Source organism: Macrotis lagotis, chromosome 8 (assembly GCF_037893015.1).
Source record: "Macrotis lagotis isolate mMagLag1 chromosome 8, bilby.v1.9.chrom.fasta, whole genome shotgun sequence".
Lineage (NCBI taxonomy): Eukaryota > Metazoa > Chordata > Mammalia > Peramelemorphia > Peramelidae > Macrotis > Macrotis lagotis.
This window is the reverse complement of record NC_133665.1, coordinates 112,407,168-112,551,346: the sequence shown is the minus strand read 5'-3', so window position 1 is coordinate 112,551,346 and position 144,179 is coordinate 112,407,168. Positions and strand designations below refer to the sequence as shown.

The following is a 144,179-nucleotide window of genomic DNA, read 5'->3' as shown; positions in this document are numbered from 1 at the left end:
AAAAATGGTTAGAAAACACAAGTGCTACTCTAGTACCTATAGAAAACAGAGAAAGCACTACAGTCCATTGAGTGTTTCATCTATGAAGGATCTATGACAAAATATAAGCAAGAATTATATAGGACAAGAAAATACATTGAGGCATCATAATTAATACTATTGGAGACAGTACCCACATTGAGATCACACAGCCATTAAAGTATAGAGTACAGACATTCCAGAATTGATCATATATATATATATATATATATACATATGTATGTATATATATATATACATATACATATTTCAAATTGCAGGAGACAGTTAAATTGATTTAAAATAGGGAAAATATGGGGCGGCTAGGTGGCATAGTGGATAAAGCACCGGCCCTGAAGTCAGGAGTACCTGGGTTCAAATCCTGTCTCAGACACTTAATAATTTCCTAGCTGTGTGGCCTTGGGCAAGCCACTTAACCCCATTTGCCTTGCAAAAAAAAACTAAAAAAATACAATAAAATAAATAAAATAAGGAAAATACACCAGTCCACTTATTTGGTAGGAAATGACACTATATCATATTCCAAAATAAGAAACTTTCATCTTGTTTTTGCTGCCTAGAAATTTTTAGATGTAATAATCATCATGGATGATGATCATGGGAAATGTTCTATAAAGTACTAAAGAAATGTAAACTATTATTATATACTTAAAGATCTCAAGAATCTGAGCAAAGTAAAAACTTTCTTGCTCAATGGAGATCACAGTTCTATAATTTTGTGAATAGTTATTTAAGAGAAGTTGTGTTTTAAAAATTTATCAACCCTGTTTTATGTGTTTGTCTATAGGTTGGACCTAATAGAAATTTGCTCCAATACCTTATTTTAACTCCATATTAGTCTTTGTGCTTCATGTCTATTTATTATGAATAATATAGACTTCATTAAATGAGACAGAGAAAATACATTTTGCTGAAATGTAAAACAGAAAATGAACTGATTTCAGTATATGATATATGTTCACCCAATGACAAGGCTTATAAATACTTAAAAGAAAAATGAAATTAACTATAAAGAGAGAGAGAGAGAGAGAGAGCTAGCAAAGTTATAGTAAGGGGGGAGGGGTGGTACCAATTTCCCTCCCCAAGACTTAGATAACTCTAACCAATAATAAATGAAAAAAGGAATTGAAAGACTTTTAAAGAATTTTCTAAAAAATTAGACACTATTGACTTCTTGTGGACACTGAACAGAAATATAAAGAATGCACTTTTTTTATCTTGCATGGCACTTCTGCAGAAATCAATAATGCTTTACATCATAAAAATCTCATAAATATTGAAAAGTAGATATATAGTAGAAATATAGAAGTATTAAAAATTAACTAGAAACTAAATAACTTAATCTTAAAGAATTTGAAGATCAAGTAATAAAAGAATTTCACAAATGATAATAACAATGATGGAAACTTTTCAGAATTTTTTGAATATTTTAAGGAGTCACTAAAAATACTAATTGAAATAATTAATAGCTTCCACAAAGTTTATGTTATAAAAATATCAAAATATAAGAAGTAATAATAGAAAGGGAAATTCCTCTACAAGTAGATAGAAAGCATATAATATATATATATATATATATATATATATATGTGTGTATATATATATATATATAAAAATGTCTGGGGATCTCTTTACCAAAACACAAGAGTATAGATTTTCCTTAAAGGAAAAAAATTAAATAGCTAGAGAATATTCACTATTTATGACTAGGCAATGCCAATATTTTTTTTAAATAGCAATATCTCAAATTAATTTGTATTTTTTTTGCTATACCAATAAAATTACCAAGGGGATACTTCATGGAACTTGATAAAATGATAACAAAATTTATTTGGAAAAGCAAAATATTGTACAATATCAAGGGGAAAATTGAAAAGAAGTAGGAATGAAAGAGAAATAATACTTTTCAGACTTCAAAACAATATTGTAAAATAGCAATCAGAATCAGAAATATTAAAATTCAATAATCCAGTATTGCATAAAGTGGAAAATATCATTTACAATGGAAAAAACTCATTATTTGATTAAAAAATTGTCACAAAAACATTTAATGAATGCATTTAGTCTGGCAGAAATTAGTCTTCAAGTGCCACCTGACATCACATTCCATAATACATTTAAAATTGATATTTACCTTAATTTTAAAGGCTATACTATAAAAAAAATTAGAAGTGAAACAGTTCATATATATCACACAGCTATGGGTAGAAGATGTATTCATAACCAAAAAAGAGAGAGGCAATTTCAAAATATAAAATGGATAACTGTGATTCCTTGAAACTGAAATGCTTCTCCACAGACAAAATTAATACACCTAGAATAAAAAAGGGAAGAGGTCAAATAGGGAAGAATTTTTACATCAAGTTTTTTTTGTCTGATAAGGCATTAGTATCCAAATAATATAATTATCCTCCCAAGTTCAAATTTCATTTGAAACACTTACTAGCTATGCAAGCCTGGGCAAGTCACTTAACCATGTTTGCCTCAGTTTCCTCATGTATAAACTAAGCTGAAGAAAGAAATGAGAATCTGCTCAGGCACATTTGCCAAGAAAATATCCAATGGAATCATGAAGTGTCAGATACAGCAATAGCTAATTAAAACTTGCAATGTTTTAGTGATCACTTCTAACAGTCATCTATTATATCTAATAACAGCTTGGGTCGTGCTTCATTTCATACCTGATAACACTCCCAATGCATTTAATTGTCTTCAAGTGCCTGACAGGTTGAAGTTGTGTTTAATTTGTTTTATCCATTCTAAGGGATACCACACTAATAGTAATGGGAGCAGTCTGCACAGAGACAAAGGTTTAAATGATGTCTCCATCCAAGATTGTTGTTGTTACTGTGATTACAAATTGTATGTAGAAACAGCAGGTGAAAACTCATTTAGTGAAGCAAGGAAGGAGAGAAAAAGAGGAAGGTGGGGAGAAGAAGAAGAAAACATCTACTGTCAGTCAATCTTATCATGAACCTCTTTGACCTTATTAAGTTAGTCCTCATATAATAAATACAATGTACTTCCAGGTCAAATTTATTATGATAATTAGCTTTATTGTTGTTGTTATTGATAGTAATCATAATGACATCTAGCATTTATAACATCTCATTTGAACTTGAAGCATTCCTGATTTGGTGAAATTTGGAAAAGTTTGAATGCATCAAGAGTCTGAGATCATCTCCATGACATGATGAAGCATAGATATAAGATTTTAATATGGTATGGAAGCTATAGTTATTATTATGAATCATAAATGTGATTATAGATCATAGAATTCTAGGTTTACATGTGGAAGAAAAGCCAGATGCCATCAAATATACCCCCTCATTTTACAGATGAAGAAACTGAAGCAGAGAGAATTTAAGAACCTTACCCAAGGTCATAGAAATAGTTAGCATCTGAGGCAGGATTTGAATTCAAGACTTCCTGACTCCAAAGAATTATCCAGAATATAATACTGCTTCACAGATCCATAGTCCTATAGTCAAAAGGACCTTAGAGTTCATCTAGTTTAACTTCCTACTAAAGATGGAGGATTTGAGGCTCAAAGAGTAGTTTGCTCAGAATCACACAAATAGTAAATTCCAAAGTCAGTCTTCAGTTTGGATTCGATAATATAAATCCTTTACTTGATCTATCATGCTATGATTTTTAATAGGATGAAATAGATACTAACTATAGCAATCACCAAATTTAGCAAAAACATGCTGAGTATATGCCAAGTATTTAGTATAACCAGAACTTGCTCCCATCATCTCCTGCTTCACTTCACTCTTCTTATCTGTGGAGAGCAGAGCTGAGTATTTTGATGGAGAAAATGAAGATAATTACCACTGTTTGTTGGTAGCGCACCAAGGGTCAGAAAATAGTCAAGGAAGAAAATTGAAAGTCAAAAATAGCTAAAAGGAGGAAAGAATAGGAATAAGAGGCAAGAAAAGGCGATGTGAGTAGCACTGGGTGAATATTCATAATGTAGCCCTCATGGTCAAATGGGCCCAATCAAGATGTGTCTTTCTGACCATTTAAAAGCAAAGTATAAAATGCCTCCCAGAAGAAGGCAATGAAGCATTTGCTCAGCAGTCTGTAGGATGACAAGCACTTTGGAAACATTTTGCATTTTTAAAGAGCACACCTTTTAGACAAAAGGACTGAATAACAGTGACCTGCTAACCTCAGGAAACTCTGCCTCATATATCCTGGCATCATAGGAATTTTCCAGTCTGCTGCATAGTTGCTATCCAACTGTGCTAGAAACTAGAAAGCACTTAAAGAGGTTATATGTAAATCTCAAACTACTTACTGTTCAAAAGACAATTTCTTCATCATCAGTAAAAGCCCAATGCTACTCTGATTATGACCAGCTGTGAACCAAGAAATACCAGGACCTTGAAGAACTCAAAAAGTTGAAAAATTTTGAGCTCAATGGAAAAAGGCTAGTTTGTTGTGAAAAGGCTGTACTGTATTGCTAATGATGATGATGATGATGATGATGATGATGATGATGATGATGTGATGATGGTGATGATAATAATTTTGATGGTGATGATGATAGTGGTGGTGATGCTGATGATGATTATGGTGGTGGTTGTGATGGTGGGGGTGGTAAGTTTGTGTATGTGTGTATGTGGTGGGATGTGTGTAAGAAGAAATGGAAAAGATCATGTGGGACATTCATAAATAGAATAAGAGATAATCTGGTCATAGCAAGATAGAAAATAGGAGTAAGAGAAAATAGCATTATATTTATCAGGATAGCCTAATCCTTCTCTCCATCCTTCTTATTATTTATGTTATATAAACAAAGTTATTTAATCATTTAAGTTATAGTTTCCTCATCCATAAATATGGTAAATAATTTTTAAAAATCCATTTCATAGTATTGTTTTGAGGGTTGTAGTGTATATGTATTTGGAAGAGTTGCATAAATGTATCATGTATTCTCTGGCTTCATTCTATCAAAATAAAATTGGCTCTCTACATTCCGGTAGGTTCTAGAGGTATACTTGAGAATTTCAGGTGTTTCTTCTCTAATGTTATTAGAACCTCCTATTCTAGATGTGTCTCCCCCCACACTGTTAGACACCAATAATGAACACCCCAGTTTCCTTTAATGAATTAACAACAATGAGCTTTTCCAAAGATATATTTATTTCAAATATATGTCAAAGGGAGGAATACAAGCAGTCTCTGCTCCCAAATATTTCAGGGACACAGTATTCCTATTATGCTGTTTGCAATATCTTTGTAGTATTGGTTCGATCAAGCTCATATCCAAATTTGGCATCTGGCCCAAATAAATCTTCTTTTCACCTTCCATGAAGTCGAATCCCAAAGGTCACTCCCAGTTTTTCTGAACATCAAAACTGGGCAAGCTACAAAACTAGTCAAAAATCACAAGGTCATAGCTTCCAATTTCCTTCCCCTAAAATGAAAGAAAAAACATCTTGGCTAAGATTCAAGGCCCATATTCACTGGGTCACATGTCAACATGGAAAAGTGAGGAGCTAAGGCCTCCTCCTTATAACCTGGTTTCTCAACGGTTGCCTTTAGTCTGAAAAAAGTTGCATTAAAAAATGTTGAATAAAGTTAAGAGCCATACCAGTGTCTTTTGAAAGCATCCCCCAGCCAATCAAAAAAATTCTTCCTTCCCATATGATTAGCAGACCTTAAGTTACAGAATGTCTACAGATTCCAAAGTCTCTCCAATGTACCTTCTATAAAACATATCATCAAAATTATCTCCCATAACAAGCTTCTGGGACTCTTCTACATAGGGGATTACATCAGTGGCACTCTGCACTTAGATTGAATTCTGGGGTCAGTGCCCCATTATTAAATTTAGGTTGCTATTAATGAATTAACCATTTTGTTAAGTTCAAAATAAGATAGTGAACACCAATTGAGCCATGCCATGGATTTGTTCATAATGAACCTTCATAATCCTTAAAAAGTAAAGATTTTTCTAAGTTGGGGAGAAGATAGGGGATCTAATAAACAAATATGTGGAAAACAGGATAAAAAAGGGGAAAAAGTCATGTTTTTGGCTACGTTTGGACTAGAGTTCAGGATTGACAACACTAATTAAGGTTATAAACTAATTAGGAAAATTATGAACAATGTTCTTAAGAAAATAGGTAGCATAATGAATAAGGTGATTTAAAGTCAAGAAGATAAGTAAAATATGCTCCAGAGGTTTACAAGTTTTGAGACTGAGCAAGTCATTTTTTCTCATTCCACTTTTGTCTTCTATTAAATGGAAATTAGCAAGAGAAGTTAGGGTGAGGTTGTGAGCTATATCATTGAAAAAAGATGCCTACAAAATGGAATATTAGGTCCCAAAATATCAAAGTTTTTTCTTCATAAAGGCAAAAATAAAGTGTTCTTCGACTTGATCAGTTCAAGGAAGCAACCAATCTTGTCAGTGGAAAAGAAGTCATCAACCAAACTTCTATGAGTTTATTCCTTGTTAGTCTCAACTGATTATTCAGGAGTTATATTTCATTATTTTAGCAATGTCTGCCTGTATGGATATTCCAGGATTTGAAAACACAGTGGCATCAACTGACCTGCCAGTAGAAAATGCTGATCTAAAATTCTTGTTTTATAATAGTGCATCTCATATGCAACAATTTTCATTTAGTTTTAAAGTGCTGTTGATTGGTTCTTGTCCCTCATTCTCAAAGATGATCAAAACATCAATATGTTTTGCAGTGTGCCCAGTTATGGCTGATCAGACCAATATAAACTCCAAAATTCTTGAGAGACCTTGATAGTGTTCTTTTATAGTTTTTTTTCTGATGCCTTTAAGAGCACTTGATCTGTGTGAGTTCTTAAAATAGTCTTTTTTGGCAAGTATACATTTGGCATTTGGTCAATGTGACCAACTCAATGGAGTCACATTCTCTATAGTAGAGTTTGGATGCATGGCAGTTTAGATCAAGAAAGAACCTCAGTGTCTGATATCTTATTCTTCCAGGAGGTATTCAGAATCTTCCTAAGACAATTCCAATGGAAGCAATACAATTTTGTGCCATGGGACTGGTATACTGTACAAATTTCAAGGCATACAACATTGAGGTCAATACAAAAGAACTTCAGACCTTCAGTGGTAGTCAGTCCAATAACTCTTCTCTCTCACACGTTCCTCCCAAATACTGAATTAGCTTTGGAATGCATATGTCAACTTCATTATCAATGAATACATCTCTGGAAAGTGTACTGTCAAGGTAAATGAAATTATCCACAGCACTGAAAATTTCTCCATTTACAGTAACCAATGGATCCACATATGCATGATGCAGTGCTGGATGATAAAGCACCTGTACTTTCTTGGTTTTAATTATTAGTTGACAAATGTAATTATAAAATAGCTGAATATGAGAAATTCAGTTTTTCTCTTCATCACTGCTATATATTTGATACAACACTAAAGATCAATCCTTATCCTTATTTAATTACACAGAGGTCTTGCCCTAAGGACAAAGGACATTGTTTAGTTGTGAACTCAAAATAACCTTGTGATTTCCTGCTCACTGAGAAGATTCCATAATTATTATTTAAAAATTAAAATGAGTTGTGTCAGTCAGGATTGTTTCCAAAAAGTAGAAATTAAAATAGTATGGAGTTAAGGAGCTTTAAAAGTCCCAAAATAGCAAAGTCCTTATGAGTCAAAAAATGTTACTCCGATATGTATAGCTTAGTAGGGAAGGGATTTCACCCAACAAAATCCCAGGCTGGGTGGAATTTAACATCTGGATAAAAAGTTCATTTACTGTGTTGTCTGGGGAAATGCTAATAGCCTCACTATGAGTAGCATCCTTTGGAAAGCACTTTGTGTCCTAAAATAGAAAAATCACAAAGGAGAATTATTTTAATCCCTACAGTTTTTTAGTTATCAAATCCTCCTGATGTCTTCCATTTTATACAACTATACTATGTTTAAAACTAAAGTGTTTTGGGTTGTCAGAGAAAGGTTTTATAAATACTAAGTCAGTGATTCTCTAATGCTTGTTTTGAAATAAAATACTTGCTATAGATATGCACTTGTGTGCTAAGATTAGCATATACATAAATATATTTTGTGTGTATATATATTAAATTTGATACAAAAATCATTTTGTTTTTTAAACAAAACTACTCCATTTATAATTCAAAACCACATAGCTTTATTAGAAGAATACTGATATTAAAAAGATGAGATTTATATTTAAATTTTAAGGATAGATTGAAATTGTTGAAAGTGCTGCATGGAGGCAGAGCCAAAATGCAGGAGAAAAGGCAGAGATTTGCCCAAGCTTTCCCCCAAACATCTCCAAATACATTTTTTTGTCATTCCTTTGTTTTTTTTAATTTATTTTTTTATTCTCATTTTGTACAAATTTTTTTTACATTAATAAAATATTCTTGTTTACAAGTAAACAAAATACCCCTCCTCCCCCATGAATATAGATAGACTTGCTTGGGTGGAAAAAAAGTAAAGGGGAGAGAAAAAAATTAAAATTAAAAAAAATAAAAGTAATAATTGTAGGTATGGCCAGGTGTACAATGGACAAAGCACCAGCCCTGGAGCCACGAGCACCCGAGCCCATATCCAGCCTCATAAACCCAACAATCACCCAGCCGTGTGACATGCAAGCCACCCGATCCCCACTGCCCTGCAAAAACCAAAAAAAAAAAAAAAAAAAGTAAAAAAAGACCCAAAATAAAATAAAATAGTAATAATAGTAGGGGTGGCTGGGTGGCAGACAGAGCATTGGCCCTTGAGCCAGGAACACCTGGGTCCAAATCCAGCCCCCGACACCCAAAGATCACCTTGCTATGTGGCCCCAGGCAGACCACCCAGCCCCACTAGCCCCGCACCCTCCCCCAAATAATAACAAAAAAAATGTGCTTGAGTCTTTGTTCCAACATCAACAACTCTGTCATGGGTGGATCTCATTCTTTATGGTAAGTCCATCACAAAAGTTACTTCCATATTTGTCCAGTGATGCCATTGCTGATCGCAACTCCCTCCTTTCGTATTTCTCCACTACCATGTACTATATTTTCTTTCTCCTTTCACTCTGACTCTACTGTAGTGTCACTGAGTGGTGCAGCAGACAGATCTCTGGTCCTGGGGCCAAGAAGCCCTGAGCCCCCATACCACCCCTTAGGCCCAGAATCCACCTGGCCCCATGGTCCTGGGCAGGACTTCCAATCCCAGCCCCTTGCAAGAAGTAAGAAAGAAAATATGTTATATCTGACCACTCTCCCACCATGGTCCATCCTCTCTTCCTTTATTCACATCCCCACCCCTTCCCCCTGCTCCCTGCTCCTTCTTACTCCAGATGTCTATACCCCATTGAGTATATATGCTGTTTCCTCTTCTAGCCATCTCTGATGAGAGCAAAGGTTCCCTCATTCCCCCTTGCCTCCCCCTTCCATATCATTGCAATAGCTCATTGTAATAAAAAAAAATCTTACGTGAAATATCTTGGAATATTCCCCCTCTCCTTTTTCTTTCTCCCATTCCATTTCCCTTTTTTTCTATTGACTAGATTTTTACACCATATTTTATCTTCGAATTCAGCTTTCTCCTGTGCTTCAACTATAAAAGCTCCCTCTACCTGCTCTATTAACTGAGCAGGTTCATATGAGTTTTATAAGTGTCATTTTTCTATGCAGGAATGCATGCAGTTCATCCTCATTAAGTCCCTCATATTTCCCCCCTCTCCTCCAATCTCCATGCTTCACCTGAGTCCTGTATCTGAAGATCAAACCTTCTGTTCAGCTCTGGCCATTCCAAAAGGAACATTTGAAATTCCCCTGGTTCATTGAAAGTCCATCTTTTTCCCTGGAAGAGGACATTCAGCATTGCTGGGTAGTTCATTCTTGGCTGCATTCTAAGCTCTTTTGCCTTCTGGTATATTGTATTCCAAGCCCTACGAGCTTCCAATATAGTTGCTGCTAAGTCCTGTGTGATCCTGATTGCAGCTCCATGGTATTTGAATTGTGTCCTTCTGGATGCTTGTAATATTTTCTCTTTGACTTGGGAGTTCTGGAACTTGGCTATAATATTCCTGGGGGTTGGTTTTTTGGGATCTCTTTCTCTGGGGGATCAGTGGATTCTCTCCATTTCTATTTTGCCCTCTGCTTCTAGAATATCAGGGCAATTTTCCTGTAGTAATTCTTTGAAAATGATGTCAAGGCTCTTTTCCTGATCATGACTTTCAGGTATTCCAATAATTTTTAAATGATCTTTCCTAAGTCTGTTTTCCATATCAGTTCTTTTTTCAATGAGATATTTCACATTTTCTTCTAATTTTTCATTTTTTTTTGTTTTGAAGTATTGATTCCTGATTTCTGATAAATTCATCAATCTCCCTGAATTCTATTCTTTGTCTGAAGGATTTGTTCTCCTCAGAGTTTTCTTTCTTTTTCCATCTGGCCAATTTTGCTTTTTAAAGCATTCTTCTCAGTAACTTTTTGAACTGTTTTATCCATTTGACCTAAGCTGGTTTTTAGCATGCTATTTTCTTCAGCATTTTTTTGGATTTCCTTGACTAAGCTGCTGACTTCATTGTCATGTTTTTCTTGCATGTCTCTCCTTTCTTTTCCCAGTTTTTCTTCCAACTCCCTCATTTGATTTTCAAAGTCTTTTTTGAGCTCTGTCATAGCCTGAGCCCAATTTCTGTTTTTTCTTGGAGTCTTTAGATGCAGGAGCTTGTGCTTCCTCATCTTCAGACTGAGTATTTTGGTCCTTCTTGGGCTCATTTGCAAAATATTTCTCAATAGTCTTCTTTTTGTTTCTCTGCTTGCTCATTTTCCCAGCCTGGGCCTGGTTTGGGGTGTTTCTTGAGCTTTTGGGACATTTCCACAAGGGTCTCAGTGTGTGAGGCTCTGTCCTCCCTCCTGTTCTGTGAATGACCATAAGCACCTCCCTCTGCCACAGGGCTGAGGTGGAGGGGGCCCTGCTGTTCTATGGGGGGGCCTAGAATGTGATCAGGATCTGAATGTGATCAGAGCCCCAGAGTCCTGTTCCAGGGGCAGAGGACAGAGCTCTGCAGTCTCTCTTCACTCCCCTCCCTCAGCTCAATGGGCTCATGCCCTGGGGGCTCCTGCTTACCAGCTCTGCCTGCTTCTGTTTCCAGCTCTGGGCTGCAGAAAGACCAAGCTGCTCCCTGTGTGCCCTGAGGGCTGGGCTCCATGTGCTCACTCTGGCAGAGGTCCCCCGCTGTTCCACCACTTTGTGCCCGGTGCTCCCCGGGGTGCAGCTTTGGAGACTCCCCCGCTGCTGTGAGCTGAGGCTCCCAGCACCCTGGGGCTGCCTCCGGGAGGCTGAAGTTCTTTGGCTCTGGTGGGCCACCCCTCTGGCAGGTCGCCTCTCCGATCCCGGGGAGCAGAGCCTTTCTGCTCTTTTCCAGGTTACCTTGAGTAGGAGAACTGCCTCACTGGGTCCCCTTGTGGGTTCTGTCTCTCGAAAGTTTAGTTAGTCCTTAGCTGATGAGTTTTATCAGAGAGCTCCTAAGACTGGATCCCTTCTTGTCGCCATCTTGGCTCCCTCCCAATACTTTTAAACAATGACTCTAAGCAAACTGTAAAGTGGCAGAACCGCGCAAAAGACTAAGTGAAACAATTTTCCAGTCCAAGATAACTAGGACGAACCACAGGAAGGGTCTGTTTCATTGGAGTGAGAGAGGAGCTCAGAATCATATGAGCCATGCCAAAGTGAACTGACCTCAGTCATTCAGCAAAAAGGAAGTTGGCTGACTGTGTTAGTGGTTCTAGCAGGACCTCTCAGCCCAGGAATTGCCAAGTATAACTTTGAAGGTCAGCAGGAAAATTCTGTCTTGGTGGGATGAAATTGGAGCAAAGTCCAACACAGACTTCAGCAGTACAAAGCCAATCCCATCAGATCAGGAGCAGACCTCAGGAGTCTCTGAATCAGCAGTGGAAGCAGCTTCCAGAGCTCTCACCCAATGGAAGGTAAGGGGGTCAGAAAGGGGATTATAGAGGATCTCTTTGCTATCCCTGAGGCAGAACTCTGTTACTTTGCCCATACTCAGATCTGGGTTACAGTCTTATGTCCCAGTCCCAGAAAGAACAGAAGTACAACAGAGGTTATTGCCATAGTGTAGAGTAGGGACCCTCCTCATAGTTCCAGGGCAGAGTGCTTGTGGTCACAGACCAAAGTACAGGCCAGGAGAGTAGTCATAACCTCTCATAAGATCTTGAAGGATCTGAAAATTTGCAGATGTCTAGAAGTATCTCTGAAAACATCTGCAAAGCCCTCAAAAGCTTGGAACAGTGTGTGTCCTCTTCCCTAGAAGCAGAACTCCACCTTAACAGTTAAAATCAAATCATATGCTGGAGAAATGATCAAACATCAGAAGGGAAAAAAATCTAACTTGTACATCTTCTATGGTCATGTGGAAGATCAAAAAAAACACTCAGAAGAAGGCAACAAAGTCAAAGCTTTTATAGGCAAAGTCTTCAAGAAAAATATGAACTGGGTTCAGGCTAGAGAAGAACTCAAAAAAAGATTATGAAAAATCAAATAAGGGAGGTAGAGGAAAAATTTGGAGGAGAAATGAGAAATTACCAAGTCAGCAGTAGGTGAAGGAGATACAAAAACATACTGAAAAAAATAACATCCCCAAATACAGAATGGACCATATAGAAAAAGGGTTCCAAAAAGTCAATGAGAAGCATGACTTAAAAATCAGAATTGGCCAAATGGAAATGCAGATACAAAAGTTCACTGAAAAAATAATTCCTTATTATATAGAAGGGAGCAAAGGGAAGTTGATCATAAAGGAAAGCTGAGAAATCAAGAAACAATAAAACAAAAACAAAAGAATGAAAAACTAGAGGAAAATTCCAACATCCCAATGGGAAAAACAACTGACCTGGAAAAAAATCTAGAAGAGATCATTCTAAAATTATAGGACTACCTGAAAGCCCTGACCAAAAAAAAAAGTTTAGACATAATCTTCCAAGAAATTCTCAAGGAAAACTGCCCTGATATTCTAGAAGCAGAGGGTAAAATAAAAATTGAAAGAATCCACCCATCACTTCCTGAAAGAAATCCCAAAATGAAAATTACCAGGAATATTATAAGCAATTTTCAGAGTTCCAAAGTCAAGAAAAAATATTGTAAGGAACCAGAAAGAAACAATTGAAATGTTGTAGAGCCTGTCAGAATAATACAAGATTTAGCAATTTCTACATTAAGGTATCATAGGGCTTGAATTATGGCATTCTAGAAGGCAAGAGTTTGGATTACAACCAAGAATCAACTCCCCAGCAAAAATCTCTTCCAGGGGAAAGGGGTGGCTAGGTTGCACAGTGGATAGAGCACCGTCCCTGGAGTCAGGAATGCCTGAGTTCAAATCTGGCCTCAGACACTTAATAATTACCTAGTTGTGTGGCCTTGAGCAAGCCACTTAACCCCTTTGCCTTGTAAAAAACTGAAAAAAATCTCTTCCAGGAGAAAAGATAGACATTCTTTGAAATTTCCTGATGAAATGACTAGAACTGAATAGAAAGTTTGATCTTCAAATATATCTCAAGGGAAGCATATAAGGTAAATAAGAAAGGCAAATCATAATGATGTTGAACTACTTATATTCCTGCATGGGAAGATACTTGGAGGGCAGTTGGAGGGTAGGTAGGTAGGGGAAAATGAGACATCAATGCACTGCTGGAGGAGTTGTGAAAGGATTCAATAGTTCTGTATAGTAATTTAGAACTAGGCGCAAATAGCTATAAAACCATGCCTACCCTTTGGTCTAATGATGCCACTACTAGGTGTATTTTCCAAAAGAGATGAAAAAAAAGGAAAGAAAAGGAATTCTATGTCTAAGAATATTTATAGCAACTCTTTTCTTATGACAAGGAACTGGAGATTGAGAGGCTATCCATCAGTTGGGAAATGGCTAAACAAATTGTGGTATGTGGTTAAAATGAACTACTATTCTGTCATAAGAAATGATGCACAAGATGAACTCAGTAAAAAACATGGATGAGCAGATGGAAAGAGAAAGGTACGATATAGGAAGAAATAGCAATGTTGTAGGATTATCAGTTGTGAATGACTTAACACTGTGACTCAAGAGAACTCTGAAGGACATATAATAAAGAATACTATTCATTCCAAAGACAGGGCTGCTTGTGTCTGAATACAGATTGAAGTATTTTTTTACTATATTTTTCTTGAGTTTTTTTTTGGGGGGGGAGATTATGTTTACTTTTATATGGTGGTAAATTTTCATGAGTATACATTTTTATCCTGTGTCAAATAACTTGCTTTCTCAATGAGAGGGATTGGGATGGGAAGAAGGGAAAGAATTTGGAACTCAAAGTTTTAAAAGTGAATGCTGAAACTTGTTTTTGCATATAACTGGGGGAAATAAAATAAAATACAAAAATAAAGTGCTGCATTCAATTTGGATCAATGTATACCATGGAAACAATGTAAAGACTGGCAAATTGACTTCTGTTGCGGGGGAGAGTAAGATTAAGGGGGAAAATTGTGAAACTCAAAATAAATAAAATCTTTAGGAAAATAAAGTGCTGCATAATATTCCAAATGGATTGCAGCTTGTTCTCTTCCTGCAAAATAGTTTCACACTCATTGTTGTCCATGTATATCTGATATAAGCAGATACATATTCACAAATACTTATATATATACATACATACTCACAAATCCATATATATGCATATACAAAATGCATGCACTAATTCAATTTGATGAACATTTATTGAAAATCTACTTTATATAAAGCATTGATGATAATAAGACCTGAAAAAATGTCTATTACACTTAAGGAACACATACATACTACTAACTCAATGAATTATTCAAGTCACAAGCAAGATATAGGTATTTGTCATTCTTTCCCTTTGTTTTGTGACTTTTAAGCTAAATCTTTTGAGTATTCATAGATCTCATTAAAAAGGCATAATTGTATCCCAGAGCTCAATTTAAGCAAAATAGCATGAACAAAAATCTATTTGTACCAAATGTACATGATTAAGCTAGCAATGGTAGAAAAACATGGTATTTAGAGTTGGAAGAGATGGATTCAAATTTCACTTCTGTTGTTTACTACCTATGTGTCTTGGGTAAGCCACTCAGTTTCCCTGAGACTCAGTTTATTAAGCATTTAATAAGCTTCTACTATATGCCATTCACTGCATTAAACACTGGGGATACAAAGTTAAAAAATAATCCCTTCCCTCACAGTTTAATAGGTGACAAAATGCCCAAATAGTTATATACAAAAAAGTTATATTGGAATAAATTAGTGTTAATGTGATACAATAAAATTTCACTAAGCACCTACTGTATGTAATGCACCAAGGAATACAAATTAGAAAAAGAGAGTTGCCTGCCCTCAAAAAGCATAACATTCCATGAAGAAAGAGAATATATAAAAAAGTGAAATATGAGGGGAATGGAGAGAGACAGAGAGATACAGAGACAGAGAGAGAGAGACAGAGAGATGGTACCACTCTCAAGGGTATGATGATGAGGATGTGAAATTCAAGCACTTCAACTGGTAGGAAAGGAAGAATTGACTTTCTGAGCCTTCTTTAATTGAACACTTTGAGAACTTTTTGCTCCACTCAGAGGGGCAGAGGAAATTGAAAGTAATGAGGAGGCATGTTAATCTCAGAGGGAAGCCAGCAGTATTAAGAAGGAATAGGAGAAGATTCTTGTAGAAAGTGAGATTTTAGCTAAGATTTGAAGGAAGCCAGATTAGCCAGGAGGTGAAGGTGACAAGAGAGATCATTCTAGCTATGTATAACAACCTGTAAAAATGCAAAGAGTCAAAAGATGGAATGTCTTGGATATCAAGATATCAAGGAGGTCATAGAGCTCATGGAAGGAAGCAAAGTAAAAGACTGGAAAGACAGAAAGGGGCCATGTTATGAGGGTTTTAAAAAATCAGAGTATTTTCATTGCCTCATATGTAAAACAAAGTTTGATTGGATTGCCTCTGAGTTTCCTTCCAGTCTTAAATTTATGATTTTTTGAAGTTTCCTCCCAATGACTTCAGAAGTATTAGCTTCAATTAACATTCATTTTCTGATGTGCCTCCAAAATCTATATCCAATGTTATCCAAATAAATAATTGTTTTAAAGTGCATTGTAAAGAAACTAAATAAAATACATTCGAGAGTGACCAAAAATTGTGTGCATTCATTTTCACTCAGCAATAACTCTCCTAGGTCATTAACCTAAAAGATATCAAAGAAAAAGGGAAAGGATTAATAAGTACAAAAATATCCATAGCAGCGCTTTTTGTAGTAGTGCCAAATGGAAAGTAAGATTATGTTCTTCTATTGGGGAAGAGCAAGACATATCGTTGCATAAAAATATAATGTAATATTATTGTGCCATAAGAAATGATGAAATGGACAGTTTCAGAGGAAACTGGGAAGACATCTAAGTTGATGAAGAGTGAAATGAGCAGAACTAGGAAGACAATTTATCCAGTGACAACAACATTATAAAGAAAAACAACTTTAAAAGATTTACCAAAACAGTCTCAATCATAAATCCAGAGGACAGAAGACGAAACACTCCTCATCTACCTCCTACTAGAGAGGTGATGAATTTAATACACAGGTTAAGAGTTTATTTCTGAATGTGGACCAATGTAGAAATTTGTTGTATTGGATGATACATATTTGTTATGAGGATTATAATGTAATTAATTTAATTATTATTCATTTGGAGGAAGAGGGAATGGAAAAGAGAGATAAAATTAGATAAATCAAATTAGATATATAAGTAATTAAATATATAAACACATAAAATGAATAAATTATTTAACAATAGCTAACATTTATTTAATGTTTCCCACAGTCCAGGCACTATGATAAGTGCTTTATAATTATTATCTCATCTGATTCTCATAATAACCCTGGAAGGAAGATGCTATAATTATCCCCATTTTACAGATGAGGAAACTGAGGCAAAGAGAAGTTAAGTGACTTGCCCAGGGTCAGCTATATGTGTTCAAGATCAAATTTAAATTCAGGTCTTCTAACTCCAGAGCCAGCATGCTACCCACTGTGATGCCTCACAATACAAATTACATAAAAGTTGCCTAGCTAAATATCAAATAAATGTATAAAAAGTAAAGAAACTAAATCTTGAAACTATATCCAGAACAGATCATATGTGTAGGCAGCAGTTGAAATTTTCTACATGATGTGATTTTTTAGGATTCTGGGATTATATCACAGCACCCCATATCCTACTCCCAGAGCCAATCTGTACAAAGAAATATATTTTTATGCTTGGGGACAGGCATATAGACCACTTTGGACAGAAGGCAGAGTTTATGAAAAGAAGTAATGTTCAGTAAGTTTGAAAAGGTACAAAATCAAAGTGTGAAAAAGTGACCAATTCCAAATATTGGAGCATAAAGTCTAATTGGAAAACAGATTATGACAGGGATCCACATAGAGATGGAAATTCATCAATGACTTTCTACAACGAAGGAGAAAAGAGCTAAAGGATACAAGGACACTGCAGGGGAAAAAAATCCTAAAAACCTGTACCATACTCATAGTTTTGTCTCCAAGCAACCAATATACTGTTAGCTCTGAGTTATGAAAAATATACAAGAGCATTTTTATATTTAAGACCTTTTATAGTTATAATCCCTTAAAGATTATAATATTTTGCATATGTCATCTCTTTTGATCCTCACAACAATCCAGAGATAGATATTTTTGTTTACAAATAATTTATACTGAGAGAGTTCATGACTCTCAGGGTCCTATAACTAGTAAAGATCACAAGCAAGAGTCAAATTCAGGGCTCATCTGACTCCAAATCTGATACTCTTTCACTCATAATGTAGGACTCTGAAATTGTATCCCCATTTCCATAGGAGGAAATTTCTATATATACTTACTTTCTATATACTAAATATCTCTCTTTTCTATCTATAGACTTATCTATTTAATAAATGGGCTTTTTATAGGAAAGAAAAAATCAATTAAGTCCTCTTTAACCAGTAATTTAAATCAAATCTTCTCCTCTAGTCATGTATATTATTGAAAATGAATTGATTAAAATTCAATACCCCAGACCACTGATTTCATTGATAATTTAGATTCATTCTACTAATGTCCTTATTTGATGCATCATCATGGTTTATATGGAACTCCGATTCTCAAAAGTCATGCCAGCTAATCATAGGCTCTGATAGCTCTCTCAGAGATGAAATGTCTTCAGTTATGTCCCTGGCAATGTGCCAGTTTTGAAGAATCCTTCTAAGGAGGGAGAAGCACCTCACCGTCAAAAGGTTGGACATCAGGTAAGGACTTCCTAGCTACGGCAACTCATGAAAGGGATGGAGCATGTTCAGCAAAGAGCACACTATAAGATGTAAAATCATAAATAACTGATATTCATTTGTCCATCTTGATTATAGGAAGGATTTTTTTTATTTTATACAAACAAAATAATCTATCAATTTGGTCAATTTTGATGAGGGGAATAAGAGGTCACAAAATGGTTCAGCAGAAAAATTTAATCAAGCTGTTATGTATGTGTGTATTAATGTATATTTATGCACACAAGGACATGATAAATACATATATAGGCAGATGTGTATTCATATATGCATACATATAAAAGTAAATCTTGTGAATAATGGATAATAAGAGCTGTTAATTGTTATGAGGAATGCCATATTTCCTGCTGTGGAAATACCATCCACTAAAGGCAAATGGATAACGTTCTATAATTTCTATTCTTGGAGAGTTGCTTGGGGTACTGAAAAAAGTTAAATTCTTGCCCCAGGGTGACAAGTCTAGTATAGATTCTGTCTTATTGATACCAAGGCAATATACCAAGGCAATCCTTAATGGAAGTTATATAAGCCACTAATTGAACTTTACTCTTTCTAACTGACACTATTCCAGATGTAGGAGAGCTATCACAGACTTGGCATCACCATTACACTTCCCTTAATGTAACCTAAGATAACATTTAATCCTCTAGCACACTCTGCATCATATTAAGCCATCAATCAAAATTCTTTGTGGAAGAACTGCTATGTAGCCTTGCTACTTCCACTTTGCCATCATAAAAACTGATATTTTGGGAACTGGATATTAAATTACATTTAATTTCATATCATTAGATTTGAACAAGTGATTGCTGAATATTAAATTATTTGTTGAAATAGTTGTCTAGAATAAATTTGAGTTAATAAGGGAAGAGAGGAATTAGCCAAAAGTGACATGAAGAACACATCAACTCAAAAAATATGATCAATAACCTAGGTTGTACACTCAATTCAGGGATTAAAGAGTAGAGGTAAAGCCCTGTGGTTTTATACTACTTGATGGTGAACCAGAGAGAAAAGACTCTTGGTTTTCAGTCATTTTTAGATATGTCTGACTCTTTATGACCCCATTTGGAGTTTTCATAATAAGGATATTGAAATGTTTTGCCATTTTCTTTTCCAGGAGAAAAAAGACTAGTTTGAAGCAGTAGACAGGAGAAGCCAGAATGTGACAAGAAGGGTTGATTCCTAAGCTTAAAGATCTCTAGTAAATGAAAACTCATAAGCCCTGGAGACAACTCATTCCATCATTTCAATCACTGTAATTATTAGGAATGACAGTAGAATTGAAGAGTTTTATGCTAGTGAAGAAATCTTTAGCCCCTCTTCAACTGGTCTAAACTCCATTGGCCATGTTTAGTCAGACAAACATACCAACCGCAATGTAATATAGCAAGTAAATCACTTGAATTAGAGTACTGTAGTGGTTATCTTACAAGTTTACTTTGGGGAGCATGTTCAGTCACTACTTCTGGGCACTATGAAAATCCATGGAAACTGGAGCATGTGAAAATGTCCTCTGCTTATTTCGGGTAACATATAACTCATTACCAGGTTGAGTCTCTGATTGCTGGTTGCTGAGTCAGAAATCCATAAATGTGGGATTGGAGTAGACTCTCAATACTCCATTTCTGGCTTTGAAATATAACTATTTGAAGCTATATATGTGAGAGTCAGGTGGGAGAATAGTGAAAGTCTTATCTCCCACTCAGCCCCACACAGTTTTGAAGGCATGTTCTATCAAGGCAAGTTTTAACCTGAGATGGAGTCATCTCTCTTTTTCTTGTGTTTTCATCAACTAGAAAACTGAGAATTAACTTGAGATCAGTTAAACCTGACTATATTGTAAGTTTTAAAAGGTCATGAAATCCTGGGGAATGAGTGAGAAAAGGACTTTAACTTTAGCATTCATTTGAAGGGTCAGTGGTGTTGCAGTGGCAGAAAAACAAGCAAAATGGTACCAAGGGAAGAGTCAGCATTGGAGAGAGCAGGGTCATCACAGAAGAAGACCACATTTGGATTTTGATCAGACTGTGCTCATAAATGTAAGTGGAGAATTAACAGATTTGCTGAACTACATTGTCTTAAAGAAGATTACCACCAACCTTCCAGCAGATTGTAATCACTTGGTTATAAATTGAGTATGCTGTATGATTTTGGACAAATAACTTTACCTCAGTTTCCTCATTTTATACAACTAGGTAGGTGAACTAGAGACTTTCTAAAGTTCCTTCCAATTCTAGTCTAATTCCATAAAAGTGATTGATTGATTATGATTCACTGTAGATAGAATCTTGATGCCTCTGATTGAATATGAAATGTAGATAACAGTGTCAGAATTTCAGTCCCATCATTGCAACAAATTCTATTTCTTCCACCAGTGGATGCTATGCTCAGACATAACAACTGTGAAATTAATTTATTTTATGATATGTTTTTATATTTGTAAGCTAACTTTTCTTTTAAATATTTACATATTTTTTCTTATTTGCATTTTCTGCCTTTGTTTCTTTTTTAAAACTTTAGTTATAAACTAGTTGCTGTAGCAATAACTTATGGTTATAGCACCTTTGGTCAAATAGCATAAAAATTTTCCAAAATACTCCTAATTAATGATGATACTAACAACAGTAATGATGATGATATTGATAATGATGATAATAACCTTAATTAGAGCCAAACAAAATTTAATGTTTAGAGAAAATGTAATACTACATGTGAATCATCAGTCAAATTTTAAACAATTTTAATAGAAATTTTTATTAAAAATAGTTTAGCAACTTAAGATAGGAAGTTTCTATGACTATTACTATGACCCTATTACTTATCAAAAGTATGAGTAATGTTATCTTATTTGAAAATGATTAGAAGTAAAAACATAAGAGAATAACAGAATGACAATCACTCAGAAGTCTCAAATTGGACACATGGTAGCTCACAGTGTTGACAATGGTGACAGCAACTCATTGTTGTAAAGGGACAGTGGACAGTGATATTCACGGTTTTTCAGTTTAAGTTGTTTATCCTTCATTCTCAAAGAGTCTCATGATATCAGGAAGGTGAAAACCTGACAAGCAAGTGAATTGGATTCAAATGTGGATGGACTGTCCAAATTTGCCAGTCTCACTTTGTCTTCTAGTACCATATGTGTCCAAGATATGGAGATATGGATCAGGAAGACTGGAGAAGGTCCTGCCTGCAGTTGGAAACCTTGTCCTTTTTAAACTAAGGTCTTTAATAGGTTTCAGTTTGTCTGAGGCAATGCCCTTTAAGTGATTAGTGTTTAGTACTAAAGCACTACATTCTGGAACACTCTCTCCTTGATTTAGAGTTTGACAATTGACCTCATTTGGCATCTGTCAAAATCTAAAATCAATAGCAACAAGCTGTTCACTTTAGTTAAAATGTATGAGGGCATAAATAAAACATAAATAAGGCACTTAACTCTAACCTTAGAGATGAGGGACTGCCATTAAACTAGGTCTTTTCTCAGAACTATGAAAGGGTCAGATCTTAATATAGATAACATTAATAGATAGATATGTATTTTTTTATTAACTTCATTATGGTCTAAAAATGGCAATGACACCATAATGTGACCCAAGGCTGTAAGCAAATATGAGAAATTAATTTAATGAAAAGCCATTAATAACACTGACCTCAAAATATGTCCTTCTAAAAAACCTCATTTACTCCTAGCCTATTAAAGCATATCTTACCTAATGTAAATTGGCTCTAAGAATGATTGGCTAGAAAGAGCTGTCATTCAGGGAAAAGAAGTCAACTATGCTCACTTTTTAGTTGAACTTTAAAGTATGGACAGGGATTCATCAGGCAGAAAAGAAGGGAAGGAATACTAAGCCAAGGAAATGTAATGTAAGCTAAGGAATAAAGGTAGTAATGATGATGTTGATGAAGAAGAAACTAAAAATTATATCACACTTCATCTTTGTCAAACTCTTTACAAATATTATCTCATTTAATCCTTACAAAAATGATGGAAGGTTCTATTATTACTTCCATTTTACAAAATTGGAAACTGAAGCAGACAGATTAGGTGGTTTGTCCTTGTTAATAAGTGTCTGAGCACATATTTCCACTCAGGTCTTCTTGACTACAGATCTAGCAGTCTATCTACTGTGCTACCAGGCTGTTTCATAAACATAGAGATCACTTAAGAGATTTTTGATTGTTGTTTTTTTGCTGGTTTGTTCTCAACTTCCAATGCACCTAACTGCCATCAGCAATTGTTCTTCCAGATACACTGCTAGGATGCCAAAGAGGCCAAAATCTGGACTCTTAAAGTTCACAAGGTACTCCTCTGGTTGGGGGGAAGTGGCTCAAAAAAAAAAGACAAACTATCTCCTCTCACTCATGTCCCAAGTGATTCCTTCCTGAAGATTTGGATGGATTTGTTCTTTCATATGGGCTAGTCCCACATTTGAATGCCACATTCCAAATTGCCTTGTTATTTTGTACAGGTGTCATAGGGTATAAAGTTTCCTCAAGAAATCTTAATACATTTCCTGTATTGAATCATTTTATTTAAGCCAATAATTTGATGTACTGTACTCCTATCCAACTTACTACGATGTTTACACTTAGCTTCATGCAAAGGTTCCAAATCATTTTCTTTTCCATGGGCCTCTTTGGATAGGTCCCTTACCAAAATAATGTTTTTAGTCAATAGAAGGAAATTCTAATTATCAGACTACTTAGAGGTTCAAGCTTCTCGGGTTTAGAGCCCTTATTTTAGTGTCATTGATTTTTTGATTGCTTCAGTGTAGTTTTCTTCCCAATGACATGAGGTCTAGAGCATCTTGTTGATTATTTAAAGTAGGCTAGGGCAGTTGAAGGATTTGTTTGATGCATTACATAGGTATGCATATATATTTTTATATTTAAATGTCTTATAGGTGTTAGCTGTCATTGTTGGTAGTTTGTTGAGGAATTCCCTCATATTGAATGCTTTATCCCCTTCATAGATGATGTTTCCTCATCCAAATCATATCTATTTGTATATTTATAATTTAATTCTTTGTAACTTCCAGCTTCTCTTTAATTTATTTTTCCTGTAAATTATTAGGAAATTGTATTATACCTTTGCTTTCTTTAAACCTTGAAATATGTTTTCTCCAGATATAGGATTTGAGTTTTATAGCTTTTTTTAGCTTTTGACCCCTTCTCTATCATAAACTTTATGAAAGAAATTTTATTTGCCTCTATATTTTGATATTTCTACATTGGTATTCAGTTTTTGTTGAGCTGTCATTCTTCCAACATATATTTTAAAGGATAGATTTATTATAATTAAGGCAAATCAAGAATGCATCAGTTGCTTTGAGAAGGGGAGAGAGAGAGAGAGAGAGAGAGAGAGAGAGAGAGAGAGAGAGAGAGAGAGAGAGAGAAACACCTAACAGATGCTCTGATAGCTGAAGTATTTCATCACTATAAATTAATGCTTCTATGCTAATTTGGGAATTTTCCCTGAATTCTTCTAACCTTCCTTCTGCCCCAGTGGTCTGTAGCACTGTTTTACAATATTGTTGCTGATTGAACCTCAACTGTTCATTATTCAAATATTTCTCTTCATGTTTCCTTTTTCAGGTCACTGGACTTTCTCATTTATACCTATTTTCTTAATATGCATTGTCACTCCATTGCCCCTTTGATCTAGTCTTATGATTTTAAATTATGCTCCCCAAAACATATTCCAATCTTGGTTCTTATCCCATAAAAGTTTGTGTAAGTCCATTTGGATACATTTGTCTGCATCTATAGATATATATTATTATTCTTTTTCTACCCTGAATTCTTTCATTTTCCAAACTCTCTTCTACCTCTTCACAATGTTTTACTTTATTTTATTTCAAAATCATTTCATTCTTTCAAGAAAAAATGTAATTTTTCTCATAGTCTGAAGTGTAGAAGTGCATTCCACCAACTAAATCACCTTTAAAAGGGAGGCAAACTTCAATTTTGTGTACATATATCAAGTATAACATGGGTAAGAATATATGGTGTCTAAATCCAAATCTCTCTCTTTTCTCCTGATTAGCACTCTCATGTGATAAACCAATTTCTTGATTAACACTCTTATGTGTTATACCAACTTCAGGGGTTCTCCCAAGAAACAATACCAATGCTACAACTGACTCTCAGGGTCTTATTGGTAACCACGTCAGAAAGAGTTACAATTCTACTATTCACAGCTATACCTTCTGAGTCTCCACTGAAGTGCTCTTGCTTAACAGATCATTCAAGGTGATACAATTAATTCTTAACCACAAATATTTAGTAAAATAGAAGATGAACCAATAGCATTTGTAATTCAGCAGCTCACCCATAAATCAAGGACATATTTTCCCACCAACACACGTAAAGAACAGGGAACAAAAACTTAAATAAAACTATAACATGGAGGCAAATTTGTGGGAACCATATGTGCCCAAAAATATAGCCTGGAGGCACATTATTAGGGGTCCCTTGTGTTTGAAGTGATTCATAACCTTACCAGAGCTCTTTCTGTCTTTGATGACCTTTGGGGACACAAGTAATGGATAGGTAGAGTTCCTTATCTTCTGGGATTCTTTGTTCTCCCACTGAGTGGGACTACTCCTCTGATGGCTTCTACATTTGTCAACTCTTTTGGACTGGTGAGTCTTTTTGGGTCTCAGCTGACCTCTGAGAGGTTTAGACTTCTCAGTCAATAAAGGAAAGGAGTAGATATTTCCCCTGCATTCTTCTCTAACAACAGTTCTAACATTTTCCTCCAATCAACTTCTCTAAGAAGCAAAGTTTTTTTTTTCCCCAATTCAATTAACTCTTCCAAACAGGAAAACTTTTCTTTCAATCAATTCTTCCTTCCCACAAGTATCAGTGAAAACTTTGAGGTATTATGATGATCCAAGTCAGGATATCTCAGATCCATTTAGAAATCTGGTCTTGAACAAACCTAATTCTCCAAAACAAGACCTCTTGTATGAAAAGACTTAACTCTATCTTATGATTAAAAAAACAAAATCTATGCTTTTATCAACCAAGTCACAAATAAATAGTATATAGTTGTCCCTTAGAACCAACTAATTCCAAGTATCAGGTTTTCCTAGTTTTAGTTCTTAATGTTCTTGCTCAATCAAATAAAGTTCTATTTTTAACACAAACAAAAGATGGTATTATTTCTGCTCAAAAAAGCTCCATCAAGGACCTATGGTCAGGGGAGGCAGAAGAGGCAGAGTCTCCTCTGACATCACAAAAAGGAAAAAAAAGATGAAATAAATAAAATAATATTAATACTTACTCATTGATTTGATATAAAAGTAATTTATGTAAAAGTCCAATCATTTTCACAGACAAAAGCAACTGACTTTGCATATTTTAGCTTCAAATACACAGAAAGAAGCAAGCTGACCTCAGATTGTGCCATCCCTCACAAACTAAGTTGAACACATACAATAAGCAGGTACCTATTACTATTTCTCTGTATGTCATCTGTGTAATGTTGTAGAATCTTTTAATAAATATATATATATACTTATTTTCCAAAGTCTAGATGATGCATTTCACATAGGTGTATATATTTATTATTGCTGATATTGATTTTAATTGCCCAAAAAATCACTGGGTCAGGTAATCAGTACATGTGCCTCAGTGAAGGGGGACACTTCTATTAGACATTAGGCTCATACAATACAAATTCTGATTCTGATATTGTTCGTGGCTCCCCAACCATAGACCCCACTGCATGTCACTGAACTCCAATGACCCCTTTTGATCCTTCAAAGTCAGTTCTTGACCATCACAATTGAAAGATGCAAGGTGTGAGAAGACGATTGAATTAACAATTAGCCCATCCAGTGACAGGTTAGAATGTTCTAGGCTGCTCAGGACTGCTGATGTGCCATGGTTGCCTCTCTGATATGGGAGAAATCAAAACCAAATAAGACCAAGAGACTCCCACAATAGCCAGGCCATCTGAAATAATCCTGTTTCCTAAAATTAAGGCCCTGTAATGGAATAATTCACAGGGTAAAGGCAAGTGAGAAGGATGCATTGCACAGCATTCCCCTCACTATAATAAACACAATTGTGTAATTCATGCTTCCAACATTTGGTAGTTTGCTATGGTCATCTTTCATATGGAGGACTAGCAGGGTAAGATAGAAATTCCTCTATTTGGTATTTGAAGCACTTCCTTACAGTCTACCTATCCAGTTTTATTACACATTAGTCCCCTCCATACATTATAGAGTCCTGATAAAAATCACTCTTTCTTATATCTATAACATTTCATTACCCATTTTTATGATCTTGCATAGATTTTCCCTTATATTGAAATATATTCTTTTTACCTCTTAGAATCCTTAGATTTACTCAAAATTCAATTGCCACCTTCCACAGGAAGTCTTTCCTGATCTCCCAGTTATGTAATACAGTGGATAGAGCATTGGATTTGGAATCAAGAAGAAACATATTAGCTGTATGACCTTGGGCAAGGCATTTAATCTCCATCAACATTAATTTTTTCACTTGTAAAATGAGGATATTGATAGAACTTGCTTTTCAGGATTGTAATGAGTATTAAATGAGATATTTTTAAATGTTTTTCAAACCTTTCAGGACTATATAAATGGTAGCTGTAATCATTATTTTTATTCTTATTCTTAATTCCCAGTAGCTGATTGGCTGCTAATTCCCAGCCTTACATGTTACCCTGTATTTCTTTTGGATATATTTTTATTTATTTATATATTCATATTTTCCCCAATAAACTATAAACTTCTTTAGGGTTAAGTACTGAATCATTTTCTTCATATCCCTGCCTCTCAGTACAGAATAAGGTGCTTAATTGATTTCTGACAATTCAATTGCTGAGAGTTCCTTAATTAACCTTAATGTATTGAGGTGGGGGATTTTCTACCTTTTCTAATGATAATATATTGTAATCTACTTATCTTTCTTGAGAGAATAAACTATTTTGTCTTTCTTTATAAACCTGGAGCTTGGTACCATGCTTAATTCACATCAAGCAAATATTTTAAAATGCTGTTTCATTGATTGATAGATTGATTGGTAGTCAACACAACCTACCATGCCCCAAACTGACATAATCAGACAGAAACTAAAGTATCAATATAAATATGATTTTCTTTCACTGTTGACATTACCTGTGTGACCTGGACAATTCACTTAACATCCCTTAGCCTTTGATTATCTGCTATAAAATGAGCATGTTGGACTAAACTGCCTCTCAGGCACCTTCTAACTTTAAAGCTATGATCCACCCATTTTATTTCATCTTTCTTCAGTCTTCCAAAGAATTCTCTTTACTTTCTTTTCTATAAGAAGAAAAAGGTTTAATTAACTTTTTATTGTTTTTGCAAGACAATAGGGTTAAGTGAGACTTGCCCAAGGTCACACAGCCAGGTAATTATAAAGTGTCTGAGGTTGGATTTGAACTCACATCCTCCTGACTTCAGGGCTGATGTTCTATTCACTGTACCACCTACCTGCCACCTAACTGTCCCCTGGTTTACTTAACTTTTAGCAGGTATAAATCCAAAGGATGCAATGATATATTCAAATCAACATATTTTTTTAAAAATTTTGCCACTAATTAATAGAAATATTCTTCTTTTTCTATGCCCAATATTCTCTGTCCTCATTGAATAGGTAGAGAGAAACAACCAGGAGTAGATTTATAATTATTTAGTAGACTCAAACATGCATCAGAATTTGTGTTCAGTTAAGAATTTTACTAAGTGTGGTTTTTCCCTTTTCTATCTATTTGTTTGAAATCCTTGATCATCTCAAAATTCTCTAGAAAATTGATTCATACTCTCTGGTTAGGTTTATTCTATCCTGCCTAGTTATTTTCTTCATAGTTTGTTCCATTGTCATCTAATAATTTAAATGAAGCTTCTCATGGTCGTCCAACTTCTAATGCACTATCCCCCAAATCACCATCTAAAAGCACTGAAGCCTTTTTGCCCTAGCAGCAAAGAACACCAATGGACATTGGCATAGAAAAATCTCATGTTTCATTGGTTCCAGGAAATTCTATTCAATAAGCCACATCCCTACATAAATGTCACTCAGTAATCAGTCCTGGTTGTCCCACCTGTGTTGTTTATTCTCAGTACAGTCAAAATGCGTTAATTCTGTCCTTGTCCTGTCCCTCATAATAATCAGGATCTATTCTCCATTAATCTTTTCTTTCCATGATCACTGTTGCTCTTCCCTTTATGATTAAAAATAACCCATGTTGCCCTATCATGTCCTTGAGATAACATACTTGTAATAGTATATTTTTAAAACAAAGTTAACCAGGTCACTGTGAATACCACTGAGTGACCTTCTCCTCCACATCTTTGGTCTTTCTAAATAAATTTAAGTCTATCTAGGCTTTACTCACCTCACCTTCTAGTCAATTCACTCCTTTACCAGCACACCAATAGTGCCATGCTCCCAATTCTCTCTACTCTCCCCATCATAGGAAAGGAAAAGGAAGGACACAAACACAAGCATACAAGACACAGGGAAAGAGGGTAAAATGGGGCCAGAGAATTAACTAAACATATTTGCTCACTTTTATCACCCTATAAATCTCCCATGAGAAATGGGGAAGACAGACAGATGAGGGGATAGATTTTAATTTAGTAAAAAATATACAAGTACAAAAGACATGAAGTTAAATGATGAAATAAAGTCACCCTTTTTCCCTTTGCTATGGATAATGACATATGAACATATGATAATGATAATGAATAATGATAGTATAATCATTGCATTCCAGGAAGAAATAATGTTCCTTTTAAAAAAAGGAAAGGGTTTCAATATTTAAAAAACTAAAAGAAAAGGTTCCAAAGAAGCAAAGAAAATTCTAACTATTATTAGGAGATTGGAGAGCAGGAAAAAGTAATATAGAGGAGAATGGGGAAAAATATGCTAAATATTTGAAGCCAAGTACTAGAATCAGCACTGAATCCAATGAAAAAGAAGCAATTACTTACTTTCCAAGGAAAAATGACATGGAAACCATGGTTACTTCTCAATTCCAAAGAACCTTTCATTAAAACATGCAAGCAATCCACCTCCTTCCTAATTGAGAAGAAAAAGAATTTAGCACAAAAAATAAAAATATTATATGTAAACTCATGTCATATTTTTGTATAGATAAACCATGTGTGATACATGTCCAAATAAATATATTGGCATATGCATGTGTAGTCATATATGTGTATGTGTATAGATTTTATATATGTAACCAATGAGTGAATTATTTCTATTACATATTTGTTTGATTTCATAGGCCCATTAAAAAGGAATTTGTTTCCTTTTCCCTTTTTTCTCATTGCAGTGAGGGAGTTGGATGGAGGAAAATCCATTTTTATTAATTTTTTTAGAAAACATTTGAAAAATAGAGAAGTTGGAATACTATAGGGTTGGAGTATTGCATGAACTTTTAGATGAATTTCCTAAATTTTTATCATTTCTTGCTTTTACTTTGTTATAAGATGGTTGTCACAGAATGAGATGGAATATGAAAATATTTATAATGTATAAACAAAATTTTCCAATAAAACTTTACAAAAAAGAAGAAACCAGAGATACTGTCAGGAAAGAAATTCATTCTGTAAAAATCAGAGGAAAAAGACCGAAGTAATGATAATGACTTGCTGAATGGTACCAAAGCAGATTAGACTAGAAGTTTCTTGAGATTAGGGGCTCTGTATATTTCTTTGGAGTGGTTCCCCCCAACCCGGTCTTTGTATCTCAACACTTAGTTCATATTTCTAAGCATACTTAATAAATTTATGTGTTAAAGATACTGAATAATTTTTTTGACTTGACTTACAGGTCTGAAAGAAGCAACAGAAAGATTTGATGTCTTCCCAAGACACATTCAGTGCCTGAGAAAAATAGGTGCTTTGTACATTCTTATTGACTCAATATGTCTCTGGAACATGATGAAAAGACTCTCTATACTTGTAAAAGCTGAGAAACACCATCAACTACTGATGATTCATATTTTTTAAATAATTATTATTTATAATTATAATAATAATAATGAAAAATCTGATTTTATAGTATTATAAGGAAAGCAAAATGCTTTCCCAATATTATTTCACTGTAGTCTCATAATAACTCTAAAAGTGCCATTATAATTTCCATTTTAAAGATAAGGAAATTGAGACTGTGGGAAGTTTAATGACTTGCCCAAGGTCACACAACTAGTAAATGAACTTGGCAGCAACAATAGGAAATGAATTTTTAAAATGTGAAATAGTCCTATAAGCTAAGTATTCTGAGTAGATATTGTTGAGAAAAGTTAAAGAATAAGGGAAAAAAAGAAAGGGATGGGATGTTGACAGATGAGATGAAAAATATCAAAAAGAAGAGCTCAATTTTTATATTCTTTCAGTTTCAGATTCTCTCTAAGGAGAATCACTTTTTGGAAAAGGCAACTATAAGGTGCTGATACTCATAAGTGTATAACAAGAAATCAACTATCGAGTCCATTGGCCTAAATATATTGATTTTCTAAAATATAAATATAAAGTCTACACACTATGATATACAGCACTGGCCTTGATTTTGATCCCTAGGAAAATTATACTGAAAGTAATTATCTAGAGAAGAAGCAATATTCATAAAGAACCAGTATGGCCTCATCACATCAAACTAACATTTCCATTTTACATTCTCTTCTCTCTCTTGGAACTGCTCTCTCTCTCTCTCTCTCTCTCTCTCTCTCTCTCTCTCTCTCTCTCTCTCTCTCGTCTCTTTTTACCTATTTCTCATTCCTTTTGAATCTCTTTTGATGGATCAACCTTCTCCCATTCCTCCCATTCTTTAACAATGAATCTCTCAACACTGTCCCTGGTTCTTGTCATATCTCTTTTTAATTTCTTCCTTGGTGATTACATTAATTTCCCAAACTGTTATTTTTATGCAAACAACTCCAGAATCTATACACACCCTTAATCTCTTTCTCAGACCTGAATTCAATATCACTAACTGTCTGCTGAACATTTTAGTCTGGACATCCTGTGGCTATCTCAAACCCAAGATGTCCTAACTAAAACTAAGATGAGCTAAACAAGGATTAAGGTAACCAGAAGGTAAATTGGAGGTGGGTGTGATATCAACCCAAGCATGTGAGAACTCCCCCTATCAGAATGGATGAGAACAATTTGTTCCAACAGTCATAAAACTAGTTGAAGTAGGTGTTGTGGAACACTTAGAGCTTTGTCAGACATCTAAGACACCAAGGATATCCATTGCATCCCTGGTCATTATCAAATAACTCTAGAAAAAGAGTGAGACTAGGGTGGCTAGGTGGTGCAGTGAATAGAGCACCGGCCCTGGAGTCAGGAGAACCTGAATTCAAATCTGGCTTCAAACACTTAATAATTACCTAGCTGTGTGGCCTTGGGCAAGCCACTTAACCCCATTGCCTTGCAAAAAACTAAAAAAAAAAAGAGTGACACTGACAATTATGGGCAACTCTGCCTTACTTTAATGCAATTTACACAACAGTTAAAAATCACCCATTGATATCACTGGTCCTCTTTGAAAATGAAGGGCAAACAAAATTGATTGATCTAAGCACTAGGAATTCAAAGGGAAAATGAGATCCTGCATTCTAGAAGTTTGCATTCATATAAAAAAGGGGAAAAGGGTGTAATTTGTGGAAAAATACAACCAAAGATTGTAATATTGCTTCATGTTCAAAAGGGAAAGGGTGACAGAAAATATTGACTAGACATTTAGGCTGTAGGATGATTCTGGGCAAGTCACTTAATTTTGTCTCATTTTTCTCAACTGCAAAATGGAAATCATAATAGTACAGGAGTACATAATAGTATATAATTTCACAAGGTTGTTGTGAGAATTAATATCTGTAACATACTTAGCAAAGTGACTAATAGCAATACTCTTTAAATGCTTATTCTCTAGAATAATTAAGATTTAAAGCATTTGCAGGACTGTTTTTGGAAGAGGAATTGGACTTGTCTTGTTGGATCTGAATGAACAGAACTAGCAGTAGTGGGTAGAACCTGAAAAGGGAAATTTTTGGTTTAGCAAAACCTTCTCAACATTAGAGCTACACAAAGCGAAAATATCTGCCTGGGAAGGTGGATACTTCTCTCTTCCTTGAGATCTTCAAGTAAAGTCAAAATGACTATCTTTCTGGGACGCTATAATTGTCCTTTGGTATTGAAGAAGACCATGACATCATGAGATACACTTAAAATTGATTACAGTGAGGAAGTGTTGTGCAAAGATGCCATTCTCATTATCCCATGTGAGCCCAGTGTCCTGATATAGTAAAATCAGGAAGGTTAGTGATCAGTGGGAGATGACCTTTTAAAGGTTCTTCAGCAGTTTGGTATAGTCAGGTAATCTCTCAATGATCTAAGTGATATTCTGGAAACAAACTTTTGATGATAGGGTAAAGCTAACTTTTCTCTCAGTGGTCTAATTTTATGTTGACACTTTCAACAGAACAATAAAGTTAATCTGTTTCTCAATGGACTCATTTTATGGCAACAGACTTTCTACAGTAGGTAAGGCTAATATGTTTCCCAATAGACTAATTTTATGGTAATGAACTTTTGATAGTAGGGCAAAGCTGACCTGTCACTTGATGTTCTAAGCCAGAGCTCATCAAATCCTGCCAGAGTCATATTCTCTAAGTCACGGGCCCCTCTCTCAGGGCAAATCCATTCCATGGCAGCCCTAACAGAGCAAAACCAACCTGTCTCACAATAGTCTAAACCAAGATCATGTTTCTTATGAATGGGGAACAATCAAACACTTGGTGAATTCTAGCATCAAAGGATCAAGAGTATCTGACTTTTGAGGATACTTTGGAATGCTTCTTGAAAAATATGCTTTTTTAAAATGCATAAAAGACAATCACTAATAAAATCAATTATATTGAAATATAGCTGAAAAAATATATATGAGAGAGAGAAGGAGATATAAAGATAATTTAAAGGTGACAAGTTAAGAACGCATGCTTTAGATTTAGTTCTTATTCTGGTGGAGGTAGCACCAAACTGGAATCTACTAAACCATGTTTTGCATTCTGTCCTGTGCTATGTACTCAAATTACCAACCATGGTTCAATAGACTCTGGTTTGAAGGAGACTCCAAAGGTGATTTGGTTCAAAATCCCATCCCCACAATGGCAATAACATCCTGATTACTCTTCCTGTCTTTAGGCTCTCCCTTCTCTGATCTAGACCACACAGATACCTAAATAATGTTCCAATGGTCCAGATGGAGCTGCTTTAGGTTGCAACTGAGTTGGTTCAGAGCAATTGTATATACAAGGAGAAAAGAGGTAAGGAGAGATAGGATTAACACCTGACTGGTCTCAAGGACCTGGCTTAATGACCTTAAAGGAAGCAAAAGAAATAAACAGGATTTTTTTTTAAACTGGGCAATGAATATGGTTAGGTGCAGTGGGTTAGACAGATGGTGACTTGGTTCTGTTCCTCAAAACGATTGAAAAGTAAGAATAGTTCATCTTAATAGGTTTAGCAATGACAGGGTCCTGAGAGTGGCACCCTAAAGATAGAAGAGTGTCTAAAGTAAAGATCTTTGGAGGACCTTGTGGCAAGATGTGAAAATGGTGTTCACCATATGGAGGAAAACATAGTAAGAGAAGTAGGGAAAGAACACCCCAGGCCCTTTCCTAACAAGAAGAAACTATGTCTCCTAGATATTAGTATCACCAAAACTCTACCATTTCATTCTATTTAAAACTCTGAACAATTTATATGAGATAGCTAAACTATAATGTCTTAAGAGTGCTGCATAGTGTCACTAGTAGGAGGAACATTAGACAGAGAACCAAAGGTATCCTGTGACCCTTCCTAAACCATGCCTACTTTGCACAAAAGATTTTAAGAAATGATTGTTCAAAACCTTGGGTTATCTGGTGTATCTATGCTAAGATTCTGGCTATTTCAGGCATACAAAATTATGTTTTCTCATTAAAAAAGGCCCCCAGCACCACACACACAGCTCTCTCAAGGGTAGTCAGGCAGGAGGCTCATTGCAGTAAAAGAATGAGCCATTTGTGAAATCAATCTGTTGAAATATTTGTTCAGCTACACCCACAGCTAATGACAAACAAGCAAGCCCTGGGAACAAATACTTAGGTGGGTAGTTTGAGTGTGGGTTTCCATGACAGCTTGGAGAAAGTTTTTAAGAATCTGAACTGAAATACTTGAGTAATTCCTTTTCATTTGTTGGCAGAGCAGCCATGGGAGAAACACTGGCAATATATCAATGAAATATTTGTTTGATTTAATAAAAAAATTAAATATTTTCCATTTGATTTATTATTTATATGGATGACACAGACTATCACTATTTAAGATTGTGAACACATACCTTAACAAAGAGAGAATAAGTCACACTGGGTGTGATGTTTGCCTCTTTGTTTGTTTGAATGATTGATAAATAGATTAATTAATTTCCTAATACTTTTCTAAGTGCCAATTAGCAAAGAGTTAAAGAATCATGGAACTTCAGTCTAAAATTAGTCACAGGCAACCAATACAGGAATCCTATTTCCAACATCTCTGAAAGATTATTATTAACCTCTATTTAACAAGCCCCCACCCAATCCCACTACCCTGGGTATTGACCAACTCTGACAGCCTTCTGTGTAGGTGCATCACCAAACTGAATCTACACAACACCAGATTAGACTCAGCCAATTAAATCATCTCGACATGAGACTTAATCACTCCATAGAAATGGTTTAATACATGGAAATGTAGAACTTTATCAAATAGTACAGAATGTTAATATATAGAAATGAGGGTGTCTGTATCTACCTGGGAGATACTTATTATATAATTACAGTAAAAAAAAAGTCTCATTTCTACAATCTCAACAAACAGACTCGCCTGATCAATCTTCTACACTTGCTACATTCAATTGAATTCAATTCAGAAAATATTCGTTAAGTATCTCTTATATGACAAGTAGTAAGTAGAGATGCAAGGAGGTGGGGGGGGCAGGAAACTGAGTCATGTACTACCTTTACAAAAATTATGTTCTATTAGGGGACAAAGCCAACATATACACAAAAAATTTTAGTACAGTAAGGAGGGGAGAGAACACACAGAAACTTAAATGGGAGTAGGGAGAAAGAGTCCGGGAAGAACCCCCCCCCCCCAAAAAAGGAAGGAAAACACCCATTCAAGAATATAAAACAATTCACATTGTCATAGAACAATTGGCCCTCTAGGGATTCCTATAAAGCTGTGATCTTGAGTCTTTAAATCTGAAAAAGACCCCTAAGCCTAAAACCAGCATGATATGCCTTCAAGGTAAAGGAATATTATACAACCTTGAAAATGAGGTTTTCATTCACATTCATTTGCAGGATAGGTTTTTGGTAATTGGATGGGTGGGTCCCAGGCAGAGCCCATTATACTTCCTGGTTTTTTCCCAGACTTTCCTATTCTAGTCAACTTCAATTTTCTCTCACCAAACCAGTAGGACTCTGCCCCCAGATCCCTGAAACTTAGTAGCAGAGTTCTCACCTTATCTTGTAACTAATCATGCCTTCCTATCACTTCTAGGTTATTTCCATGCCATATCACTATTTGTCAATTCCACTCCTTTTCTAGTTCCCATTTGTATGTTAATCTTTCTGCACTAAAATATGAATTCCTAGAGAGCAGGAATTGTCTTATATTTGTGTACCAACCTTATCACAGTAGTACTAAAAATACTATTTTTTAAAATAAAATATGTACTTCTATAGCATAGTATAATAAAAAAGATGATTGCACAAGAAACTTCAAATCTACTATGCACAACTTGCTATTTTTTTCAAATACACAATAAAATTATTATGTAAATTCATTTTTTCTTTTTTCCACTTCCCCTAGAGATGGCTATCATTAGCTGCAAATGGTATGGATATATATATATATATATATATACATATATATATATACATATATATATTTTATATATAATTACATTTATCAGTTCTTTCTCTGGATGCAGATAGCATCTTTCTTCATATGCCCTTTATAATTAATTTGGTTATTTATAATAGTGAAAATGACTTATTCCCTCAAAATTATTGATATAAACAATATTACTGTTAATGTATATATATATTGCTCTCTTGGTCTCCTCTTCTCATTCTTCATTATTTTGTTCTAGTCTTTCCATATTTTCCTAAGATCATTGAGCTCATGATTTCTTATAGCACAATACTATTCTGTCACAATCATATACTGCAACTTTGATGTACACTGAGTTACCTGTTACCTGTGACTCCAAGAAGCTGTCATATGTACGGTAGCCACACCCCAGTAAACCATTTTGGCAGGTGAGTGAGTTAAACCAGGTTGAGGGTAATGGAAGGAGTCTCAAACCAATTGGTGTGTTGGGGGGGAGAGCAGAGGGGAAAGAAGGAGGGACATGTCTACCCCAAGGATATGAAGTCTTCCACTAGCAGAATGGGCCGATGAGAATACTTCATTCCAACAGCCAGGAAGGCAGTTGTAGCAGACACTGTGGAGCTTTTAGAGCCTGGTTAGACATTCAAGATGCCAAGATCATCCAATGCATCCAGGGCCATCTTCAGTTGTACTGATTCTGTCCTGCCACTGGATCACGACGACTTTGGAAAAGAGAATGAGGCCAATGACATTGTGTAACTCTGCCTCACTTAAATTTAACTTATGCACAAATCAAAAGATGTCACCTATATCACTTTACCATTTCTATCTCAAAATCCTGTGGCAAAAGGAAAGTGATGAAGAAGCAGATGCAGATACACTGGGAGATGCAGTTACAACCCTGCAGACAGGTGACCCAGGCCATAGGGACCTTTCCCCACTGAAAGCAGCAGTGAGATTCAGCAACCCCATAGGTATCTGAGAAGCCCTTTTAAGAATTTCACTGTTCACCTCCTGGTGTTAGGAAGGGGACTAGAAAAGCTACTCTAAAATTACTTACCCAACCCTCTTCTGATTATTGTGACAAGTAGGAAAATCTACAAAAAATGTAAAGATGTTTCAAATATTCCATTCACCATTGGAGCATGGAATGTGCACACACTTATAGACAAGATGCAGTAACACTTAAAAGAACAGATCGTGTTGCAAGAGAACTAACAGTTATAGTATCCAAAAAGCAGCCCTGAGTGAAGCAAGACTGATAAAGAGAATTCAGAGCTTGCTGAAGTCAGAGCTGGACTTACGTTTTTCTGGAGTGACCACAATGAAGGAGAGTATCGTGTTTGGGCAATCAAAACTAATTTAGGCAACAAGATTGCATATCTACCAAAAGGAGTAGCCAACAATAGGCTCATGGTTATGCAATTTCCACTTGCAACAAAATATTATGCTGCCATCATCAGTGCCTATGTTCCATCATGACAAACCCTAATGAAGTCAAAGAAAAATTTTATGAAGACCTGGAGATCCTTATCTCAATTACCAAAAGAGAACAAGTTTATACATCTGGGTGACTTTAATGCTAAAATAGACTAAGATTACTAGACATGATATAGAGTCCTTGGAAAGAATGGGGTTGGAAACAATAATGGTTACCTACTACTAAAGAGGTGCATCTCATGACCTTTTCATCAAACACTCTCTTTTCTTTATGTAAATACAATAAAACTTCCTATATACAACCTCACAGAAGAGACAGATTATGAGAGTGACAAAGGTAATGTGTCATGCAGAATTGGACTGATCTCACAATCACCCTCTCTAAACTAAATATTCACATTCAACTGAAGCAGCAGTTCCAAGGCAAAATGACTACTAGAAGAATTAATATCAAGAGATTAGAGTGCCTAGAATGCCAATAGCTTAGAGGGAAAGCTAAACCAACAAACATTTGGCAACAGTGGAGCACAAAAAGAGTAGAGAACTTTCAGAGATCTGATATACAGCACTGCATTTGCTCATTTGGTAAGAACACTTGCAAACATGAAAACTGGTTTGATGAAAATGATGGGAAAATACAGAAGCTGCTAAATGAAAAATGAGAACTCCACAGGGTTTTTACCAGCAGTTTAGTTCATCCATCTCTAAGAAGGTAGCATTTAAATCCATCAAAAGTAAAGAGCAAATGAAAATTAGAGAATTGCAGAATTCTTAGTTCAGTAAGAAGGCAGATCAAATTCAGTTTTATGTAGATAACAAACCAAAGTGCTTTTATGATGTCCTGAAGGCTGTTTTGAGTCAAAGACCTATGGTGTATCTCAGTAACTCAGTGCTGATGGAGCCACATTGATTAATGATAGGAACATGATCCTAGAGAGATGGCCTTAACACTTCTATAGTGTTTTTAACAGACCATTGTCAATAAATGCAAAAGTCATGAACTCTTTACCTCCAGCTGAAATCAATCCAACCCTAGCTGACCTTTGCAACTGAAGAAGAGGTTTTGAATGAGATCAGGCTCTTTTCATGTATCAAATTACCTGGTGCTGATTCTATTCCCAGCTGAGATCTACAAGATGGGGGCAGAGGGAATCCATCACTCATACAAAAGCTGGTTAAAATTTTCCAGGTTACACGCCTTGAAGCGATCATTCCCCAAGAATTCAAGGATGCCTCCAACATCCATCTCTACAAAGGAAAAGGGAATAGATTGTTCTATGACAAGGGGTATTTCTCATTTTATCATTGATGTTAAGATTTTGCTAGAGTCCTTCTTAATTGACTGATCCTTCACCTGAAAGATGGTCACCTCCCTGAACTAGTGTGGCTTCAGAAAGGGTTGAGGAAGAGTTAATATGATGTTTGCTGCCTGACAACTCCAGGAAAAATGTCCGGAGCAAAACAGAGGTCTGTATACATTTCTAGATTTGATGAAGGCCTCAATCATGAAGGTTTATGGAAAATTAACATCAAAACTTGGTTGCCTGGAAAAGTTCATCAGTATTGTACATCAATCTGGTGATGCATGCTTGCCTGGTTCTGCAGAGTGGACAATGCTCTCGAGATTTTTTCGTCACCAGTGGAGTGAAACAAGGATGTGTTCTTGCTCCCAAGCTTTTTAGCAAGATGCTTTCAGCCATATTATCAAACATAATATCAAGTTTAGCTACCTCACTAATCCCTCAACTTGAAAAGGCTAACAAGCCAAGATCAAAATGGAGGGAATGTTGGTGCACATGATCTTCAGTTTACAGACAATGGTATTCTCAGTGCAGCCTCTGAAGTTGAGATGCAACAAAAAATAGATCTATTCTTTAACCCCCCCAAAAAAAAACAGTGGTGCTCCATCAGCCAACAACACATGATCTATATGTGGAACCATTGGCTACAGCAAATGGAGAAGTTTTGAATATTGAGGATAAGTTAACTTACTTTGGCAGAGTCTTTTCTATGGGGGTACACACTGATAATGAGATTGACACATACAATGCCAGAGCTAGCTCTTATCTGGGAGATTCCAAAAGAAACCTTGGGAGAGAGGAGGTATTAGAATAACTACCAAACTGAAAGTCAGCAGAGCCATTGTGCTGACCTGTTTACTGTATGCTTGTGAAATCTGAATAGTCTACCAGCACCATGTCAGAATCACTTCTATTTAAATTTTCTTAGGAAGATCCTGAAGATCACCTGGTAGAAGATATAAACACTGAGGACCTTTCTTGAACTAAACTGCCAAGCATTCAAACTCCAAGGAAAGATGACATACATAATTTTAGAGTAAACTCTCGAGGTGTTCGCATGGACTATTTGCGCCTGACCTGGGTAGAGCTTGTATTGGTTTGATCAGTCACAGTTGGACACGTTGTAATGTATCTCAAATGTATCTCAAACATAATAATGTCATTTTGATCTTCTTCAATAACTAATCACTAACTGAATTTACAGTTACTCAATGAATTCTTTTTTTTTTTAGGTTTTTGCAAGGCAATGGGGTTAAGTGGCTTGCCCAAGGCCACACAGCTAGGTCATTATTGTCTGAGACTGGATTTGAACCCAAGTACTCCTGACTCCAGGGCCGGTGCTTTATCCACTATGCCACCTAGCTGCCCATGCTCAATGAATTCTTTTGAACTTACATGGTGAATCTTTTATTGATCTTTATTAAATTTCATCATTTTGTTTTGGTCTCACCATTTCTTTCTTTTAAGAGCTTTCCTAAATTTTAATTTTGTTAATCAGCACATTCATTGACATTCTCCAGTTGCTTATATCATTTTGTAAGCCATTGGGATATTTATTTAACCTCCTTAGTGCCTTTATCTAAACAAATGAAGATAATAATCAATAATCAGGGCCAGTACTAACAAACTCATAAAGAAATAGGAGCTGCTAAGCAATAAATAAGGATCCTAACAGACTGCCTATTAACCTAGAAAACATATGTTGATATCATACAGGTTTTGTTATATTGTATTTATGCTGCTAAATATTTCCCAATTACATTTTAATCTTATTTGATCATACTCAGAAAAGTGTGGATTTCACAAGATATGCAGGCAGCATATTTGATTTCTCTGGGCTAGATCAATTATTTTTAAGACTCCTTTTAATTAAAAGTTTTATGGATCATATCATCCAATTGGAAGAGGTGTTAAAGGGTTTAAACTGTAGACATTTCCTATATAAGATCATTGCCCCTATTTTACATAAAAGAAAGCTAATGCTCAAAGAGATTGTCGACCTTGGTCACAGAACTTGTAAACATCAGAGTCAGAATTTGAACCCAGCTCTCTCCTCACTCCTGTTCTTGTTCTATCACCCATTCTACTCTATAAAACACTCTTCCAAAAACTAGAAATGCGGATTTTACATTTAACATTATTTTTTATGCCTCGCTAAATTGTTTCCTATAATCAAATAGCCAGTAAGTGCTAGGAATAGAAACACAGTTGGCTGGTAACTGCTCCGATGAAGTTGAACAGCCAGCTTTCAGTTCATTCCAGTCTGTGATGTCCCCTTTAAGCACTACATTAAATCCAAATAAGGCTGCAGTTATCTACAGAATTAGGAGCATTGACCCAAAGTCTTGCTAATCTCCTCATGTTCCCACAGCTATGACTTAGATCACTCCAACAACTTGTGTTCATTTCCTCTGTTCAAATCTGGTCTCAGACATGTATTAGCTAAGTGACCCTGAGTAAGTCATTTAAACTTCTGATTGCTCATCTATGAAATGGAGATAATGATAGCCCCTACCTCCTAGGGTTGCTGTGAGAATCAAATCAGACAATAATTGTAAAGTATTTAAAAACACTGTCCAGTACAAATAAGCACTATACAAATGTTAGTTAATATTATTGCTATTGATGTTTGCCCTTCATTCTCAAAGAAGACTATGATATCGGGGGGGGGGAGTCATCTGGGTCCAGTAGCTGGAGATGAATCAGGATGACTGGAAATGATCCTGGATGGGAGGTAATCAGGATTAAGTGACTTGCTCAAGTTCACACAGCTAGTAAGCATCAACAGTCTGAAGTCATAAGATTTGAACTCAGGTCCTCCTGACTCTAGGACTAGTGCTCTATCCACTGCCACACCTAAATGGGTTGGCTTTAGCTCAGCAGTTTCTTCAATTATTACTATTATCTTTAAAATAAATATGTATTATGCTAATCACTGGTTAGAGGACAGTGATGAACAAGACTCAGTTTCAGAAAGATCTGAGTTCAAACCTGGCTTAAACACTTAACTGGCTATGTGACACCTCTTCAACTTTAAAATGAGAATAATAATAATAATAATAGCTATCTCCCAAGGTTGTTGTGAGGATCAAATGAAATATTTTTAAATGCTTAGAACAGTAGGTGATTAATAAATGCTTTTTTTCCTTCCTTCCTATAATTACTTCAAATCATCAAGAGATTTTCAAGGTAGAAAGAGAATTTCTGATTTATCCAGTATAATCTTTACTAAAACAAAAATATAATTTATAACCCCCTTGACAAGTCCTAAGATAAACCTTTCCTTTAGATGTCTGTGGTTCAGTGAAATAAGCACAAGACTTGGAGTCAGGAGTAACTAGACTTGAAGTTCATCTCCAAAACTCTATAGCTTTGTGACTTTGGGCAAGCTTTTTTTTAATCTTTCTGGACCTCAGTTTCTTCATCTGTAATATAAAGGAGTTGGCCTAGATGATCTCTAAGGATACTTTCAGGTCCAAATCTTTTGTTCTAGTACTTCCTATGTCAGGAAATTCATAGTCCCCATTGCATTTTAGTAGAATTTTTATTCTTAGAAAGTTTTTATCACAAATTGAGCTGCAATCTGTATAATTGACTTGGTTACCTATTCCTTTTTCCTCTTTCCTTTAAAACCAAGTAGGCCAAATTACATCTACCTGATAACATCTAAAGCATGATCACTCTTACTTATACCCCTAGCAACTACTACCCCTTAAAATTTTCTTTTCTCCAGGCTAAAAAAAACCCTTAATTTTCCTGTCTTAAAATCTATTTCAAGATGTCTATTCAAGACATTGAATAACACACACACACACACACACACACACACACACACACACACACACATACAGAGAAACCTAGAATACCAACCCATTCACATCAGCAACCCAGACCATGTCTTTTTGAGAGAGAGAGAGAGAGAGAGAGAGAGAGAGAGAGAGAGAACTGAGTCAAATTTATAAAAATAAGAACTATTCCTCTGTTGGTAAAAGATCAAAGGAGATGAATAGGCAGTTTTCAGGCAAAGTAATCAAAGCTAGTTATAGCCATATAAAAATGCTCTTAATTATGATTAGGGAAATACAAATACAAATTTAAATAAATACAAATTTAAAAAAACTCTGAGCTATCACCCCACATCTATCACATTGGCTAATATGACAGAAAAGGAAAATCACAAAAAGATTAAATTGAGACACTAAAACATTGTTGGTGAAGTGGTATACTGAATCAACCATTCTGTTGAACAATTTGAAATTATACCCAAAGGACTATAAAACTATGCATATCCTTTGACCAAGCAATAATACTACTTGGTCTGTATGTAAAAGAGGAAAACAAAGTATTACCACATGCAAAAATATTTACAGAGTTTGGGGGAGCATTTTGTGTGTATGTATATGTGGCAAAGAATTTGACACTAAGGAAATGTCCATTAATTGATGGAATATTATTGTGCTATAAAAAAAATGATGAACAGGAGGCTCTCAGAAAAAAAACCTAGAAAGACTTACATCAACTGATGGAAGTCAAAATCAACAGCTCTAAGAGGACATTTTATATCGTAATAACCATGCTATATGAAGATCAATCTGAATGATTTATTCTCCACAATTCAATAACCCAACAAATCTGAAGGACTTATAAGGAAAAATGCTATCCATCTCCAGAGAAAGGACCAATAGAATTTGAATGAATATCAAAGCATAATTTTTTTCTTTATTTTCACTCTTGTCTTGGGGGGTTTGTCTGTATTTTCTTTTACAACATGACTAACATGGAAATATGTTCTACATGACAGCATATGTATAACTTATATGAAATTGTTTACCTTCTCAATGGTAGGAAGAGGAGAGGATTTAGAACAAAAACACTTAAATGAATGTTACAACTGTTTTTACTATAATTGAGGGGAAATATTAATTTTTTAAAAGCTATATGTTCTGCTTCTTTGAATGACAAGGACTTAGTTTCAAACCATTTAGCCATTCCCCTGAATCTGAACCTGAATTCCAGGCTAGGTTAATTGGCACTCTACCATGGAGAAAATTCCTAGCACGTATTTATACCAGGTGAAAATATCTCAAAGGTGATTATCTCATACACATTATGGTTTCTGATTCAACTTATTTTTGATCCAAGTACATCTCCCACACCCAAATTTGTCCAAAGCAAAAGTAAATGAGTTAAATTCACTGAACTCATTGTTCAAAGCAGTCTATGAAACTTTGAGGGAGGGATTTTAATTGCTATGATTATTGTTATTACCACTGATTATAATGCTACATTATAATGTTATTTAATAATGATAACAGGTAGAACTTATATAGTACCCTAAACTTCGCAAAGCATCTTCCAAGCATTATCCCCTATTATCTCATCTCCTTTTTCCCCTCAAAACAGCCTTAGAAGTAGATACTTTTATCACCAGATGAAAAATCTGAGGTATACAGAGGTTAAAAGATTTTTTCATAGTCACATAGCATCTGAGACTAGAATTGAACTCGAGCCTTCTTGTCTCTAGGATCATTTCTCTATCCAGCATACCACTAATGTTGCTATTGTTGTTTTTGTTGTTGTCATCCACTGTTCAGATTCTACATGATTCCATGGACTTTTTGACCATGGAGTTTTCTTGGGAAAGATATTGGAGTGATTTAACATTTCTTTCTCCAGAGTGTATCCATATTAGAGATAGCAACTGAGGCAAATAAGGGTTAAGTGACTTTCCCAGGGTCAACAGTGAGTATCTGAGATCCAATTTGAACTCAAAGTTTTCTGACTAAAAGCTCATTGTGCTATCCATTGCACCACTTAGCAATTTCTAATATGATATATAATATTGGGCAAATAATATGGTGGATAGAATGCTAGACCTGGAGTCAAGAAGACTCATCTGGTTTCAGATATTTTCTAGCTGTGTGACTCTAGGTAAGTCACTAAACTCTGTATGTTTCAAATGTTCTAATTTCTCCCCCCTCCCCCCCCAAAAAAAACCCTTAAATGGAGTCACAGTCAGATATGACTGAAACAGTTGGACAATAATACACATAATAAAGATTTCTGGTGAGCTTTGAGCCTTTATAGCTTATATCTCAATGTAACTCTGTTGTAGTTGGCTTAGTCCCTTTTACAGATGAGGAACTTCAGGGTCAGAAAATTAACTTGTAAGTTAATCATGTTCACACAGATAGGAAGTAGCAGAGCATTGACTTGAAATTTGGCCTTGGACTCCAACTCCAAGTTCTTAGTATGATGCACATGTTTGTTTGTTTGCTTTTTCATATCTGATAGAGGACAAGGAGAGAAGAAAGTTAGGTCATCTGAGGTACAGTTTGTTCCTCCCTGGAGAAGCCAAAGAAAAGGGGCCATGGACAATGAATCTTTGATCTGGGTTTTTATCTTGATGCAGGTAAAATCTCATTAATCTTATTTCCTTAGTTACCCTAGCTCTCAATGGAAGATAGAATAGTCCTCTCCTAAAAGGGTTTGTGGGAATACTCATTAATTTAAATGATTGTTCAAAATGTATAGCTGCTTGCATGCTAAGTAAAAATAAATTTGAACCGGCTGCTGATTGCTTTTGCGTCATGCATGCCAACTGTACAGTGATGAGTGGCCAAATGTAGTACCATACTAATTACCAGGACCATATGGAATAGTATAATCAAGAAACATTATTAAAAATAATTCATGTTCCTTCATACTTACAAAGTTGTTTCCTAGGCATATGCCTTCTGAGAGCACTCCATTAGAGTAATGAGTTACTTTTAACTATCTGTTACTTTCACATAGCTCTGAACTATATGCAGCTTATCCATAAAAATACAAATACCATGGCTGATTCCTTCAATATCTCCGCCCCTCTCATAAATCAACAAGTTTTCCCCATTAGCTCTCAACCTTGAATCATTCCTATGTTTCATCTCCTGTTCAGGCATTTGCCTTTCAACATCTGGGTATATTGGGAAGGGCTCTTGAACCCCAAGAAGGACTCTAGAATCCCAGAAGCTCTCAATACAAATTCAGATTTTGTTATTTACTCTCTTTCTAAACTTGAGCAACTTATTTCCCTTCCCTGGTCTTCAGTTTCCTCATCTGTTAAAAGATGGAAATGCACTTAAGAATGTCTTCTAGCTTTAAGTTCTTAAGTATCTCTGGGTCACAGAGTTCACTTTAGTCCCATTTCCTCCTTCACTTAGGACTCTTCTCTAATAACTATGAATTTTTTTAACCCTTATGTATTATGAGACTTTAGGTTTAGAGTATTATCCCAAAAATAGACCTGAGTTAACTGGTGGGAGCAATTGTGAGGATAAGTGAAACAAAGGGGTAGAGGACCTTGGGGTATTTGGAGAGAAGAAGACAGATTGCAACAATGACCCTGAAATCTGATTTCTAGTCCTGTCTCTGTCACAGGTTCCCTGTATCAAATCACTTACTCTTTTAACTTTATGGAATTTCAGGTTTGGAAAAACCTCAATGTTTCTCCAGTCCAGTCAAAACATGAACTAGAATCCCCTTTGCAATATTCCCAAGTTATTATTTAATCTTCACCAAGAGACGACCAATAATGAGAAATCCAGGACAGTTCATTTCATTTCCTCATTCCTTTGAGAAAGAACCATTAATTTCCTAGAAGGATCAATTCAGAAATGGTCTCCTTCAATAACATCTTCCTTAATTCCTCATTATCAGTTGCTATCACAATCTCATTCCACAGTGTTCCTTGTACTATATTTCATTGTCCTTATGTTTTATATCATCCCCATAAAGCATCTCCTCCTTGATAAAGGCTTCTAAGCATAAAGTAATTCTTTGTAGGTGGCCTCAATTTTTTCTGTAAAATATGAGTCAAGATTTTGAGTTGAGTGAATGAAGGTAGAGGTAGCTTTAGGGAATTTAAGGATGGATGAAAAGGTTTGGAAAAGTTCTTATGGATAGTGGGATAGTGAGTTGATAAGGGAGGTATTAAAGCATTGTCTACTAATCATGAGGACTCAATTGAGAATGTGTAACTTAAATTTGTAGATTACCAGGTCAGAATCTCATATTCAAATCTTAATGACCTCAATGGGAGTTTTCTCAGCAAAGATACTAGAGTGGCTTGCCATGACTTTCTTTAACTCCTTTTACAGAGAAAGAAGCTGAGGTAAAAATAGGATAAGAGATGTGATACAGGTCATATAACTAATAAGTAGCTGAGATCAGATTTTAACTTGGTTATTTCTGACTCCAAGTCTAGTGCTCTATCCAGGGTTACATAATTAGGGGTTACGTAGTCAACCTTGACTGCAAATTGTACTGTGCTTTATTGAAGACCATGATATAGTGAGGCTCATTGTGGTCATGTACCCTTCTTCCACCTGAGAAATTGGGAAAAGAGTGATAGAGTTGTCCAGCTTGGGTGAAAGTCAGTAACTTGAAGTAAGAGACCAATAACAAATTATGGACTGACAAATACATGATTGAGTGGCAAAGGACCCAAGTTTTAAGTACTCTATGTTGGAAGCCAACAGCCACTCCAAAGTATAGCTCATGAGACCCCAGGGATCTAAGCTTTTTGTCAGTCAATAAAAGGACATTGTTCAATAATCCTAAATTCTGTGTTTTTTTTTATTAGGATCATAGAAAAATAAGTAAACAAGAACTATCAATTTAGAAATAGGAATAGGAAATAGAAATAGGAAAATTCTAGAGCCAGTTATAACTGGCTTCCCAAGCCACTTTTTAAATTTTCAGTGTGAGTATTTATACCTTAGAAATCAGCATCCCTTACAAATAAGAGTTTTGTTGAATATCTAGATTGTTTGAAGTGTTAATACTGCATTTTAGACTTTAAAGTGCATTGAATGCTTTTTAAATCCTGATTGTTAAACCTTTACCAGTTCATCTTAAATTACTTTATAAATATTACATGAGTTCAGCAGAAGTTTAATTGAAGGTTCAAGGAATTAAGTCATCACTGAAATGTCCTACAGATTGTAGGATAATTTAATAATAATACTAATAATAATAATAATAATAATAATAATGGAGATGATGATAAAAAACTGACACATATATATAGTACTTTAAAGGTTGAATTAGGGTTTACATTCATCATTTTATTTGGGCCTCACAACACCCCTAGATATAAATGACCTTAGATCACTTCATTTTAAAAATGAAGGACCTGAGACCCAAGGAAGTTCAATTATTTGACCAAGATCACACCGGTAATAAATGGCAGAGGAATGATTTTAACCTCTGATTTCAATTGAATCATTCCTTCTACTGGACCACATAGCCTCCCAAAGCTCCCTTCCTGACACCCATAAAGGTATATAATAATTTCCAGACAGAAAAACAAATGCTAAATGCAATCCTAGGATTTGTTTTAAAAAAGATATCTAGAATGATGGAATTAACAGTACCACTGTACTTTACCCTAGTCAGAACATCTGGAATACTATATTTAGTTTGGGGCATCCATTTTAGGAAAGACATAGAAAAGCTAAAAGCACTTACAAGAAGAGAGTTACCAGAATATTAAATGGACTAGAGAATATGCCACACAAAGATCAGTTCATGGTACAGGAGATATTTATGCTGGTAAAGGAAAGATTTAAACTATTTAAGAGGTTTTTATGTAGAAAAAGAACCAGTTCAAATAAATTCTACAAGGCAGGAAAATATGATGAAGTTTAAGAGGAACCAATTTCATCTCGATATATGAATTTTCCTAAAATAAGAGTAGTCCATTCTGGAATGAATTCAATAGGAGTCTTCAAGTAGAAACTAGATGATCGCTTATTTATCTATTGAAGGTACTCTTACTGAGATGCATAGCTTGGCCTAGATGTCTTCTAAGAACCCTTCCAACTTGAAGATTCTATAATTTGCATCATTGCAACTCCTCTGATTCCCCCTCTACTTTATTCAATCATTATGTTAAATGGAAATACTGTCTTGCTTTTGGATAATAGTTCTGAAGAGGTCACCATGTTACCATTGCCAGAATCAGAAACTCTTTAATGTGTATTCAGAATGTTTTATGCAATACCTTTTATCTTCCATTTAGGAAAAATAGATTCCAAAACAATATTTTACTCATGCCTAACTTCAGTTCAAATGTAAATTGCGCTTGGGTCTGGTGAGGATGTAATGATAGCAGAACCCTGTCTAAGTAATAGGGAAAGAGGCAGTGGTATTTTCCCAGTACTGATAATATTCAGGAGCTTGACTCAAGAAGACAATATTACATAGTGGGCAAGTAAGACAATGAGTGGAAAAGGATGAGAAGTGGAAGGCATTATCAGAATCAAAAGCAACATCAAGCATCAAAAGCAAATTCACGATGAGATTCAAGAAAGGTATCTTTGGGGAGGAAAGTCATAAATTATTAGGCTACAACAGCTTGGTACTAGGTAAAAGAGATCAAACTAGACAAACAAAGTTGGTTCAAGTAACTCACAGGTTCGTGGAAGATTTTTACCTAGCAATGTAAAACCTCTTTCCATTACCAGTCTACCTAGTCAAGTTTTTCCAAATTCATTTTAGTTGGAGAGCTCAGAAAGTCATCACTGCCATATTTGTTGACTATTACTGAACCATGACTTTCATAATTATCACACATTTTACTAAGTATAAAGACAATAAGATAAAATATCAATCATTCTTTCATACAAACACAAGATTCTCTCTGATCTCTCTGACTAAGGTACCTCTGAATAAGAAGTAATTCTCCAATGTGCTAAGACTTCTGGAGTAAAATAACAATAGTAAAATATAAAAAATTAACATACTTTATGGAGTTGATTAGAACTAATTCCACTTCTAACAAGATGTGTAAAATAATAATTGTTTCATAAAATAAATGAGATATATGGTTACCTGGTACATTGATTATAGTGCTATAATGAAAGACACATAATTTGAGCAATATTGATTTTGATTGGCAAAGGTTTTTTTAGCATATAGACTCATTCAAATCTAGCTACCATTATTATTCAAAAAATGATCTTAATTTCTAACTATTTGTTATAAATGACAAAAAGTTGGGGGACAGAGATAAGGAAAAGAATGGAAAGGGTAGAATGTAATGGAAAAGGATAGAAAAGAGTATATATATATATATATATATATAATAATTTCTCTTCATTCTTTAGATACTACACTCCTTTTCTTGTATCTTTACCTTTATACTGGCTGTCTTGCATGAGTGAAATTTAATGATTCCTTACCTCTCCCTTTCAGAATCCCTAACTTCCTTCAAGACTTTCAATCATCAGGGGCAGCTAGATGGTGCAGTGGATAGAGCCTTGGAGTTAGGAGTACCTGAGTTCAAATCTAGCCTCAGACACTTAATAATTACCTAGCTGTGTGACATTGGGCAAGCCACTTAACCCCACTGCCTTGCAAAATCTTAAAAAAAAAAGCCAAAAGAAAGTCTTTTCAATCATCACCTTCTATATGTTTGATTGTTTCAGTCATGTCCAACTCTGTGGCCTTATTTGGGGTTTTCTTGGAAGAGATATTGAAGTAGTTTATCATTTCCATATCCTGCTCATTTTACAGATGAGGAAATTGAGTCAAAGTCTTTAAGAAACTTATTTAGAGTCACAAAGCTATTAAGTGTCTGAGGCCAGATTTGACCTCATTAAGAGGCCTTTTTTTGACTCCTGGTTCAGCTCTCCATCCACTGTACCATCAAGCTGCCCACCTTCTATAAAACATCTTTCCTGATTCCCTAAAATGCTAGTCCCCTCCTTCTCAAACTACAATATATTTAATCTTATTTATTTATTTATATTTATATTTATTCCATATATTTTCATTTTTCTTATTTCTGCCATTAGAATTTAAGTTTCTTATAACTAAGGATTATTTCATTCATTATCTGTGTGTGTTTGTGTCCCCAGAACCCAACACAGTGCTTTTCACATAATAGTCACTTAATAAAATACTTGCTGATTTAATGCTGAATTTTCAAAGGACCATACTTGATATCCACCATAATGTATTTCCAACAGAAGAATAAAAAACGTGCCATGGTAGAAATGAAACATTTATACTTAGATGAACTTTGATCTTAATTTTCATTTGGCTCGGCATCATTTCTGGTTTGTGTAAAAAAAGAACCACAGATGATCAATCTGTAAACTAGTTAAAGTACCAACATTCAACCTTTCTGTAAAAGTCCTAAGTACAGTCATCATTCAGTACTGGCTGCAAAATGAGGGGGATGATCAAGATGATATCTAAAAATTTTTTATTTCTAAATGTTATAATCCTTTCATAACTTCAAGTCCATAATAGAAGCCAGTGTGATTTGGTGCCTTTAATATGGTACAAGTAAGTTCTTCATGCTTGAGATTACATTATAATGTTTTCATGTTGCTCCTTGGAGAAGAGGAATAAATTAATAACAAGTCTCTATGGTCTAAGATGGGGAAAGAGGGAAATGCAGGAATAAAGCAGGTTAAGGTAAGCATGAGCTGTATCAGCAGCTAGTAAATCTGATAATGTAATGAATAATTCTAATGATTCAGAAAGAAATCCTTACTAAGACATGCATTAAGTTAAAATGAGACAAAAATGGGCATCTTGGAGGTAGAAAACCACAGAAAAACCAAGACATAAGGCAAGGATCTCTAATTCAGAAATTCAGTCAAGTATCTGGTACAAAGTCCAAATGAATGTAACCAACACTTCCATTACTCTAATGAGTCATAGACTAACTACGAGAATCAATTGTTAGTGAGCTCAGAGATTTCTGGTCATCCTCATATCAGAAACTGTGAGTTCTCCTAGAAAACTACATGAACATAGGCTTTTGAGCTGTAAGAAACATGAGAGAATATCTATGCTAATAATAACTGAAGAGGAAACTGAAAACTAGAAAAGTTAAGTCATTTGCCCAATTATGTGTTGGAATGACAAGCACAAGGCAGAAATTAGAAAAATCCAATCTCAAATCTGGCCCTTGGCAAGTCATTTATCTCTGTTTCTTCATCTATAAAATATAATAATAGCATCTACCTACCTAAGTTATGAAAATCAAATGAGATATTATCTGATACATAGTAGGTACTTAATGCTACTTCCTTCTTTCCTAGTAAAAAGCAAAACTGAAATTCAAATCAAAGTTCTAATTTATAACAAACTTTGCATCTTTGTGATTTTAAGTGTGACTTCTCACCCATAAATTATATAGGAATCATTTTTATCCTATTATTTCCAAATTTTCAGTGCCTTCTCATATCTCCTCTAACATTAGCCAATCCTGAAAACCCAGACAGAGATACATTTTCCCACCCTACCTTCCAAGGCATAACTGGGCAATGAACTGTTTCCCTTGCCAGTTGAGTCATCAAATGATAAACTGAACAAACCGCATGCTTTTTTTCTTAACCTATTACATTATCAAACACTCCAGTCCTGACCATCACACAACCAAATGAATTTTCCAGTGTACCCCCCATACTACATCATCCCTAAGTAATGAGATTATTTAGAATTCGGACTTCTCTGATATGACCCCTATTTCATTTTGGGTACTTTATCTCTATAGAATATATGAAATGAAATGGGAGCAGTCTTAAGTAAAAAGATGGGTTGCCCCAGACTGCATGGATCTTTCCTTTTAATAGTGAGTTGGGAATGTTCTGGTCACACTTCTCCCCCCCCCCCCACCCCTTTGTTTATTCAAAAATTCAGGTTTTTCAGATTTGAGGATTAGGCATAAATTATCATTTTTAAACTTAAACAAGGAAACTAGCTAAAATTTTCAAACTCTTATTGAAATAACATGACTATATTTTGGTAAACAAGGAATTTATACTTTTCAGCCTCAAAAGGAATTTATGAGAAAGTGATAACAGATCCATTAAATGAAAAAACCATATTACTTTCCCTGAATATATTAGGAAGATGATAAGCATTATGTTAAGCAGATGACTTAGGTGTCACTCAGGTTCTTCACTAACTGCCTGTGTGATCTTAGGAAAGTAGTTTCACTGCTCAGTTTCCTGATGTGTAATTGAAGGGAGTGGTGGCATAATTAAATCTATTAATTTGGGCTAGAATTCATCAATATGGGGAACTTCCAGTGTGAAAATTCTCTCCATTAGCACAGAACTGCAATCAATGTATAAGCTGTCTGTCAATTAGTAAGTCAACAAACATTTAGTACTTGTAGTTTTAGTGATTTGTTTGTGAACACTGAGATGGTAAGTGATCTAACCTTGGTAACATACTTAGTAAATGTAAGAGGAGAGATTCAAATTCAGGTCTCCTGAATGACCTGTTATACTATGTTTGTTTCCTTGAAAAAAAAAAAGGTTGGGGGAACAATGATGTCCATACTGCCTACCTCATAGGGCTATTTTAAGTAAGGCACTATATAAAATTTTAAAGAACCCTAAGGAAAGGAACAGGGCCTGAAACAGTGATTTCACTGTTATTAGGAGCATTTTATTGAAATTTCCACTACTAAGGCATATTGGTACATGCTCTGTGGCTTACAGTCTTAGAGAACTGCCTAAGCTCCAGATCAGTTAAGTGATATGTCTAGAGTCTCACAATCAATATATAACAGAGGCAAAACTTGAACAGAGGCCTTCCTGGCTCAGAGGTTGTTTCTGTAGCTTTTTTTGCTTATCTTTGTTATTTTAACTCTGCTCCTGGGATACAGGAAGTATAGATCTACGGGTTTTTTTTTTATTTTTTTTTTTTATTTTTTGCTGTAGCTCAGGTCTGATCCCTGGCTTGTCATCGGCCAAGATGTTGCCTGTGTGGTCCAGGCCTTGCCTTTGCAAAGATTTTTCCCCACCTTTATGTCCAGGTTCTGACTTAACAGTGGTTCCTTCCCAACCCAGTCCTGTCTTTTACCCCATTGTTCTCAGGGTTCAGACTTTGGGGTTGGGGTCCTCCCTGTTGGCTTCTTATTTAGCTGCCAGAACCTCTGCTGTTATTAAGCTGTCAGGACCTGGATTGCAAAGTGGCTAAGAGCCTCCTGCTGGCTTTCCTACTCTCCTGCCCCCTGGACTTTACTTCCCCTTTCCCCCCAAAGAGATAGACCTTCACTGAATATCCTCCACGATGTCTACAATTAAAAACTTCTTTGAATCATTTCTTTTTCTTGGTGGGATCTGTAGTATTAATGTCAGAGTAGAAGTTTCATTTATCTTTGGTAGGGAAAAGCTTCAGGAGCATGTTAGCCCCACCCCTAAAGTCCCAAGATTGTTTCTCTACCATGCCACACTGGCTCTCAAAATGCCACAATGGACCAAACACATGGGAATTATTCTTCTTTGCAGGGCATACCTCAGTGTTCATTTCATTGAGGACCATAAATTTCCCTAAAGATTTGATTATGATAATCTGAATTTCCTGTTGTCTCAAAAATATCATATAGTATGATTCAGGCCATTGCTACATAGGTCTTGTTTCCTTCTGTAACAATGTACTGATATGATAGAAAAAAGTGCTATACTTACTGTTAGAGGATCTGGGTACAAATTCTGCCCTTGCCACTTGATGCCTCTGTGATCTTCAACTCAACTTTTCAGTCCTTTGGGCTCCATTTTCCTCATCTGAAAAATGAGAGGGTTTTATTAGTTTTCCTGTAAGCTTCTTTACAGCACCAAAACTACTATATATGGATTTAATCCAAACCTCAGGGGGGGTCTCTTCAGATCCATACTCACAAAGGTAAGCAATAAAAGGTAGCATCTCCCTTGAACAAAAACATCAGAAGCCTCCTCTTTAAAGGTATTGCCCTACTAGCTAGGCAATGCCAATGAAGAAACAAAGTAATTAATTAATGAGATGCTAAAATCAAAAGGTAGAGAGGAATTTTGTTCAAAACTACAAGTTATATGAGTCATAGGTAGTTTATTGCTTTGGGTATGTGCCTACATGAAGTCACAATGTTTTTCTAACTATCTGTTATTTGGTATATTCAAGATCTGAAAGAGATGTGGGGATTTAAGTGGACTGCATGCTCAATATGCTAGTAATGTGGTGGCTGCCAAAAAACAAATTTCATGTTAGTTACATAATTCCAGGAATTAAGACTTAATAGTCCCTCTGTACTCTGCCATGGTCAGACCACATGAAGTGTATTGTAGGTAGTGTACACAGTTTAAGAAGAACTTTGATAACCTAGAAATCATCTAAACAAGAGCAACCAGGATATTGAATGACTTCGAGTCTGTGTCTCAGAAGGATAAGTTGAAGGACCTGAACCTGTTTAGCCTCAAGAAAACTCAGATTTAGGAGGAGAAATGCTAGCTTTGTATTTGAAATATTTGAAGGACTATAATGGGGAAGAGGGATTTGATGATCTATTTGACCCGAAGGCAAAATCAGGAGTATTAGATAGAAATTAAAAAGAAAACAACTTAGCTGATGCTGGGAAAGATTTTGAAAATTAAAGTTATCCAAAATTGGAGAAGTGATAGGTTCTCTGTCATTGGAAGTCTTTGAGAAAATTTAGATGACCATATGTCAGATATGGTATAATAAATATTCCTTTTATATATAGGTTGGACAAGATGGTTGCCAATGATGTTTCCAAATTCAAACTCTATTATTCTGTAATTGACCCTTCCTAGAAAGAATGTCTCCAAACAAATTTTCAACATAGGGTAAATAGCATCTAAGCCATGTACAAAATATCACAAAGAAGGCAGAACATCAATGATGGTAGGCTAAATGGAAGACTAGCTCAGGTAATATTAAAAGATGTCACAGCAGTGTAATGATTTCCTGAATGCCATATTCTGTATAAGACACCATGAATGGAAAAGTAAAAAAAAATTATATTGGAGTTATGAAATTTTGCTTGCAGTCAATTTTGCTGGAGTGCATTTATTCATAATATAAGAAACAATGTACTATTTCTGACAATTTCTATTTTGGCTCTAAAGTGGTAGTGACTTCATATTTCTGACAGTGTTCAATCTGTCATCTGTTCACAGTGAACCTTAATAGAAAAGCCATTTTTGGTTTGTTTTGGGGGGCAAAAAGGAAAAAAAACAAGGATAAGATGACCCTGCTTTTTGGAGCAAATGACTCTATCCTTAACCTTGTCCTGTTTTATATTTCTATTAATAGTTTGCATAAAGATTTGAAGTCTAGTTTTATCAAAGAGGTGAATACTGCAAGAATAGTAAAGCTAGATAATTCATTGGTAGACAGAATCAAGAGGGACTCTGAAAATTCAACATGAGGTTATTGGGCTTAATTTAATAAGGAAAAGTTCAATAAGAAAAAGTATTAAGTTCTAACACTCTGGCTGAAAAAAATCAGTTATTTAAATGCAGGCTGAAAAGATAGGATTATAGAGTCTTTCTTATTAAAAAAAACTCAGTATGAAGTTTTCATTGACTGCAAACTCAGGTACTGACACACCAGTGCAATGTACTCAAAACAAAAAAAAAGCTAGCAAGGAGAGGATGATAACTTTATTCAGTTACCTGAAGTAGAGTCACGTGGAGTGGATTTGTTTTACCTATTATCAGAAGCAGAACTATAAGAAAAATACATTATTTGGAGGAAAATGGATTTAAGGAGGGGGAAAATAGGAAGACATCATTGAGCAGTAGACAGAGGGCCAGCTCAAAAGTTAAGAACCCTGGGAGTCAAGACCCTCATTTTACTCCTACTACCCTATGGCCCCAAATAGATAAATTACCTCTAGAGACTCAATATAGGAAAGCATTAGATTTGCATTGTAAGTTTTCTTAATGTGATTTCTCTATTCCAAAGAAATTAGAGATCTCTGATCTCCACAATGCACAGAGGCTCACCACTGGTGCACATTACAACTTAGCTAAGCTCTCTTACCTGCAGGATTGCCATTCCTCTTCACTTGGTGTTCACTTGAATTCATCCAAAATGCTAGAGCCCTTTGTCAGGATAATTTTTGATTTAGTTTTTTTTAAGACAGAAACAATGGAGCAATTATATCATTGTAAATTTGCTGAAGTTTGAGTCAATCATTGCTTTAATTCCTCAGAAACTGTAATGTTGGAAGACTTGCAATCATAGAGCATCACTGGGAGAACATTTGTGATGCAAAGTTGGGTCTTTACCCTGGTGAGCAGCCTGACATTGTAAAAAGCCTTGAAGAATTTCCCAAATGTTATCTATATTATCTCCTTCCTATTCAATTTTGAGCCCAAATTGTCCATATCCAGGATCTTTCCAAAATATATACATTGATATACCAAATTAATGAATGGGTTGGATACCCAATTCATAATTTAAACTGGATAACAGGAATGTCTCATCCATTTAGTTTGTCCTTTATGGAATGGTAATAATCACAATCATATGTCACATTGAAAAAACTTTCAATATTCTAATGCAAAAATGCAATCAGGAATATGGCTAAAATAAGAGCATCAAGAGGTCCTCATTATCAGAGCAAATTCTTTTCCATTTGAAACCTGAGTAAGACCTCCTCATGATAGTGAACACATTTGGTGAGTATATACCTATTTATTTTGTGATGAAATTAAATAATTTATGTAAACTACTTTGTGAATGTTAAAAATGTTTTAGAAAATCCAATGATGATAATGTTATTTCACTCATTGTTAATCAAATCATTGAAAAATGTTATGGTGTATAGGGTGTAGGGTGTGTTCAGGGAAGACTAGCATTTCTTGTGTGAGGGCTGTTTTTCAGCTTTTCAGGGCTGTTTTCCACCTTTGGTGTTCAACACTTTGGTCTCTCACCTGTGGCTCCAAGAAACTGTAACATGGACAGTAGCTATACCTCAATAAATATTTAGGTGGATGGATTAAACTAGGCTGAAGATAACTAATTGGTCTCAAACCCCCCAGTTAGCTTGTCTACCCTAAGCATATGAAGACTTTCCAGGTAGAACAGGTGCATGAGAACAATCTGTTCCATCCATGAAGATAGCTGAAGTAGTGCTATGGAGCACTTAGAACTTGATTAGACATCAAAGATGCCAAGATCAACCACTGCATCTTCAGCCATCACCAGTTGCCTTGACTATGTCCTGACACTGAACTATGATGCCTCCAGAAGATAGATTGAGGCTACTAACTTCTTGAAACTTAGTCTCAAAAAAGACATCACACAAATCATTTTACCATTTGTACCTATCTCAAAATTCTGCGACAATAGTGAAATGACAATGAAGCAGATGCTGTAGACAAAACCCTGCACAAAGTTGACCCGGCCATAAGGTGTTTTCTCACTGAAAGTAGCAGTGGGATTCAGCAGCCTCTTGGCTATCTGAGCAGTCTTTTACATATCTCCCTACTCATTTCCTATTGTGAGGAAGTCACTAGCAAAGATGCCCTAAAAATCGTCTGCTTGCCAACCCTGACCTAATCACATCACTGCAGCAGACAAGGATCCCACCATAGAGTCAAAACACTCAAAATAATTGAAAAAAATCTTTTGCAAAGAGGATTCCATTCTCCATCAGTACATGGAATATGTGTGCATATAGACAACACAAAATCCAATAAAACCTGAAAGGTAAACAGCCCTTGTTGCAAGAGAACTCAAAAGATTTAGTATCCAGATAGCAGCCATGAATGAAATAAGACTGGCCAATAAAGGCTGCTTCCTGAGGTCAGAGTTAGAGTCATGTTTTATGGAGTTGGCCCAGTGAAGGACAGTACCTTGAAGCTAGTATAATTTTTGCAATCAAAACTAATCTAGTCATCAAGCTTAAAAGCCTTCCAAAAGGAATGAAAGGCAGTCTCATGGCAAAACAATGGCTACTTGCAATAAAATACCATGCCACCCTCATCAATACCTATGCTCCTACCATGACAAACACTAATGAAGTCAAAGAAAAAATTTGTGAAGACCTAGAGACCCTTATCATCAATGTACCAAAAGAGGACAAGTTTATTATCCTTGGTGACTTTAATACTAAAGTAGTTTCACACTACTAGAGATGGTAGGGAGTCCTTGGGAAGAATGGAGTTGGAAACAGAAACAGCAATGATCACCTACCACTGAAGACTTGTGTATTTCAAGACCTTTTCATCACACACACTGTCTTTCATTTACCTAAATGCAATAAAACTTCCTGGATACACCATGGAAGCAAGAGATTGATAGGATGTGAGAGTGACAAAGGCAATGTGTGAAGTAAAATGCTGGACTGATCACAGAATCATCCTTTCCAAATTAAGTACTTACATTCAACCTAAGCAGCAGCCCAAAAGCAGAGTGATAACAAAATTAATGTCAAGAGACATCAATTCTCTGACCAAGAAGTTTGTGTGGAAAGTTGAGCCAATATACACAGCTGGAAACATTGGAGCAGAAAAGGAATGGACTCCTTTTGGTATACATTACTGCAATTGCTCACCTGGATCAGACTGCTTTCAAACACCAATGCTGATTTGACAAAAATGATGAGGAAATTCAGAAGCTGCTAAACAAAAAAATGAGAATGTACATGGTATACTGGCAGGATAATTTATCCATCTCTAAGATGTGAGTATTTAATTCCATCAACAATAAAGTACAAGTGAAGTTTAGAGAAATGCAGGATTCTTGGCTTAGCAAGAAAGCAGATGGAATTCAGCTTCTTGCTGATTATAATACTCCAAAGTGCTTTTGTGATGCCCTGAAGGCTATTTATGGATCAAAAACCTATAGCTCATCTCAGATACTAAGTACTGATGGAGTTACATTGATTAATGATTAGGACATGATGGGAGATAGAGATGGGCTGAACATTTCCAGTGTTCTCAAACAATTGTTATCAATCAATACTGAAATCATTGATTGTTCAGGTCAGGTCAAAATCAATCTCTCCCTGGCTGAAAATCTAGTCAAAGAAGAGATTTTGCATTTCATTAGGATCCTTTCATGTCCTTATTTTATTTCAGCTAAAATTTACAAGGTAGAAAATCCATTCCTCATACAAAACTGAATGGAATTTTCCAGAGAATATGGCAGGAGGAAGTCACCCCCCAGAAGTCCAAGGGTACCTCCACTGTCCATCTCTATAAAAGGAAAACAAAATAGATTGTCCTGTGGCAAAAGTATTGATGAAAATTTGAGGAAAAAAAATTGATTGCATTCACACGTGTATCCTTTCCCTGCAATAAATGCCATTCAACCAACATTTATTAAATAATTACTATGTGAAAGACTGGGTGAGAGAGATACTCAAGTCAAAAATTTAAATGAATCTATGATTTCATTAATTTGGGAATTCCCTCCAATGATGCCAATTGCAACACATTTATGCCTTCCCATTAGGTGTGACTTAGCCATGTTCTTCAAAATGATTGTCCATCTGATATGCTGGCTTTCCTAATTTTGCCCAACATCAAGAAAATGCTATTAGGACACTTGTTTCTTTTCTGTCATCCTTCATTTTTTAATCTGCCTAGTCCCTCTTTTCTTCCTATAATATAATTTTTGTTGATGTCCTTTATAGGATCCTATTCTTCATCAAATTTTCTCTTTGTTTAGATGTTGCATCCTACTCACACATACAATGCCTTTTCATTTCCTTCTGTGTGATATTCATCTTTAGAGAGGTGGCTGTTCCATATTTCACTGCCATAGAGCAACATAGGAACTATGTTAGTATTTAAAAGTTGAATCTTGACTTTCTTAGAAAGCTTAATGTAAAAAAATAATTTCACAGGTTCTAAAAGACCATCCAACCTGCCCTTTCCTTTTTTCCTATAAAGATAATACTAAGACAAAAAAAGTGATCCCTTCCCACAAAGAGATTCAATTTTACTGGAGGGAAAGGACACAAATGTGAATGAAATTAAATTTTCTTATTCATATTTTCATCAAAGATTCTTCTGATTATATTTAGATTATTCTCATATAGATGAGAAAATAAATTTTTGTACCAAAATTGATTTTCAATCAGACACATTTGGGGGATATTAAAATAATCCATGATCATTTTTCTCACATTTTTGGTATCATCCCCTGTCTAACAATATGTAAAAACATCCTACTTTCAAGATTACTTTTGTCTATACATGTTGTGGCCTAACTACTCTTCTCATCTTTATCATTTTTGATGTCATGTCATTTATACTTTTTCACCAGAAAATTGAGGATTGTATTTTAAGTGCTTTTCTCTGTTCCAGATGAAAATAAATCTTTGTAGAAATGTTGACAAATTTGTTCTATTTTATATTTATTTGTTGTTTTACTTCCAGCTTCTTCTTTGAGTGCTTTCAGGATGTAGTTCATTATTTGGATATTATTCCAAACTTCATTTAGACCTGTTTTCACTTCTACCATTTCCCACTATTTAATATCTCTGTTTGCTTACACCATTCTCTTCCATGGTGTTTTCTAAATTAGTGTTGCCTTTACCTCCTAACTTTCTCTTCTTGGCAGGAATATCAAGCATTTTTTACATAAAGCTACTTCTGCTCTCTATTGGACTTCCTTTGGTTACTGCTTTGCACCTATTAAATTATTGGTAGAAATGGCAAGAATCAAGATCAGTTTCTTGCCTTTTTTCAATTCCCTCTTTTAGGCTTTGATGGTTTGTTTGAATCAATCATCTTGAAACTTTTACAGTTCTTCCAAGTATTTCCTCATCTTTCGACTTTCTTCTAATTTAATGTTCATTTTTAATTTTTATTCCAAATAATATTTAAAAGTCAAATGACTGATTCTGGTGATTCCTATATCAAAAACCAGTCACTTCCTGATTTGTTTTCTAAAAATTTCATTTTGTAATAATATTCATTTTTACTATATCTGAGAATCCTGACAATATATAATATATATACATATACACTCATGTGTAAATGCAAAGAGCTGCATTCTTGTAGAACAAATATATATTAGATAAATATATATATGTTTATAGCTATATATTACTATAATTGGATATATATAACTATATAATGGATATATGTGCATATGCATGTTCACAAATAATATTTAACCTTTCAGTCAATTGTATGTTATACATGTTTGTGTGTTTTATGTATGTATGCATGTGTTGTCTAAAACTCAAATTATCTTCTTACTCCACATCTATAAAAGGCAAAAAAAATAGATTGTCCTGTGGCAAAAGTATTTTTGATGAAAATATAAGAAACTTAACTGCATTCACATTTGTATTCTTTCCCTGCAGTAAATACCATTCAACTTGGTCTTAATTAAGACAAAAACATTATTTAAGCTTAAATTTAAGTATGTTAAACCTTCCAAAAGTTTGCCTAAAACAAGACAAACAGAAATTAAGGTTTTGTAGAAATATGCCAAAACCTCCCAGAGGTTAGCCCTATTATAAGACAGACATTTTGGCTTCAACATAATGTGAGAAACTATTAGCCTGTCTTTATAGAAAACAGGAAAAAAGGGGCAATTAGGTGGTGTAGTGGATAAAGCACCGGCCTTGGAGTCAGGAGTACCTGGATTCAAATCCAGTCTCAGACACTTACTAATTACCTAGCTGTGTGGCCTTGGGCAAGCCACTTAACCCCATTTGCCTTGCAAAAACCTAAAAAAAAAAAACAGACAAAAATGGCTTGATGCTTCAGACAATAATCTTTCATAAAAATATAATAGTATACATTTATGAATTCCTCATAAGATTATGTTTTCTTCATGCTCCTTACTGATAAGACATTCCATTTAGGCAGTGAAGGAATGTCTTAAACCAACATAGAATTCTCTCTGCTCTTCCCAGGATGTGAGTTAATATGTTTGTAGACATAAATGAAAGCTATTACAGGGATGACCAGGTGATATTGATACAGAGTCAACATTCAGATTTTTAACCCTTAATTATAGACTGAGAAAGCAGTCTTTGACTAGAAATATAAGCTGTAATATATATATATATATATATATATATATATATATATATCGATAGATAGATATTTGACATATATTTCATTCAAAGCTAATTATATAAACATGCATATTGCCATACACATATATTTGTGCATGCATACATATAAACTGCATTCTCATCCCTTCCTTTACTCAACCTTTTGATAAACCAATTCAACTATACACTATCTACTACATTCTTATATTCACATTTCTTGCCTCCCTGTCATATTGCTGATCATGCTTTGTCAAGTCTCCCATCCCCTGCCTTTCTTCCTATTCAGGTGCTGCCGAATGGAACTAGAAAAATATTACAAACTCTTGATAATTCAGTTCACTCTGAAGGTATATTCCATGATTTTAACTGGGCCTTCACTTAAGCAATGCCTTACAAAAACCTAAAAAAAAAGCATAAGATTCTCAATAAGATTTATTTCTTTGGAGAATACTCAGTCTTCATATATCAGTCACCTTGTCAACTTAGTAAGAAAGTAAGACTTCTGAGTATCTTCCTCTATTTTAATTACAAAGTTAGGGGGACAATGATCATGAAGCTAGGAGATTTGTCCTGCCAGGAAGAGACAACAGAGACAATAATCTTTGAGGAGCAGTTTTAAGTAGAGATATTTATATGACCTTCATTGTCAGGTCACAAAATTAAATTAATGATTTTCCCTATTCTCTGCTTTTTCCATGGAAGTTCTCATTTGGGACCTATGGGTTAAAGGTAAACTCTTAGAGAATAAAACTTAAAATGTCTAATCTATATTTTGTGTCATTTTATTTTAACCCCATATTTTTAAGGTTTATACAGTTTTAGGTTTAACAAAATAAAGCCATCAAGAGGAGAAAATATTCATTAGTTATTATTTATTATTATTCATTATTTATTTTGCACAAATTAAGACTTTCAGAAACTGATCCATTGAGATTTCTTCCAGCTCTAAGATTCTGTGGTTTTGGTAAAAACTTAACCGAACTTAATCATTGTCCTGGTTGACTCAGAGTGAATGTAAATAGCAATTATTTCCATTTTGTTCAGAAACCATGAGGGTCTTCCCCTTTGAGACTGACTTTTTTGATTAGGTAAAAGAGGTAATTCTCTGACCCGTTTTTTTTTAACCTAACCCTAATCACTGAATGAGCTTTGCCTCAGTCAAACTAGAACCTATTAAAGACCTTAGCTTAAAAATGCCAAGATCTCCCACTCCAATCTTCCTGATCCAAATCTACCATTGCATCTAGATGGCTCCAGAGGAGAGAAAATGAAGCTGGCAGCTTTGCACAGCCCTCCTTCACTTAAGTTCAATTCCTTTGAATGTCACCACATCATCCGCCTGATATCATGATCCTCTTCAAGGACAAAGGACAAATAAAAACTCTGACATCTAAAGTTATACTTTATATGAAGCCAAAACAACTGGTGGAAAAATACACTGTTCAACCAATTACTGATTGCTCTGTTATCATCTTGACAAATGATCAGTTCATTCAACACTTAATAAACACTTCAAAACATCTACAATATTGGAAATATGGGTTATGTTTGAGAAATGTAAGAGCTAAATGTTTGTAGACTACTAAAATGCTCCATATACATAAATACAAAATGTAATTGGTCATATATAATTGAATTTGTAATTTACTAAAGTATTAAATATTATATATATATATATGCATATGTATAAAATATATAGTGATGACCTGGATAAATTATGAGGTCTCAGTTGGACAGATAATAGAATTATGAGTCATAAGGCAGAATGAAAGAGAATGATAAAATATTATGATCAGGTAAAGAAATTTCAGTGATCAAGAACATGAAAGTAAGACAGTTGTGGATAATGACAAAATCAAGAGTATAATCATGTCTATGTGCAGTTGAGGTGGAGTGAAGGAATAAACCATGGGAAAGGAGTAAATTGAAGAACTGGTAAATTAGGATGTTTGAGGGAACATCAACATGCATGTTGAAAGTCCTTCATATGAGAGCTAGAGTTGAATTGGAGAAAACACTGTGAACCAGGCATGAACTCATTGAGTATGGAGAGTTCCCTGTAACTTCATAGATCAAAATACTCAGAATCTTACTTGGTTAATAAATTTGGATTGAATGAGCTTCAAAGGAGTAGAGGGTATTCAGTGATGATGGTAGCCACTGGAAGCAAGAAGTATCTAGATTCCACCATAATCAAGTAGTTGTAGGGCATGAATGAAAGTACAACTACTACTGAAGGGCATCGTCAGAAATTCCATAGCATTAGGAGCTAGCTAGGATTCAAAGGAAAGACTAGATAAAATTAAATTTGGTATCTAAAGAGCAGTCAAGACAGCACAGTGCAAGGGATGCTTAAATGTGAAGTGGAATATTTGTGGGACAGAAATGTAAAGACAAAAGGGAAAAGTCTGATATCGATGAACTTTAACACAGCAGAAAAGTGCACATATGGGATATAGAAAACATTTAAGGTTATTATGGAAGCAAAGGTGTTAGAAACTGGTCTAAGGAGACAAACTCATGCACAAAGTGGCACTTGAGCTCTGTCTTGAAGGAAACCAGTGTTTACATAAACAAGAGCAGAGACAGTATTCAAGGCATAAGGAAACAATCAGTAAAAACGCACTGAGATGGACAATGTAATGTCAATTGTGAGAAATAGCAAAAAGGTCACTGTGACTAGCTTACAGAATAGAATGGGATTTAGTACACTGACTTAAAATGAAGGATGGGACCAGGTTGTAAGGAGTTGTAAATGTCATTCAGGGAAATTTATAGTTGATCCTGGAGGTAATAGTTCAAAAGCTTCATAAGGTGATATCAGGAGGAAGGAGAGAGTAACATGATTAGAACTGCATTTTAAGAAAGTCTCCTTGGTGACTATGGATGATAGAGTAGAGAAAAGAGCTATTTGGGGCCAAGAGATAGTTTAGGAGTCTATTAAGTAGCCCAGGGAAGAAGTGGTAATAGTGTGAGAGGAGACAAGAATGTATATACTAAAAATGTATATACAGTGGAATAGAGAGGAGGGGAAAGAATATTAAAGAAAGATATTGAAGAGACCAAATTATCTGGAGCTGATAACTGACTGAATATCCAAGGTGACAGCTTACTTGCTCAGCAGGCAAACAAGTTGCTTTACCATTTAAGCTGCTAAAATTTAAAATCATATTGAATTCTAACCCCCTCGGCAGTATGCTGTTATTTTAGACCTACTGTACAGTGTTACATAATCAAGATCAATCCTTCTTAACACACCATTTGTCTGTGTAGGCAGTACCTCATTGTCATAGAAATTAAAGTAACTGCTACAATCTGACTACTTTCAAAAAATTTGGGAAACCTATAAAAGCTGTGACTCCAAATCCTTGAGAAATTTTCAATTATGTAAATTAAGTTACAATGCCAAGTGTCAAAATGAAGTAGAAGCTGAATTCAAATAGATCTCACATGAGTCACATTTGTAATTGGCTTTAATTGCTCTATGCTTCAACAAAACAAAAATATGTAGTGAGGACATAAATCTTTAGCCTTAGGCTACTGTTGCCCTTCTCCTAGTACAAGCACAAGGAGCAGTTACAAGATTCAGTTCTATCTATTTTGGAAATTTATCTGGAAGAATTCCAAGCTAATTTAAATAGTCAAGTTCAGCTATCCTGGGAAAAGGCAATAAATAGAAAGACAAATGGATAAAACTTCAACACCTCACTGACCTAAGATATCATTGCTTCAGTGGTACACTTCATCTGGACCCAGATCTAGTCAAAGTTCATTTTCTAGACTCTTCTGTGGATGCCCCTACTCCTCTATTCCTTTTCAGTTCTAAAATCATACTAAAATCAACTCTGACATCTCTTTTAGAAAAGTTAGGTCAATATCTTCTTGTAAATCTTCAATGGCCATTTTAATAACCTTCCAAACTGAAATACTCTCTTTTAACCAATACTTCTCTTGAGTAATCTTCCCCATTAAAATATAAGCTTTCTTTCAAGGAGGGACTTTTTTATTTTTTTATTTGTTTCCTCATTCATTAGAACAGGACTGAGAACATGGTTAGCATTTAATAAATGTGTTTTCATTATTAAGCGGAGGAACTGATAATAAACAAAAAGTGTACTTCCAAAACATTGAATAATAGAGTGCTATGAAGGATGGATTCATCATCACCAGTTTACCTAGAGTGAACAGGAAAAACTTATTTAAAGAGCCTAAGAAGGAGGCATTCCTCAGTTACCTGAAGAGACCTTTGGAATAGCACTATGACATAGATAGATAGATAGATAGATAGATAGATAGATAGATAGATAGATAGATAGATAGATAGATATGAAAATGTGAAAAGATTGGGAATAATCTAGCCAGAAGATTTGAAAGATCTACAAAAACTAAAGTTCTTTCCAAAAGCTAGAAGCTCAGGAGCTGATCTCCTGGAAAGAATATAATGCCTATTATTTGCTGAAGGAGACTGGGAAGATTTGAGTGATATTAAATGTTAGAAATCCCATGACAATAGCCAGGTAGAGAGAACTACGATGGCAGATAGAGTTTTGATAGGGAGCAGTAGCTGAAGGTGGGATGTCAGCAAAAGACTAATATATTTCTCAAATGGGTCTTAAATGATAGCACTGAAGTCAAGCAGAAAATCCTAGACTTATCTACTATTTTGTTGGATACTTTAGTCTAGAGAGAGACAATGCACTTCTCTATAGATGGGATGGTATACCAGAAGGTCTATTAATGTTTTGTGGATTCAAATGGAAGTCCTTTATATAGCCTTTACTATGTAAGTAAAATCATTTTAGATCTTAAAGAACTGTGATCCTGAGAATAATATTGTTAAGGAAAGGTGTTGATTACCCTTTTCGGTAAACCAGGTATTGCACTTCTTAGATGGTGGGAGGAGGATGGCATCAAGGTAATAAATCAGATAAATGAGAGCAGTGCAATGTATGTGGGTCCTTTGTGTCAGGATATTCATGATTCAAAGAGAACCTGGATTAAATAATATCCAAGATGTTTTTTTTTCAAACAGATTTACTTTAACTATGCTTTTAAACCCAAATCACTTTGACTCTCACTGATTGGACAATAATAGGTCTCAGTCTAAGACTCACTTGCTCATTGTTTGGGTTTTAATGGCTCAGAGTGAGTATAAATAGCATTTTGCCCTGGCCAGAAACCCAATTTGAGTAGGCAAACTAGGTCAACTTTTGTCTCAATTCTTACCTAACATTAAATAACTAAATGGATGTGGTTTCACTAAGACCTGGGAAATACCTTAACTTAAAAGGGCCAAGGTTTCCCACTGAATCCCAGTTCATCTCCATTATCCTTTGTCTTGCCACTGGATTCAGATAGCTCTGGAGGAGAATATGAGGCAGAGGACATTGCACAATTCTCCTCACCTAAATCCAATTCACTTTTTAATCAAGACATCAGCTTTCTGATATAGTTGGTCCCCTACAACAACAAAGGATGAATGACAAAATCTCTTCTCACTCTTATTTATATAACACAAAAAAAATCTAAGCATTTGATCCCCTATAGTCCAGATAGGAGGTATTAAATTGGCCAATGAAGTTACATTTGCATCACTCATCTTGCTTAAATGAAGAAATTGTCTGCCATATTCCAATGGAATCTGTATTGTCTACATAATAAAATTGTATTATCATATATACATTTTAATTTTAGAAATTTTAAAATTTGCTTCTACATGGTGTATTATGTTTCAAAATAGATAAAGAGGGTATGTCTTTAAGATGGAATTTTTCTTGCTGTGATCAAAATTTGTTATATATACATATATGTGTGCATGCATGTGTGTGTGTGTGTGTGTGTGTGTGTGTGTGTGTGTGTGTGTGTAAAGTGACTCTGGTAGAGAAAAAGAAGAACTTGAGTTTATGTCCACAGATAAAGGTCTTTACAAAGAAGGAGAAAGTGGTTAACTTATAAAAACTTAGACTCCTTACAATACAATAGTACTCTCTTACATTAATAAAACATAATTTCTTTAGCATTCTTAAATTGATTGGAAATCTTTTTTGTTTCCAGTACTTGTACACTACCAAAAGAGCTGCTATAACTATTTTTTTATCTATGGTCCTTTCCTTCTTTCTTTGATTTCTCTTGGTTATAGTATAGTTTAATGTCTCTGGACACTAAACTGGAAGAATTTGTTTTGCTTTACTATGCATATTTATTACAAAGATTTTGTCTTTCATTTTTTTTAAAATTGAGGAGCTAAAAAGGAGATTAAAAAGTGAATGTTTATTAATTGAAAAATTAACATTTTCAAATGTTTTACTGGTAAGCATATTTGCCCTTTTGGTGGATGAAGTAGTCAAGAAGAAAAAAATTCCTAGGTAGTTAAGGAGAATCCAAATTAGTTTCTAAAGATAGGTGAGTAGAATATGACAGAGAATCAGAAATTCTTCCATAACTATGGGGCAAATTTAAGCTTCTTCTAAGAGGTAAATCCAACAGCAATAGAACTCTGGTCTCCTCAAAATTATGAAGAAATTATGAACATTAATTCAAACTGCAAGAAATCCTACTGCAACCCCTGGAAATGAAGTCATAGTGGTTGGTGACTCCCTGCTGAGAGCCACAAGAGGTTGTGTAAAACTATATGACTGAGAGATTTGTAGTCTTCATGGAAATTAGAACTTGAAAATAGCCTAAAGAACAGTTAGTCTAGTCTTGAAGAGGTTCAAACTTGAGGCCAAGAAAACTTCATTAACTTACCCAAGGTCAGATAGAGATAAAGCAGCAAACCCATGAGTCAGAAAGAATAATCTGATTCCAAATCCCTTATTCTTTCCACACGGACCCTGTCTTATATTCAAGATTTACTAGTCCACCTCTGCCCCATGCACACAGTACTGACATCAAACAGCTGCCACTTCCCAGAGAGGTGATCTTGGCCACTTGGCCACTCAGATGTTATTTTTCTCACTGTTGATGTTATTACTTAGTTGTGTTATATTGTATCGAAAAATTAACTGGCAATGCAACTCTAAAATGGAAATGAAGGAAAGAAAGCAAAATGAGAGACTTTAAGGACAGGCTGCAGTTTAATCACTTCTTTCCCTTGCAGGAGATAACTTTTGAAAGTAAAATATAACATACAAAACATAATATACAAAATGAATACTTGGCTCTCTAGATGATGTCAAAGGGAAAAATTTGTTCATCTGAATCAAGTTAATAATATCACAAGATGGACATCTGGCAGGAGATGAAGTGCATCTTATAAAGACCAGGAAGATTACATTTGGCAGGACATTCACTGACCTTTAAATGGAAATTTGGTAGGAGGAGGGTAAAAAAATTCCATACAAAACCATTAACTTAGAGGGTGTGAAGCACAACAGATCAGACAGAACCAAGAATAGTGAAAGAGGCCTCCACCAATTCTAAGTAAAAAATTTTGAAATAGTTTTAGAAATAGCACTTCAGTTGCCTTCAAACTTATTCAAATAATTAATAAATATGGTAACCTTAAAATTTTAACAGGGAAACAAATGTGAAGTACATATGACATTAATAGAGTGTAATAATAACTAATATTTACATCGTAATTTAAAGTGGGCAAAGCTCTTTATTTAGGGGTAGCTAGTTAATTCAGTAAGAAATTAGTTAAAACAGTAAGAAAAGATCTAAGTTCAAATCTGTACTCAGTCACTTACTAGCTAGGTGACCTTGAACAAGTCATTTAACCTTCGTCTTTCTCAGATTTCCTCATTTATAAATTGTAAAGTGCATTGTTAATTGTAAATGAGCCAGCATAGGCACTTCACTGGAACAAACTGTGTCCCATCCAAGACTTCTCATTCTGAAGTGATTCTTGACCATGCACTTCCATAAATCTTCTATAATCTACTCAATATACAAGAGACCTTTTGTGATCTTTTAATATTTCATGAATGTTCTTGTTAGACTTCAGAAGTTCAATTATTTTTCTATGTCCGTGTTATATGATAAATCCACTTTCTTTTCCAGTAATATCTAAACTTCTTGATATCTCTTAGAACTCTTTAAATGCCTGAGTCTTCATTGGTGACATTCTGCAACCTCTTTACCAAACTCAGTCTTTAAAATGTCTGCAAAAGTTGTTCTTCAAAGTTCTTGATATTCCATGAATTCGTCATAGAGTAGCACAAAGATCAAAGATGTATTTTGGTGACAGTGAATATCTTAAGAGAATTGATGAAAGTGCTGCACAATTTCCCCAGTGGAATCTAAGTCAATGTTAACCTCCAAATCTTGGTATGGTTCATTGTTTATCTAGAGTCTCCAATACACTTCAATATATCAAATCATTTATTTAATATATGCATATATAAGCTATAGAGAGAAAGACAGATACACTGATTGTATGTTATATATAATTACTAGATAGGTGTATGTAACATTACTATATTGCTATTATTTTATAATAATTTACTTAGTTGGATTTTTTCCTATATGTGTTGCTGAAACAATCCTCTTTTGTAAGATATAATTCAAGGAAATACAAGTTTAATAAATGTATTCCCTGATTACAATAAGTTCCAGAACATTATAGTCTTCTCAGGGATTATGCAAAAAAGAGCAGGAAGGCATCACTTTCTATAAGGAAACCCTTGCCTTTTTTTGTATCTTATGCAATACATCCTCCACAGGCAATCTCCTTTGTAAATTTATAGTTGTATCTCTACATAGAGATAACAGGAAGAGATAGCGTATGCTCTCTCTCTCTCTCTCTCTCTCTCTCTCTCTCTCTCTGTCTCTCTCTCTCTTTTCCTCTCTCCTCCCCTCTCTCTCTCTCTCTTTATATATACATATAAATGTACACATTTATATGTATACTATATATAGACATATAGTGTCTATATGTACATATATAAAACATATATAACATCTAGTTCTATATAAAAATAGATAATAAATTACATATGAATGTTAAAACAGGTATATGTATATTATGTCATGCTGATATTGATAATCAGCTGTTGATTTGATTTTTAAAAATCATGGTTACATCTATTGAATAATTTTATTTGATCCAATTATATACATAGAAGATAGTCTACTGTATCCCTAGTCCTTATAAGTACCTAGCACACATTAAGTGTCTAATAAATTAATGATTAAAAATAGGCATAACTAGAGGAAGCATTATTGAATATTTTTTCTACCAAGAAATGACTAGCATTGTGATTTCTAGAAGATCACACGCATATATTCTATGGCCAAAGCTACTCAATTGGGAAGAGGGCAAAAAATAGGAAGTTTTTTTTTAATTGTCTAAAAATTATTGTTGTTATTGTTGTTGTTTGGTCATTTCAATTATACCTCATTCTTTTTTTGACCCAGTTTGGGATTTTCTTGGCAGAGATATTGAAGAGGTTTCTCATTCCCTTCTCCAGCTCATTTTACAGATGAAGAAACTGAGGCAAACCACATTAACTGACTTGCCCAGGATCACACAGCTAGTAGGCAGCTGAAGACACTTTTGAACTCAGGAAATAGCACTCTAACCAATGTGCCACTTAGCTACCCAAGTCTATTCCATTGAGTCATAGATTATCTCCAGCAAAGAAGGAAAAAGTGGAAACACTTCAAGAAATCAATGTGCCACACAGAAAGCTATATAAAAATCTAAGTTTTTAAAACAGCATAGATAAAATATGGAAGGAATGAATCTGAGAAAAATATGATTCTGTTGTTTTTTAATTATTACTTTTTGTCCAATCATTTGACCAGTTCTGAATTAGGATTTAGCTGATATCTCTCCATTATGGCCTCAGAAAGATCATGAGGAAAATGAGTGAAATTCTTTATGGAATCCATACTGACAATATACAAATAATCAAAATACTCAAATGGTTTGGTCAACTCATCAATTCAATAATTCCCTCCACTGATGTGGGTTACAACCCAGTCATGCTTGCTCATATAGTGTGACCCTTATCCATGATCTCCCAAAAGTTTGTCATAGGGAATTTAATATGCTAGAAGCTTTCCTTACCTTCTCCCAACATAACAAGAAGACCACTAGAGCAAACTGGATGTCTATTTGTCATCCCCTACTCTTGCCATATGACAAATTCATCTTCTCTTCCTTTAATGAAATTTCTTAATGACATCCTTTACTTCTGTCCTTGGAGTTCCTTATTAATTGGTTGCAGACATTTTATATCACTTCTTACCTCTCCATTTTACTTTGCATGGTACTTATCTTTAATAAATTAATCTTCTGAATATCACCTGAATAATTCTTTTTAAATGTACTGTCCTTTTAAGATACTTTTCAGATGAAGCAAATTCATACATATTACTTTTACTTAAAAGTAAAACAAATTGACTGGTAAAGGATGGAATTTATTGTCAGGTATTTGTTGATAACTAAAAGGAGTAGGAAAAAATTTTGAGTTCACAAAAATCTGTTAAAATGTATACATGTATGAAGAAAATTGTCTTTCAGATAATACTTGAGTTTGTATGGAAAATTAACTATAATATAAACTCTAAAATAACTTGCAAATAATATGTGCTGGCTATTTCTTGTGTTAAACAGCTTGACAGCTTGAGGTACCAGAAAAAGTTCTTTTAGTGATTAAAAACTGAAGTTTGTGGAAAACCTCAAGCACAAAAATGTAGGAAGCAACTTGGGAAAACTATGTTAAAATTAAAGATTTGAAGGGCATTATGATTGGGTGACTTTTGCAAATAGCTGTTTTAAAAACCTAAGGTATTAAATCTAAAAAAAATCACAAATCATACAATTTTTGCAGTTATGATTTTCAAGGGATTTTAGATTTCTTAAAAGAACATCAGTGAGTTATTATCATTTAAGTGAAAGATGTGCAACTGAGAGAAGCAGGAGGCTCTGATTTAAATCATTAAAAGGTATAGGAGATTAAAGGCTAAGGATGAAGACTAAAGCATTTGCAGGACAACTAAGCAAGGGGAGGGAAGTAGCTTTGATGGAGAAGTTTTAAAAGACCAATAGCAGACGCAGAGGTAACTACAAATCTTTGCATACTAGTTCTTAACTATCTAACTACTGAAGTTCCAGTTATTTTCCTTCTGATCTACCTAGTGCTTAAGAGAGGGGGAATGCAGAAAATACTAAAAGTTTTTACAACTATTTGACTGATATTAAGATTTAATTGGAATTCACTGTACCCTGATGAGTGAAGATCTGTCTGGGACACTTCTAGGGCAGAACAAAAATGGTGGCATGAAGCTCACACGCTCCCAGAGTTTTGCCCTACACAATGCTAAATGAAATTTCTACACAGACATTAAAGCTACAGACCCCACAAAGAAAAAGAGCAAACAAGTTCTCTACTGTAGACATTGAGGCAGTGAAGATATGCCTCTTTAGGGGAAAGAGAGAAATAGAATCCAGTTAGGTGGGAGAGTAGGAAAGCCAGGGGAAGGTTTCTAGTCACAGCTTACCCCAGGTCTGTCTCAGCAGCTAGATAGTAGCCCAAAGTCCTTTGAGCTAAATAGCAGACCAATAGAGAAGGTTCTAACTCCAGAAAATTCTGAGTCCTGGGCAACTGATAGGTCTGGGTTGGAAACAAACCACGGCAGAGCCTGGACATAAAGAAAAAAACAAATCTACTTAGTCAACACCTTGAAAAGCAACACTATTGCAAAGTAATAAGCCAGGGACCAGGTCCCAATCTCAGAACAAAAAGCTCAGGACAATATTTGCAAGAACAGAGCTCAACTCTAAAAATGAGCAAAAATACAAAAAGAGTACTAACTTTAGAAAGCTACTACTATTCATTTAGAGATGAAAAAAATGTCATCTCAGAAGAAGAAAGCAATAGAAAATTACCTACATAGGAAGTCTAAAAAAGATTTGTGAATTGGTATCAAATCCAACATCTCAGGAAGAGATTTAGAAAGATATTAAAAAAGAAAGAAGAGAGGGAGAAGAAAAATGGAAAAAAGAAATGAGAGCCAGGGAAAATTGACCAAAGAAATCACCTCCTTTAAAAGTAAAAATAGCCAATTGGAAAAAGAATATAACTGATCTAAAAGTCAGATCAACCATCTAGAAAGGGAATTCAACTCATCAAAAAGTAAAATTAACCAACAGGAAAAGGTAAACAACTCTTTTAAAAGTAAAATTAACTGGGGGTGGCTAGGTGGTGTAGTGGATAGAGCACTAGCTAGCCCTGGAGTTAAGAGGACCTGAGTTCAAATCCAGCCTCAGTCACTTAATAATTACCTAGTTGTGTGGCCTTGGGCAAGCAACTTAACCGCCATTTGCCTTGCAAAAACCTAAAAAATAAAAAGTAAAATTAACCAACTGAAAAGTAAACACAAAAGGTCACTGAAGAAAATAGAACCCTAAAAATTAGAATTAGACAAGTAGAAACTAAAGACTATGAGACATCAAGATTCCATCAAACAAAATTAAGAAGCAAGAAAGTTGAAGAAAATATAAAGTGCCTTTTAGGAAAAATAAACTACCCGGAAAATAGAACCAAGAAAGATAATTTCTGAATTATTGGTCTAACTGAAAGTCTAGATAAAAAAAACCCTGGAAAATGTCTTTCAGGAAATTAACTTGGAAAACTGTCTTAAAATACTAGATCAAAAAGACAAAATAGTCCTCAAAAGAATGCACAAAAAATCTACAGAAAGAAATCCCAGAATAAAAACTCCAAAGACAATAATAGCCAAGTTCCAGAATTCTCAACTAAAGGAGAAAATACTACAAGCAGTCAAAGAGAAGGAATTTAAATGTCAAGGAATTACAATCAGAATTACACAGAACTTGACAGTTTCAACATTAAAGGATCAGAAGTTCTGGAAAAGGATATTTTAGAAGGCTAAGGACTGTGGATTACAACCAAGAATTAGGTATCTTGAAAAATTCATCATAGTCAAAGGAAAAGATGGATTTTTAATTAGAGGGCTATCAAAATTTTCTAATAAAAAGATCAGAAATGAACAGAAAATTCAATCTTCAAATACAAGAGTCAAGAGATACATAAAAATGTAAATTGAAAGGGAGGGGGAAAAACACAACTCAAGAACATTAAACTGTATACATTCCCTACAAAGGAAGATAACACTTGTAACTCTTTGGAATAGTATTTCTCTGAGGATAGTTAAAGGGTTGAATATAGTTGAAGGGATTGTATTTGGAGGTTATAGGTATGATTGGTTCTGGTCCTTCATTATTGAAGAAGACCAAAAATGGCATCATTATGTTTGAGACAAAATACAGTATATCTAACTGTGGCTGAGGCTGATCAGACCAATATGAACTCAGAATGCTCTACCCCAAGTTGGACACGAATAGTCCAGGTAAAGACCTGGGGATTTTACTCTAAACTTACATGTCTCACATTTCCATTGAGTTATTTTAATTCTGCCTTGCTCAATAAAACTCAGCACTTTTTGTGATCAGGCAAGTCCTTGGCCAGTGACTCCCATGCCTTTCAAGGAATTCTAAAGTTCTTAAGAGAGACCTTCAGAGTATCCCAATACTTAGAGTACTTAGAGGCTCTATATATATAATTAAATCAGAAATGACCTTACTTTAACTAGATACCTTAGTTAGTTAAGGGTTGTAGTACAATGGGACAGAGGGTGGGAGCTACTTAAAAGGGCTGGACATAAATGGATTAGGGCACTAGAAAAAGAACAAATTAAAGATCCCAATTAAATGAGGAATTAGAAATTCTGAAAATCAAAGGAGAGATTAATAAAATTGAAAGTAAGAAAACCATTGATCTAATAAATAAAACTAAGAGTTGGTTTTATGAAAAAAACAATAAATTAGATAAACCTTTCGTTAATCTAATTTAAAAACAAGAAAGAAGAATATCAAATTGCCAATATCAAAAATGAAAAGAGTGAACTCACCACCAAAGAGAAGGAAATTAAAGAGATAATTCAGAGTTATATTGTCCAGCTGTTTGTATGCCAATACTAGACTGTTTGCTGCTGAGGGGTTGGGAGTGGAAATCAAAAAGAAGATAAAATGATGATTTCATTTGCTTTCACTTTTGTGAAAACTGGAACATTCACCTATTTCCAGTCAAGTGACTCCTTTCTTATTCACCAGAATTTCCCAAAGAGAACTAACTTTAATTAGTTTAAGAAGTGAATCTGTCAGTTCTTTCAGCTCCAACAGTTGATATAACTCATTTGGGCCTGATGATTTGAACTCACTGAGGGTCAAGAAAGGCAGTCCCTTGGGATATATTGCTGTGGTTCTCTACTAGAGATCCCCTTCCACGTTAATATCAAACAATTAAGGACTGGCCTCTCTTCGGACCTAGACATTCAGTTAGTTCTGAAACTAATTGTACTGTTGTTTAACTCATAATATTTCATTTTTTTACGAGAAAATTAGGAGACTTTTTCAAGTCTTTACTAAAACCTAAGTGAAGTATTTTACTAGTTACAGAGGGATTGGGAGTACATCTGTGATTTTACTGGTATTAAGAACTTCCATGTGAGGAACTTATAGTTTTAGATGGGCAGCTTATACGATGAGAGGCATTCCCTGTCATGTATCTAAAGTCTTCTTAATGCCAGTGTCAGCTTTTAATTATGTCATTCTTTATATTAAGTCACCCATATAAAAAGAAAAAAGTGAGGATTGTCTGGCATGCCCTGTTCTTATTAAAACATAGTGTCTTATTTTACATATTTTTTTTTCATGAGAATGAGAGATAAACATATAGTTAACTAGACTTAAGGAAAACAAGAGAGACAACCAGATAGGCAACATTGTTTTCACATCAAATCATTAGAAGAAACAAAGTAAGAGCTACATCTCTTTGAGAATTTACATAAAAAATGGGCAAGAATGACATAAGATAGAAGATATATATAGATATGTACTCTGTGTTGAGGTAAGAACACTGAGTTCTGAATTTTTCATAGTCTTATAACATTATACATAACAATATATGATATGTATGATGTATGATATATATGATAACATTACTATAATTATATAATTTTTATAAGATTATGAAAAAATTCAGGTCTTAATGTTCTTATCTCAACACTATATATATATATATATATATATATATATATATATATATATATATATATATATATATATGCTTCATCTTGGCCATTCTTGCCCATCTCAGAGACTATCTCATAATTCATGGTGTAAGCATATTGTAGATGTTTAGCATTGATTTTGTTCAATGAATTTTTCTATATTGTCATATCAGTGCCTTTTCTTATATAACCACCTTCCTCTATCTCCTTACCCCAAAGTGCCACCTTTTCACTGAACCTTATAAGTGAAAAAGCATTTTCCTCGCAGTAAGTCAGTAATGTAGTTCATACAAGCATTCTTATTCCCATTTTATTGATAGTTAAACTGAAATTTTCCCCAAATATTAGAACAAGCAACAAAACCAGAGCTAAGAGGTCTTCTCTCTCCAAATTTAGCTCCTTTTCAACAATACCATATTGCTTCCCCACATAATTTTGCCTCAAATACATGCCTATTGATTTGTTTTCCTTAAAGTAGACCCTACTGGTGGCATTTAAAATATGTGAGGTTCTCCTGAGTCAGGACAAAAACCAACTATGATATAGTAAAATATATTAATCTTAAAGTATTGTTAATATGTCTTCATCCATAGTCATAGTGGTCAATTATGTCTTTTATTTTATATATCTGAATTAGAGTCTCCACAAAAGCCATTATATAATGCCTTACCATTGCATCAAGGTGACCATGAATTCTATCAAGTCCAAAGGACTTTTAGAATGGGTGTGACAGGGAGTGGCTAGGTGGCACAGTGGATAAAGCACCAGCCCTGGAGTCAGGAGTACCTGGGTTCAAATCCGGTTTCAGAGGCTTAATAATTACCTAGCTGTGTGGTCTTGGGCAAGTCACTTAACCCCATTTGCCTTGCAAAAAAAATCTAAAAAAGAAAAAAAAATGGTGTGACAATGGGCTATATATATCTGGAATCTGAAAAGCTATCACGCTAAGTGTGGAGAGCTTATCACCAGAGAACTTCAAAAAAAAATTCATCCATAACAACTCAAGAAGATAACCTACTAAGAGTTATAGGGATTATAGACTTAATTGGTGGGGAGAGTACGCCTGCACCAATGAAATCATTTCTGAGTTTGTTCCAATCATGTTTGACTTTTTATGATCCCATTTAGTGTTTTCTTGACAATTATACTGGAGTGGTTGGCCATTTTCTTCTCCAGCTCATTTTATAGATGAGAAACTAAGGCAAATATGGCTAAGTGATTTATTCAGGGTTACCCAACTAGTTAGTGTCTGAGGCCATATTTGAACTTAAGGAGATTAGCCTTCCTAATTAGTCTTCCTCCAGGCCAAGACACTGAGCCACCTAGCTGCCTTAATAAAACCATAGATGCTGGAATATCAGTGTGAGGGTATATAATACATATTCAGGTCTTCCATTTCAGGACAGTGTATGTGAATGACATACCCTGATCTCTAAATACACCTGTCTTCAATGGAGTCTTTATCAGCAGAGACAGAACTTATTCACAATGGATGAATGCAAGCATTATAGCCATGTTCAATTTACTAAGTATAACTTTAAAATGAACTTGACTTCATATGACTATAGTGACATCTAATGGTCAAAAGAATGTCTCTTTTCCAATTCAAATAGAATGACAAATGACCTTTGATACAGATATTCATTTCCTCTTTTTAAATTATTGTATTTAAGAACTGGAATAGACTTGAGAGAGATCATCTAGTCCAATCCCCTCAACTTAAAGAGAAGGAAACAGATGCAGACAAATAAAAGGAATTAGTGGAGTTTCTGTGGGAACAAAGGATCATTAAAGTCTAAGCTTTCATGTTGGAAGGGACATCAAAGACCATCTTGTCCAACCTCCTCATGTAAAAAAACAGGAAATATGAGTTCCAGGAAGATTATGCCCAAGGGCAAATGGATACTAAGTAGTTGTGTCAAAATTCAAATTCCAGCCTCCAATTCTAGAACTATTTCCACTATACTACATAAATAAATATTTTGGGAGAGGTAAGAAGATTGATTTGCTACTCAGTTTCAGTTGCTTTATCTATTAAATAAGGGGATTTGACAAGATGAACAAAATGACTGTTACAATTATAAAATCCTATGAATATAATGTACCTTAGTTGATCAACAAAGATACTAAAGTTCAATGAGTCAATTTTTCAGGAATTCCCAGTGGAATCAGGAGACTGGGGGAAAGAAGAGGTAGGTAGCACAGTGGACTTTGAATCAAGAAAGCCCAAGTTCAGATCCTGCCTGATGATTTCTAGCTTAATGACACTGAGCAAGTCATTTAACCACTATCTGCCTTAATTTCCTTATGATTGAAATGGGAATTATAATAGAACCTACATCTCATATTTGTCATTAAAATCAAATAATATTTTCAAAGTGCTTTGAAAATGTTTAAGTATGATGGTCATTTCGGATATCTCATCATAGATGACATGGTATGAATGAACTTAGTTGCCTGTCATTAGCAATAAGAAAGTCATCTTGGTAGGCATGAGATTCTAGCAAATGGCTATGAAACGTAACTTTTTTATGGTTTCTGCCAAAACAAAGAAAATTTCACATCACTAGAACTGGAAAAAGTTCAAATGAAATCTCTCCAGGGACAAAAAGTCATATTCAGAAGAAGCAATACTAATGCTTTGGATCTTCCACTCTAATTGGTATTTCTCCTACATGCATTGCCAGAAATAGGAGACTTATCTGGAAAAGACTTAATAAGTAATCTAGACCAACTGCCTCATTTTACAAATAAGGAAAGTGAGTCTCAGAGAGGTTAAAGGATTAACCCAAACTCACAAAAGCAGCAGCAAATTTTTATCTCATCTTTCATTTTGGGGTTATTAGAAATTAAATTACATATATTTTACATAGTTTAGATTGTTAGATGATGTGCAGATATAACATACCTTTTTAATTTTTTTTTGTTTTTAACATTCATTTTAAAAAAATATGAGTTCTAAATTTTCTCCCAGCCCTCCCCATTCACTAAGATGACAAGCAATGTGAAATTAATTATACTTAAGAAGTTATGTAAAACATATTTCCATGTTAGCCATGGGGGAGGAGAAAAAAATAAGAAAAATAAAATGAAAAAATGCGTGGTACAATTTACACTCAAAATTCATCAGTTTTGTCTTAAGACATGATAGGTTTTTTCATTATGAGTCTTTTGAAATTGTTTTAGCTCATTGTCTTGATCAGAATAGCTTAGACTTTCACAGTTGGTCACCATTATAGTATTATTGTACTGTATACAAAGTTCTCCTGGCTCACTTCATTTTGTATCAGTTCAAATAAGTCTTCCAAGGTTTTTCAGAAAACATCCTGCTCAACATTTCTTATAGCACAATTATATTCCATCATAATTACAGACCACCATTTGTTCAGTCATTCCCCAGTTGATAGGCATCCCCTTGGTTCCCAATTCTTTGTCAAGAGTTGCTATAAATAGTTTTATACAAATAAGTCCTTTTTCATTTTCTTTCTCTTCTTGGGATACAAACCTAGTATTTCTGATCAAAGGATGTACACTGATTGCCCTTTGAGCATAGATCTAAATTGTTCTCCAAAATGATTGGAACAATTTTCAAATCTACCAAAAATGCATTAGTTAATTTTTCATTTTCCCCTTACTCCTCTAATATTTATCATTTTTCCTTTCTGATAGGGGTAAGGTGGTAAATCAATTAGTTTAATTTGCAACAGTCAATACTAATTTACAGCACTTTATTTTCTTAGGTTGTTTTGTTGTTTTTGTTTTTGTTTTGCAGGGCAAATGGGGTTAAGTGGCTTGCCCAAGGCCACACAGCTAGGTAATTATTAAGTGTCTGAGGCCAGATTTGAACACAGGTACTCCTGACTCCAGGGCCGGTGCTCTATCCACTGCACCACCTAGCTGTCCCAATTTACAGCCTTTTAAATGTAGGTATTAATAACTTTTGTTTCCTTTTTTGAAAAACATTTTATTCATATCATTTGACCACTTAATCAACTGAAAAAAATAGCTCTTATTTTTTTATAAATTTAGCTCAATTCCTTAAATATTTGAGAAACAAGACCTTTTTCATAGACTCATAAAAAATTTCTCGTTTCCTGTTTTCCTTCTAATTTTGCTTTTGTTTGTACAAAAACTTTTCCATTTTATTTCTTGTGTTCCACTATAGTTTTTATTTCATAATAACCTTTTTCCTTATCCATATACCTGATAGCTAAATTTTTCCATATTCCCCTAATTTACTTATACCATCACCCCTTATGTCTAAATCACTTACCCATTTTGACCTTATTTTGGTAAACGAGTGAGATATTGATTTACACCAAGTTTCTTCAAAATTGTTTTCCACTTTTCCCAGAAATTTTTGTCAAAAGTGAGTTCATGATACTAAACTTGAACCTTTGAGTTTATCCAATTGTAGATTACTGTGGTCATTTATTAATGTGCATTATACACTTAATCTATTCTGTTCATCCAGTACCAGATTGTTTTGATAGCCATAGATTTATAATAGAGTTTGATATTGAAATCTGGAATTATTAGGCTGCCTTCCTTCACATATTTTCATGGATTCTCTTGGTATTCATGACCTTTTGCCCTTCCAGATGAATTTTATTATTTTTTTCTAGCTCTTTAAACAATTTTTGGTTCTTTGATTGGTGTGACACTGAGTAAATTTAGATAGAATTGTCACTTTATTATACTGACTCAGCCTACTCATAAACAATTAATATTTCTCCAAATAAGAATCATCTTTAATCATATGAAAAAATGTTGTGATTGTGTTCATATAGTCCAAGGGTTTGTGTTAGCAGTTAGATTCCCAAGTATTTTATACTCTCTGCAGTTGTTTTAAATGAGATTTTTTTAATCTTTCCTGCTGAGTTTTGTGGTATTAAATATAGAGCATATAATTATACATTATATATGATAATATAAAGGAATGCCGAAGATTTACATATTTATTTTATATCCTGCAACTTTGCTAAAGTTGTTCATTGTTTCAACTAGTTATTTAATTGATTCTGTAAAATTCTCTAAACATGCCCTCATAACATCTGCAAAGAGTTTTTTCTTTATTGACTATTTTTATTCCTTTGATTTTTCTTCTCTTTTTTTGTTGTCTAGCATTTTTAATAAAATATTGAATATAGTGGTAGGTAGCACAGTGGACTTTGAATCAAGAAAGTCCAAGTTCAAATCCTGCCTCTGATGATTACTAGTTGTTTCACACTGAGAAAGTCATTTAACCACTATCTGCCTTAAAATATTTTTCTCAAAGAAAATTGCCACAGTCCACCTTTATTGAATTTCTCACATGACATCTGTACTTTATTTAAAATTTTTGAATGAATATTCATTAGGAAAATTGATCTATAGTTTTCTTTCTATGTTTATGCCCTCCCTAGTTTAGGTATTAAAACCAAATTGGTGTCATAAAAGGAATTGGTAGGACTTTATTTTTTTTTCAAATAGTATTTATAGCACTAGAGTTAATTGTTGTTTAATGTAAATCCATCTGTTTCTGGGCTTGATTTATAGCTTGTTCAATTTCCTTTTCTTTTTTTAATTCTTATTTCAGACAATGGAGTTAAGCGACTTGCCCAAGGTCACACAGGTAAGCAATTTTTAAGTGTCTGAGACAAGATTTGAACTCAGTGTCCTCCTAACTCCAGGGCTGGTGCTCTATCCACTTGTCCATCTAGTTGCCCCCTCAATTTCCTTTTCTAAGATTGCTATTTAAGTATTCTATTTCCCTTTCTTTAATCTGACACTTTATTTTTTTGTAAATATTCATCCATTTCACTTACATTGTCAGTTTTATTGCCATTTGTTGTCGTTCAATAATTCAGTCATGTGCAATTCTTCATGACCCCATAGGCCAGAGCATGACAGGCTCTTCTGTCCTTCACTATCTCCCATGATTTGTCCAAGGCTATGTTCATTGCTTTATGACACATCTGTCATCTCAATCTCTGCCATTCCATCATTCTTTTGCCTTCAATCTTTCCCAATATCAAGGTCATTTCCAATTAGTACTGTCTTCTCTTATGTGACCAAAGTATTTAAGCTTCAGCTTCAGTATTTGTTCTTCTAAAGTTCTCTAAGTTTTGATTTATTTGATTTGATTTAATTAAGTATTGATATACTTGCTGGGCTAGGGATTCTCAAAAGTCTTCTCCAGAACTGTAATTCAAAAGATCAATTCTGTGGTGTTCAACTTTCCTTATCATCCAGTTCTCACAGTCATATATTACTACTGGAAAAAGCATTGACTATATGACATATCTTGGCAAGACAATGTTTCTGATTTTTAGTATGCTATTCAGGTTTGACATAGCTTTCCTTTTGATGAGCAAACATCTTTTAATTTCGTGACTGCAGTTGTAATCTACAGTAATCTTTGAGTCCAAGAATATAAAATCTGGCACTGCATCCATTTCTTCCACTTATTTTTTCTGGTTTTTTTTTTAATTTTACAATTTTCCCCACCCTCCCTTTCCTCTCTGGCCCCCCAAAAAGAAGTCAATCTGTTCTTTACATTATTTCCATGCTATGCATTGATCTGAATTGAATGGATTGAGAGAGAGAAAAATCCTTGAGGAAGAAATAAAATATTAGAGATACCAAAATTATGTAGTACATAAGACAACTTTTTTAAAATATTGAAAATACTTTGGTATTTGTTTAAACTCCACAGTTCTTTCTCTGGATACAGATACCCCAAAAGTGTACCTGATTATTGCACTGATGGAATGAACAAGTCCATTAAGGTTGATTATCACCCTCATGTTGCTGTTAGGTTATATAATGTTGTTCTGGTTTTGCTCATCTCGCTCACCATCAATTTATGCAAGTTTTTCTAAGCTTTTCTGAAATCGCATTCCTCCTGGTTTCTAATAGAACATTAGTTTTCCACTTCATATACGTATATATATATATATATATATATATATATATATATATATATATACATATATGTATATATACATATACACACACACACACACACACACACACACACACACACACCACAATTTGTTCAGCCATTCCCCAGTTGATGGACATACAGACATCCCCTCAATTTCCAGTTCTTTGCCACCAAAAACAAAGCTGCTATGAATATTTTTGTATAAGTGGTATTTTTACCCTTTTTCATGATCTCTTTAGGGTACAGATACAGTAGTGGCATTACTGGATCAAAGGGTATGCATATTTTTGTTGCCCTTTGGACATAATTCCATATTGCTCTCCAGAAAGATTGGATCAATTCATAGCTCCACCATAAATGCATTAGTGTCCCAGATTTCCCACATCCCTTCCAGAACTGATCATTATCCTTTTGGGTCATATTAGCCAATCTGAGAGATGTGAGGTAATACCTCAGTGGTGCTTTAATTGGCATTTCTCCAATAGTAATTTTTTAGAGAAATTTTTCATATGGCTAGGGATAGCTTTGATTTCCTCAGCTATAAATTGCCTTTGCATATCCTTTGACCATTTGTCAATTGGGGAATGGATTGGGTTTTTTCCATGAATTTGACTCAGTTCTCTATTTTAGAAATGAGCCCTTTGTTAGAAAAAAAAGTTGTAAAAATTGTTTCCCAATTTAAATTTCTTTGGAGCTTGGTTACAGTGGTTTTGTTTGTGCAAAAGTTTTTTAATCTAATTTGATCAAAATTATCTAATTTGTTTTTTATATTGTTCTCCATCTCTTCCTTGGTCATAAACTGCTTCACTTTCCATAGATCTAACAGGTAAACTATTACTTGATCTTCTAGTTTGCTTATAATATTGCTTATTTGTCTAAATCCTGCATGCATTTTGATCTTATCTTTATAGGGGGTGAGATGTTGGTCTAATCTAGTTTCTGCCATAGTATGTTCCAATTTTCCCCCAACAGTTTTTATCAAAGAGTGAGTTCCTATCCCAGAAGCTGGATCTTACTATAATCATTTCTTGCTGTCTCTTTCACACCTAGTCTATTCCACTCATCCACCACTCTATTTCTTAGCCAGTACTAGACAGTTTTGATGACTGATGATTTACAATATAATTTCAGATCTGGAAAGGCTAAGCCACCTTCTTTTGCACTTTTTTTCATTAAGTCCCTTGAGATTCCTGACTTTTTGTTTCTCCATATGAATTTTACACCATAACATCAACATGGGATTGATGATCTATCTTAATGGACTTGTTCATTTCACCAGCGCAACAATCAGGGACAATTTGGGGGTATCTGTGATGGAAAATGCCATCTGAATCCAGAGAAAGAATTATAAAGTTTGTGTGAAAAGTATTTTATAGTTGTTTTCATAGAATTTCTGAGTTTGCCTTGACAGGTAGACTCTCAAGTATTTTATGTCATCTGAAGTTATTCTAAATGGGATTTCTCTTTCTAGCTCTTCCTGCTGTATCTTGCTAGTAATATATATAGAAATGCTGAGGATTTATGTGGGGGGTATTTTATATCCTGCAACTTTGCTAAAACTTCTAATTGTTTCCAGCTTTTTAGATGATTTTTTAGTTTCTCTAAGCATACCATCATGTCATCTACAAAGAGAGTTTTGAGAGTTTTGTTTCTTCCTTTCCAATTCTAATTACTGTAATTTCTTATTGTTAAAGTTAACATTTCTAATACAATATGATGGGCATCCTTGTTTCACCTCTGATCTTATTGGGAATGCCTCTGGCTTATCCCCATTGCATATAATGTTTGTTGATGGTTTCAGATTGATACTGCTTATCATTCTAAGGAACAATCCATTCATTCCTATGCTCTCTAGTGTTTTTAATAGTGCTATATTTTGTCAAAGCCCCCTATTTGTTCAAAGTAAGTATGAATTTTTCAATAAAAATCTCATTATCTGAGCCACAGTCATCTCCAGGTCCTGTTTTCCTGTAGAGCTTCTCTACCTCTGAAAGCAAATGTGATCAATATAATTTCAATAATGACCATTTGGTGATATCCACGTATAGAGTTGCCTTTTGAGTTGCTCAAGAGTGTATGCTATGGTCAGTGAGTTAGTTATCTTTACACGACTCTTAGTCTGTACCCTGTTTCATTTTGTACCCCAAGACCAAATTTGCCTAATATTTCAATATCTTTTGGAACATTCAATCCCTTATAATGAATGTAAAATCTTTTTTGGCACTGTTCTTAGACCTTGTAGGTCTTAATAAAACTGAACATCTTTGGATCCTTCAGCATGAGTGGTTGGAGCATAAACTTGTATTGTTGCAGTGTTGAATATTTTAGCTTGTATTCAAATGGATAGTAATCTGTCATTTTTGATATTATGCCCCAATACTGCTTTCTCACCCTTTTATTGGCATGAGGGTTGTACCATTTCTTGTAAGAAATTCTTGCCTAATGAAGTACATGTAACAACCCCCTGAATTGAATTTACCCATTCCTATCCATTTAAGTTTACTGACACCTAAGATGTCAATGTTTAAGCTTTTCATCTCCTGCCTAACTACATGCAGCCTACCTTGACTCATAGATATTACTTTCCAGGTTCCTAAAAAATATTTATCACTACAACAACAGATTTTCCTCTCACCACCAGACACATCCACAGTAGAAATTCCTTTCAGCTTTAGGCCAGCTGTTTCATTAGCACTAGAGCTATTTGTAGTTTTCCTCTGCTCTACCACAGTAGTGTGCTGGATAACTTCCAAGCAGAAGAGTTTAGTTTCTGGTGACATAGGTTTTTGTTTTAAATCAATTTAATACTGATATTTAGTACTTTACCATTTCATTCTCCAGTAGATTACCTTTTATCAGAACTCTTCTCTATGACCTATCTTGGATAACTTGGCATGGTATAACTCATAGTTTCATTTAACTATTTTCATATAATTTATATTTGGTTTATGAGCATTATTTATTAACAATATTATATGTTAGGGGCAGCTAGGTGGCATAGTCGATAAAGCACTGGCCCTGGAGTCAGGAGTACCTGGGCTCAAATCCGGTCTCAGACACTTAATAATTACCTAGCTGTGTGGCCTTGGGCAAGCCACTTAACCCTGTTTGCCTTGCAAAAACCTAAAAAATCCCCAATATTATATGTTTATTTATAATTACTTTTGTAATTATTATTTATAATTTTATACTGGCATATAATTGGGGAAATAACACCTAATGATTGCTTTATTTTCATCCTCATCGGTAGTATATTCAACTTTTCATTATTGATTCTGTAATTTAGTTTTTTCTTTTTTTAAATTAAATTAACCAAAACTTTACCTAATTTATTAATTTTTCTCATAAAACCAACTCCTAGTTTTTTATTTATCATTATTATTTTTTACTTTCAATTGATCTCTCCTATGATTTTTCAAGATTTCCATTTTAGTGTAAAATTGGAAATTTTTATTTGTTCTTTTCTGGTTTCTTTTCTTTTTTTAGTTGTATGCCCAATTCATTACTCTTTTTTCTCTTTTTTGGATGTGTGTGTGTGTGTGTGTGTGTGTGTGTGTGTGTGTGTGTTATGAAGTATAAATTTTCCTCTAATTACTTCTTTGGCTTCATTTTACAAATTTTGGTATGTTGTCTCCTTGTCATTCTTTTCAATGAATTATTTTTATACAATTTTATTTAATTCTAATTCATTTTAATCTCTTTTTATGATCTTTTATTGAATGTAGTTTTTATTACATTATGATCTAGAAAGGATACATTTAATATTTCACTTTTTCTGTATTAGATTGTGAGGTTTTTAATGCCCTATTCATAGTCAATGTACACCTGGGAAAAGGGCATATTCCTTTCTATTTCCATTCAATTTACTCCCAAGTTCTAACTTGCCTAACTTTTCTTAAAATACATTTAACACCTTAACTTCTTTCTTATTTAATTTATGGTTTTCTTTATCTAGTTCTGAAAGAGGAAAGTTGAGATCCCTTATAAATTTAGTTTTACAACTATTTCTTCCTATTACTCATTTATTTTTGTTTAATTAAAGACTTTGGATCCTATGCTGTTTGTTTCATATATGTTTAGTATTAATATACTTCATTATTTATACTGTCTTTGAGCAAGATAGAGTTTCTCTCTCTCTTTGATTTTTTTTGTCTATGCTTTGTCTGAGATCATGATTGCTACTCCTGCCTTTTTATTTCAGCTGAAGTATAATTAATTCTTCTCTAAGCCCCTTTTTTTTAAGTGTGCAGTATGTGTTTCTATTTCAGTTTCTTGCAAACAATATATTTTTTGATTCTGGTTTCTAATATATTCTAATATCTGCTCTCATTTTATAGCTGAATTCATTCCATTCACAATCATAATTATGACTACTAGCTGGACATTTCCCTCCATTCTATTTTCTTCTATTTCTCTTTCTCTTTTTTTAATCCTATTGGTCCTGAAAAAAAAATCTGTTTTGCTTCTGTTCACTACCTTTCCTAATTCATCCTTCCTTTTAAAATCTCCCCTTCCTCTTATCCCCTCCCTTCCTACTTTCCTATCAGGTAAGACAGATTTTGCTATCCAACTGAATGTGTGTGAATATAGTTTTCCTTCTTTGAATCAATTTAGATGAAAGAGAGGTTCAAATGAAAGTGAAGTTCAAATCCCCACCATTTTTCCTCCATTGCAAAAGCTCTTTTATATGTGCCTCTTTTATGTGATTAATTATCTCCATTCTTTCTTTCTCTTCTCACTTCTCCAATGTATAACCCATCCACCTGGAAAACTGGATAGAGTATCTTTCCCTGATAAAAAAAAAATTGAGGCCAATGTCATAAAGATGATGAATTACATCTCACACTGGCTTAACTTGCCTTTGTCTCATTTGTAGAGACAACTGTTTGAAAACCGACAAGATCCATGCTTTAGCAGAAGTTTAGTCCCCCTCAAGAGCCAATTCATAAGCATTTAACTATAGGACTAAAACTCTAATAGTTGAGCTTTGGGTGATCTTGCTAAACAATATGCCTAGGTGAGTTGCTTGTGATAAGTATTCCTATTGGCATCTGTGTGACCTTGGGTGAGTCACTTAACCCCATTGCCTTGTAATAAAAGCCAAAAAAAATCATCAGGTTCTTTATAAATGTGAAAAAGGAGTCTGATTATATTTTACAAACAAACTACCACAAGACAATTTCTCCATATCTTGAGATTAAGACAACCTATCAAATGCCAATATATATACATATAATATATATATATATATATATATAATATGTATATATATATATATATATTTCTAAAACCAGTTCATTATTTCCCTTAGGATGTTTATTATCTAATACAATATGACAACAATGTCTCAGATTCCTTTCTATGCTTGTTGTTTATATTAATTTATTATTTTTCCTTCTACCCCCGTTCAGATTCTTTTAATCCATAATATTTTATAATAATGTTAAAGATAATGATTTTTTTCTTCTTCCTCATTCATGTCCAAAATTAAACTTTTTCCTCTTTTAACAGACTATTATTCTCTTTTGAAACTCTTTGGTTACCCCCTTTTCATCTCTTTCAATATATTATAATGCTTTTTTTGGTTTCCTCTCTTATAGAAGGTATTAGGTTCTAGCATTTCTCATGATCTCTCACTCCTCCATCTTTCCAGAAGACTTTATGTTCCATAAATAGTAATGATATCAAAGAATATGACAAATTATAACTGATAGGAATTGTAGTCTAAGAAAGACAGGTTTAACCTGTGTATCCCAATTCATAAATAAATAATCAAGTTTTCACATTCTATTAATGATACCTATTATCTTAAGATATCCAAATCACTTGTCAAGAGGACCTGCTCTATTTTACTCAGACATGGCTAAATGCAGAACTTTTCTACCAATATGATTTAGAAATATTTATAAGATTGTAAAAATGTAGGAGGGACTTTCCTCTTTCTTTCCACCCATGTCAATGACTGACTAAGGTGTCAATTATTGCAAAGCTAACCAGTCTAAAATAGCAACTAAAGAAAAACATCAATGACTTACCTGATATTTCCTGACATCTCACTGATGGATATGGGTCACAGGAATGCAAATGAAGAAATTGAGGCTGAGAGAGATTAAATGACTTTCCCAAGGTCACACACATAGCACAGTAAGTGACAGATTAAATCACTAATTATTGACCTATGTTGTGGGATAGTTTTTTAATCTTTGCATACATAGCTTGTTGAAATATTTGGAAAATAAGAAAATCTTACAAAATTATACATCTAACTTTGTGTCAAATAGGCCCACCCCCTGATATGATGGACTCAAATTTGACTTGGGAATATTGCTCATAAAACCTCTTTACTTCATATTCCTTTCCAGAACTTAACCTGGGAATAACAAAATTTGACTTTTATCTTTCCCTAAAAAGGACCATTAGCAATAATTCAAGTATTTATAGCAAGCAAAATATCAAATACAGGAAAGATTTCACTTACCAGAAAATGTGAAGGACTTTTACCCAAACCAACAAACAATCAAGAGACCTCTCCTTCCCTTTATGGAGGACAACAAACAGTCCTTTTCTGATTGGTCTCACTTCCCTTGGGGCCTATAGGTTGTCTTTGTAACTCCCTATACTGTGAAGACATAGAGCCTCATTTCTCATCAGTTCCCTTGTAGTAATCATCTTACTTCAGTACCGAAACAAAAACCTTATCATTTGGTTGAGGACACAGGATAAAGTGTTTTTAACCTTATATAAGAAATTAGCAAAGAAAGAATTTCTCTGACTCTTCTTGGTATTTGTCCAACCATTGCTACTGCATACTTATTCCCTCTAAGTTAGAGCTGTTATTCCTATTAGAGCTTGTAAAAAATTAAGGCCTATTTCCTAGAACTTGTTGCTCCATTTTTCATACAAATGTTACTTAATATTTCATCCTTTTAACTGCTCTACATTTTTTGGCATTGACGATCACCCCCTCTTGCTTGATACTTCCTCTTTCATTAAGCTTTGTTAACAGTATACCTAATCTGATTCTTCTCCTACATGACTATCTTCTTCTGTCTCCCTCATTCTCTCCTCTAAACATCTAAATGTATGTGTCCTCAAAGGGTCTTTGTCCTTCTCTCTCTACACAGTCTCTTAGCAAACACCTTCATTCCCATGGTGATAGTCTCAATGGAATCTTCTCCTGGAGCTGTATCTGTAGCCCTGACCTTCTTCCTGAGAGCCAGTGTCAATTTGCCAGTTGCCTTTAGGAAACCTTTTGGATATCATTAGCACTTCAAATTCAAAATATTCCAAACTTCTCCCTACGCTTCTTCCTTCTGAATTTGTTAAGAGTCTATAACACAATGATTCAATGAATCTCTCATGTTTTTAACCATGGGATAATCATTGACTCTTCTCTGTCCATTTTGTCTGTGCTTGTCAAGCTCATGTTCTCTCCATTCTCATTATCAGGACTCTAATAAAGCCATACATTATAATCACTCTGACTAATTGAAATTTATTCATAATTTATATTTTCTCTCCATTATTTACCTGTCCAATCCAATGCCACAAATTGAATTATCTTTGTTTTTCATTTTAAAATGTCTTAATTCATGGAATAAAACAAGCATTTCCAAAATAGCACAATAAAAAGTCTATTAATTTTGCTCATCTACTCAAGAATCTTCATGGGTTTCCTATAGTCTATGTAGTAGGAGTAAAGCTGAACCCCTTCCACCTAGCATTTTAAATTTTCCGTCCTCTATCAAACTTTCTCAAATTACTCCTCTCCATGGATTCCATTGCATTTCATGGACAAAGTGGACTACTCTTTACCTCCCAAATATGTGTCATTCATTAATATTGTCATTGTTTAAGCTGTCCTTTATATATCACAGGGGTAAAATGGATAGAGCATGGAACCTACAGTCAAGAAAACCTGAGTTTCAGTCTAACCTCGGAGACTTATCAACTATGTGATCCTGGGCAAAACATTTATGCTCTGTCTGTTAACTCAACTACAAAATGAGAATCATTATAACACATTTTACCCAGAATTATTTTAAGAATACTAAATAGCTAGTAAATTCCTATAATTTTATAAAGCCCAACTCAAAATCCACTTTTTCCAGAAAGTCTTAAATAATTTCTTCTCCCACCTATGGGTAACAACCATAGTGTTCAAATACCATTTTGCACTTCTCATGGTATTCTGTCAGCTGTATAACAATGAACATATAACTCATTGAATGACAACACTGCTCTGTATACATAAGGAGCTTAAAATATATGACATCTTTTGGGGGTTTTTATACTATATAGCTATACTTCATTAAAATAGAACCAGTTCAATAAAGATCCATCCCTGAGAACAGATATTTCATTGTCTTCAGATAACTTCAGAGAAAGCTAGAGAGAGAGAGAGAGAGAGAGAGCACACAAAGCAATAGAGATGACAGGAAAGGGCAAACATTAATTATTTAAGGGGCAATTTCAACTGGAATAACATGCTATGAGCATATTTAAGGTGAATAATCTTATGAATCAGAGTGATCTCCTTATAATTACAGCTTTGTCCTGGGCTTCAGACCTACCATGGCATAGTCAGAGTTTCTGAAAAGCAACTGATGTAGCATCTAAATCAACTCCGAATTGTCCTTTTTATGGAAACAGACTTTGGGACTAGTGTGTGGAATATCGTAGGGGAAGCCATTAAGGGAAGATGAAATATTGGTTTCCTAATTGATATATTAGTCAATTCAGCCAATACTCAGGTCACCACCAGGAGACCTTATGGCAATCAAGGTAATTTTTATAAAGCACAAAGACATCTTTCTATTGATAACACAGTATAAACACAAAAATAAAGAACAGTTGAGATGAACACAGACTAATAGTCAGAGTAAATTATGCATATCCTTTTATTTTTCTTCAAAGTAAATGAAAACTAGCCTTTCTTTTATAGTGATCTATGAAAAACATTCACAATAACAATGTACTTCAAAGACCTTTAAAAAATCAGTTTTTTAGAAGTCAGTTCAATAACCATAAGAAGCAAAAGAAGGAATCAAGTGCCTGATCAGACCTGATAGATAACACAGCCTTCTGAATCACACCACATCCTGCTGACTAGATGCATTTTTCATGGAGATGAGGAAGGTTAAGTGTACCTGAACCAGTGTTGTATAGTAATAAGCATCCTTTCTATGCTATAACTAAGTAATTTTTTTGTTAACTTAGATATCTGTGAATATTCTTATTTTGTTTTAATCTCAAATATTGTTTGACTTTCATTCTTGAAGAAGACCATGACATCAGGGAGGTGATGCCATGACAAGCTCGTGAATTGAATCTGAGTGTAGGTGCTGTGCGTTCTCTTCCAGAGCCATCTGGGTCCAGAGGCTATATATGAATCAGAACGTTCAGAGATAACCCTGGATAAGGCAATAAGGGTTAAGTGACTTGCCCAAAGTCACATAGCTAAGAAGAGTCAGGCATCTGAGGGAGGATTTGAACTCCCATCCTCCTGACTCCCCATGTGCCACCTAAAACAGATAGCACTTAATCAGACCTGATCTATAAATAGTTGTGAAGAAACAGCACTTTGTAAAGGAATGTGAGATATATCCTGTACATACATATTATTTATATATATATATATGCATGTATCATATATATATATTTATATATTTAAATGTTTATATGTTTATATGTATATATGGAGAAAGGGCAAGGAGAGAGAGGGGGAGGGAGAGAGAGAGAAGGAGGGAGGGGGGGGAGAGAGAGAGAGAGGGAGGGAGGGAGGGGGAGGGAGGGGGAGAGAGGGAGGGAGAGTATATTCAACTGAGCTATCTTTCAAGAATCAGTTCCATGCCAAGAAGAAGATTCAGAAGAAGACTTCATAAGGACTTATAAAGGTCTTATTCATTAGTTCTTAGAGCTGTTATAGATTCACAAAATGAGTGAGTTATTTATTCACAGTCTGCACTTCTGGGACTGGACTCCACATTTATTAATCTCCCACACAAAAAACTCATCATCCTGCAAGAGTTCATAAGTTTGGGTACTCACACCTCTTTAGTACCCTCAGTACCCTCTGTCCTTATGATTTCAGGGTTGAAGAACAGAGTGAAGAGCTCCTCCAAAAATTTCCATTCAAGAAAGCCTCACAGGAGGAGACTAGGTGGCACAGTGGATAGAGCACCAGCTCTGGAGTCAGGATTACTTAAATTCAAATCCAGCCTCAGACACTTAATAATTACCTAGCTGTGTGGCCTTGGGAAAGTCACTTAACCCCATTTGCCTTGCAAAAACCAAAAAAAATAGCCTCACAGATTAACCAACTCACTTCCCACTACCTTCACTCCTTGCACTGGATTTCACCATGTCCCATACCAGGGACTTTCTCCATATAACATAATCACCACTACCACCATCACCAGATTTTCAGTTTTTTAAATGCATTATCTTCTCCCAATAGGGGGAATTGCTTGAGGTCAAAAACTGTCATTCTCTTTTTTTGGTACATAGCAGTCATTTAATGTTTATTGATCGGCTGACATTTAAAAGACCATCCAAATCTATCTTGATAGTGATTTTCAGTCAGAGGAGATTCTGGAAAACCACCAACTCATACATAATGGCTAACTCAACCCTTCAAAACCTAGGACTCTGAAGTGTTTTTACTTATCAGAAATGTCCCAGGAAGAATTTGAGAGGCTATGTGAAAAACAAAAACAAAACTTAAAACTATAATCCCAGAGAGGAAATTCAAGGACAAGGACAGCTCATACCCTAATCATTCCATCATCTCTGCCTAATGTTTATGACATAACTACTTTTGTACACAAAGAACAAAGATTAAAAATTGTTATACTTCTTGTCCCCAAGGGACTTACATTGCATGCTCTTCTATCCTTCTGTGCAATGTGCTTTGTAAGAAAGTAACAATGACACATAAAGAGAAATCTATGTCCCTATCCAGTAAATATATATTAAGCACCTATTATGTACCAAGCATGGGAATGCAAAGACAAAAATAAAATAGTCACTGTCATTAAGGAGCTTACATTTGACTGAATGCTTGGAAGAATAGCCAGACCAAACAAAAATATAGACAAAAATGATATGTCCATCCCACTAAAATGCATAAATATCGGAAACTAGTATGTTCAGGGAGAATGGAATGAAAGAGAATAGACAGTTATTTGGCACCCACTATGCCTTGGGGCAACTAAGTAGTACAATAGAAAGAGTGCTAGGTCTGGAGTCAGGAAGACTAATTTTCCTGAGTTCAAATCATCTATAAAATAAGCTGAAGGAAATGGTGAGCCACTTAGTATCTTTGCCAAGAAAACCCCAAAATGGGTCCCAAATATATGATTGAAAAATGACTAAGCCATACCATATGGGCTTTACAAAAAAATCTCATGTCACAACAATCTTGAGGTGCTGTTATTATTCCCATTTTATAGCTGAGGAAACTGAGGCAGACAGAAATTAAGTAATTAGCCTAGGATTACAAGGCTAATAAGTATCAGAGTCTGGATTGCTGACTCCAGGTCAATACTCTATCCACTTCACCACTTGGTTGGATTCTCCATAACTAGCTTAATCCAGACTCGTCATGTGGCTGCTCTTCAAACAGCTTCATAATGACCTTTCCTCTTCATACTGTCCCCTCAACTTTCCACCTCTAACCCTGGATCAGTAATCAAATCAACCACACAAATCCAGGACAGTTCATATCGATGAAGCTTCTCTTGCTACCCTCACCATCCCAGTAATACACCCCTCTGGTCACCATTTCCTTAAATATATTGGTTTCCTTTATTAGACTGTAGCCCTTTGAGATTTAGGACTAGTCTTTCTGTTCTTATTTCCCCAAGCACCATTGCTAGAATATATTAGTGATTAATATACATTTTTTATTTTAAAAAAATCATCATTAGAGTCTGCTGTTCTCAAAGGTTATACCAGAAAAGCAAAGTTTCTAGAAAATCAAACTGGAAAAAGAAAAGCTCTGGATAAGGGGCAAGTGAGAAAATCTTCATTATCAGAAACCCTGCTCAGCTACATGTAGAGAGGCTCATCCCCAGAAGACTGCAGTAATTTTTTGTAGCAACTTCTAAAAATGTCTATGAAGATGTGGGGGAGTTGGTCACAAATAACATCAGAGCACTTATATGGGTGAAATGATGGAATTTTTAATAATTAAAACATATGAATAATTATAATAATGGTTTATAACTTTAATAACTCATAATATAGTTTCATATTCACTATATTCAAATTTACTATGCAATAAAGAAGGCAATAATTCTTCAGCAATCACTTTCTATGTGCAATGCTAGCATCTAGACAGAAAGGGGCAGTAGAGACAAAGTGATGAGACTATCCATGATGCCTTTGCATCGTGTTCTAGATGAATTATCGGTAACACTAAAGATTTGGATATGGGTTTTTCAGATGTAATGGATTAAATAGACACTGAGTAAAAGCAGCAGAAGTAAGGGCAACAATTTTGTATATTAAAGATTAGAGTAGATAAATATGACTGATTCAAGGAATAATAAAGAAAAGAGATTCCTCTGTTCTCTATCACCTGATGCACCTAATATTAAGCATTCTATCATTTTTGCATTATATATTAATAATTTACATTAAGACAATCTTATTGTTGTCTTTGGCTCCCCAAAACATAATGCATTGCCTGTAACATAGTAGTTAATTATCACTTAAAAAATTTCATGTATGCTTCCTGAAGCATTATAAGAAAAATATGTAGGACTGCTTTCCTCCTATATCTATTTTAATAGATATCTCTAGTACCCATTCTAGTGATATACATCCTATGATTTTCCAGACATTACTGTTACTCCATATTCCACTTAAGGCCTAGAAATAAACTACTTCCCAGAAATCATACAATATTTAATCTGGAAGGACTCTAAAGAAAGTTGTCTCATCTAAACCCTTCATTTTACAAATGTAAAATCCAGAGAGCTGAGGAAATTTGCCTAGAGTCAAGGAGTTAACATGGCAGAATAGTCACGCCCAAGCCTTTTAACTCCCTCTTGTAGCCATAAAGTATTCTCTTTTTTTTGTTTTTTTGCTTTGTTTTGTTTTTGCAAGGCAATGGGGTTAAGTGTCTTGCCCAAGGCCACATACCTAAGTAATTATTAAGAGTGTGAGGTCCTATTTGAACTCAGGTACTCCTGACTACAGGGTCCATGCTCTATCCTCTAGGATACCTAGCTGGTCCCATAAAGTATACTTAATCTTTGAATAATACATGTCGAAATGGCAATTTGATTATCAGTGACTAGCCAATAGCCAATGCATTTTTTCTTATTAATCTCATTGTGACTGTAGATATAGACAACTCTTACTCATCCCCCAGAATGAATAAATAATATTGCATAATGCTTAAAGTTCTATTAAAATTTCACTTTCTTTCCAAAAGTAAACAAACTAATAAAAGACCTGTTTTGAATAAATTACTCACTTTGCTAGTTCTTACTGCACATATCAAGAGAAAAGTTTATTAGGTGGTATGTTTAGATGGCTGTTAAAAGATTTAGCTCCATTGATTCTACCCCTTTTCCCAATTTCCAGATTCCTTTGATGTGGGGTCTTTAATGTAAGCACTTTGAGGATAGGGATCATCTTTTAACTTATATTTGTATTCACTTAGGGCACTGTCTGGCACATAATAAATGATCTGTCTACTTATTTAGTGCAATAAATAAATAAATACATACATACATACATAAATAAATAAATGGCCTACCACTTTCAAAAAAAAAAAGTAAAACAAAACTCCTCCCTCTATAGGTCTATTATTATGCCTGAAAGTTCCACCATTAGTCTGATACTCCTGCTACTTCTTTTCTCTAATGATCTTCCCACTGACCCCAAATAGCATTTATGATACTGGTCAAGACACCTAACTTCTGTCTGCCTCAGTTTCTTCAATTATAAAATGGGGATATAATTAAATGTATCTCCCAGGGTGTTGAGAATTAAAAATGAGATAACATTTGTAAAGGCATCAGTATAGTGTCTAACACATAGAGTGTGCCTAATAAAATCTTGCTTCCTCCTTTCCATTCTCCCTTTTATTTCTCTTTTCATTGAAGTTATTAAATATCAAGATATATAGAGATTTAGTTTGGAGGACCTTGCTAAGTTCTTTGTTACCTTTGGAACATGGGCTCCATGGAGCCATCATGGAAGTTTTCAATTACACTCAAAATGAATACCTCAACATGAGTTCACTAATTATCTGATGAAATGATATTTCTTGCTAGCTATAAATCCTTGAAGGGGGGAAAACATCTTTATTTTCTTTTCCAAGGGGATTTTGAAAGTCATCTTTCCAATTCTTTATTTACAATTTCCTTATTTCTTCTGGGTTTCATTGATAATTGATGATTGATGATTAATAAAGACTGATTTCAAAATAAATGTGGTTTAGTTCCTTCTTGGACAAGAATCTCAAGTACCATGGTTAGGCTAATATTTAAAGTGGCCCAACAAGAGTAATTCTTTTTTAAAAAATATTATTTTATTTTATTTTTCCCCCCAGTTACATGCAAAAACAAGTTTCAACATTCACTTCCAAAGCCTTGAGTTTCAAATCCTCTCCCTTCCTCCCACTCCATGCCCCTTTATTGAGAAAGCAAGTTACTTGATATAGGTTAAAAATGTATAGGAGCAGCTAGGCAGCACAGTAGACAGAGAAAGGCCCTGGAGTCAGGAGGACCTGAGTTCAGATCTAGCCTCAGATATTTAATAATTACCTAGCTGTGTGATGTTGGGCAACCCCATTGCCTTGCAAAAACCAAAAAATAATGTGTAGTCATGAAAAGTATTCCTACAATATTCATGCTATATTGCAAAAAAAGAAAAGCCTCAAGCAAAATAAAATGGGAAAAAAATTACCATGCTTCAGTTTTATTCAGCTACCATCAGCTCTGTCATCGGGATGAATGATCTTCTTTATCATAAGTCCTTCAGAGTTCTCTTGGGTCATAGCTTTATTGAGAAAAGGGAAGTCATTCATAGCTGATCGTCCTACAATATTGCTATTAACTTTGCATATAGTTCTTTTCCCATTGCATCTGTTCACATAAGTTTTTTGTTCATTATTTCCCATAATAGAACACCATTTCAGCTCAATCACATACCACAATTTGTTCAATCATTCTCCAAACCATGGGCATCCCCTCAATCTCCAGCTCCCCACACCAGAAAAGAGTTACCATAAATACCCCTGTACATACAGATTCTTTTCTTCCCATATTTCATCTCTTCTGGAAGAGAGAGATCTAGCAGTGGTAGCACCAGAACAAAGGGTAGCCATGGTTTTATAGCCTTTGGGCCATAGCTCCAAATTACTCTACAGAATTGTTGAATCATTTCACTACTCATCCAACAGTAAGTACATCAATGTTTCCCTACATCCCTTCCAATGTAACAAGAGGCATTCTTAGCATCCATATACTATTTCTTTCTATGTTTTTCTTGTCTTGGCTTTTAACTTCTGGCAACAATTCTTTCATTAACATAGACCTTGAATTTTTTTACCCAGGAATCCCTAGTTGTGTCAGCACAACTTCCTAAAGACTCTCTCAGAATATGATATACTATCATGAAGAGAAGGGAATAAACACTCAGATAGAGCTTACTAGGTACCAGTCATTGTGCTATAAATTATTTTATAAAACTTCTCTCATTTGATCTTCATTAGAACTCCACAAGGTATGTGCTGTTATCATCCCCATTTTATAGTTGAGGAAACTGAGGCAGACAAAAGTTAAATAACTAGCCCATGGTCACAAGGCTAGTAAGTATCTGAGGTCACCTTTGAACTCCCATTTTCCTGACTCTAGGCTCAAACCTTTGCATCACCAGTAGTTTCAGGAAAGTTTTAGCTAGGGTGAAGCAACTAGAATATTTTGCCAGGGCCTCAACATCCAAAAGGGTCCATTTTCCCCCACAGAGACCACCATCTCTATATCTTAATTTGAGGTCACTGCCATGTAAGCCACTGGGTTAATTACCTGTTTGGTTCTATCTCCCTCTCCTGGAATCTGCCTTGCTTCTCAACCACTATAACTGTGCTGGACAAATTCTATGGGGTATTGGTTTCGCACTCCCAGAATTACTGGACCCAAAGTTAGAGATCTCTTTACATTCCTATCACTCTCTCTTCACTCAACTGAATTTTCCCCAGAGCTAAGAATTCCAAGTAACATACACCCTCTTTCCAGAAAAAAATTTGAATTCTGTCATGCACCTCAACATGGATTCACCTCTTCTCCTTGGATCAATTTGAACTAATCCAAGGAAGCTCAGGGACACCACCTCTAGAGTTTAAAAGGAGATTTGTATTGGTAAAGGTGCCTTACCACCTAAGTAAAAATGCATCCCTGCAAAAGAACTGAAAGATCATTGAACTTTGGAGGGCATGGGGACAAAATGGTCAGATATCAGAGATGTTTTCTATTGGGGATATTCAAGCATATAATATCTCTGTAATATGCCATCCTATAGTACAGACTACAATTCATCCATTCCTGTACTACTATTGCTATTGCTGGTATGTCCCTAATCTGAATTGCCTCTTAGTTCAAGTTTGATTTGGGGCAAACTTGGGCACTCATGAGTTACTGCATAAAAGAGGTTTTGTTGTTGTTGTTAAGTCATATCTGAATTTTGATGGCCCCATTTTTACTTTTTTTATCTTTTTCTTTTTACTTATCTTTTTTACTCTCTGAGTAATCTTCATTATACAAAAAAAAAAAGTCATGTTGCTTCCCTTGGCAAAGACAATGGAGTGGTTTGCCATTTCCTTCTCCAGTTCATTTTACAGATGAGAAAACCAAGGTAAACATGATTAAGTGACTTACCCAGAGTCATACAGCTAATAAATATCTGAGACCAAACTTGAACTTAGAAAGATGAATCTTTCTGACTCCAAATCCAGCTCTCTATTCACTGTCCCACCTAGCTGCTCCACTTAATTTGTTCAAATACAACAAGGCCACATAACAAGCGTACACTGATCCTTAGTATCTATGGATGCAGTCCCTCTCGTTTCCATCTAGAAATGCATCTGGTCAATATTTCACCAAGGCAAGACACCTTAAGTGAATTCAGATGTCCACCAAGTTTAAGAGGCACCAACCACACATGGTTGAGATCTTTTAAGCCTTTATGTCAGGAAGCTGCTATCAGGGAAACTAGGCAGAAAAAGTTTTGTTGGGGGGAGGAAGTCAGGGAAGATATGTCAGAAAAATGTTGATCCTTTCATACTTGTTCATGTCCTATAAATTTACCACTAGAGTTTATTCCAAAATTCTAGGAACTTTTCTCATTTTGTCTTGATTTCACAAGGAAATTAATGGAGTGCATAATGGGAAATTCAGAAGTTATTTAGTGTTCTAACCATGTTAATACATGTCCTTGATTATTTCCATTATACTACTTCTCCTTCATAATTCCTTAGTGTAATATGTTATAGCCTATTTGTACCCACCATGGATTTCTCCTTAGAGCATACAACCTATCTCAAGGACAGGTTCAATATTAGTTAAACTGATGGAAAATTGTCCATGCATGGATTTGTCTGGTGAGGCTTATAGACCTCTTCTGAGAATAATGTTTTTAAATGTATAAAATAAGTACACTGTCTTACAAAGGAAACCAGTTTTTATTCAAATAGTTATAAAATATTTTAAATAAAGTCTCCTTGCTAAGAATCCCTGGCTGTGAAATAAGTAAGTTCCAGATATCTGAGCTTACTCTGAAGTGAAAGTATGGGGAGGAAGGAACTCTCTATCATCTAACCTTAGTGGGGTGCTATATTCATTTAACTTAATTTATTAACTCAAGTCTAGAAGTATATAATAAAAACAGATTCTGGATTTAGATTTAGATTCTGGAAACCCAAGTATTCATTAAGCTCATTAAAGTTCTAAACATACAGTTGATTAACAAATAAAATCATTTATGAGCTCGAGTGTCCAAAGCTGCCAATTGACAACTGTTACTGAAAAATCAAATAGCAACATATCCAGAACAACATTGTATTGAATCTAAACGTTGTATTGGTGGGAAAAATTACCGAGACAAAACAGTTGCAACAGTGCAAAAGAGGACACATCATTGCAGTCCTTGGTACAGTCAAGAACGTGTTAGAAATAGTTTAAAGAGGGGCGGTTAGGTGGCACAATGGATAAAGCACCAGCCCTGGAGTCAGGAGTACCTGGATTCAAATCCGGTCTCAGACACTTAATAATTACCTAGCTGTGTGGCCTTGGGCAAGCCACTTAACCCCATTTGCCTTGCAAAAAACCCAAAAAAAGAAATAGTTTAAAGAGGCTCACATTAAGAGATTGCTATATTTGGAGTGAAACACTTATACCTCAGTGTATACAAATCAGGGTTTGATTGTTTTGTGGATTTTCTAGACTTAGGGAAGTGATGGAGAAAAAAAGGTAAATAATGCATGTTAAATTTAGAAATGAGTTCTGTGGACAATTATTTTTTCAGAGAGTTGGTTATTGAACACACACATCACTAATACCATAGTGTAGAGTAGTGAAAAGCACACCAAATTTAGAATCAGAAGGTCTGGTTTTGAATTCCAATATTATCATTGATCTGGGTGACTTTGGGCAAATCTTTTAAAATTTATGAATCTCAGTTCCCTCATCTGATTAAACACATAATAAATAGGAATGAAAAACCTATCAGAGTGTAAGGGTCTTAAGGGTAAGAATTGCCTTTTGCTTAGTCAACTGCCTAATATATAGCAGGCAATCAATAAAAGTTTATTGATTGATTACTAGACTAAATTCATGGAATTATAAGGAAACAATTTTTAAATTATAAACAGTTATTTGAATGTGATTTATTATTATAATTACATTCTTATTCTTCAACTTTGTTGATATTGTCTCTCAAAGTAGGCTTTGTGTAATTGGCATTGATCATTGATTATTTGTCTTCTCTTTTGACTGATGGCTAAGGAAATGAAGTAATACCTCCTATGGTTTTGAAAGTCAAATATCAGGGGTTCCAAAGAACCCTTCTCTGGACATACTGCCCTTTTTCAATGCCCCTCCTCAAATATAGAGCAATTTCTGAATACAATTCTCCATATGGAATCTAAGCAAAATATTTATGCTGGATGCTATATTCCTATTTATGGTCTGAGCAGGACTTTGATTCCAGACAGTATATTTATATTCTATCTTCACTGAACAAATGCATTTTTGAAGGTCTTAGACTCAAGTCAATTAGTCTATCGAGTCAACTAGGCCAAACAGATCAGACATAGCTTGTAAATTCTTAGTTAACTTTTTAAATGGTCCTATCCGCTAGGTGGCAATGTTGCTCTGGATATGTTGTCATTTAATTTTTCAATAACAGGTGTCAGTTTGGCAGATTTGGACACTATTTGTCAATCAACTTTATTATGAAAAGAAACTCACTCTTTCCATGACTCTTAAGGTACCCTATCATTTCAGTGATAGCCAACTCTAAACTGTTGAGAGTCAATCATTAAATTTTCAGTGTTAGCATTTACACCTTGAAAAACATCAAATGCTATAAATGAAGCCTTGATTATTATTTTTTAATTGCTAAGACCTGAGAAGGTGATGGAGAAAATGTCAACAATGCAGATTATATTTCAAAATGTGTTGTGGTACATTTTTTTCAGTCAGTTGTGAGACATTTACCCGCTAATCCTTGCTAATTTTATTAACCTTTATTATTATATATTTAGGGAAAAAGTTAAACTGTGTTTTGTGCATACCCTTGCTGATCCCCTTCCTTCCTACTTATATTAGGGAAGGAAAAGAAAATATTTGCCACCAGATGTCAGGCAAGGAAAGAAAAGAAGCTGCAACCTGAATTATAAAACTGAATTTGCAAAGATTACTCCAGTAAAAGCAGATTCTTTTTTTGAAAAAAGGTCAAAGATTTTAAAATACAACTGCTTCTTTAATTTTGTTAATTTTTCAACTTCTTTCAATGCAGCAGATTATCACTTTTCCAAATTTTAGGAAATCATTTTTGGTTAAAAATATATTTTGGGGAAAAATCTATTTCTTAGTGACCTGTCTTCAGATGATGAAAATGCACTTAGCAAAACTGGTCATCAGATGACTGGAAAATACTCAAAACTCTTCCATCTCTGAATTAACTGCAGAGCTTATGTTCTACTGGCAAAGATTTCTAAAACACAGGATATCACCAAAGAAGATAAAACATTAGGACTTCTATAAATATGTATTATGTAATTTGTCCATATAAGTATCGATTTACTTAGCAGTGCATACTTATCAAATTGTTAAGGGAAGTGTCAGTAAATCCAACCAGACTTGGGTAGAATAATTTGTAGTAGAAAAAATCCGAAGAAATATAGTCACTAAGAAGGTAAATATAAATGTAAGTTATAGCCTAGAAGTCCCTAAAATTCTGATCTCACATGAACTAGATCGGATCTCAAGAGAAAATGACATATTAATATCTGGAGTTTTCTGTGAAGAAAATTCCCAAACCCTAAAAGTATCTAGATTTCCTCAAAATTATCTGATGTGGTCCAAAGCTTCTATATAATCACTTAAGTTGAGTAGAAGACAGCCTTTAATTCAGTAATGTGAAAGATTCACAAAAGTCTATAAATATGAAAAAAATTTAAGGTAATTAAATTATTCTGGGGACCTCAACAGTTACAGCAAATACATAAAACAACATAGTTCTTCTAAAAAGGGACTAAACAACATTGCTATTAGGGAAACACTGAAATTGCAGTGAATCCTTGCTTCTCTTGTCATTATTGTTCATTTTCGAAGGACAAATGAAAGCCTGAGGTGATGGTTTCACTAGCACATGAATTGACTTTAAATGGTTTAGAGTTCCCCAAAATCATTAGTCTAATCTGTCTGCCCTTCTTTGAAGTTCAGTAGCAAGGCAGAAGTCAGGAGGACTGGTAACGGCCCAAAATGTGGCTGACTGTGGCCTCTTCGATATCTGACCAAACTCTAAACTCTCTAGAGAGCCTGCTTTAGCCATCTTCATGACTTTTGGGGGAAAATGTTGTCATTTGTCCATTCTGCCAGTGAAATCTTCACATGCTTGGGCTAAACATCCCCCCTACCTCACCATTGAATTGGAGGCTTCATGGTGCTCAACCTGGTTCAGTCCCACTGCTGACACAATTTTATTGGGGTGTGAATTTTGGCATGCTGCTGCTTTTTGGAGACACAGATGAGAACTGGGGGGACAGGTGGACACCAAAGGGAGATGAGCAACCCTTAAAAGGGCTCAGTAAGCCTTCACAAAAAAGGTGCTAGTTCTCTCTGAATTCTCACATACACCAACATAGTTTCAACTTGAAGTTCTGATTTGCAAAATCCTTAATCTTTCTCGTTGGAAATAATCTTTTCTCCCCTGAGAATCTTAAAGAAAATTGTATCTCTCAGCCCTTTATCAACCATGGAATATTGAATAATCTTATTTAGGTTTACAGATGCAGGTAGGTGACTTGGTGGACAGGACACTAGAATCAGGAGAACCTGAGTTCAAATCCCTCCTCAGATACTTAATAACTAGGTGACCCTGGGCAAGTTACTTGACCTTTGTCTGAATTTCCTCATCCTGAAGATGAAAATAATAATCTACTTTCCAAGCTTTTTTTGCGGATAAAAGGAGATATTATTTGTTTTACAAACTTTAAATCATTAGGCAAATGCTAGTTTATTATTATTATTATTATTGTTATTATTATTATACTTTACTTATATTCTCTACTATATTGTAAGTTCCTTTAGGAAAGGGATCAAACTATATTTTGTATCTTCTTCCACACTTAGAAGAGTTTTGGCACCCAGTAGAATCCTCTGGCATGTTATAGTTTAACTTATCTGCAAACAAGCTACAATTTTATGGATTTCATTTCTGTGGTTGGCAAGTTGGTTAAAAAGGGAAGGAAAATCACAAAGCAACTCATTGGAAACCCAGCTAAATCTAAATAGTATCTTATTCCCAAGAACTAGAAAACAACCAGAGCGAAAACACTAACCTGATTGCTTTTGATTCGAGTTCCAAATCATTTTTCTTATATAAAAATCTCATTAGGTTTAACACATTTGGTTTTAAGATATATACGGGGGGGGGGGGTACCTGAGGTCTAACAGCTTTAAAAGAGATCAAGCAACTACCAGACTTTAATGCAAAAGCTACTCAAGTGAGCTGTAAAATATCATTTTTGTTCTAAATGTGAAAAACCCACTTGAAAATCTCAAGATATCCTCAGGCTCCCCCAATTCTGATACAGAATAACTCAAAGCTCACATTTTAATAGCATTTTCTGATTTATAAAGGCTTTTCCTCACAACAGTCCTTTGAGGAAGGCAGTGCAAGAGTTACTTCCTCATTATAGAGTTGAATAAACCAAGGATTATGAGAGGAAATGACTTGCCTAAAATCACCAGGGTTAGGAAGAGGGAGACCTAGATTAAGCTCCAATTGATTTATTCCTTACCAGTTGGGTTTTGACTATTTTATGCAGTTGAACAGAGTAGTAGAGAAAAATGTCTTGAATGTAAGCTCTTTGATGTCACTGACTTTTGTTTTTCCCTTTCACTCACTAGCACCTTGCTCAGTTCTTTGTACACAGGAAGCACTTTATCATTTGGGGGGAGCAGGAAAGAGCTTTGTATAGTATTAACCTAAGACTAAAGTAAATTGGGTTTCCATTCTTGGCTCTACTTTGTGCAAATTACTTCATCCCTGGGAAACTCTTCGGTAAACAAAAGGGATTGGCCTAGATGGTTCTTAAGATCCCTTTAAATTCTAAGTGAATCTCTGTTTCCAAATGAATGGATTCTGGGCAATGTTACAACTCATAAAAATCAGTTTAGTTTTTACAAGAATAAATATCTTCTAATTCCCTATGACAACATTTATGTCTTGAGCCTTGAAACCGTAAATTAAATATTCAAATTCAAGAACTATAAGGAAAAGGCAGATTTCTCAGGCAGGGGTAGGAAAAAGATGAAAGATGGTTGATTTGTTCCAAAGGATTTAGATATTTGCCACCACAAATGTGGGCAAAGGAAGTCTGAAGTTTTATTGTTTATATTTACTGATCCAAAATAATCCTAGGGTTGGGTCTATGACAACTTAAAACTTGGTGGCGGCATGGATGCAGGAATGTGTGTTTTCCATAATAATATAGCTTTCAAAATGTGTTGATGCTCCATTTATTATATTGAAACACATGACTGGCTTGCAGAAAACTGCCAGATTTTGATAGACTTGCTCTTGAGTTACCATCTGAATGTTTAATCGTGTTTAATATATTGTTGCTTAGCTACATTCAGGAAGCAATTCTTCTCATTTAAAAGAAATGTGGCATAGCCATCTGCTTTACTGCTAGACCCTAAGGACCTTTCCTTTAGACCAACAACTAAAATCTCCTATAGTATTGTCTCTCCCAATTAGAATATGAGCTTCTTTAGAACGGAGACTTCGTTGCTTTCTAATTTCAAATCCAATTCTTTGCACATGGTAAACACTTGTTGTCCCTAAAGTAGTCATATGCATGATATTAATAAGCTAAAACCACTAGAAGAGTAAACATGCAATCAAGTATTTTTTAATGTTTTAGAGTTGACTTTTTATATATAATCACTTCTGATTATAACCCAACCCTGACTCTCCTTTGCAAAAAAGAAAATACAATTGAGCAAAACTAATTCAATTCAATGCTTTTATTCATCAGTTTATATGGTATTCTACAATTGCAGTTCCTACTTCACTACCAAAAGTAGCTCTGTTGCATCATCTGTCTACTGGAATTAGTACTGGTCACTCATTCAATGTGGCACTGGGAATTACCAAAATATATGAAGATGAAAAGTGTCCAAAAAGTGACTTTCTACATCATTGTAGATTAACCTGACCCACTTTAATATGTATCTCCTTATTTCAGATCCAACTCCAATTGCAGATTAATATAGGTTAACTGAAGTATGGCCAGTAACCCAGACCTCAATAAACATAGGGAGATGTCACCTGAGGAGCATTGCAGTGTAAGATAGGTAGGAATCAGAGTCTGGGCACTTACTAATCATGTGTTTGTAAACAAGTCACTAAATCTTGTAGTTCAATCATCTGTAAAATGAGGAAGTGGAGCTAGATAATGTCTAAGGTCCCTTCGAGGGCTAAATCCCACCATCCTGTGAATTTTTTTCCACAAAGGTGAACTGGTATAGGTAAGGCTATTTGTTTTGTGCTAAGTCCTGGAGATACAAAGACAAGACAGTCCCAACCCTCAAAGAACTAATGGAGAAGAAATCTAAGGAAGAAGAAAGACTCAAGGTTCCCATCTGCAGTAGAAAATGCCCTGCTTTAGAAGCAAGGAAAAAAACTAACATTTATTAAGGACCTGATATATCAGGTTCTATACTAAGTCCTTTACTGATGTTATCTCATCCTGCACTGGCATTTTATAGTTGAATAAAATGAAGCAAGCAGAGCCTAAATGATTTGCCCAGTGAGTATCTGAAATAATATTTAAACATAAGTTTCTGATTTGAGGCCCAGCAGTCTGTCCTCTGTGCTTAGCACATTAAGCAATGTGGTTCCATGGCTAAAGTGGGCACTGGAGTCAGGAAAACCTGGATCTATGTCCTGTCTCTGACACATAATCATCATATGACCCTGGGCTGCTCATTTAAGAAGTCAGGGCTCAAGGCAATTTTCTAATACTATAAGTTGCATAGAAGGTGCCATCTTGCAAAAGAAGATTTCTTAGCCAGAGAGTTCTACATCAGTGAAATCACCGGAATTCTAGAATACTTCAAGCCTTGGAGGCTTTATGGCACATCCTCATCTATAAAATGGGGTGAAATGTTTACACAACTTACCTCTTAGAGGTTTTACAAGGAATATTTAGCAGAAATATTCTCCCAGTCATGATATTTGGCTTTGTAAATATATGAATATGTATTATCAGAAAAAGGATCAGGCTAGTCATGATGAGAATAAGTAATAACAGGAAGGTAGCCCAAATGTTTCACTAATCTACATATAATATCAATAGACAATGTAAAAAAAACCCTGCTCAATAAAACATGGGTTGATTAAGGTCTGTGCCTGTAGAGATGGCAGAAATGTCAATGAAATCCATCTAAAGATCATGGTCTATATCTCAGTACCTCTCTTGTTCTAAGATTTCATGTTTGAAAGAAACCTGTTTCCAATGCTTTCATTTCTAGAATGTCAACTAACACTGAATCTCTTTCCCTTCATTATGCTTCATATATATGGAATTGAAAATGAACATCTGTGAAAGATTACTATTGTTCACAGTCTTTGCAGTCAGGTGTGTTGGCAATGATAAAATGGGGGGCATTTTTGATAACAAAATGAAAAGAACAATGATTTTCCCGATGTTGACTTTCCCCCTTTCCCTTAAATCTCTCAAGTGATTAATGTCAGACTGGCAAAAATTCTTTAGCTATCATAAGCTAATAAAAGAATAACCAAATTTCATGCTGCCAATAGTCAACACCTTAGTGTTAAGGAAAAGTATTTTCTTCCCCATTTGTCACATGGCCCAAGTAATAGTTATTTTTCATTGACTCAAAATTCTATATTGCTTATATTTTCATTCTAAATAGCAGGGAATAATGATTTGAATTAATAAGACAGGATGCATGGAAAACTGGGTTTCAAGCAAAAGTTCCACAATTTGCTGGATGCATGACCTTGGTAAAATCACTTAATCTCCCTTACTTTGCCAAACCATTCTGCTCTAGGAGTCCCTCCTTTAAAATGGTTTTCTAGTTCCCTTTTATTTTCCCTCATTAAAATGTAATTTCCTTGAAGGGAGGTATCATCTTGCATGTTTCTATTTGCATCCCTAGCCCTTAGTCCTGGCACATAGTATTTTATAAATGTTTTATCATTCATTTATTTATTCATCATATTATGGATAAAATGAATGGTGATGATGTTGGTTTTACAACCCCCAAGCATAGGTTTAACTTTGCTCAAAGTAAGATATAAAATCTCTGCTACATTCTCCTTTTCCCCTTAGGGAAATACCATTTTTTATGAGTCAAACAATTAAAACTTGTATTTCTTTATTGAGAACTATTTTTCCTTTGAGATTTTGGTCTCCCATCTGACCTAGGCTAGAAGTGAAGTGACCACTCAGGGACCTAATCCCATTAATCATCACTGGGTGTCTTGCTCTTCCTTTGGCAGCCTGGTAAGCCCCTGCTCTTGGGAACCCATCATATTTTTGCTGGGATTAGCATGGATCCCTCATCATTTTAGCCTACTGCAATTCAGAATTCCTGAGAAAAAGTAATTCACCAATTTCCACCTCCACATTGGAAAGACAGTGGGGGAGGGGGGCGAAACCAAGATGGCAACACAAAGCTAACATGCTCCAGGAGTCTTTCTCCACCAAAGATAAATGAACTCTCTACTCTGACATTCACACTACAGATCCCACCAAGAAGAAGAGAAGATACAAAGAAGTTTACAACTATAGACATCGTGGAAGATCTTCTGTGAAGGTCTGTCTTTGGAGGAAAAGGGGAACTAAAGTCCAGCAGGAGGCTTTTAACCACAGTCCAATCCAGTTCCCGACAGCTTACTAATAACAAAGGTCATGGCAGCTAGATAGCAAGCCAGCAGGGAGTAACCCAACCCTAAACAAAGTCTGAACCCTGAAAACACCGATGTAAAAGACAGGGTTGGGAACAATTCTCTCTTAAGTCAGAACCTGGACATAAAGGAAGGGGAAAAAAACTGCATAGGCAAGGCCTGCATTGCATAAAGCAACATTTTGGCCAACAACAAGCAGGAATCATACCCCAGCCCCAGGAAAATAAAAGTTTGGACCTATACTCCATATACCCCAGGAGCAGAACTAAAACAGCAAAATTGAACCAAAAAGCTAAGAGATCTCATTATAGAAAACTACTTTACAAAGATGACACTAATGCCATGACTAAAAAAGAAAGCAGTGAAAAATCACTCACAGGGGAAGTATCCAAACAGTCTATAAATACAAAAGCTCATTAAAGAACTTTAAAAAGAATTTAAAGATCAAAGAAGAGAAGAAAAATGGAAAAAAGAAATTAAAGTCATACAGGAAAATTGTGAAAAGTTGACCAAAGAAACCAACTCTGCTAAAAGTAAAATTAGTCAACTGTCAAAGGAGAACATAGAAGCTATTTGAAGAAAATAAAATCCTAAAAATTAGAATTGTGCAATTAGAAACCAATGAATCTACAAGAGTAACATATTCCATCAAACAAAATAAAAATGCTGAAAAAAAATTGAAGAAAATATATACCTTCTAGGGAAAATGAATGACCTGGAAAATAAATCCAGGAGAGACAATATACAAATCATTGGATCACTAGAAAGCCTGGACCAACAAAAGAACCTGGAAAACATCATGCAGGAAATTATAAGAGAAAACTGCCCAAATCTACTAGAACAAGATAACAATATAACCACTGAAAGAATCCACAGAACCCCTCCAGAAAGAGACCCCAGGATAAAAACTCCAAGAGCTGCAATAGCCAAATCCCAAAGTACTCAAATAATGGAGAGAATACTGCAAACGGGTGGCTAGGTGGTGTAGTGGATAGAGCATCGGCCCTGGAGTCAGGAGTACCTGAGTTCAAATCCAACCTCAGACACTTAATAATTGCCTAGCTGTATGGCCTTGGGCAAGCCACTTTAACCCCATTGCCTTGCAAAAAATAAAAAAAAAAATACTGCAAACAGCAAAAAGAAAACAATTCAAATATAAAGGGAATACAATCAGACTAAGACAGTACCTGAAGGCTCAGAAGAATTAGAATAACATTTCTGAGAGCTAAGGACCTGGGATTACAACCCAGAATGTACTACCTGCAAAATTCAGCAACTGCTGTCAGTGAAAAAGATGGATGTTCAAATGAAATAGAGGACTTCCAGAATTTTCTGACACAAAGATCAGAACTGAGCAGAGAATTCAATTGCCAAATACACAACTGAAGAGTTGCATAAAAAAAGATACAGAAAAAGGGTACAGAAAAAAAATCATTTTAAATAAATGTTGGTTGACTATCAAATTGTGTACAACCCTAAAATGAAAGATATATACTTTTAATTCTTTAAAACTTTATTTCTCTAAAGATAATTAGAGGGTAGAATATAATTGAAGGGAATGAACCTAAAGGATATGGGTAAAACTGGGTCTTGTCTCTCAGTTAAAGAGATCCCAGATGACATCACTATATTTGAGACAACAAGCCCAGAAAAAGAAAGCAGGGGTGTTAACTTTAACATAGGTGTCTCATTATAATTTGACTCACTTTAATCACACAGTGCTAAGCACCTTATCTAATGAGGGCATCATAAACTGTGAGGACCTGAGTCACTGTCTCGGTTACTTACAATCATTTGTGAAGATCTCAGGTAAGACCTCCAGAGTCTCCTAGTACTTAGAGATCTTCAAGATACTTTGATATTTTGGTTTGTGAGACAGACTGTGTGTACTTGAAAGCTACTTGAAAAAAGGGGGTAAGGTAAAAAATGATTATAATTATAATTTGAAGCAATTTGAGTCAATGTTGTTTATCAAGCAATCAAATAAACAATCTGTGATGATATCTTGATAACAATAGGAGCTTATCAAGCAACCAAATAATCGAACTGTGATTGATGATACCTGATTCATAGTGCTAGAGCCATAAATAACAGCAAGGGAAGAGACACAAAGATTTATAATTTTAGAGGAAAAGAAGGGAAAATGTGAATGCTGAGTAAATTGTCTTCAATAGATTTAGCCCAGTGAGGGAATAAAATAATGGAAGACCTCAATCTCCCTCTCTCAAAACTAGATAAATCTAGCAACCAAATAAACAAGAAAGAAATTAAGAAGGTTAATGAAATCTTAGAAAACTTAGATGTGATAGACCTCTGGAAAAAACCATAATGGGCATAGAAAAGAATATACCTTTTTCTCTGCAGTACATGGCACCTTCATCAAAATTGATTATGTACCAGGGCACAAAAACCTTAAAATCAAATACAGAAAGGCAGATATAATAAATATACACTTCTCATACCATGATAAAATAAAAATTTCATGTAAATAAGAGTCAGGGAAAGATAAACTATGAATTAATTGGGAATTAAATAACTTTATCTTAAATAATGGGTGGATCAAACAGCAAATAATAGAAATAATCAATAATTATATCCAAGAAAATGATAATAATGAAACATCAGACCAAAATTTATGCAGCCAAGGCAATTTTGAGGGGAAACTTTATATCTCTAAATGCCTATATGAATTGGGTATGCAACTTTAAAAAACTAGAAAAAGAACAAATTAAATATCCCCAATTAAATATCAAACTAGAAATTCTGAAAATCAAGGGAGAGATTAATAAAATGGTAAGAAAGAAAACCATTGATCTCATAAATAAAACTGAGTTGGTTTTATGAAAAATCCAATAAAATAGGCAAAACTCTGGTTAATGATTTAAAAAAAAAACAACAACCAAATTACCAGTATCAAAAAAATGAAAAGGGTGAACTAACCACCAATCAGAAGGAAATCAAAATGATAATTTGGAGCTACTTTGCCAAATTATATGTCAATAAATTGGACAACTTGAGTGAAATGGACGAATATTTACAAAAATACAAATACCCAGATTAACAGAAGAGTAAATAAATTACTTAAATTACTCCATTTCAGAAAAAGAAATTGAAGAAATTATCAGTGAACTCCCTAAGAAAAAGTCTCTAGGTCCAGAGGGATTTACAAGTGAATTCTACCAAACATTTAAGGAACAATTAGTTCCTATTCTACATAAACTATTTTTAACAAATAGGAAAGGAAGGAGTTTTACCAAACTCCTTTTATGACACCAACATGGTGTTGATACCTAAACCAGGAAGAACCAAAACAGACAAAGAAAACTATTTATCAGTCTTCCTAATGAATATTGATGCAAAAATCTTATATAAAATTTTAGCAATGAGACTACAGTAAGTTTTTTGAGGATAATACACTATGATCAGGTTTGATTTATACAAGGTAGGTAGGTATGGCTCAGCATTAGTATACAAGGTAGGCAGGGATAGTTCAGCATTAGGAAATCACTCAACATAATCAAATAAATCAATAGTAAAACCAACAGAAATCATAAGATTATCTCAATACGTGCTGAAAAAGCCTTTGATAAAATAAAACATTCATTCCTTTTAAAAACACTAGAAAGTTTAGGAATACATGGAGTTAAAATAACAAATAGTATCTATCTAAAACCATCAATAAATATTATATATATATATATATATATATATATAAACAGAGCCTTTCCAATAAATTCAGGGAAAAAATAAGAATGCCCATTATCACCATTATTCATTATAGTATTAGAAATGCTAGCAGTAGCAATAAGAGAAGAAAAAGAAATTGAAAGTTTCAGAATTATCAGAGGAAGCAAAACTTTCACTCTTTGCAGACGATATGATGGTATACCTAGAAAACCCAAGAAAATCATCTTAAAAACTCCTTGAAACAAATAACAAATTCAACAAAGTAGCAGGATATAAAATAAACCCACATTAATCATCAGCATTTCTATATATGAATAACAAAGCCCAAGAACAATAGAGAAAGAGAAATTGCATTTAAAATAACTTTAGTCAACATTAAATGCTTGGGAATCTACCTCCCAGAAACTGTGTGAATACAATTATAAAAATCTCCTCACTTAAATAAAGTAAGATCTAAATAAATGGAAAAATGTCAAATGCTCATGGATAGGTCGAGCTAATGTAATAAAAATGACAATTCTACCCAAATTAAATTATTTGTTCAGTGCCATACCAATCAAGCTACCAAATAGCTACTTTACTGAGCTAGAAAAAAAAGTAATAAAATTCATCTGAAGCAACAAAAAGGCAAGAATAGCAAGAGAACTGGTAAAAAAAATGAAAAGGAAGGTGGCCTAGCTCTACCAGATCTAAAACTATACTATAAAGCAGCAGTCATCAAAACTGCCTGGTACTGGTTAAGAAATAGAGTAATGGAACAATGGATTAGTATAGGTTCAAAAGAAACTGCAGTAAATGACTACAACAATCTATTATTTGACAAATCCAATGACATCATCTTCTGGAATAAGAACTCACTATTTGACAAAAATTGTTGGGAAAACTGAAAAATAATTTGGCAAAAACTAGGCCTAGATCACATCTCACACCCTATAACAAAATAAGGTCAAAATGAGTACAGGATTTAGACATAAAGAGCGATACCATAGATAAATCAATAGGCAAAAAAATACTGTCTGATCTATGGAAAAGAGATAAATTTATGACCAAACTAGAATTAGAGCACACTATAAATTGCAAAATGAATGATTTTGACTATATTAAATTAAAAAGTTTTTGCACTAAAAAAATAAGTGCTGCCAAAATTAGAAGAAAAGCAGAAAGTTGGGAAACAATCTTCACAACCAGAAGTTCTAATAAAGGTCTCATTTCTAAAATATATAGAGAATTGAATCAAATTTATAAGTTCACAAGTCATTCCCCAACTGATAAAGGGTCAAAGGATATGAAGAGACAGTTTTCAAATGAATAAATTAAAGATATATATATATATATATATATATATATATATATAATCATATGAAAAATTGCTCCAAATCACTACTGATTAGAGAAAGGCAAATTAAAACAACAATGAGGTATCATCTCACAACTAATAGATTAGCCCAGATGAGAAAAAAGGAAGATGACCAGTGTTGGAAAATTGGGACATTGGTGGATTGCTAGTGCAATTGTAAACAGATCCAACCTTTCTAGAGAGCAATATGGAACTATGCCCAAAGAGCAATAAAACTTTTCATACCCTTTGACATAGCAATTCCATTCAGGACTATATCCAAAAGAAATTGTAAAAACTTGGGAAAGTCCTACACATTCCAAAATATTCATAGCAATGGCAAAGAATTGGAAATTGAGGGGTTGCCCATCAACTGGGGAAAGGCTAAACAAGTTATGGTACGTGAATACTTTGGAATATTATTGTTCTATAATAAAACATAAATGGTAGGACTCTAGAGAAGCATGGAATGAATTATAGGATCTGATATTGAGCAAAGGGAGTACAATCAAGAGAACAATGTACATATCAACAGCATTATGAGATGAACATCCTTGATGGAAGCAACTCCTTTGGACAGTCAAGAGCTAGGACAACTGTATTTGACTGGTTATGGACTATATTATCACCAACCAGAGGAAGAAAAACAAAATAAAACAAATCACAGGGGGAAAAAACAACCCTTCCGAATCTGATGAACATTTTATAAAAAATTATCTCTTATGGGGTGGCTAGGTGCTGCAATGGATAGAGCACCAGCCCTGGAGTCAGGAGTACCTGAGTTCAAATCCAGCCTCAGACACTTAATAATTACCTAGCTGTGTGGCCTTGGGCAAGTCACTTAACCCCATTGCCTTGCAAAAAACCTAAAAATTAATGAATTAATTAATTAATAAACCATTATTCATTTTTTTCATCTGACATAGAGAAGGGCATTAGACCTATGATTTCATCAATGTAGGGTACTCACAGATAAGGAAATACCCTCTTTCAATGAAAGTTGACACTTTCTCAGAAATTTATAGTCTTAGTGATTTCCCTAAAGCACTGAGAAGGTAAATGATTTATCCAGGATCATGCAGCCAATATGTGTCATAAGTGGCATTTGAACACATCTTCCTGATTTCAAGCTTGACTCTTTATCTACTTATATCACTCTGTGTCTCCCTTCTCTTTACATACCAAAATTTTGTTTTTATTTTTTAATTATGTGAGTAAAGCCCAGCAAGCACACATCAAATGTGATCTGCTGAAAAGCAAATTAATTTGGAGGAAGTATTTCCTTCTCCCTATGGGTAACACAGATAACACCAGCCTTAAAGCAATGAATATTATTTATATGACTGCCATTTTATAGAACATAATTCCAAGTGTATGACATTTAATTTCCTCCTTTTAATAATGAAGGCTTTAAACTGAATAATATCTAAAATACTTTCTATCTCTATCATTTTATGATTATATATCAGCATGATAAATGGGTTGGCAAATGCAACCTTGTCTGTACCCAAACAAGGACCCTAATTTGTCCTTGTTTTCCAATAAGATGGCAATGACAGTCATATATTTGGGGTAGCTTTAACTAATTTTTCCACTTAAGAAAAAAAAATGTCTATTTGTTATTTGCTCTGAGTGTTTTTGTATAAATTCACATTTGGGAGGAATGGAATCAAGCCTTGGATATATACTTGGGGCATTCCTTCCCCATTAAGGGATAATCAGCAACTCAATTTGAATCTGAAAATTATTATTTAATGAGGAGGAGAAATACAAATCTAGGCAGGCACCTTTTTCAGAGGAAAGTACAGTGTCTGATATCAAACTCCTGCTTCCCTTCTTGGCAGGTATCAAAATCTCTAGTGGAGATGAGGAAGACAACTTCTAAAGATATGTACTCATAGAGGTATGATTCATGTCTAGATAGTCCTTGATAATATTCCTGACAACACAAAACATACTATCCCTTATACATACATTTATCATACACGTTTCCTCTTCCAAACTGAAACCTGGTAGCAATCCCCTAATTATTAACTTCTGTACATTTAAATAAATAAGCTCTTGGGGAAAGTGCTACAACCAGTCACTCAGTCAGAACTCAAAGCCTTAACATAATCTAAATTACTTTGGGCTCTGCATTCAAGAACTAACTCCAGAAATATCCCCATTACTCAAATAAATCATTAACTAGGATATATGGGAAGAAAATCCCACACAATGTTTTAAAATTAAACCCTATTGGGGTGGCTAGGTGGCGCAGTGGATAAAGAACCAGACCTGGAGTAAGGAGGACCTGGGCTCAAATCTGGTATCAGACACTTAATAATTACCTAGCTGTGTGGCCTTAGGCAAGCCACTTAACCCAATGCCCTATTTTATGTTGTTGTCCAATGAAGGCCTTACTTTAATATATATATTACTTGTTTTTTCAAGAAAGAAATCATACATATCTTGAAGAGGATAATTTTCTGATGAAAATAAATTCATCCAAAGAACTATGAGAAGAAAGGCATCTTTACAGAAGTGGCCAACCTTGAGCATGGAACAATATATAATATCAGACTTTTTTCAACATGTTGGTTAGTTCTACTGGAATTTTTTTTCAAGCTCTCATCTCTGGATTAACAGACTTTTTCTTTATGTGCACTTGCTATCCCGACTGAATCCAGATCAATGACACAACTTCTGAAGTCTATCTGTGTCAATGCTCCTTTTTGCCCACTACCCACACCTTACTCTAACTCTGAGAACAGTAATAAATCAACACTACTATTCCTGGAAAGAACTTGTCAATTCAATGTTCTATAGTTCCAATTATCATGCCCTCTGACTTCCCTGCTCAAAATTTCCCTTCCCAGTCACCATTCCACTTTTTTTTTCATTTTCTCTAATTCAAGGATAGTATTGATATAAGCTCTTCACAAGTATCATCTCCTTTTACCCTCACAAAAAACCCTGTGTAGTAGGTGTATTTTTCCCCATTTTATAGATAAGAAATATAGATATAGATAAGAAATATATATATAAATATATATAAATATAAGTATATATATATATATATATATATATATATATATATGAAATTGACAGAAATAAAGTGATTTATCCAGGATCAGATAGCTAAAGAATATTTGAGGAAGGATTCAAACTTAAATCTTCTTGACCAGCATTCTAACCAATAAATCACCTAATTGCCTATAGAAAATGCAAAGTATGGAAGGAAAGAAATATATCTAGAAGGCATGGACAGAATATGCAGAGATGTGGACAGAATGCTAGATTAGATTTAAAGTCAAAGACCTGGTTCAAACTTTGACTTTCTGTTTCCTTTGGAAAATGTCTCTGAACTCCTTAGGGTTTGTTTCTTCTTTAATAAAACCGAGGATCTGGACTATGTCAATGGTTTCACAGAGTACACTGTGAATTGTCAATAGACATATTTGAAACTGAAAGGAACTTGTACTTGTAAGTGTGTCTAAAGAATGAAGGAAGCAGAGCTCTGGAATCAGGAGAAGCTGAATTCAAATTCTGTCTCAGAAATGTACTTAGCTATATTATGATCCTGGGCAAATCACTTAAGCCTAATTGTCAAATTTATTTTTAATGAAGGAACCAAGTATTTATTAGGGAGTTATTATTTTCCAATCACTATGATAATCCCTTTACAAGTATTTTCTCACTGGATCATCACAACAATATTTAGAGGCAAGTTTTATTACTATTCCTATTTTACAGATAAGAAAGCAGAAGTAAAGAGAAGTTAAATGATTTGTCCATAATCATACACTTACTAAGTGTCAGAGATTGGATTTAAACTCAGGTCATCCTGAATCCAGGTTCAAGGCTTTAACTATTGCACAACCAACTATCTCCATGGCAGATCCATAAGTTTACTTATTCTCCCTTAGGAGACATAATTCCTCAAAGCAAACAAATAAATTTGGGTGATAAGTTTTAAAAATGTGAAAACCACCCAACTAGATGATTTTTGAGGTCCATCACTCTTCTGGATCCTTTGGAATCGGGCACCAGAGTGAGTAGAGAAACAGGGAAGCTTAGAAGGAAGGAAGACATCAAACTGGGAGAGGCACTGGACAATAACATACAGTCAAAATGACCACAGTCTAAGTAGGAGCAGGTAAATTGACAGAGGGGAGAACTTTTCTCAATTTTTATTTAGGGGCAGAGATAATATGTAACAGATGAACTTACATTCTCAACCACAGACTTTTAAAAAACCATAATCCTATGGATTTTCTATTACATAGAGGCAGAATCTCAGCAGTTGACTTTTATAATTTTTATTCAAAATTAATTTATGGGCAATTAATTCTTTCATTAACTCTACTTTGCATTTTTGGTAACCTCCATTTCCTTTAAGAGTGATTTTTACATTTGTTGGGATTTCATTTATGGTATAAAAATCTCTGCTCAGTGGATCTGTTTAATGTTAACTGGATAGAAGTTAATTCTGTCAGGGAGAAAATTAGATCAAACCACATAACATCTGGGAACTATTAAATTTTTCAGCTTTGGGTTCATGCAAGATATTCAGTGAAAAATGATCTTGATTTCAAACTCCCACTGTATTTTGCCTGTTGTTGTTTATAAATTGTGGTTCTGGCAGACAAGATCCTGGAAAAAAAATTGTTTTTGCACTAAGATGTATCCATTTCTATTGTTGTTTGTTGTTCGGTCATTTCAATCATATCCAACTCTTCATGACCCCATTTTGGGATTTTCTTGGAAAAGATACTGAAGTATCTCTCTCTCCAGCTCATTTTACAACTGAAGAACTGAGGTTGAGTGACTTACCTAGAGTCATAAAAGTGTCTGAGGCAAATTTGAACTCAGGTCTTCCTGACTTCAGACTGACTCTATGCCACCTAGCTACCTCATCCTTTTCTGTTGGTTCTGGCCAAAACATCCCTTTCAAAAGTGCTGAAATGCAAAGTGAATCAAAAATAGGATTTTTCTCTCTTTCTATCCCTCCTTCTTCTCTCCTTTCTTTCCTCTCTCTTCCCCAACCTCCCTACACAAGACTAAGTCAGAGGTTGATAAAGTCAGAAGGACATAGTAAGGACTATCCACTCAAGCATATATTAAATGACAGACTTTGTCTTAGAATTCATGAGACACGGCTCATCTGAAGACAATATGTAGCTGAAGATTGTGGAACCTTTGGCCACTTGTCTGATTCAGGACCAAAAGAAAATATATACATATATATGTGCAATATACCTCAAATCCTCATCTGTAAGATGAAAGTTATAAGACTAAATGGTGAGGTCCCTTCTAGGTCTAGACCTAAGTTCTTCTAATATACACATTGATTTCCCCTTCCCTTCCCCCCCTTTAATTTCAGAAAGATCTAATAATGTTCAATCACTATTAATCTAAATTTTTACCTGAAGTTAATTCTTTTTGGCAAAAATATAATCAGACAACCAACCAGTTTCCAGTTGATATGGTATCACTACTCCCCAAGTGACTTTAGGCAGTGGGAAAAAAAATGCTACTCTCTAGCCTCTGGCCTCTAGCATATGCTAACTTTAGCCTAAAAACAAGTCCCCCAACCCTAAATAGGAAGGTCCATTCATTTCTTTTTTCCCTTCTCCCATCATCCTACTAAAGACCAACCAAGCAAGTTTCCTCTGAATGCTAAAAATAAAACCTTTCAAGGAGTTTGCTGTAGTTGGCTCCTATCAACTACCAATTTTACTATTGCACATTTTTCTTTGTAAGCATTTACATCTCAGAAAAAATCAACAGGGCCTGATTTATTGGTTTGTTCTTAGTCTAGACTTAATAAAAAGATAGAAAAATGTTAATAATGCAAATTAAACTTAAAACTGTTCTGTGTGCACATTTCTTTCAGAGAATCATTTGTTGAATATTTACCAGCATGTCTCTCTCTCTCCAGCCACGCCCCCCCCCACCAGGTTTGAGAGAATTAAGTCAAATATCCATCAAGTTTGGTCTCTTTGCTCTGGTAAGATAATCATTTGTTCACCCTTTTGAATCACAAGAGAAGTATCTAATGTCCTGTAGCCTTAATGCAGTCAGTAATATCAGAATGGTGGCTATATGCACTATTTACATGATGGCAAAGCAATTGAATTGGTAGAATAGAAGCTCCTTGTGGTCAAAGTTTATTTATAATCTGTTTTCTCAGCAACTGTCACAGTTCTCTATTTATAAAAGTATTCAGTAAATGTTTGTTGAAATGGATGGACAGAAGGATATATGAGTGAATTGTGGGCTTAAGTTGTCCATGTGTGGACTCCTATCGGTTTCCAAATTTCTAATTGTAGCTAAGACTGAGACTGGACAGGGGCATAAAGAAGAAAGATAGAAGAGAAGAAACATAGAAGAAAACAGGAATCAATTTATGAATAGAGACAATTGTGCAATAAAGATAAAAAGTGGGGCCATGGAAAGGAAATTTGGAAAGCTTTTGGTACTCATAATGTACATATATAGCTTTCAAAACTGAGAAAATGTTTTCCTCTCACCAATTCGGTACTGGAATAGCATACATTATTTTTACAATCATTTGACAGATAAGGAAACACCATATTGATTCAAAAAAGAAATAGTAAAAGAGTTAGACACAAAAGGAAAAGAATAAAGACTTTTTGGTAAACTAAAGTAACTTTAACAAACCCCAGTTTTCTTCAGTGTCTGAGAGTCTACCTTCTAATAAAACATAATTTTTACTTTAGTAGAGGAGCAGATGGAGAAAAAAGAAGAGAAGGAAGAGAAGAAGAAGGAAGAGGAGGAGAAGGGGGAGGTTTCTATAGTTCTTATTATGTGCCATTCACTATGTTAAGGGCATTACAATTATTATCTCATTTTATTCTCACAAAAACCTGGAGAGGTAGTTGATATTATTATTATTTCCATTTTACATGTGAGGAAACTAAGACAAAAAGGGATCAGTACAACTAGTAAGTTTCTAATCCAGGTTTGGACTCCAGTCTTCTTACCTCTAAGCTCAGTGTTCTATCTCCACTGTACCACCTCCCTGTCCCTAGGATGAAGGACTCAGGTATCCTAGAAATCAAGTAGAAAAAGAAATTGAAATAGAAGAAAAGTATAATGTTCTACATCCTAAGAACTGTCATTGAACTCTTCTTCCTACTGTAACCTGAAAGCAATCACATTTGAGGCTCTAACAATCCCTGTTCAAAAATGGAGAGTCAGGGTAATTATCACAGATACCTCTTCTCTTATTGCCCCATTTCCCTCATATCTCTGCCCCATCTCTGTTATTTTAGACCTTGGGTCTGCCTTTGCATGAGTCATAAGATGCCATAGGAACAGAGGCTAGGCAGTTCCTCTAGTAATACAGGTTTTCTCTGAAAGAGAAAGGCACCTGGGGCATGAGAGGTTTCAGTAGCTTTTGCCAGAGTTGACCCATATATTTGCATGTGTGTATGAGTGGGTGATCAGCTCTAAGTACACATCCTACTAAAAGAGAAAAGATTAATAACCATAGGGATTATGTGCCCAGAAAATAAAGTAGAGTTAATAGGGATTTATAAGTAGGAGGCTTTTTTGGGTGAAACAGAAGGCATTATGAAGAAAGGTAGGATGGGACAATAAATGAGCACATTATAATAGGAAATGGACTAGAAAGATTTAATTCTTTTTTAAGACTTTTTTGTAACTAGACAACTAGCCAGCATAGGCTTACCGTTCTACGTTCATTCATAGGAAACAACATAGTCTAAGAATCCTCTTGAAGATGAATAGAGAGTAGGAGCTCTACTATATGGGCCATAAGCAATAAATAATTAAGAAGTTAGAAAGAATATAGTCCACTAGGCTACATAGCTATCTGGAGGAGAAGGGCAAGCAAGCATCACCCTTCAACTTCAGGGGGTCCAAGAAGTCTATAAAATACCAGAAAACGTTAAGAGACAGAAATGATTTCAGAAGTCAACTAGTCCAATCTTCAGGCTGAGGCATAGAACTAAAGTATTCAAAAGATTTTTAAGATGCTCTTCAGTCTTGGTAGCTAAAAGATTCATGGGAGTTTTACAGACCAGAGCTTGTACAATTAGAGTATTGGTTGTTGTGGCATCAATAAATGAGGGTAAAGGTCTCCTTTGTTCATATTATGAGGTAAAGTAGGGGAGACCTGAGTGCTACATTCTCCCTTCCTACCACTTTGGCCATGTGGTCCCCAAGAAACAGAAATAGTCCTAGGTCATGAATCTTCTGGTTCATTATTTTCTGTTCTAGAAACAAGGAAGGAAGTTTTTGATATGATCTAGAAATCCCAGTCATCGGGATCCAGGAGTCCGCTAAATATGACCTCCTGAAAAACAATAATACCTGAGGGTATTTCACCAACAAAAAAGTTAACTGATGGCTCTGCATTTAAACTTGGGGCAACTAAAACTATGTGGGAATTGAACTAAGATAAGAACTAGTGTTCCTACTGAAGTGGTTAAGTGGGATCGTGTCCCCAAGATGTAGAGGGAAATGTGCATTTGCTTTTGATATATCTTTGAAGTAAATATACCTTAAAGCTAATCTGAAGTTAGTAGTTAAATCAAAGTGAGGCTCTATTCACTGATCCCCTAAAAATGATGAGAATCAGCCAGTAGGGGAGGTGTGAGCCTATGGTAAAGAATTGTCTCCAACTACCTTAAGGTACTAGAGAACCCAGAGCAGAGTGAAATGTAACAAATCTACATAATGCAATAAAAATCATATGCAATATTGGACCAGCGAAATATAGACCCAAAACTAATTGAAAACTAAATGATCTCATTTTTAAAAAATGAGTGGATCAAACAACAATTTATAGAAAGAATTAATTATTTCATCCTAGATAATGACAATAATGAAACAACATACTAAATCCTATGGAATTCACTCAAGGAGGCTATCAGGGGATATATTATAGCTTTAAATGCTTACATGAGGGGGTGGCTAGTGGTGCAGTGGATAGAGCACCAGCCCTGAAGTCAGGAGGACCTGAGTTCAAATCCTGTCTCAGACACTTAACAATTACCCAACTGTGTGGCCTTGGGCAAGCCACTTAACCCCATTTGCCTTGCAAAAACTAAAAAAAAAAAAAATCTAAAATAAATCTAAATGCTTACATGAATATATTAGAGAAAGAGGAAATTAATGAATTAAATAAGCAAGTAAAAAATAGAGAAAGAGCAAATTAAAAATCCCCAATTAAATACCAAATTAGAAATTCTAAAAATTAAAGGAGAAATTAACAAAATTGAAAGCAAGAAAACTATTGAACTAGTAAACAAAACCAAGAGTTGATTTTATGAAAAAAACAATAAAATTGATAAACTTCTGGTCAATTTGATTTACAAAAAAGAAAGAAACCAAATTTCTAGTATCATAAATGAAAAAGGTGAACTCACCACCAACGAGAAGGAAACTAAAGTAATAATTCAGAACTATTTTCCCCACTGTATGCCAATAAATAAGAATCTAAATGAAATGGATGAATATTTACAAAAATATTAAGTTGCCCAGGTTAAATGAAGAGGAGATTAAATACATAAAATTCTGACCTGACCCCTTCTGAGCATCCTCAAGTGCTAAGAAAATTATGGAAGACTTCTCATCAAGAACGACTGTTTTTTTCTTACAATAAAGAAGAGGTGAGACCTAGTTGACCCTGTATCTAAAATCCCTGGAAATTTCTGTAAGGACTACCTTTTATTCCAAGACAGGAAATAAGTTTTCTTTGTTTTTTTCTTTATCTTTCTTTGCTTGTTGATTAAAGAAGTCCATCCTAGCTCTGTCAGGGAGATATTGATGATTAAGCAAGCAAAATTGTTGGTAAGCTTTGAAAATTTTATGAAATCTGAAAATCTGTATATTTGAGGATAATTGTGATTTTCACCTGAACATATAAGACTGTAGAAGACAATGACACATAGACTTTTGGAACTTCCAGGGTACTAAGAGATCAAAAAGGCAATATGTATTGCCCTAGAGGGCTGACCTGGATTAGGAACATGGATAATGTGTTCAAAATGCACTCCTACTTTCTTGCCAAGGATAGCAAATTTTCAAATAGGGTAGAATATAATGGGAAATTGACCTGGTTCACTGAAGATGGTATCTCCCATGAGAAGATGCTACTAAATTGTTTTTGGAATGGAGCAAGTCTGAATATACTGTATTGAAGTCTTTAAAATAGCCTGACTTCTGGTGGGGTGGAGCCAAGATGGTGGCAGGAGTAGAGCCTCTCTTAGGTGCTCTCTCCAAAATATTTCAAAAACCTTAAAATTATTACTAACTAAATTATCAAGAGACAGAAACCACAGAAAGATCCAGTGAGGCAATTATCCATCCCAAGGTAACCTGGAAAATACTGAGAAGATTCTGTTCCATGGGGTTGGAGGAGGAACACTGTGCCAGAATGAAGGAACTTTAGCCTCCCAGGAACAGCCCCAGGATGCCTGGGAGTGCCAGCTCACAGCAGCCGAAGCAGTTTCCTGACCTGCACCCCAGGGAGCACAAGGCCCAACTTGGAAAATCAGTAGGGAGACCTCTGCCAGGGTGAGCACGAAGCCCAGACCCTCAGTGTTACTGTAGCCTTCAGCACAATCCAGATCCTGGGAAACTGAAACAGGCCCATGGAGCCACCCAGCAGGAGCTGTCCAGCAGCTGCACTCTACATGCTCAGCCTACCAAAGGTAAGGGAGTAGAGGGAGACTATTGAGGTCTTTCCTCTATCCCTGGGACAGGACTCTGGAGCAATGACCACATTCAGACCCTATTTGCAGTCTAGGCCCCCCACCCACCCTGCACAGAGCATGGACCTTCCTCACAGCCCCGGGGCAGAAGGGTGTGCTTGTGGTCATTCAAGGAACAGAAGAGCATTTGAGCACACACTTGAGGTCCTTGTGGAGGGTGCGGTGGAGGAGTTACCAATAATACTCAGAAGCTCAGGAAGTACCCTAATACCAGGCACAGGTTGGGGAAATGAGTAAACAGAAGAAAATAAAAAGGAACCTGACCATAGACAATTACTTTGGTCCCATGGAAGACCAAACCACACAATCAGAAGATGAGAAAGTCCAAGCTTCTGCTCAGGCTATGACAGAATTCAAAAAAGATTTTGAAAATCAAGTAAGGGAGGTAGAAGAAAAATTGGGAAAAGAAATGAAAGAGATGTAGGAAAAACATGAAAATGAAGTCAGCAGCTTAGTCAAGGAGATCCAAAAAATGCTGAAGAAAATAACATGTTAAAAACCAGCTTAAGTCAAATGGATAAAACAGTTCAAAAAGTTATTGAAGAGAAGAATGCTTTAAAAAGCAAAATTGGCCAGATGGAAAAGGAGATGAGAAATCTGTCTGATGAACACAAATCCTTCAGATGTAGAGTGTAGCTAAAGCAAGCTGATAAGTTTGCGAGAAATCAAGACACAATATTTCAACACCAAAAGAATGAAATATTAGAAGAAAAAATGTGAAATATCTCATTGATAAAACAGCTGATCTGGAAAACAGATACAGGAAAGATAATTTAAAAATTATTGAACTACTTGAAAATCAGGAAAAAAGATGATTCGTTTTTTTAAGATTTCTACTGGAAAATTTCCCTGATATCCTAGAAGCAGAAGGCAAAATAGAAATTAAGAGAATCTACCAATCTCCCCTGGAAAACCAAAAAAAAAAAAACAAAAAAAACCCAACCCCTAGGAATATCATAACCAAGTTCCAGAACTCCTAAGTCAAAGAGAAAGTATTAAAAGAAGCCAGGACACAATTCAAATATCATGGAGCTGCAGTCAGGATCATCTAGGACTTAGCAACTACATTAAGGGTTCATAGGGCTTAGAATATAATATTCTGGAAGGCAGAAGAGCTTGGAATGCAAACAAGAATCAACTACTCAGCAAAACTGAACATCCTCTTTCAGGGGACAATATGGACTTTCAATGAAACAGGGGAATTTCAAATGTTCCTGATGAAATGACCAGAGCTGATCAAGTACAGGACTCAGATGAAGCATAGAGAGTGGACGAGAAGGGTAAATTATGAGGGCCTCAATGATGATCAGCTGCAAGTATTCCTGCATGGAAAGATGATGCTGATAATACTCATATAAACCTTCTCATTTATTAGAGCAGTTAGTAGGAGCTTTTATAGTCAAGACACAGAAGGGAGACAAATTTAAAGGTATAATACATTGTAAAACTGGAGTCAAGAGGTGAAAGGGAATTATACTGGGAGTAAGAGAAAGGAGAGGTAGAATAGGCTAAGATATTTCACGTAAAAGATATTTCATGTAGCTTTTACAATGGAAGGGGAGAAGGTGAGAGAGAATGAGGGAGCCTTAATTCTCATCGGAAATAACTCAGAGAGGAAACATCATATACACTCAATAGGATATAAGACATCTAGAAGAAAAAGGAGAGAAGAGGGATGGGGGGATGGAAGGGGGGATGTGGGTGATAGAGGAGAGGGTAAACCAAAGGAGAGGATAGTCAGATATAACACATTTTCTTTTTTACTTTTTGCAAGGTGCTGGCATTGGGTAGTGTGTCTGAACCACAGGGCCAGGTTGTTCCTGGGTCTCTGAGGTGGGATGTGGGCTTGGGGCCTCTTGACCCTGTCTGCTGTGCCATTCAGCTGCCCCACAGCACATTTTTGAAGAAGGACAAAGTGAAAGGAGAAAGAAAATATAATAGATGATAGTAGGAAGAATGGATGGAGGGAATTAAATCAGCAACAGCAACTATGGAAATACATGGAAGGATAAAGGATAAAGAAAGTGATCCATCCAAGACAAAACTGATGGGATCAAAACACATTTTTTTCTCTTTATTCCTCATAAAGTTTATATTTTTTGTGGAGGAGGGGTATTGCATTTACACTTAAGAATATTTTAGTAATTTGTAAATAAATTAAAGAAAAATTAAAAAGTGAAAAAAGCAAAAATAAAATAAAGTAGCCTAACTAATCAAAGGGTCTTTGATAGGGGCGGCTAGGTGGCGTAATGGATAAAGCACTGGCCTTGGAGTCAGGAGTACCTGGGTTCAAATCCAGTCTCAGACACTTAATAATTACCTAGCTGTGTGGCCTTGGGAAAGCCACTTAACCCCATTTGCCTTGCAAAAACCTAAAAAAAAAAAAAGGGTCTTTGAAGTACTCATGAAGGACTCCTTCACTCATAGGGCTTTTAGGTGAGATCTCATTTTCATTACCCCACATTTCAATTGATATATAAATCCCGAATAACTAACCTAATGAGCAGTTCATTGCTTCCAAAGACACTCAACTAAATGTTAGCACACATTATGTTTTTTCCACAATAGTTTCCACAAAAAGTTATAGTGTAGAAAGCAAATCTCCAAACCACGAGTACTGTTATAGATCCCTTTTCAGTTTTCCGGTGAGAATGACCTCTCAGCACAGGTAATCACTTTTTAATTTGTCCTCTTGGCTCCCAACTATCTGCTTTAGTCTTTATTTAGCATCTATTAGTTCAAGTGCCTTGGATGATAAAGACCCAGGGGGTGTAAGGTTAGCTAACTTTCTATGAACCCCTAACCTCCCAATTTTGTACCCAGATGAGTTGAGTCATCAGGACACCAACATATCCAGAGAAGCAAGACAGTGTCTCTTTGGGAAAACCCAGAAGCTATATGAGAAATAATAACTTTTAACCCCCAACTCCTGTGTAAGCCAACTTTGTTTCCTTCCTACCTCCTTTGTAAAGCTGGGCCAACTGGGCCAGTCTCCTCCCTGTGTTTTATATGAACCCCACATTCTAGGGAATATATATATATTCCCTAGAAAAGTATAAATTTAAAGAATGGAAAAAGAAAAAATAATTTTCTAACTTCTTTGCCATCTTCATTCTGACTATTCAGAATGGGAGTTTATGTAGCTCATGGACCTCCTTCATAATGGAAATTTTTCAATAGTTAGAAAAGAGAGTGAAATGACAATTCATTTCATATATTAAAACAAGCCCAAAACATTCTATTTTGTGTTAGATTCAGTAATAGTTCCACTTAGACCAGTGGGAAGGACATAATGAACTGATTGCATTTTTTTCACAAAGAGCTGATTAAGAGATATGCATTTATCTTTTGACACTAATTTCTTTTGCTGAGATAAATTTTGCAGAAACTTTCTTATTTCTTCAAGGTTTTTCTTCTAGCTTACATTACAACCCTTCTCAGATGCCTCTTTATAACATGGAAGTGATGCAGTATTCTTAAAGACAATATCAGCTGATCATGATCATATCTAAGTCTGATATTGTTTTATCAGTCTCAAATTGAGATCTGAAAGTCTGAATGTTAGCCTCTGCCCTCCTCAGGGTCTGTGTCTTTCCAGTTATAAATCTGAAGGCAGGCTCTGTCTGTCTGAAACAGCCTAGTTTCCCTCTAATTGCATCTGCAAATTTGGCTTTCACAACCAAATAGAGTAAAAACCATCCTGAGAAGATAGGAAACTTATCTGGTTATCTCTATAAGAGACTGAATAAATTCTTATATGACATTTTGGAAAGGGAAAAATCCCAGTGTTTTGTATGTCTATACCATATCTTAGAACAGCATAAAATATCAAGTCAGAAGAAGAGACAGTCCTGTTGCTAATTTTACCTCTGTCAGTTTTGACATAGAACAAGCATTAAGAATGGGTTAGAGAATCCTAAAATAATCAATGACAGCTTTACATACTAACGTGTAACCTGATTGGTTGATCATCAAAATTTATTATCCTTTTTGAGATTTCTGTATATATTGTTTCTTCATTAAGTTGTTTTGTTAATATGTTTAAGGATACATCCACCTATGGGTTTGGTGAGATCCTAGAGAATAAAGGTTTATGGATAAAACTAGTTTTTGTTATTTCATTTTTTAACCCCAAAAAATTATGATTAACAATAATGTGCCATTGAAGACTCGGATAGATGGAAATTTTGAGAAGGGACAGGTCTTCTGGTTGAATTCAGATATGCTCCTTGGAAAGAAAGACGTCTGTAACTTTTAAAATCCCAGCTCCATTCCAAACAAGTGTTTTTAAGTTGACAGATATGGGTTTAGACAATTTTGACTTGGAAAAGGAATAGACTTTTCCTCTGGACAACACCACAAGAAGGGATTCCTAGAAAACCAGGTCAGATTTAGAGCCTGGCACAACAGAGTGACTTGTCTGAAGGTGAGTTTGTTACTTTTCAACTCAATTGCTCCAGTTTTTTGACCTGTTGTTTTCTTTGAAGTTGAAGTTTCTCTGGGAATTTACTTCTGGTTTGGGGGACTCTCACAAGTTGATGAGAATTGACCAGTTTTTTAAGTGATGGGTTGGGTTCTGAGGACTTATTCCTAGATCTAAATGTGGTATTTCTTTGGTGAAGTAGCCTAGTGGTGAGATCTTTGACATTTTTTTTGGTGAAGTACAAGCAATTTGTCTGGCATTCATATGTTCAATGTCTTTACTATGTCTTTTTGTTTATTTTAGTGTCTTATTGTGCCTTTTTGATGTTTGGTTTTTGTGTACAATTATTTCTGTGTTAAGTAATTTTGTATCTGATCAAGGGATAATCTAAATCTAGAATTAGAGATCCAGTAGAAAGGATACCTGTTTTTTACATAACTAAGCATTATGACTCTAATGACCATGCATCTTGTCAAAGTAGTGTAAACTAATAAGTGATGACCCTAAATTAGGTTGGTCCAGATGGGGATCTTTTGAAAGAACTAAATTAAATTATCTTTAAGCAAAATTATTTTAAATACTGATAAGACTTCTAAAAAAGAATGGGAATGCTTCTATCACTGGTTTAGTGAGCTACAAAGAGAGAGCACAAAGCTGAAATTTCTACACTTAAAGCTGGTAAAAAGATTTCTTCTCCTTCAAACATCCCTCCCCCCCCCCCAATAAGATCATGGTTTCTCAAAATCTCCTTTCTGCTTCACTGTATTTTACTCCTTCCGTCTCAATTTCAGCCCCTTCACCTTTTGAGCCACTGGAGCTTTCAACCTCATTTCCCGCCCCCCCCTTCTTTAAAAGTTTCAACTTTTTGACCTCCCTGAGCTTCTGTCCCTTCCCCTTATTCAATGCCTTGTCCTCCTCCTCAAGATTCTGGCTTTAGCAAATTCATCCTGTTTGCAAACCTGAATGCTACTCTATATCCTAGTCAAACACCATTTCCATTTGTTCCCATTTATTCTACCCTATCTAGACTTAAAGTCTCTCTGGCCTCTCTTACTGCTGACAGTCATCTTCCCTCACCTTCCCCTCAATCTCATTCAATTTCTTCTCCTTTCTTTTCTCATTTACCTTTTCCTCCTCTTTGCTCTAAACCCTTTCTTTCCCTTCCATTCCCCCTCATCCTTTCCAGTAGTGTTCTCTCTTCTCTTTGTTCCCCAACATTTTCCCCTTACTTTTTTGTTTTATTTTCTTATCCCCCCAATAGTAATCCCACTATGACATCTTTTCTCTAACCTCTAATTTCTTCCCCTTCTTTTGTTGTTTCATCTTATCCCCAAATATTAATTCCACTGTGATTTCCCTTTGCCTTCTAGTTTCTTCCTCTCCCTCTTTTGTTTCATCTTCTTATTCTTCTAATAGTAATGATTCAATTTCTTCCTCCTCCTCTTTTATTTCATCTCCTTCTTATCCCAAGATTAATCCCTCCAATTTGTCTTCTTTTTGTCCTTCAATTTCTTCTTGTGATCCTATCTCTTATACTTGCTTATTCTTCTATTAAGTTTCACCCTATTTATTCCTTACTCTCCTATTTCATCTCCTTATTACACACTTCCTCCCTTTCCTACGTTTCAGTATCATTATCTCCTTTTCCTGTCTCCTCTTCCTATTCACCAGTGTATCCCATTGTCCCTTCCTCCTGCTCCTCTATTCCATCTCCTTCTTATATCTCTGCTACTTCTTCTTTTCTTGTCCTGAGAGATTTGTTTTTTCTATTGAAGTTGCCCCAATTCCGGATAAGAGCCCTTTTGGAACCTATTCTTTTAAGGTGATAAATAGGCCATGTCCTCCATTTTCCAACTACAGATAGAGAAGGACAAGTTATGTCTGATATTAAGCTTTATAATACCCCACAGTAGAAATTTAAGCCATGGAACCAAAGTGGATTATGGAGTCTAAAAAAGATTTCCCTGACTCCCATCAAGATCCAATAAGTGTTCAATTTAAAATTACTCTGCAATTCTATTGCCCTGGGATCCCAGATATCTGCCAGTTAACTGTAGGCCTAGTTGGAAAAAGAGGCAAAGAACTGGTCCAGAAAGGCCAACATTAAAACTGTGTTTGAGGAGTTTCAGGAGACAGATTTGGTAGCTTATACAGATCAGCAAAGACACTATATTGATTCACAAGCTTTAGGAGATGCTTTAATAGAAGGTATTCTGATGAGTGGATTTTTCAAAAATCAAACCTTTTATTCAAAAACAGGATGAAACAGTATTTCAATTTTTTGATCATCTAGCAGAAGATTTTGATGCAAATTATTGTCTAAAACATGATCAGGAAGGAGGACAGACTGTTTCTCTCTTACTTTGTTAATAATCTTCAACCTTCTCTGTCGTGAAATACTAAAAATTACTCAGCCTGAATGACATATTAAGCATCCCCAGTTAATAATTGAGCTAGCTGCTCAATGAGCACAAACTTCAGAAGCTCAGTAAGAGGAAGATCTCCGAGAGAAACAGAAATTAAGGACAAAGAAAGAAAAGGTCTATACTCTGCAGTTTAAGCAATTAACAACTATCTAAAATCCACCTGTCACTAGGAAGCGGACTGAGAATCAAGTAATATGAGTTTATCATTATTGCAAGAAACAAGATCATTGAAAGAAACAATACAACTTTTGGACAGCAATAAAAAAGGAATCTAAAAGTCCTTTCCCCACAGCCTTTCCAAGTCTTTACAATTGCCCCTTTCTGTTACTCTTGGATAGGACCTATTTAGCTATTATACTGCCTGTCTCTTCCATGGTACCCAATCTCCACATTCTATTATTTCTCATCCTTCCTCCTGTTAGTTTATACACTGTGGTTGATGTATACAGGGTCTATTTTTCAATTCCTGTTCATTCCTGTAGTCAATATATTTTTGCTTTTATGAGGGGAGGACAGCAATTTAGGTGGACAGTCTTGTTTTTAAAACTGGCCCTGGAATAAGGCCAGGATACCAATTTTTCAACTCAGTTGTTTTATTTGGAAAGTAAGATTCTCTGAATTTTACCTCTGGTTTGTTAAGGATTCTCACTAATTGCCCTTGTTTTCCAGCCAGGGTGGGTGCTGAAGACTTGTCTCTAGATCTAAGAGTAGCATTTCATTTTTTGAAAAGGTCAAGCTCTAGATTTTTGTGGCATTTCTAATTAATATATGGATTTATCGGGCACCCAGTTGCCTCTGTCTGACGTCTTATGTTCTGGGGACCCTCTAGTGTGAGAGTAAAGTAGGATATTCCTGGAGTTTGGGGACCTTTCTGGTTCAAGGTGCTCTCACTCAGTTTATGTGTTTAATAAGTATTTGCTTTAAATCGTGGGTTCTATGTGACACAGGCAGAGTGGAGCTCTTGGCTATATCTGCCAAGTCAGAATTGATTCTTTTCCAGAAATCATGATTTAGCACCGCAGGACAGATTTTCCTGTCATATTGTTTTTGGAAGGAGAAAAGGGTACTATTTTTCTCTTCCTAATTTTTTTAAAGTTCTGGTCTGATTGACTGGCAGGGTTTTTAAAGTTTACTGATTGGCCAATTAAAATTTTATAGAACTATGAAGTACCAAAAAAAATTACAATTGACCCTAAAATAATTTTCTTCCTGGTTTTAATCGGCATGATTAATAATAATAATAATAATAATAATAATAATAATAATAATAATAATTTTTGAATAAGAGGTCTCTGTGTGTTGCTTCCAGTAGCCCTTCTCTCCTTTCCACTCACCCAGAAACCTGAGGTCACTGGGCTTTTCTTGGGGTTTGGGAGGCTAGACCAGAGCCCCGGAAAATCTAGCAACACAGTACACCAATGCATAATTTTTGTTCTATTAAAATGATATATATATACATACATTTATATACACATATATGTGTATATATAGATATAGATATAGATATATCATTATAAAAAAAGAAATGAAACCTTTCTGGGAGATTTGAAATGATTTAGGATGTGTTCATGTTTGAGTTAGAAGGAATTCTAACATCATAAAATAGTGCTGTTTTGTTTCAGAATAAAGAATGGAAGCTTAAAATCTTATTCTGATTTTCTGTTAGAAGTTGCAGAAAGAAAAGGTTTGGGGGGTTGTTTTCTTTTGTAGGGAAAAGAGAGAGAGAGGAATATGTATATCAGGAGTTAAGGACCTATAAGTCCAGATTTAGTTTGATTTAACTCAAAATTTAGTTCTGAAGAGGAAAAGTAGCAGGACTAAATAAATTAAGAAAGGTAGGGGCAGGTACATGGTACAGTAGATTGCGCACTGATCCTGGAGTCAGGACAACCCGAGTTCAAATTCAACATCAGACACTTAATACCTCACTGTGTGACCTTGGACAAGTCATTTAACCCCATTGCTTTGTAAAAAAGAAATGTCTTAAAGCTATACTATTACAGTTTTAATTAGATTACCTATATATGGGCTGATTTTCTTTTCATTACTAAAAATATCTACATATATTATCAACTTGAAAGATTTTTAAGTTGAAAATAAATAATTTGGATTATGATATTGTGATGTTCATGAATGTTCTAATATTAAGAAATATTGATCAATGATATATAGTTTAAAATTGTGTTGTAAACAAATAGAATGAATGAGGAAAAACTAAATCTCATATTATATTTGCTTATTGTAATCAGAGTTTTGGAGGATTTTTTTTTTTGGCCATGACAAGCATTTCATAAGATTATAAAGTACAAAGTAAATCTTATCATTATAAAAAAAGGGTTTTAAAATCATCAGGTCATAAGTCATTATCAATAATTTTCTGGAAAAAGTCTGATGGGAATTTAACATTTTTAACCACCTAATTTTAGTAATTTTAATTAACTTAATAGCTAATGAATGGGTTAATCATGTGATGAGATTGTTTCAAGTCAATATTTGAAAGGAATTTAACTTAATATTGTTTTTCTATATGAAAAATTGTCAATTTGTGAATTTGAATTATTGGAGAATATAGTAAAGCAAATTTGGACAAGAAAATATGTTCAAATTGTTCCCTCTGCATTGATCATGTAGCTTACATTGCTTAAGGCAATATATTCTCCATTTCATTTTTTCAGGTTTGTGAGATGAGGTCAATCAACTTTTAGTTCCTTAATTATGTCATCTCTGAACTGAGTCCCCGGGGTCACTTTAAGGGTTCTACAGAGGAAATAGAATAGAAAGTCTAACCTTGTTGCAAGAGTATCAGTGTTGTAAGATTCAGACAAAAATTCTTGCACAGAATGTGGAATAACACTGTAATTTAAATTGTTAAATATGTTATTTTTAAGAATATACTTGGGGTGGTGCAGTGGATAGAGCACCGGCCCTGGAGTCGGGAGTACCTGAGTTCAAATCCAGCCTCAGACACTTAATAACTACCTAGCTATGTGGCCTTGGGCAAGCCACTTGACCCCATTGCCTTGTAAAAACTAAAAAAAAAAATGGTAGTAGAAATTCTGTGATAAACAAACATATTATTATTATAGATAATGTTCTCAACCTTACATATGTTGGGGTTACTAAAATTTTTTTGTTTTATCATTAATTTTTCTCTCTCCATTTTCTCCAAAGATATCTAGATATTATCAATGTATGTGTTGTTTGTTACATATTGCATTCAGAATATCTGTAAAAATATACACAAATGTTTAAGAATCAGCTTTAAAAATGATTCTGGAAGCAATGATATATATATATAGATCATGTTTATTTGAAGATGGAAAATAAGTGAACATATTAATAGAGAAAATTAGTTGTTTTATTTGTTTCCGTATGTTATATGTTCCAAATCAAGAATCTGAAAAGATTTCAGGTATGTGCCAAACAATGAACTCTCTGTATGTGTTGTCTGAGAAGCAACCTAAATAGGATAATGATTATGACCAGAGCATTAGCTACTAGATTATTAATTTTTTGGACCATACTGTCTATCTACTAAACTGTGGAGAAATTGCAGACAGAATTAGTAGAGGGAATACCCACACTCATGAAATCATGGATTTTGGGGTGGGGGAGATAAAATACCTTCTTAATCTCAATTTTATACTATTTTGAAGATCATTATTTGATAATAGAAATATTATTTGTCATTACTCAGTATATATCTCCCAGATTAAAGTAAAAAAAATTTATTGTGGCAAGTCTCTTAACCTCTTTGGCTTCATTTGACTAGCAAGTATTCACATCTGCAGTCTGATGAAATATGACTCCAGATGTCATTACTTTATTTACCAGCATAGTAGGGAAAGGTAGGAAATTTCTGATCACCTACCAGTCTCCCTACTGATAAATAGAGTTTCCTCATCAAGAATGTCCCATGTTGATGAAATTATGATTCTGGATGAAAATAGTCATAATTTAAAAGTAATTTTCCTACACACACACACCCCATTGCATAGTGGAAGCTACTAAGACTGACTTTCTGTCCCATACTATACAATATTGTCCCACTTTTTTTTTTTGCTCTCTGGCAGCATGTTGACTGGGAAAATTATTTTCTACAAAGAGATTGTTTTTGTTTAGCTGTGGAGCAGGAGTCAGAATAGTAGAGAATTTGCTAAGAATCAGGGCTCACTCTTATATTGTCCTCCCCCCCAAAACTCAACCATTCTCCTTTTCAGGGCACCATGACCAAGGCAACATTGAATGAAAAAACCTTGTGGCACTGAACCTGTAGGGCAAATTGGTGGAAAAAGGAGAAGAATAAGGAGGATGGAAAATGAAAGAGAAACACAATCTTTCTTCTCTTAAGCACATTTTGAAAGTTTAACAATATCCCCATTCTCCCACCTCAGCAAAGGAAAAAAATCAATTTCATTCGATGCTCTTGATGTGTTCTACTTCAGAGAAAACATCTCTACAATCTTTCAATTTTCTCAAAAAGCTAGCTGTATTATGAATCCTTTCATTTTCTAGAGTAGATAAAACACAGTGTCCAGAAAGTGTTTTCAGCATCAAAAACTTAATGCTGTAAGCCATCATTTCTTATCACAAGACTAGCACTCACGAATTTCTTATTACAGATTAAATTTGATTTAATCTGAAAGTAATCAAAAAGGATAATAAAAGCAGACAACTGGATATCTCTAGTCTTTTGACAGAAAGAGCATATCAGGTGACAAAAGCAAAATAAAACAAACCATGTTTAGGTAAGATAGCACCAATATAGTCTATATAGTATAAAAACATAGGTAAAAATGAAAACTTTCATAATAGTTTAAGGCAATTTTTAATTTGAAAAATTAATTTAAATTCACTAAAATTTTACCATTTAATTGCTAAAAATCTATTCATTTTAAAATGTCAATGAAATTTAAAAATTTTAATGATTAAAATCTCAACATTTAATTTTTAATTTTAATTTGTTAATAATTTAATATTAATTTTAAAGACAATATTTTAATGAGAGCAATGCAATCAAATATGATTCACTATTTTAAAATGTTTTGCTTTAATTTTTTGCAATTTAGTGCTCTACAATAAGTCTGATTCTATATCTTATTTATTTTGAAAGTGAGTTTTATTAACTGACAACTGAAAAAGATACCTGGAGACCCAGAGATTCAGAAAGACAGATTGCATCATTAGCTGCACTTAGTAAGTTACAATATTCATTATTTTCAGCCTCACACATCAATTTTGGAAAAGTGATTATTTAAATTCAGAAAATTTCTATATTCCTCGTTGTCAATTAGTTCTAACCAACTAATCAAAGCAGGGTAGAGCAAAGACAGCAGAGAAAAGCCAGAAACCTCCTTGAACTTGTCTGAATTTCCCTCAGAAACAACATTAATCAAGCCTCTAAACATATTCTGGAGTGACAGACCCACTGAAAGATAATGGAATATTTTCCAGCCCAAGTTATCTTGGAAGGTTGTCAAAAAAGGTCTGTCCTACTAAAGCACAGGGAGAGGGTAGTCCAGAGCAGGTGGAGGTGGGGAAGGAAGGGGAAGGCTCTCAGTTGCAGCCTAGATTATCTACTGGGGCTCTTGGGTCTTGGGTCAGGGGCCAGAAATAAAGAAGGTCAACTGAGAGACCTCTAGGTTCAGCACAGAAGGCAAACTGCAAGCCCCAGAACCCCAGCACAACTTGCACGATAAGAATGGTACACCAGAGCAGTGGGGAAGCCACTGTGAGCAGGTATTCTACCCTGATCCAGAAATCTTCAGAGTGCCTTCCTGAGGCCAAGGAGCAGAGTTCTACCTTAAACACCACAAACTAGAAATAAATGAGTAAGAAAGAGAGGAAAGCCCTAACAATAGAAAGCTTCTATGGCAATAAGGAAGATCAAAACACCATCTTAAAAGAAGACATTGAGGGGCAGCTAGGTGGTGTAGTTGATAAAGCACCGGCCTTGGAGTCAGGAGTACCTGGGTTCAAATCCGGTCTCAGACACTTAATAATTGCCTAACTGTGTGGCCTTGGGCAAGCCACTTAACCCCATTTGCCTTGTAAAAACCTTAAAAAAAAAAAAGACATTGGAAAAAGGACTCTATGTGAAGCCCCAGGGTGTGGAATTTGAATTGCTCCCTCAAGTCTAAAAATTCTCATGAAAGAGATCAAAAAGGATTTTTTAAATTAAGTAGAAAAATTGGAGAAAGAAATAAGATTTATCAAGAAAGATTCAACAGTTTAGAAAAGGAAACACAAAAACTGACTGAAGAAAATTCCTTTAAAAATACAATTGTACAAATTGGGAAAAAACCAACTCCTTTAAAGATGGAATTTGGTTAATGGAAAAGGAGATGCAAATGCAAACTGAAACAAAATGTAAAATATCTCATGGGAAAACAACTAACCTGGAAAATAGATCCAGGAGAAATAATTTAAAAATTATTGAACTATCTGAAATCCAGGATTCAAAAAAAAAAAACCTACACAACATCTTTCAAAAAATTTTGAATGAAAATTACCCCAGTATCCTAAAACCAGAGGGTAAAATAGTCATTGAAAGAACCCACTGATCACCTTGTGAAAGGGATCCCAAAATGAGAATGCCAAAGAATACTATAATCAAATTTCAGAATTATCAGGTCAAAGAGAAAATACTGCAGACACCAAAAAGAACATTTCAAATACGAAGAACCCACAGTCAGGATTTTATAGGACTTGACTGTTTCAACATTTCAACTTGACTGTTTCAACATAGGACCCAGAAAATGATATTCCAGAGGGCAAAAGAGCTTAAATTACAACTACCCTGTAAAACTGAGTATATACTTTCAAGGGGAAAAAGACATTTAATGTAAAGGGGGATTTTCAAACTTTCCTGATGAAAAGACCAGAGCTGAACAGAAACTTTGATCTTTAAATACAAGACTCAAGAGACAGTAATTTTTAAAAATATATCCAATAAGACTAAATAAACTGTTTATATCCCTGCAAGGAAGAGTATATTTGTAACTCTTGAAAACCATATCTCTCTGTGAGGGAGCATACTTATACAGAGGGTTATGGGCATGTCGATTTTGATGTGATATAAAAATTAATTAAGGTCTAAAAAATGATTATACTGGGAAAGGACTGAAGGCAGAGGCATAATAGGGTAAATTATAGCACGTGAAAAAGAGCAATGGGATGTATTACAGTAAAGGAAAAGAAGGAAGGGGTAAAAATTGGTTGAATCTTCCTCTCATTGGATTTCACTCAAAGTGGAAATAATATATACACTCACTTGGGTTTAGAAATTTATCTTGCCCTTCAGAGAATTAAGAGAGGAAGGGGGGGCGGGGAGAAGAACTGAAAGAAGGGAGGTAAGAACATAGTATAGAAGAAGGAGGGGAAAAGGAAAGAAAGAGAGTGGGGTTGATTGAAGGGATGACAAATTGAGGGAAGTGATGATCAGAAACAAAACACTGGTCAGGAGGGAAAGGGTGAAAGGAAAGAAAAAAGAATAAATGAGGAGGGAATTAATATGGAGAGTAATGCAGAGTAGGGCAGCTAGGTGGTTCAGTTGAGAAAACAGTTATTAGAGTCAGAAGGATGAGAATTTGAATATAACCTCAGACATTTGACACTCACTAGCTGTGTGACCTTGGTTAAGTCACTTGAACCTGTCTACCTTGTGTCCAGGGTCATCTCCAGTCACCCTGATTTATATCTGGCTACTGGACCAGATGACCCAAGAGAAGAAAATGAGACTGGTGACTTAGCATAACAAACTCTCACTCAAAACCATCACCTTCCTTGATGTCTTCTACAAGAACAGAGGACAAACAAATATCAGTGAAGAGTAAATAATCATAACTATAAATGTGAATAGGATGAACTCTCTCATAAAAAGCAGGTAAAGTAAATTAAAAAACAGAATCCTATAACATATTTACAAGAAACACTTTTGAAGCAGAGATACACACAAGGTAAAGGTAAAAGACTGGAACAGAATATATGCTGCAACTGAAGTAAAAAAGAAAAGTAGTAGGAATAACAATACTGACATCAGACAAAGCAGAAGCAAAATTAGATTAAATTTAAAGGGATAAAGAAGCAAACAATACATTCCTTAAGGGTACCATATTCAATGAAGCAATATCAATGCTAAACATATATGTGCATATGTATGTGCATATATATATATATATATATATATGTACACATACACACGCACACCAAGTGGTATAGCAACCAAATTGTTAGAGAAGAAAGCCTAGACAGAAAAACTATATTAGTTTGAGATCTTAAAGTTCTCTTTCAGAACTAGATAAATCTAAAATCAAAATAAACAAGACAGAAGTTAAGAAGGTAAATAGAATTTTATAGAAGTTAGATGTGATAGAACACTGGAGAAAATTGAATGAATATAGAAAGAAATATATACCTTTTTCTCAGTGGTATATGGCACTGATATCAAAACTGATCATGTAACCTCACAATTAACTGCTTCTGCATAAACAGTCAATACATTCTTTTCAGATCATGAATCAATAAAAATTATATGTAATAAAGGATCTTGGAAAAATAGGCTAAAAGTTCATGGGAAAATAAATAGCCTAATTTTAAAATAAATAGTCTAATTTTCCCTTGTGTTGGACTTTGAAGAATAAGAGAATCAAACAACAAATCACTGAAAAATCAACAATTTTATTCATGACAATGGCAATAATGAGAAACATACCAAAACTTTTGGTATACAACTAAAGCTGTCATTAGGGGAAATTTTTTAACTCTAAATGCTCACATGAATAAAAAATAGACAAAGAGAAGGTCAATGAATTGGGCATGCAACTAAAAAAAAGCTAAAAAAGAACATATTAAAAACTCCCCAATTAAATACCAAATAGAAATTCTTAAATCAAAGCACAAATTAGTAAAATTGAAAGTAAGAAAACAATTGAATTAAAAAATAAGTTCATAAATTGACTTTAGGAAAAAAACTAATAAAATAAATAAAATTTTGGTTAATTTGATTTTAAAAAGAAAGAAGAAAATCAAATTACCAATATCAAAAAGCTATCTATGGTCATACGAAAAAATACTCCAAACCATTACTGACTAGAGAAATGCAAATTAAAATAACTCTTAGGTGCCACTCTACATCTATTAAAATGACAAAAAAGGAAAATAATTAATATTGGAGGGGACATGGAAAAATTGGGACACTAATGGAGTTGTGAACTAATCAACCATTCTGAAGAGAAATTCGGAACTTTATATACACATATACATATAGACATACATATAAACACATGTGATTATATACTGTGATGCATGTATGAATATGTTTGTGTATATTATGTATATGTGTGTATGTAGGTACTGAGCTATAAATATATTATAGATTATATATACATATTTGCTCATTTATTTATTTATAGAAGCTCATTACTGAATGATGGCAATGAGGATGATAGCCAACATATTAAAGTGCTTTAAACTTTAAGTGTGACACATAGATTATCTCATTTGATTGTCAGAAGACAAATGGATGTAGAAATTTCTGGAATTTTTATCCAACTGTATGGCAAATCTCCCTTACTGCATGTTTTAATACTCATTTCTTCTAATTTATAGAAATGTTTCCTGTGCTTCCAAAAGCATTTCCTGACAAAATAATGCAGTTTTGTTTTTTGCCTTATTGATTTTCACATGTGATTTCAGCCTTTTTTACCACCGAAGGATAAGCAAATATTTCTCCAATAGTATGTAGCTTTTAATCCTTTGGCAGAATATTGGTAGAATGGGGAGGTTTGAGCTAACCTCCCACAACATTAACCACAACTTTAATCACAACATTTTAAGCAAGGAAGTTATGAATGGGGAGCAGCGTAACTTTGAATTGACTTTGCATCTAGGTGGATTATGGGTTAAAGGGTTTTTTATTTCCCTTCTCTTGGACTTCGGGATAAAAAAGTAAATTGTCAGCTCTAAGACTCAGCCTGGGAGTTC

At 34.8% G+C, this 144,179-nt stretch overlaps 1 long non-coding RNA gene across 2 annotated transcripts; it reads right to left on the bottom strand.

Moving 5' to 3' along the window:
• Positions 1-29,421: 29,421 nt before the first annotated feature.
• LOC141494933 (uncharacterized) lies at positions 29,422-123,683 on the bottom strand. 2 transcript variants are annotated; one of them, XR_012470589.1, is made up of 3 exons: positions 123,588-123,683; positions 54,576-54,671; positions 29,422-29,501 (listed from the first exon to the last, which is right to left on the bottom strand). It is a non-coding gene; the product is annotated as an uncharacterized LOC141494933 (long non-coding RNA). The 2 variants fall into 2 exon arrangements; XR_012470588.1 differs by lacking the exon at positions 123,588-123,683 and adding an exon at positions 99,816-99,927.
• Positions 123,684-144,179: the final 20,496 nt, after the last annotated feature.